This window comes from Diuraphis noxia, unplaced genomic scaffold (genome assembly GCF_037042655.1).
Source record: "Diuraphis noxia isolate RWA-SAM2 unplaced genomic scaffold, SU_Dnox_SAM2 contig0004, whole genome shotgun sequence".
Taxonomy (NCBI): Eukaryota; Metazoa; Arthropoda; class Insecta; order Hemiptera; family Aphididae; genus Diuraphis; species Diuraphis noxia.
In genome coordinates, this window is record NW_028301714.1 from 20,339,081 (window position 1) to 20,483,259 (window position 144,179).

Below are 144,179 nucleotides of genomic sequence, written 5' to 3' on the forward strand. Positions count from 1 at the left end.
GCCGCGAGCGTTATTGTTATTACACGCGCGTATTATATTATTGCGATTGCGTTGTATTATTATTATACATATATAGTGAAGCGCGCGCGCACATCACACACTCAATCGACCCGACTGTATTATTATATTATAATAATATTGTTATTATAACAACGTTTTATACACCGCACACACACACACACACACGTCTAATTTGTATCATATTGCTGGTGTACCTACCGGCCGAGCGTATATACGACGTGTATAAACATATTATAATTTGTAATATATTGGTACAAGCTGCACCACCATCCCTGCGGCCATCCGGTGACTTGCTGCTGTCATCCGGTCGCCTCTTGGTCTGTTAAAGTATTGCTGCAGGTCCGATCGTGTACATATCGATATAAGCGTACCATAATGTATACACATTAAAAATAGTTATATAGGGTACAGCCCTATATTTATAATAATTTATCAAACACATAAATATATATTTATGTATGTTATATATTATATTATTATGTACCCACGCGTCCCATAGTGTGACTTGAAAATGATGGTTGTTTGGGAATGAAGGACGCAAAAATAAACTTTCAAAAATTCAGTAATATACAACGATTATATATTATTACCTATACGCGTACTTATAAATATCTAGTATTATATACATATTGATATAAGCGGGGCACCTTAGTTGCTCCCGTTCAAAAGGTATACACGATAATTGCGTCCCACATATTTGTTAGGTAGTAGAATTTTCATTTTGTTTTCAGGGGTTCTCCGAGGTATATTTTTTAAATACATTTTATGTGAGCAGAAATTCAAATCTAAAAGTTTTAGTTTATAAGCAATTTTATTATTTATTAATTAACTTAGGTATTTATTATATTATGGCCTATATTTATAATTTTGATTTATTTACTTTTTTATTATATTTGATAAATAATGATGTTTTGATTGACTTATATTATATTTATAACATATTATACATGTTTAGAATTAGAACCCCTGATTTCAATACATACGAATTGCGTCCTGTATTTTTTGGGACGCAATTCGTGTATACCTTTTTTACCGGACGCAACTCGGGTGATCCCGATACAAGAGAATAGAATAACTTAAATGTCACGCAGGAAAATTAAATAAATGTATGTAAGGTATATATACCTACCTGTCCTACCTAACCTACGCGCGGCTACCCTGAATTCTGAAATACTATTATGAATTAAACGAAATACTAGGTAATAGGTACATATACTCCCTCTCTCTCTCATCATACCTATAAGGTAAGGATTCAAGTACTGCTGTGTAAAATTAATATAATTATTATTGTAACGTTCTTTATAAATATAGAAGAGTAAATAGGTATATATATTATATATAGTAATGATTGTTGTAATAAACAGTGTTATATATTTGTGTATGCTACCACTATCTATATCTATACCTAACTATAATTTGTTATAATAATCATTATGGCGCTAACGAGTATTAATTATTATTATATAATATAATTATATTATCGAATAATATAGAAATTGTGTGGAGAGTATTCCACCTAACAAAAATCCTCAGTGCGCATCAGCTGTGGATTGCAATAGAACAATCACCATAATAATAACTAATATAAGACTTAAAACTTTATTAAAGAATAATAATACGATTACCTATAAATATAGGTACAATTCATGATTCCAGGCGTATTTTGCAATATGCGTGCAATAAAAAGCGGGTAAGTCGTGTGATGTCTGCTGTACAGTAGGTTACAAATGGGTTACTGTAATGGATGGAATTTAAATTTGAATCCAATGATATTATATCATTGTATACGAAAAACGATTCTGAGCGGAAACGGTTTATCTGTTTAGGATACCTACATTAGGTTATTAAAAATGTACAAATCTTAGATTTAAAAAGAAAAAAGTCGTTCAAATGTTTTGAAAATCTTACCATGTCTAGGTAAGGCTAATATAAGTAAACAACCCAAATTTATAAATAAAAACCTGCAATGATAACAATAACAGTAAGAAAAAAATAAAAAAATAAATTACATATAAATATATATACACAATATAGATATATGTATAAAAGCAAAAGGAAGTGCGATCACTAGATGGTTTTTTCCCTTAACGTTTTTTACGTATTAATTGCTTATATAGCACTTATTAAGATATAATGCCCAATATAATAATATAGGTATATAGATTGTATAATATTTCGTACCTATAGGGTACATCATGATTAAATATACTGCATAGTGCATATGTATATAATAATTTAAATATTGATTATAGAACAAAAGTTATTTCATCTTTCAGGTCTTCCTAGGTATTCATCGTGATGTATATATATATATATATATATATATACACTATACCTAAATATAGGTAGGTACATCGCGCGGCTACGTCAATAATACCTAAGTATATTATATATGAACTATATAAACTGTATAAACTACTTAAGTACCAATAGTGACATGATAATATCTATCATCTAATAGGATGTAATATTTGTGCATAATTATTTTATAATAATATATAATATTATATATTGCAGGATTATATCTATTATACAGATAAGTATTGTTATATGAACATAACAGTATTATATAATAATAATATATAACCTGAGTAAATTATGGAGTTGGAAAACGTTATTTTCATTTTTGATCATGCAAAGAAATAAGAACTGACTAATTTAATAACATTTTTATTTCTTAGAATTGAAAGTAATAATTTTAAAATTAAATACAAATTTTTTGGACAATTTCAAAAAAGCCAATTTATAGATTTGATTATAAGAACAATTTTGATGGTAAAAACCTTTTATTAAGTAAAGTAGTTAACTGTTTAAAATTTTTAAAAATATAAATATTTTTTTTTTTTGGAGTAAATTAATTAATTTAAAACGTAATAACCTTTTTCAAACTAATATTTTTGAAAATTTCCTGACATGAACATATTTCTTAAACTACTTACCTAGGTATGTTAATTTTGATGACTACCTATATTTTCATATATTTAACTATATAGAATCAATTTTTTTTCAGATCTTTCTTTAATACTCTGTATATAATATAATAATACTCGTATATCTGGATGGTATAGCTATATTAGCTACCTATAGTTGCTTTTAAATATATATATGTATATTTTTTTTTTTTAATATTATTGGCGTATATCGTATATATGTACCTATATTATGTATATATATATAATGCATGTATTATATACATACCCATGTGAAATTACTTCAAAACACCTGCGTCTATAATTTTAGTATATAATTTTCTGAAATTTAAACTTTCTGTAATAATATGTTTATATGTCTACCACGCACGTGTTGAACAAAGTAATGCTATATACACTAATGTTATACCTTATGTCTATTAAATATGTATTTCCGCTGAAATCTAAAACAAAAAAGAAAGGTTATCTATTAAAATTTAAAATGATACATAAAATATATTTTGAAAATCTAAAATATTTATGTGGATTTAACAAAACAAAGTTGGATACTTTAATATTGTTGCAGGCGTTGGAATCAAAAGAGCCAAACGATGTATTGATTGTTAGGAAAGGAGATGATTAGAAAAAAGACACCGTGTGATTTTAATTAGAATTATGATGGATTGGATGATTATTTTTTCGGCACTCGAATACTTAATAAAAGTTTGTAGTTAGGACGTCAGTTGAAATTAAATATGTGTTCCTATTATGGAGTAATACCACTTATAAAACGCCTGTGGTTGCTTTTGTCTTTGTTATGTTGGTTTAAGAATTTAAATTATTAAATAATTTTTATCGACTTTCAAAAAGTTATACCTACCTAATCATTATAGACTAAATTTATCCATATCAATAACCTGTTTGATATTTTATATGCAAACTTTAAGGGTCGTTTAAAAAGTATATATACCAAATAGCTTTGATATAGGTGGGTATTTTAAAAGATATATAATTACTATTGCAGTTGAATTTTTGTAAGGATATCGTGGAGTACCGAACTATATACTATACATACATTAACAAATAACTAAAGTCGCTAGATATCTATTTAAATTACAATCTTTATGCCTATATATAGTGAATTTGTATGGGAACATTCATAGAACAATAAAATTACCTAAAATAATGTTCTTAATTCCATTATGCGAATGAAATGTATGAAAATGTACAAAATACTTAAAATAATACTTTAATATAGATACTAAAAAATATAAATTTTACCTGCAAACTGAAATATATAGATACCCATATAATGTCGGTGATGATGTATGTCGGTAAAATTCCAATTCAATATATCGCTTAGTGGTGCAAAAATAAATATTTACAATATAATACTATTTAATAAGAATATTTCTTTGCTTTAACTCGTTACACGTGGCTCGTTTGTATACCTGTAAAACACGTAAACACACTGAGTGCGTCTATATTATAGTGGAATAGGTGTCCCTATACCTATATGTAATAAATATAGGTTATACAAGTTGATTGTTTTAATGTAGGCGCCTCATTGTTTCAAAATCCATCAAAATTTTACATATACTCATACTTAACTTAAGTAACTGAAATTAAATAATATTTTCAAAAATGAGAAGTTTTTGATATAATGAATGTTACGTAAAAATAATCACTAGACTCAGTCGTATCAGATATTGATCATATGGGATGTCAAAGTCTATGTTTTTATATTATAAACCTACTGTTTTGTTAACGACGGTATCGATATCAATATTACATTTATAAAGTTTTTACGTATACTACAAAAATGAAGTGTTGTTAATATTAATGATATTAAACTCTTTAGTGATTATTGAATTAATCATAATTTAAAATTAATTCATCCAATACACATAAATCAATAAAAATTATAAATAAATATTTTTATTTATTAGCTCTTTCCTAGTGTAATTATGATACCTAATATAAATAAAATTACAAATAATATACAATTTATTTTTACGTCTTATCTGACTGAGTTCTTATTATAATATGATACTACTATAACATCATTGATGCATTATATGTCATGGCACATGCACAAACACCGATATAATACCACTATGTTACGGTACTTCGTAATTTCGTATTAACAATGAGTGATAACGTTAATGGTTTGTCATCGGAAACTGTTTAATATACTCAAATCTATTTGATTATGATTGATTATTTATTGATTATTTTCTACAGTGGCATCATACTATTTTTTATATTGTAAGTGAAGTAGATATACTAAAACCTTCCTAAAGACTTGATTACGTTCTTGGGAGATTAAGATATGATGACGGAATACCGGCTATATATCCTATATGTAACTGTATATAGATATGGTAATATGCAGGTTATTACTATTTAAAAAATAATGCAGTGGCGGACTGGTCTACATACAATATTGATTATAATAACAACGCCTATTTTAGTTGGTGGCAAAGGCGGCGGCGGTGGCGGCGATGCGTATATTTTATTATCATTGCGTGTACAATCAACCCTGTAGGGCTGTAGGAAATATATACGTAGGTTATTATTTATTGTACTTAAAAATTATTACGTAGCAGCTACATCTGTGTAGCTATATATTATATAGTATTATACCCCTGTTCCTCCAGTGGTAGTAAATTTATAGATGACGTATATGTAGATTATAATAGTGAATTAATTTTCATTATACATTTATATTTGCATGCGAATAATATAATATATATTTAAACTGTTGGAACGTTCTTCGCAAGCTATGATTTTGGATTTAGGTCAGTGTCTATGAGATTTTACACCATTTAGGAGCAAGAGATCTAGACGTCTTATGAATTCTAATCAAATGAAGGCTGACATGATTCTGATTTTAATAATATTTAAAATGTTTAACGGTCAATATATATAGGGTATTAGACGAGGTTTATATATAAATAATCCATATTTTTAACAATTCTATGTGTACTACGATGTCTGTACACAGACTATATTATCTTCTAAATCCTCATTAATAAAAATATACACGTATAAAATAGAAATGTAGAAATTGTTGTGAGTATATATTATATATATAAAAGCACATAGCTGGAAAATTCTACAATAATATACACACATGCGTTTTTAGTCTCATGATATTGTACCTATATATAGGTATGTATATATTTATATAGGTATATATATATATTAATATAATGTATGTGTGTTGTAGCATCAATAACACCGTAAACCAAACGAGGTTTAAAAAAAATGGTATCGACATTACGACTTCTTTCGTCAACAATAATTATTGTGTTTTGCGTGTGTACCTATATATACCTACATAATAATATAATGTATAGTGTGCGAGTGTTGGAATAAAAAGAATCAAAAATGCCTTATGTAATAATATGTATATATATATATATATATATATATATAAGTATATACATATTATATACTTATATAGGTAACGCGTATAATATAATGTACGCGCCGGGAACGCGGCCAACACCACCAACCGGGTTCCCCGCGGGTAATCGTCGCGCCGCTGTAGGAGTCTCGCCACGGACACGACACAAATCAAATTATGCGCTCATATTCCGCATCCGTTCGACAAAAGCCCTAATGGTCGTTTTTCGTATAATATATAATTTAACACCCGTATCGCAATCGGCTAATTTATCATGTTGCAGGCACACTGCACGCGTATAATATTATGTATATTGCTATACGTTAGCTATACGAAAGCTATACGTCCTGCGTATATTATACTATGTATATTGTATATATATATATATATACAATATACATTATATATATATATATATATATATATATATATATTATGTGTGTATATAAATATACAATAAACATAATAATATATACATTTTATTTTGATATGATAAAATGATAAAAATAATATGATGTGATTCGTAATATTATATGGATTAATTTTTGATCGGTTTAATTATATTGTATTTATAATATATATTATAATGGTCACTAAGTAAATATTCGTATAAGAAGTAAGTATTATAAGTTATACATTATATTGTCGTCATATACCTATTAGGCTTATGAAGTTATGATCAACAAATAATATTACAATATTGTAGACTCTCAAATTGTGTTGTATGCTGGTATATCGTCAAGCAATATTCAATAGACTCTGCAGATGAAGTATATATTCCAGAGTAAAGTACCTTCTAGCTACTCACCCCCTCCACCAAGTGACAGAGTCTAGAAAACGAATACTTAAATTATTCCCGTATACCTATAGTATTATCTATACGATTAAAATAAATAAAGTTGTTTTAAAATTACTTATTTATTACTTAAATAAAATTTCATAACAGTATTACTATAATTATTTCATAGTATTACCTACTATAGCATTTTATAGCATACGACCTGCAGTATAGGTAGATAATAATAATAAACGTTCAAGTCAAATCACTATAGGTATAGGTACCGTGACCGTGATAGACTAAAATAATAACAAACACGACAATAACATCTTAAGATGAAAAATAGGTAGATAAGTAAGTATATATATTATATTATACAATTATTGGATCAATAGTTTTCTCATGTCGGTCAAACGCATTATATGTAGCGAAATGTATTATATGTCCACACGAAACTCACTTGTACACACTACTTACAAGCATAATATTATTATTAATAAAGATATTTAAATCGTCTCGTACAATAGCGTATATAATTTTTATACGTATAATATATATATATATATATTATACATTATATACCTACATTATACGGGAACAGTTGGTACTTGGTACCTACTTTATTTGATTTTCTCTTTTTCGTGTTTTTTTTTCTCACGACCTTATAATATAGGTAATTTAACGGATCAATTATTTAATATAAATATATAGTATCTATATAATATACACACTTGTTTTTTTATTAATACACAACATATAATTTTAAGACTTTTTAGATACCTACCTACTGTATTTTTTAATGTTATTTAAATAAATTATTCTAACCTATAGGTATTTAAATTTATCATTTCTATAGTATATTCTATAAATAATATAATACACGATGTGTAATTTTAAGACTTTTAAAACATATTTATTTAATGAAATCAATTTAAAAAATATGTACAACAAATCACATGTATACAATTAAATCTTTATTTAAATATACGTTTACCTCCTAAAAAAGTCACGACCTTCCCATGCCATCCTTTGCAAATATTTAATTATTTAATTATTAGGTATTTTAACTACCTCTATTTTAGATACTTCGAAATGGGACGATGGATGTATATTTAAGTTTTCCATTTATATGTGTTTTATACATTGTATTTTAAGACACTTTTTCAACAAAATAAATGCCTAAATTTACAATATTGATGTGGTTAAAAATCGAAAGTTCTCAGTATTTTTATTTAAATAACTATGATATATATATATATATAAATTAATGTATAACCTCAATTTATAAGTGTCATCACTGGGTGGCTGCTTTTATCAAGCTTATTCATGTATTTTATTTTCTCAGCTAATGCTAATACTCTTATTGTACCCGTGAGGTACAGATTGTGTATATAATAATAAAGGAAAAATAAAAATAAAATAAAACAACTGTGAAAAACGCATATGTTTTTATTAATTAATTAACTTTATATTTTTATACCTGAAAAAACTTTTATAACAATACACATTATAATTGCAGGATCTTCAACATTGAAATAAGTTTCTGGCAGAAATTGGTTGATTGTTATTATAATATAGTACCTACTTTTATGAATCAAAATTCAAAAGTTATAAATGTTCGTTTAAAGTACAAATTTTGAAAATAGGTACATCATAACAACGATTTTTGTTTTAATTCAATAAACATAAATTTTAAAGACATTTAACATTCCAATTTAATTTAAATTATTATATCTATATAGGTTATAGGTACACAATGACATTTTAAAAATATTAAGGCTAATATTTAGTCTACTAATATTTATGGCAACATAAAATTTTTCCCAGCTTTATTTTTATAAATTTTGATTCAAATTTATGTTTTCAATTAAAAATTGTTTTAATTTAATGTCAGAACAATGTATTTTTATAAGCATTTGAAATTCAAAATTTGATGAAATTCGTAAAAATAACCAAATTATTTTATAATTAGAAATTCAATCAATTTAATTCGAATTCAACATAATATATTTTTAGTAAAGTTATGCACTTATTCGATGACATGGAACTATTGATATCTACATAGTAAATATACTTACTAGTAAGATATAGAAGATCGTGGATGTCCACGTTTTTATCATATAATATAAGTATATACAATCATATTTACTTCAATACATTATTTATCGTTTATATAAATATATTGTTAGTCACCTACACGATTGGCAATAATAGTCTATTCATTTATCATTTATTTGGCTAGTATCCAAGAGTTATGGACAAGTTGAAATTGGATTCTTTCTTACTTATTTTATTTATTTACTGTATTAATGCATTATTATTATTTTTTTTTTAAAGATTTGTAAATAATGAAACGTTTAATTAAAACACGCATTCTACGGAATCATGCTGTTGATATACCTATCTGACCAGTAAGCAACTTATTATATTTATAATATGTATATATTACATAAAATAAAATAAAATATCAAAGCAATGTCCAATATAAATCGTAATGTTATTGGCTATAAATCTCGTTTACACTCGTATATCACTATAATACTGTAACTGTATGTAAAAACTACATTATATTATATGACGCAGACGACATACAATTTAATAATAGTAATAATAATTCCTATTACAAGCCTGAGCCAGACTTCGTTGCAGTAAATATAGTAAGTATCAAGTGATAAGTGACTTGAGGAGTGAAGACTTACTAATATATTTGTAATTTATTTTTGTTCAATTTTAATATATGACTATATCAGTCTGCGCACGCCTAATTATATGAATGTATGTTGATAGAATAACTTATCATTATTTTAGTATTTTTTTTTCATATTTTTAAAAAAATTGTTAATTTTTTTTCATACTAATTACTCGTATTAAATATGATAACTAATAATCCTCTAAAGCATAATATTAAAAACCAAGGAAGTGAAATATTAATACAATAATCTAGAACAATGGATTATGTCTTCGATGAGTTCTGTGTTACATTTTCATCAATAAAAACTAACAAAAAAAAATGTAAACTAAAAATTACGTTTCCTGTTTTATTTTTAGAATGATCCAAAATCGTATGGTCATAAATTGTCTAAATAATATGATTATCTATAGATAATAAGTATAAACGTATATACCTACTTAAAAGTATGTGGTGTTGAGCCCTGCAAGCAATTATGTTTGTTTAAATTGTGTATTAACGTACACATGTAAATAGATGTAAATATTTTAGATTTTGAACGAAGTGATGAATGTATTGATTTTACAATGATGTGTGTTTTTTTTGTTTTTGTGTCTGTGTACAGCATAACTAGTCGAAATAATGCTTCGATTTCAAACTTTGGGGGTGGTTTCCGATGTGAAATTGAAGATCCTTGGTGCATTATAGAGGTCAAAAGTAAACATTTTCCAACAGTTTTAAAAAAAATCGAGAAAAACAAAAAAAAAAATGACAGAAAAACTGGAATTTTTACGCAAAACCAGTTTTCGACCAAATTGATTTTTTTATATGGTTGTAATTCAAAAACTAATCACTGTAAATACTTGAAATTTTCACCAAATGTTTATGATAGTGTTATATATATACAGTTTAATTTTCAAAAAGTTTTGACTTTTTTTGAGTCATTTATAGACCACTGAAATTTTCGATTTTTTTGAGAATTTTTTTTTTAAGTGTCGATAAAAAAATGTTGGACGACCAAATAACTTGAAAATTTAATACAAGGTTCCTTATAAGTTGTTCTTATTGTAGCTAAAAAAAATTAAAAATCGTTAGTCACAATTTTTTTTATAAGCGTTTATAGTTCAAATTTTTACGAAATATGTCGAAAACGCGAAAATTTGCAAGTAATTTTGAAGTTTAAAAATCATAAAATTTTTTCTGTTTATAACTAAGGATTAAAAGTATAACACTAAGTTTTCCATAAACAGAAAAAATTTTATGATTTTTAAACTTCAAAATTACTTGTAATAAGTTATAAGTATACCTATAGGTACTGCTATTAATATTATAATTTAATAATATAATACTGCAACATCGTATATATTATATTGACAAATTCAAACATTTAAGGATATTTTAGAATATATTTTATAGTTTCTAACTTCACTTATTAATACCCAACTCCACCTCCTTAGACTATTACTGAAATTTAAAATGAATATAAATGCCAAACTACTAATCTATATTACTCCTTACTTAGGCCAGTATGGGCTTATATATGGCATTCAATTATGGGGTGCCGCTAAACCCTCAAACACCCGCACAATCCAAGCCTTCCAAACAAAAACAATTATTATTTAAAGCACACTTACTAAAAGAGTGATCATAAAAAATGTTTTTCGAATGGGCCGATACTTTGTTGAGGGCCGGTAGAAATTTAAAATCTCGGTGGGCCGAAAAGTCTCTATCCGGCGCTGATTATAATATTCAATAATCATCAAAAGTCTAAACTATATTTTTAACTAAAAGAGTAGGAATTATATGTAAAAATATAATAATATTGTATACTAAAACAGGCACCTGTATTGAAATGATCAAAATAGCTGTAGGCTACATACCTATAACCTATAGTAAAGCTCTTATATAGTAGTATTAGCCATTATAGGTAGGTATAGGGACTATACTTTACCTAATATAATATTGTTTAATATTTTTATACTTCGTTATGATCATTTTATTTATAAAATTGGATTTATAAAAATTATTTATTTTTAATTCTATTGTATTGAAAAACAAATTTAAATTATTAATATACAGTTTCTAGATTAAAAAAAATATTCATACTCTAATGGCCTTGTAGTCGAAGTTAATAAATAAATCAATAAAAAAATATATGTATAAAAACCATATAGATATAGTTAGTAACCTGAAATTAGAATAAATAATTTTTGCTAGTAAGATCTTTATTACATTAAAACTTACAACACAAAACTAAAAGTTAAAACGTTTAAATTTAGTTACATATATGAGTAGGTAACTACTGATTAACAATTATCCGTGTCCGCGTGACTATATATAAATTATAAAACATATTATATAATTTCCAATAATGTTTTTAAAACATCAGTTTTAACGCTTGAATACATTTCAGCTTTATATCATAGGTATGTGTTAATCTGTTGACTGTTTGTCTATAATTTATAGCTAGTACTCATATATATTTTATAAATAATTTATCTACAGTCCATACACTTAATACATACTACACTTACTACATACAATTTAATCATTGTATTTTAAATCAACCATGAAGGCTGTAATTTAGTATATTAACCTTTAACAACTCTGGAATACATTCTGCTATATATAGTAGGTCTCAAGTGTACCTCACAGCCAATCAGTAATAATTCTCTGTTATACATGTGTTACATATTTTAATCAAATAATAATTATTGTATACGAAATACTATTTTAGCTAGAGTCATGCAGCCCCGATTTCTAAGGATATTTTATAATTTAATTATATTAATAATTGCAATTTATTTTTCCATTAGTAATGTACGGAAGGTTGAACACATTTTTGAAAAATAATCATATACGTAAAATTAAATTTTTATATACTTATTATCTAATAATAATAATTATACATTGATATTTTATCACATATACCTATTATTAGATTATTGTTAACTAATCAGAAGCCAATATTTATTTGTAAATGAAGGCTGCAGTGATCGTATTTGTTAGTAATGGTAAATATTTATAATATACCTACCTAAACATGATGTTGAGCGTACCAACAGCATTCTTCCTATAGGCACAAATTGCTTAATGATTCAAAAGTTTCTCATGTAAGTAACCTTATGTCTTTAAATTTATCGAAAAAAGTTAGCGTAGTACGGTCGAACATTAAAGTTACAGTCGAAATCATCAGTATCTGGAACTTTTTCCCCAAAACCTAGACCTAATTTTGTATACAAGTTCGACTGTACTTTTAATAACAGGTAGGTACTGTTATATATACTTTTAGAATTTGAAGTTATTGATTAATCCATAATATTGCTTTCATTTTAATAAAACTATACACTATAGTATTAATCTAAACTTATCCTCTGCTGCTAAGGTGAGCGAAGTGATACGATACTATTAAGCACTGTCACTGGATCGTTATTGTATCTTGTTCGTTTTTATGTTTCAAAAACTTAGTATATACATCTGATATAAAATTTAAAAACTGCTGTAATGTTGATTGTACATACACATATAATTATAAAAATTCTTTGATTGTATAAACTTCTGATAATTATATGGCTATAGAAACTAAAAAAAATAACAATTCCATAAATAATATTAATAAGTGAAATACTCGCAAATTTCACATATTATATCTATATACTTAGCTTTACTTAAAATTCAATGATATATTATGGACAAATAATAAAAAAACTTTCTTAAAATCAGATTTGAAAATAGCCCCTGGTTACAATCCACATCTTTCTAACATTTTTTTTAGATCCATCACACGTATATACAGTCTTTACAACAATCGGCATAATTGAGAATGTGATACTTGGGTGAAGGGGCATAATCCTTAGGGCTTTAATACGTAATTACAGGCTTGGGATCGGTATTATAATCGTCCAACATCGGTTGGCCTTCGATTTTTGTGTTGTATTTTTCTATAATTTTATCTCATTTATTCCGACAATATTTTCCCTATTTATTTTTCAATCGTATTTTGGTCACGCTATATCACTTCCTTCACTTAAAAAAAAAAAATAATAATAATAATAGAAATACGTGTAGGTATCTATACATTATTATAATCTTCCTATCAAATAAAACTAGTTTGTAAGATAGACGTCGCTCATAGGCCATAACCCCTAGTCTTATTACTGGCATAATATCTATGTACATATTATAGATACATTACATCAACTATATGTTTTTTAGTGTTTTTACTCAAACCATCGTTTTTTATGAATATTAATGAATAATTTAATATTCCAAATCAATAATAATAAAAAAAATCCAAACTATTCACAGTTCTATAATTATGTTTTAAATACCTGTTTTAATTATTTAAGAATTTAACACTTACCGTAGGTATAAGTATTAATCATCGAGTCATTCACGTAACTTTTAAACGCATTATAAATACATAAACAATTACATTTGGTAATTTTACGTTTTTCGATAAATCTTTACCTGTCTTATGTTAATCTTTTTTTTTACGTAATTACACTTCAGCACTTATAGTCACAGCAAATATTTATAATAGGTAGGTGTGTTTTTATTTCACGAATGGGGGTTTTCTATATAGGTATTTTAATAACGGTCAAACTTCAATTAAATAATCAGTTATTATGTCCCAAATATCAAACTTTGGATTCAGTAGAAAATAAGAATTAGGTATACTGTATTTATGATTATAACAGGATAGATTCTTTTACGAAGGTTAAAAATGACGTGTGATAACTTGGAGGTATTTATTTTGACTTTTCAATTTCAATAAGACTGCCAAGCAGACAATAGCTACGTTAAAGGTGATTTTGGAAGTTATGATTATTATATATAGTGTCAATTACTGGATCTCTATGGGTAGTGAAAATAGCTTTGTTATCTACGTATTCTACTATGATGTGTTAGAAGTAGTTAGTTGGTCAATTAAAAAAAAAATAATAGAATCAAGAATAGTTTATTTCTCTTTAGATCTTGGGCGAGGAACTCCAGCAAAAATCTGAGATGGTAAAAAAATGTCATACACACGATGACGTATGTAGCAAAATTCAGATTTTCCAAATAGAACTTCAGGAATAAATAATACTTATATACCATATTATCAGTCTTGTAAAAAATACTTTTGAAAAAGTACTAATACTAGTATTCAAATAAAATAGTGTTTAAAATACTTTTAAAATACTATTTTAAAAATGTACTTTACGAATACTCAGCACTATAAGTATTTGAATACAAGTATTTTCTGTATAATTGTATACTGTATTACATACATGTTTTATGTATACTGTATATCAGTACCTATAGGTATACCTATATTGTGTTACTATATACTTACCATAGATTTTAACAATTTGAAAAAAAATAACATGTCCGACTATTTCAACGGAAACAATATTATTTTTATCGATGTCAAATTTTTGTCAAAAATAATTAATAAAACGAACCATATGGTATTTAAGTACAAGTATTTATATTATGTAAAAAATTCTTTTAAAAACCATTCAGAATACTTAAAAAATACTTTAAAAGTATTGTATTTAGAATACTAAAAATACTTCTAAAAGTATTTTAATACAAGTATTCAAATACGTGTATTCGAATACTTTACAAGACTGCATATTATGTAAAATATATTTTTTAATTTGAAAACACAACTAACAGGCTACAGCATGCCAAATGTGGTCAAATTCATATTTTATCATACGTTTGATAAGGTTATTCACAGAGTTTTGAGTAGAGGGAAATCTAGTGGTACATATTATAACTAGACAAAAATTAGCTGCATCTGCATCGACTGCATCGTATAGCATAATGAGTTAAAATTTCGATAATTTATAATTATTATTAATAATAGTTAAATAGTTAATAGTTAAAACTTATAAATTGTAATACATAATAATATAATAAATAAATACGTTCATAAACTAAAACTATAAATTACAATTGATAAAACTTTCTTTTCTTATCGAATAATTTTTAAATAAATCGAGAATTTAACGATTTTTCATTGTTATATTTATAGGTTAAATTCGAATATATGGTACCTATTAATGCATTATACTAATTCGTTGTTAGGCATCTATTTTAAATGTAAACAACATCACGGTTATCCGAAAATTATAATTTACTACAATATTATATGTAATAATTAATAATAAAATGCCATTCATGTTGGTTTTCATACTTATTATGTTCTTTATTGTTTTTGTAGAAAATGATGTCATTTTAACGGTAAATAATAAAAGTTTAAATTGTATTATTTATATTGTATATTCTTAAATTATATTATCAGGACATCATTACATTCTCAGGATTCTGGTGTTATCCCCTGGAAGGAAGGGGATTTTGCCATAATATTTTGTAAGTCTACTTAATCATATTGAAAAAAATGTAATAAAATATTATTATATAATATATTGTTTATTGATATCAAGAAAGACATATGTTTATGTAAGGAGTAATTTTTATCAATGCAATTATTATTTTATTAACTGTACTTAATTTATATGAGTTATTATAAAGTGCAGCAATTTTTAAGGATTTTAATTGTTGAATTGTATTATAAATATTTAAGATTTTAATAAAGTACATGATATGTACGTATATTATATATAATAATTGTTTTTATTAGTATTGAACATATTTGTCATCAGCAGCAAATATATATTTTATGAACGTCAAACCTGGTACTTTAGGTATTATGTACAATATAAAATACATACATAATATATATTATATAATATTGTAATCAATTGATTTAATATACTGCAGTATACACACACCAGCTGATATAGCGGTATGCCAATATCATTATATCATTATCTCACACTTGGCGGTGCCCTTTAATCATAATAGTTTAATATCTCGTATCGCAAGTAGTGGATTCGTACTTATATTATATATAAAAGACGACGAAGCAAACACTCCACCACTTGCATAATATCATCCACACACCACACACCACACCACGTACCTACACATTTTCGGAAACTCGACTACCCGCGTCTTTATTCGGCCGCCCGACGACAGCGCTCGTTCGCTCACAGTAGTCATTAATATATACTATAATTTTGTACACGTTATACGTACCTATATATATATATGATTATGAAATTATTATTTGAAATATTTTTTATAATAATAATACTACTACTTATATATAATATATATAGTGTGGTTTTGATTGAAGTTTCCGGTCGACTCGGCAGTGGTGGTGGTCCAATGCTGTGTTCATTGTTACAAACGCGCGCCGCTAAATGCGAAATATTCTCTGTAGTCGTTTTGTATTTACGTATGTATATTATATATACAATATTTACATTAATTGTATACATTTTTGAATCATTTTTGTTTTCATACACACACGTGCGTGCATGTATATAGGTATATATATGTACTGCGACCACGCTTATATATTATATATATATATTTTTTTTGGCCAGAGTAGGTACATATCATCGTATTATTGTATATATGAGGGGGTTCGCGTGATCAACTGCATTACGGACGCGTGTTCATTTTCGCATGTTGTCAACATAAACAATGCACTGTTTAAACCATACACATTATACGTATAATGCACACAGCGTTCACCCAGTCTCGTTTCAGTCACATAATAGTAACAACGGCGTATACATTCTTTTTGTCCGTCGGTGGGATGTGTGTGTGTTATATGTATATATACATATGTGTATACATAATATTGTAAAGGGTGTGTGAGTGTGTGTATAACACTTGGTTTTTTTTTTAATTTATCGTTTCCCCTAGAATTATCAGATGTGATACGCGTATACCTCTGCGAATACCTGTTTGTTTCCATCACAGCTATGAACTTGCGTTAATCCCGCGTTGCTTACCGTTGAATGAAAACTGTAATTAATATCAAAATTTGTTTCACCATACATTTCCGTACGTAGGTATATAATCGCAACGAATACCAAAAAAAAAAAATGTTAATACTATAAGTACCTATATTTCAATATTATGTCAAAAAGACACTTTCAGATGATAAAATAATGTTTTGCACTTATATTAAATTAAAAACTTAAAAATATTTTTTGTCTCTTAACAATTGTCTATTATATTCTATAATCATTTCATTATACATTGCGCAGACATAACATTGAAAAATTTCGGCTACCGCCCTGTAACTGTGATGGCAGATATGATAAAATGCTGTGAACATATCGACGCGACTGATATTGATTGTGACGTACGTATTCAAATATTTAATTAGCACACAGTGTCACACTCATAACTCATACTCATACCTATTAATTATTATAGTCGTAGCCAATATATTTTTAAATAAGGGTGAGGAGATTTTATATATTATAATGATTTTATGAACACAAAAGTAATAATAAATGTGTGTAACCCATATGAGCATATATGATTTATAGGTATATATATGTATACCTAACCTATATCTTTCATATTATTGTTTTATTTTAATCATCTTTTCATGAAAAAAAAATACGTAGGTACACTGCTGTAATCTATAATTTGCTTTACTTATAAATTATAATCTAAAATTCTAAAATGAATTATTTAATAATCATTTTAATTTTAAAAATTGTAGGTCATGTATTTTAAAGCTATTTTAATTTTGTTTAATTTTAAAGAGTAAAGATTTTAGTATAAAATATATAATGTGTTATTAGATGTACCTATTAATTGTCGGACAACGATATTACCTCGCGCTCGTATCTATGAGCTAGGTATAACATATACTATATATAACTATATAAGATATAACTGTGTATTGATAAAACATTAAAAGATAATAGAATAAAAACATTATTTTTCAATACATATAGCAACAATTATAATGAAATAATAGAAAGTTATGGAACAAGAATATTAAAAAAAAAAATATTTAGTTTGAAACAATATAGGTAATCATACAGACATATATTAGTAATTACTAATTAGTATAGAAATATAATTTTAACAATTGTATTGAAATACATAATAATTGATGATTATCGATTTTTATGGTAAAAATGATTTATAAATATTTTTCTTAATATATGACAAACATACCCACATTTCAGCCAAACAATTTAAATACAATCATTTACAATTAAATGTAATTTGGTACATTACAATTAAATAACTTAAATATAATATCTCTTACAAGTTGTAGGTACCTATCTATTTTGCTTTATTTTACCTACCTATATTTGTAAATTTTGGTATTACAGTGAAATCCTTTATAAAATTCCAGCATCTTCAACTGATTGGAAGCAGCTTAGATTTGGCAGCACAACATTCTAAAAATATAACACTTCCGTACCTGAATATTGTAAGTAATTTAAACTATGGCGTACGTATAACCATTTACATTATACATTTTATAATATAAAAAGTTATGGTCATATTATTATTATATGGACCTACCTATATATACATATTATAATATAATATATGTAGCATTGGTGAAACTAGAGATAAAATGTGATGCCAAAATTATTTAACGCTTAAAGAGATATTGTTTAGGTAGTAAAAATATGTATAATCTATCTGCAGTAATCTGATTTTGGTTTTTGGTGGAATACTAAAAAAAAAAGACCGTATTATAGCTATATAAAACTTTCACTGAATGTTTTTGAATAGGTACCATCATTTTTTAAAAATATTTTTACTCGTGTTGAGCTATTTATAGACATATTATACATTTTTAGATCTCCAACTTTTATTAAAATAAACTCTTACAAATTATCTGAATCATTGTTATATTAGTATATTCAAACCCGTATCAACTAAATTAAAGACTTTAATTTAAAGTGAACATATAGTTTAAACATTTTTTTAATTTAGGTGCTAGTTTCTTGATAGAGTTACATATATTATTATATTACATATATACGATACATATATATTTTTTTTTCATTATTAGCTATTAGTATAAAACTATGATAGCTCAACATTTTAATTTAATATTTATTCGTATACTTTTATGTTATGATATAATAAGATGCTTCTAAAATTAAATAATATGACTAATTATTATATTAGTCCAATTTATAAAGAATCAAAAGTATTTTGTTATTTTGATCAATGTATAATGTCGTATAGAAGTTAAAAGTAATTTATTGTTGCATCACATCATTTAAATTATTATTAAATATAATATAATATTATGTATTTGAATAGAATCCTTTAGGAACTTACAAATGCATATAAATCTATCAGGTGTTATTATATAATTAAATGTATATTTGTGTTATTAAAAAATAAATAACAATACCTAACTATAATTTAGTCACTGCAGCACTGAATAATAAAATATCAACACACTATTATTAAAATATACAATATGATTTTTATTCATAAAATTTCATTTTAAAATACAATTTTTTAACATGGCTTATTATGTTTGCGTATTTAATCTATAGGTGTAATACAATTAGATTCATCAAAGATTTCTTTTCTTAATTTGTTATTATGCATTTTTCCGTGTGCGGTAACTTTTAATGGCATTTTTCAATCGCACGCTATTATACCTAAAATATTAATTATTGTATTACATACAAAACTCATTTCGCTCTGGTCCAGCGGTCTATACGGTCCTGTCCATTTCGTCCTTAACGCGACGTGAAAACTGGAAAACAGCTATAGAGTTTATTGGGCGTGACCTTTCACCATCCAATGAAACCGCAGCAACCGGTTGTATTGTTTCCTCGGGTGCATTGTGTATGCGTTATGATGACGATGATAATAACGACTGTGGCGATGATCTTGATGACTACAATGACGATGATAATAACAATATCGACGTCGGGACTACATAACCTAACCCGGTTATGTAGTAATTGACGTGAAGCAATTATTTGACGGCCGCCATGTTAATAATTTATATTGAATAGGAAAAATAATAAGAAAAAAAGTGTAGGTAATAATGAAAGAACCGGACGTACTCCTTTATATATATTATATTATACATACATATACATACATACATACATACATACATACATACATACATACATGTTATTTACACATATATACACATAAATAGCACACATAGTACATACATATACATACCTACAGTTAATCGATGTGGGAAAATAACTAACCTCTGCATCTACCGCAGTCGTGTAGGTAACCTACCTATATATATATATATATATATATATATGATATAATATTTAATAGAGACTACGCATATTACAAAAGTTTCAAACGGAAATCCAAAATTAATTCATTGTAATTTTCGTATACGTAAAACAATAATACACGAGATTTTGCCTTAAAGTAAAAACAAAACTACTATCACGAATTCCGATGGTGAGAAAATGTTTTCATCCGTTAACAACAAATAGAATGTACCCATATAAAAATATAGGTATAATATATTAATAGTTATTATAGGTACACATGTATCGTTTTTTTTTTTTTTTTGTATAACAGACGACATTATTTTGTATAACAATATTATTCACATCATGATATATCCTCACTACATTATAATTTATAATGCATCACCAAGTCCATAATATTATTCCATAGCATTATAATATTTTTTATTAAAATCACATGTAGTTTACGAAGGAGAAAAATTAAAATAAACGATTTTTTAACAATAAATGGCTGAAAACAAAACATAAAGCCAAATCATTTAAATAACCACATAAAAAACTCTTTTGTTAGATTTTAATTGTTTTGATTGTTTTAATATTAATTTGTCGTCAACTTAGTGTAATTATATAATATATAGGTATACCTAGCTTAAAGTGTAATTTTTGTTATGATTAGGATAACCAAATATGATTTTAATTCTTTTTTTTTTCTTTCATTAACAAAAAGAGTATTTACAATCTATAATATTTATATACAATACAACAATAAGTAAATTTGATAGCTAAGATACGAGTAGGTACCTACAACAAACACAACATGAAATGGCGTGAAGATAGAATGAAGCTATTAATATCAGGAAAGATATCTATCTTAAATGGAAGATAATTTTACAAATTATTAATGTTAATAGATTAATATATTAATGAATAATATTTTCAAATCCCCCATTGACCGCATATTTTATAAACCTAAATCATAGACCTTTTATCCTTAGAACATAAAGTTAAATAACTCAAAAACTACTAATTATAATTTTTATTTCTGAAAGCCAAACATACCACAGTCCACAATATATCCGATTAAGCCACAACCTCCCTGAATAACTAGCAGAAATACTAAGCAATTACCTTCAATCTATATAGCCAATATCATCCAGTTCATTACAGCCGCCAACATTCAAACCGAAATTTGATCAACACTTATAGATTTAGTAACTACACAATTGTTTAATTAATTATTTTCGCTTTAAGTCCAATAATGGCCCATGTTGCCGAGGGTACCACATACGTGAGTGTACCTACCTTATCATCCGCTAAATAATTTAGAATAAAAAATTTGGGGTTCGCACTTAAAAAACAAAATTTGTATCGCCATAGGCCACTCAACTTTAAATGGTACAAAAAAATCTTAAGAATTTGAAAATATGATTTTTTAGTATATTTAAAGATTAAAAAAATCAAATTGTAAATAACTTCATTATTAAAGAAAAAGGGAGTGACCATGCTTGATGGTGAATCATCACCCTGTATATAATAAAATATAATGAAAAATATATAATATATATCCATATATTTAATATGTAGGTATTGTAGATATGTGTTTCTGTGTAGGTATAGGTATATTCTGGTAGGAATGAGAATCTAGTTAGAGAATCCGGGAGTGGAAAGTAAAATTGTCTACAGTAGTTTTCAAAAACGTAAGGATAAAACACTAAAAGATTAAGGTAAACCATGGGTTATTGATATGCAAACTTAGTTTTTAACAAAATCGATTAAATTTTTTCCCTCAGAAATTAATAACCGTAGAAAAGAAAAGAAATAGAAATATTTACCAAATGATCATGATAAGAAAATTGTTTATAAACGATAAAATCTTCATCAAAGTTATTTATTTTTTCAATTGTTATTGGCAAATAATTTTTTGCTTGATCATAAAACATGAAAATATTTTTTCAAGCATTTAAAGTTATCAAAATTCATCAAAGCCTTAGCAACTTGCTAATTATTTTATATTTCAAAGTAAAAGGTTTAATTTTTGAGATAATAAGGATTAGAAACTTAAAACAATAGGTTTTCATAAGCATTTTATACTGTAACCAAAAAATCTAAAAATATATATATGCAGTTTTTTTAATAGATATTTTAAGTTTAAATATAATCGTATTCAGGTTTTTCAAAATATTGAATTAAGAAAATTAAGGAACTCCCCATCTTGTGTTTCTAATCATACCTTTCACACAGACCTGAAAATCAAAACTGTAAAAGAAGAAGTATATAGTCACTTATTATAAAAGATTCCATAATCAGCTTGCAACTCATCCCAATCTTTTAATTAAAAATTTTTCAGCAAATGTATCCCGAATTTAAAACGGTTTAAAACGTGTATAGAGCTAACTTAATATTAAAATATTTAAAAAAAAAAACAAATAAATAAATTGATTTATTATGTATATATCAATTAATTTATAACTTCAATTTATAAATGTTATCACTGGGTGACTGCTTTTATCGAGCTTGTTCATGTATTTTATTTATCTCAGCTAATACTCTCATTGTACTCATGAAGTAGAGATTGTGTATATAATAATAAAGGGAAAAAAATAAATATGATTTTTAAATAAAAAATAATAACGATTTTAGTTATTTTGTTGTAATTTAAAAATAATATTACTCGTGGGTACTTGAAACTTTTAAAATATATTATCATGTATAATATTCCTCACTATGGCATTTTCAAATGCAATTTTTTTGGAAAAATTAGTTTAACATACTGCGTATTATAAACAGTTAAATAAATTACTATAATATCAATTAACAATAATATCATCTTAGTATTTAATATTTAGTAATAATATATAGGCTGACAGACCGTCTTCTCACTGAATCGTTTTTCGAATACAATAACTTTATATCATTGAATTCGAAATAAACCATACTGAATTGGTTAACAGCTAATGTATAGCAGAGCAGCACCTACTACCTAAAACCAGTACTCACTAACCCATTTTTTTTTTAAATAATTGGGAAAAACTTATATAAAACAGTGGAAAAATGTAAATAATTATGTCACACGTTTTCAACAAAACCTATTTTGTTTTTTGAATAAATAGAGAGAAAAGAGAAAATAATACAATATACAGTGGAGTAGCACATACCTGTTTATATTATTTTTTAATAATATTATCTATGGTTAAATTGAATATTATTTTTCATTTAACATATTATATTATATACTTATATTACCCTTATTATATACACTGTATAATTATATTGCTAATTTGTATATGATCACAAAAATTACTACTACATTATTAATTTTTAAAAACAAACAAAAAGCTTTGTTTTATTAAGCTAAAATAAGCTACAAATTGCAACAATATAATATAGTTATATCATGCATATAATTATAGATATACCAACTAAATATTATACTGTTTATTTAATTTGATATTTGCATTAGTAGTCAAGTTGAAATTATAAAAGGTATAGTTATAAAATAAAAATGTTTAAATTAAACTTATCTAATATCTCCCCCAGTCATTTTATATGTATACCTAGGTATATTTATGACACACTCCAATGGTTAATGCCTTATTTTTATTGTAGTTTATAACGTTACCATTGGCAACTATGGTAAAAAAACCTCCTGGGAATTTCCTTCCATATTGCTGCTGTAATATGTAAAAACCAGCTTGGTGTAAGTGTGTAGCTACGCAGTTAGGTATTATGTTTATAAGCTTACCTGACATTATACTTGAAATTTTTCGAAATTAAATTATTTAACATTAGTATAAATATATTTTTTTAGAATTTTATTATCTACTTGTTACTTTAGATCAGTGATGAGCCAAATTTGATCCATGACAGCATTCGATGTATGCAGGCATATTGTTTTAGGTTGTGGAATAAATTAAAATTATACGAAAAATGAAAAGAAAAAAGTATTTGCTTTTTTGACACCGTATATTTTTATTTTTTGGCCCTATTTTTTTAAAAATTTTAATTGATCAGCTTGTTATCCGTTGTTGAAACAGTTGTAGTATCTACCTACATTTTATGTATATTAAGCTATTATAGCATTGAGAATTTGAAATAGATGGTGAGAAGAGTATTCGTGGTTTAACAAATTGGTTGGCATTTTTACTGTTTAAATTAATTAATGATTTGAGTTATAGAATGCTATTTCATCTGTAAATCTATTTGCACTGTCAAGTGATTTTTCCTGAAGCCGAATCGTGTGCGGAATATTATATTTTTTAGCCTAATTATGTCAAGGTCAATTGGCAGTTATGCATATCGGTTGCGCTGAGAAATGATTGAAAATTAATTTTAAATTATAATTTTTACTAATAAGATCTAATATTTTTGGTTTTAAAATTAATATCATCTTATTTATTTCGTGTTAGTTGAATTTTACTTATGAATTCAGCAAACTTGCAAACTGATCAATGTGTCTGACGAAATACATTTCTTTTCTTTAATAATTGTATCTTTTTCGACAGTATTCATACAATCGTCAAGGTGAATGTGACATTCGTGTCAATATAATATCTAACAGTCATGAAAATGTGGAATCTACAGCCATTCAAAAGATTTATTTTGATACATCAGTAACACAAGGTATTTTATAGTTGGCTATGAGATAACCTAAATGTATACTTGTTACTTGTAGACTATATAGGTACAGTTATTTAGTACGAATATATAAAATATAGGTGCTTAAACATTAATTATAAATTAAAATTTGGTTTAAGGTAGATATTTAAGTATTTAACTTTATAAATATTCTTAATCAGAAGTATTATTAAAAATAAGTATATAGTATATATAGTACATAGTATACATATTATATACATATAGGTATATAGTAAATGTATACCTACTTATACGTAAATTATGTATTAATTTATGTATAACATAATATTGAGCATAAATTATAATCATAAGATACAAATTTACAAATTTATATAAAAGGTTGATAATCTCGTATTTGGTGTTTTAATGTTTTGATCACGTTAGGTGTACCTATAGGTACTGTATTTTTATCAATAATTTATGTAAATGTATTTAGTTATTTAATATTGGTGTTTATTATTCCATTGAAATAATTCATGTGCATTTTAACAATACCGTCCTATAAATTAAATTAAATTACATAATTTTTAAATATGGTATTACCAACCGATTAATGTGCATTATTTCTAAAATTGAATCATAATATAAGACATCATACAAAACATTTTCCAAAACGCTGTACGCACCTAATACAACGTTATAAAATATGTGCTATGTAGGTATATAGAATATTTAAAATAATGTAATAGATTTTTTTTTTTGTAAAGGACAAAAAAAATTAATGAATATTATACCTGTTAAATTATACTGGTAATAACAGTCTAAGAATTTATAAAATTTGCATATATTTTTTAATAATTATTACATGTGTGATATGCCTACATACATATTCCATATGACACTATATTACCTACCGCTTAGAAATTTCTAAACCATATACATACATGTAACGTTTTAGTTTTTAACCACAGACTTCTATACTATCTAGATAAGATACTCTTATAATATTGACATTGTTGTCAGTGAAGCCCGCACGGAGATGACCGCCATTTTGCTGGTTGGCAAAACATTGGTTGGCATACACAAAATGTATAAGAAATAAAATAAAATTATAAATTTTTTTATAGGTGAAATATAACAATAATGACAAAATGACCTATATAAAATAATTTTGTTTTGTTACAAACAACAAGTCTAGAAATAATAAAATACAATACAACATTAATTAATTTTTACCATAAATACATATTTAATATTTCATACTATTTGCCAACCAAGAAAATGGCGGAACCCGGCTTCAACTTATGTCTGGAGTTACTTATCTAGTTTATATAGAAGTCTGTGTTTTTAACTATAAAAATGTACGTGATACAAACTGTGATAATGTTCATGACAGGGGATTTAATTTAAACAGAAACACATTTTTCCCCTCTAGCTAATTCAACTTTTTTTAAATTAAACTATAAAATGGATTTCAACTATACCTACCTATAATTATTGTTGTATATATACGGTTATTTTGTAAATTGTAATACGCAGGTGATTGACGTCTTGAAATACATACTGTATCCAATTTAATCGACAAATATCAATAATAATAATAAGGTTGCATTGGTTATACACTGTTGCATTATACTAGGTATACATAGTAAAATCTATAGACATATAGAATTAAGTTTACAGACGTTGAGTCTGAAGTTTTCCCTATTCGTAGAATAATTACATTTGTCACTCAGTTATTGTGATCACGCGATCTGTTGAATTTCATTATAAGCTGTATTCAATCAAATTTAATAACCCAACTCATTGACGATACTGATAAGTAGCATATAATATATAATAAGCGTTTTAAAATATAAAAAATAAAGTGATATAATATTGTAAAGTGTATATAAACCAAACAATAACAAATAGTGTATATTAGGCATCTAAGTAAATTATTATTTTTTTCAATAACAAAATAAATGAATGATTAAAGTTAATGTGGTATCATTTTTTATATTTATAATTTATTAACTTAATCTAATAATATATCATTGGTATAAATTTAAAATGAACTAATATTATATTAAATAATGTAGGTCTACATGATAATTTAAAATGCAAATTTCCTGATGAGGACTATTTAGATTATTGTAATCTTGTAAATTGTCATATGAAATATTCTGGATATCGAGGATTTTTTAGAACAGCAAATCATAAATGTGAAAAAATTCCAGAATGCCTTTCGAAGAATAACAGTAATCAAGTAAATAAATTATTTACTATTTAATTTAAGACAATTAATTTTCAAGATAGGTCCCTATATTTTATTTTACAGAATTTTTATTTGTGTTATTCTTGTATTATATAATAGATATACTTATAAAAATATATATTTACATCATACATAAGGATGGCTTAACTCTGATCGTTATTTTTTTTCATTTTGTTTTCCATACCCAGTATACCGCATATAAGTTATATGTAGTTTTGTTTTTAAAGTTGATTTTGAATTTGTATTATGACTTCTGGCATTTGAATATTTTACTTTTGGGGTGGTTGAATAAATAGCATGCAGGTTAAAATATCATATTTTCAGTATAAAGAATTTAATAAAAAAAATAAATAAAAAAATGTATATTGGAACCTATAGTTTTTCAATATGAGTTAAAGGTTTTTGGCTACTAATGCATGATGCTTATTATTTACTCATTATTATCGAACTTATTAGCATAGACATAATTAAGGGGGCTTGAGAAAGTATATAATATTAGTATATGGTATTTTTATTATTTATTTGCGTCCCTGTGTCACATAATTTATAAAATATGGTGATAATGATTAATGAATTATTATAACGATGATCAGACACTGATCGCTGCGCTTGCCGACCGCTTAAAAGGAACTTTTGCTAAAAACAAAATCAGATTTTATATTATTTTATTATACTATATTATCTCCTTCAATCTTGATAGTATTCGAGTCAACGTTGTTATTATTATTACACATAATATGTTATTATTTTAGTGATATTTGAGTATTATTTTACATCTACAGCTTATATAAATCACTACACTTTTGTAATATAATATATAAATATGTAGATACTTTGGTAGTAGCAACTATACTTAGTATTTGAGTACCTATATCTGTTCATCAGACAAATATGTTTCATTAAATTGATTTAAAATGATAAATATAAAACTAATTTAAGAACCATGTACCTATATTATAGGCCTATATCTGGTCAAACAACCAATGTGTAGATCTAAATCATACCATAACAAATAAAGATATTCAAGAAGTATTGTATAGGATAAATAACAACAAGAGTGATGAACAATTCCAAACATTCGATGAAATTCATCCTAACCAAGTATAGGTTTCATTAAAATAACTGATAATTAAAACATTAAATTACGATTATGACTTAATATTTAAAATTCAATTGAGCTAGATAACTTCTAATATATTTTAGAAAATCCGTTGTCATAATGGATATTTGAACAATCATACTGATTTTTGCGAATGCGATCTTGGATGGGAAAATGAAAATAATTTGAATTGGGATGATTTTATACCGTCAACTATACCATTACAAATGTGTACGGTTCGTGAGAAAATTTCTAGAAATCGCATGCAGAGTTTAATACATACAACAATACCAGAAAACTGTACATTTGTGGAACTTGTATCCTTCAATAATATGTAATTTATAATTATTTTTATATGTATGTATTTTTCATGTATACATATAAAATATGTATAATTATAGCAAATATCAAAACAAATTGTTGCCCCCTAAATATTAATATACCTTTTCACTTTACAAATCATTAAAGATAAATACAAAACACAGGAGTAAAGAAGAGAATAAGTGTATTGAGATACGTTCTAAAACGCCAAAAATAAACTTTTAAATCATTATTTTTGAAAATTATACTTGATTATATTAGTAGAATATATAAAATGATTTTCAAAATGATTTTATTGAAAGTTAAAAAAAAAAAATAATAATTGCCTGATCATCAATAAAATATAAATTTGAACAATGATTGGCTTAAAGCTTATTTTATAAATACATTTCTTATAAATATGTTATATACCTACAAAATATACTTATATAATATCTTTTATTAAAATCAAAATCTATTTGGATATACTTATTACAATATGTATCTAACTAATTACTATTAAGACTTAATAATAAGTGTAATTAATATCTGCTGTAATTATTTAAAACTTATGTATGTCCAAAATTCTATGATTAAATTTTTTCACCACAAATACCAATTCTTTTAAAAATAATTTCCTAAATTTAATTTCAGATTGTTTCATTGTTCATTAGTTGTGTGATTATAATAAATATTATGCTGCTTCTATAAATATAATGTCTTTTAAAATATTTATTCTTTAACTTTTACCGTTTCGGAGCCAAAAGAAACCAAAGTTTGAAATTTTGAATATTCAACAATATTTTTATTTTCTTACAGGACATTTTTAATGTTTATTACTATAACACGTGTTACGTGTATTACAATTCTTTTTTGATATCAAATAACATGTTACGTGATTCGTCTACAACCATCAATATATTATAAAAATTATTCGTTATAGTTTAATTAACATCTAAGTAGTAAATATTGTCAACTCTCAACTGCATCTGCATGTGATTCATTTCTTGTTAAAATTTGTAATTGACATTTATGTTGCCTCAGTGTTATTATTTTATTAACAATAACAAATCTATATCAATTTTAAATAAAAAAATACCTCAATACTATTATGAAGTGAATATATTGAAGACGCGGTTTATTATATTTTTTACTTTGATCCAATAAATATATTTAAAAACACCGCCAATAATAGGTTTGCTTGTAATAATACCTTGGAATTGAGTGTAACAATGAAATACAGACGTTTTTGATCACGGAATAATAATAATAATAATAATATATATGTAACGTATCCCTTGAAAGAGCGACTTCAACTGCAATATACCCATACGTAATGTAAGGAACAACTCTTCAAAAACCTGACAGCCTGCCATTAGAGTTATTGATCCTATACAAATTTTTTGACCCACCGATTACCCAAGGCATCATTGAGAAACCAATTTAAACGTAATTCCTATATTATATTATAGGTACTCGACATCGACATGGCGCCAATGTCTTATAATATACATTTAAGTAAAACTGGTAGATTGTAAAATATAAAATAAAAATTATACTTTTATTCTAAATATACCTTATACCTTCAATATAATATCGTATTCCCGGAGTTGATTCTAAGTGTATAGTAGATAAGTATTTTAGAAATATTATGATGTGTTCATCAGCAATTTTTAAATAATTAAATAAATGTGTTGCAAATACTATAAATATGTTTGATTACGCTTTGTATAACAATAATTATTTGGATAATTAATAATTATATTTATATATCTATATTAATTTTCTATATCATAATATTATACACTATTGCATTTACGTTTACGTGAAACTATATAAGGGGTTTATCACTATGTCTGACATCTGTCCTCGTTCTTCACCCACCTTCCAAGTTATATTTTATATATTATGTATTATTGTATTATGTGTCTATATAATATATATTTATAACCTCGCCACGATATGTCCTGCGAACTTCAAAAGTTATATAAATAGTTATACAGCTTATAGACAAGAGTATATTATACATAAGTAGAGAAATACCTAAACATGACAGAAATTAATTATTCATCTCTTGAAATATGACCTAGTAAAACCTTAAAACTACAACTGAAAATACATTATTTATAAATCTTAGATTTTTAATAAACATGAAAACAAAATTTTTGATTTAGATATAGGTAATATGTATTATATTATAATACATAGTAAATAACAAATTATTATAAAATAATAATTCTACAAAATCATATATATATATATATATATATATATTTATTTTATTAATTTAAAAACAATGATTGACGGGGGCTAACCATATAGCTAAACTTATAAATATATATTTATATTATATCTACGGGACTAACACGTGAAGATACTTTGTCAGAACCTGCTCTATATATTATATATTAATGTAAACTATATTATTAAACATATTTTCATAACCTATAGGTTATATTGGTATAGCCGTTCTACAGAAAATTAAATTAAATTCTGTAAAAGCATAATAATATAATGTCTGCACATTATATTAGCTATATCGATTTTCTGTGCATTACAGCTAACCTGCAGTAAAATCTTATTCCATTATACCAACTGCTATAAATTACATTTCTTTTAAAAATATACCTAATAACTTTTTTCTCAAAAAGTAATAATGTGTATAGACATTTTTTTTGCATAATTTAAAGTGGTCTTATGACAGGATACAGTTTAATTTTAAATTGCTAATCAAAATATCTTTCAGAGAATTTCAATATAATATGTAGATTGTAGGTATCTTTAAAAAAAAATTAATTTCGAAAGAATATAGTAGCCAGTTGTAGATAGCTAATTGGTTTTTCTAGTTACAACAGTAGACTATAGATACCTATAGGCAATATTTTAAAGTTGAGATGAGTGGTGGATTAAAATTTAATTCATTGATTAATAACTAGAGAATGATAACGATATAACGATTTTCTAATCAATTAAAATGTGCGTTTGGTTTGTAAAATCTAAAACACTATTTATACGTATTCTGATCTTTTAAAATTTACAGTGCCAATAATATAATAGGTCGTTGTTAAATTTATTGACAGAAATATTTTGAGAGCACAATAGCAGTTAAAACAATTTACCCATCCGCCGATTTCATTATTTTTTTTACTTAAAAAATATATTCTTGTTGCACTCTACTCAATTGCGCACATAGATATTCAATTTATTCAATTATACTAATTTATTAACCACTGTAGTTCGCGGAAATTAATTATTATTATAGAGACTAAAGTGTATATTATAAATGTATAAATTTCCCTGTGACACCATTAATTTACAGCCACTCCCCTCGAGACCACATTCAATTGCAGTACCTACATGCTAATCATGTTAATATTTGGGCACTACTGGATTGACTATAGGATACTATTGACTACCCTACTGGCTTAAAAAAAAAATCAAACACCACCAATTCCACTAAGATTAACCTTATAATATTCGAATGATATATATATATATATATATATATATATGTATGTATATATTTGAAAGTTGAAACGAAAAACCATCGTTGCCGCACTTATCAATGGCTGAGGCTGATACCACGTATATTGGTCACAAAAATAAAAATAAGATTTGAAACATTAATTAACTCGTAGCTGTAATATTGCACCTACCAAACGTCCCCAAACGGTCGAAAAATATCAAACCACATAATTCTCTGCTCGAAGTAATGTTATGATTTGGTGAGTATAAAAGACAAAAATATTTTGAATATGGACCATTATAAATATAGTGTAATATTAATTTATATTGTTAATATTACTTTGGTTTTTATCGGTGATGGGGCCCGCTGACGCCTTAGTTGCGCGTGGGCCTTTTGGCTCATTTTGGCTTGAAGAGTTAACAGAGTTTCTATAGGAACCGACACAATTTCAAACGATACGTCGATGTTGCCGTGACTCCGTGAGCACCCACGCCGGTCTCTGGTGTAAGCATAGGCGGAACTAGACATTTTAACTAGACTGGGCCACTCTCGAGAGTCGAGAGTCATTTTGCACTTAGAATACTCAAAGGAAATAAGAGTGGAGAGCGATAGGGAATATTAATGTTTTTTATTACAATATAAATGTATAACATGAGTATTTATTGATGTTATTTAAAACTAAATTATATCACTTATAATATAAACTTAAATAGTTAAATTTTAAATGTAAAATACAGATAGTAAATATATTTAAATTGCTATCTTAAAATTAAGACTTATAATGCTAAACGACGTTCATATGGGACCATTCTTTTAAATTCTTTGATCACATCATTAATGTCGACATTTTTGGCCATGGTTTGTTCAATATATGGAAGCATTAAATTTTCCAATCGTCCTTGAGTCATTGTCATCCGTAACTTAGTTTTAATATGCGTTAGCTTCGAAAAAGCTCTTTCACACGAAGCACTTGTGACTGGTATGACGGAGAAACCTTTTAATACTTTTCTATGCTGAAAAAAAAATGGTCTCAATACCATTTTCTCGTAACCATTTTAACCAAAATGCACAGTCTTTATTAGTAAGAATATCATCTTTGTTTCGTGCCTTCAAAAGATGTATTTCACTTACAAATTCATCCTTTGATAAATCAAAATGATTTGTCAATAAATTAATGTCATCTTTGTTCAGTTCAAATTTCAACATTTTCCCCACTCCAGTAATGATTGAAGTGCTTTCTTGACTGAAACGTTCGTCAATTCCTTGTACTAACGAATCAATCAATGGATACATTGTAGTAACTCGGATTTCCTCTTTTTTGGTCTCAAATACAAACTGATTTTGCCAATTTTCATCTCTACGTGCAGGCAGTTTATCAGATCTTTTTGTTTTTTTTTTTAACGAATGGAGCATATTAGCAAGTTTTGGTTTATATTTAGTCCAATAAAGTTGCAGAGGTAAAAGGATGACCATACTAAAAAATACATTAATGTCACCAATTCACCATCTTTCTGTTTTCACCAAAAAATATATTAAATATTTTTGTATATTGTAACTTGTAAGCTTGCTATTGGTTTCCAATCTAAGGTGAATTATTTATTATTGTTTTCGCGTTATTCATTTTGAGTTTTTGTAAATTTGTAAATCCACGGGAAGTTCTGAACATGTCTAGCCGGATACTAAACGATGAATTAAACACAAATTTTTAATCATATAGAGTTGGTATTTTTAACGAGTAACGAAGTGCACGGGGATCAGCTAGTATATCATATTATATACACAAATAAAAGACACATATTTATCAATTATTTTAAAAAAAAATAAAAAATAAAAAATTGGGCAATTATTTATAAATTAGGTAGTAGGTAAATAAGGTCCATACATTTTGACATGAACTATCTTGAATATTAGATAAAGTATTTTGAAAATTATTTCTTTTGTAGGTAGATAGGTATATGATATATAATTATAATAGATACAAAGTAAGAATATGAAAGCAATTATTGAATTACATTTTCCATCAGAAAAGCTGACAATTATTAACTAATTCACTAGTGAATGTTGTAATCCTTGCGGTGATGTTTCAATAAAAAGCTCATCCCATGTAGTATAAATTAACAATATAATACCTTTAGGTATTTTAATTCTGATTTTTAGAATTTTTAAATATAGAGGTAAGAACTTAATAATCAATATCAAATTTTTTAATTCTTCTTGTGTTTGAAAATTACAGAGTTGTTCCATGGTGATATAAACTTCTGTTTTTCAAATGAAAACTCCTTTATTAATCATAATACTATTATTTTTTATGTATTTTGGTTTAAAATTGAAATAAGTAATTTCACAATTATTAAAAAGTTTATACTAAAAACTAAAGTCCTTAAAAATAGTTTTACATAAATATAAAATATATTGTTTAATATTTAATCTATAATTATTTATTAAATTCATTTTTAGAAATGATAAATGTAGATTAATACTTAATATTAAAAATTTTAAATTACCATAGAATTACCTATACATTATCAATTTATCATATACCTATTATCCTTGATAAACAAAGGAATATAACTAATAAACTACTGTTTGAATTTTGATTTTGAAAGATTGCTTAACATTTTATAATTAAGTATTACATAGTTTTAAATTAACAACATATTCTTTTTTCTAATTTAAAACTTATAGATATAACTATTTCAATAGTAAATTAACACAATATATTTTGTGATGTTTATTTTAATCTCAAACTCTTTAATTTAGACAAAAACAAATCTCAGCTTAAAATTAACTTAACAATAATTTGTTTTGTTTTCATTAATAATTTAAAATATAATTATTACATTAGCATAAAGGCCATAAAGCAAATTTTCAATAAAAATTGAAAGTAAAATCCAATAATGATATAATACTTTATATGTGAATATATGTCATGAAAAACATTTATTAAACGGCAAATTATATAATATAATAAAATGAGTATCATTATGAAAATCTAGCTTTGAACTCCTCAAGATTCAGTACTGGTCCAAATTCGTTTGAAGAATCCATTGAAATGAAATTATCCAAATTATGAACTTTATCTACAATGAGTAAAACACAACAATTTAAATATGTTTATTTTAAATTCAAAATAGTATATTCACATTATACATTAATACAATTATTTAACAAGGGTCCAGTGCAACAACTGGATAACTCCACTTTTTTTAGAAATTGACTTTTTGATTGAATAATAACAACGAAAAAATTCTTTATCTATGGGTGCAATAACAGTATATCTCTGATTACTATAAACGGAGATAATGCATAAAATGGAGTTATCCGTTTTTGTAATTCGGTGCAACAAACGGATTACTCTGGAGTTATCTGGTTGTTGAGCCCAGCTGGCCACACTGAAAATCATTATAATTATTTTAAACAAAAGGTAGATTTCAATAATTATTCAAACTAATAGTAATAGAATAATTTTGTTTTAATTAGATAAATATTTTGTTTTGTTCCAGAAAAGATGATGTTCATGTAAAATGATTTATAAATTAATATTCTGTATTTTTTTAAATATTTAAATGTAATACTAAGATTCACCTATTCAAGATGAATATTTGGGTTATTATTATTTATTATTAACTTTTAGGAAAGTACCTACTAAATATTTTATTTGTTTTTTTAAATTTGTTTGCTCTAAATAAGTTGTTATTATGAAACTTATATAAAAATTAAAAAATTAAAAACATAATATTTCCAAAAAAACAATTTTTTCCCCATGCTTACCCATCTGTTATTTTTATGAAAAACTATAATCTTCATATATAATCAAAGAAATCTTTGTAAAAATGTGTTTAAAAATAAACAGTTTTATCATGAAAAAAAAAAAATATATTTTTTAGTTTTGAAATTTAGCACTTTTCTGATCAAGAACCAGATAACTCCATGTTACGTTCAACTTTGAAAAATATTTTTGGTTACAAAATTTAAAACTAGGATTTTGATATTTAAATATAATTATTTATTGTTATGTCCTCAACTTCAATATACCGACAGATTAATCCTATCTTCAATGCAAAATTAAGGAAAGTGTTATATCTTCATCCTGAACATTTTTCCAAAATGGAGTTATCTGGTTGTTGCACCAGACCCTTCAATTATTACTACAATTTTTATTCCATAATTTATTTAATGACTACTAAATAGGTAAATAAAGTCAATAGGTCAAATATTAAGTTATTATCAATATTTAATATGTTCGCTTAGTCATTTAAATTTTAAAGCACTATGAATTGGTCAATATTAAAATTAAACAATTACATAATTTATTTTTACTCTGTTATCTTTAATTATATATTTTAAGTTGTACATAAAAACTACCATTGTGAAATAAAAGATTTAAAAATAAAAGTAAAATTTTAATCCATACAAGATCAAGCATAATTTTACAAATATGAACAGCAGTAAACGTGTTGAAGATTAGATGAAATTTATTTCATACTATCCATTGTATTAATTACTAATATAGATATTGTTTTTAACTGCTCATAATATAGAATGCGATTCATTTAATGTAAGATGCTTATAAGTTATAATGAATATGTTGCATAGATTACACCACATTCATAAATTAATAATCTTTAATCTTAATCCAAACAACGAATAGTGGTAAAAATGATTATTTTTATACCTTTATTTAAGATAGGTGGATATGGAGGTGGTGGTGACATCCAACGATCATGTTCTATCATGTGGTTTCTGTCAGATGAAAATTGAGCCACATATACTTCAGCATCAACAACTTTGAAATATCTAAACAGAATAACAATTGTAATTTATATAATGCTATTATTATAAAATTAAATATACCGTTTAGAATCGGTTTCTTTAAATTCCTCTCTAATAGCTTCCTTAGCATATTGTGAGAAAGGAACAGGGAATGGCAATCTAGTATCCATATCAAAAACCAGAGTTTTATCAAGATGCTGAACAATCAAAAACACGTGATAATCCTATTCATCCATTATTCAACAAAAAAAAAAAAAACATGTGTGATTTTTATTAGTAATAGCAAATAATTGATAGTTTATTCATTTTTATACCCAAAATACAAGCCCTTCATTATGGCTACAGTTTTGATTCCACAGGTGTACGCATTTATTATAGTTTGACACAAATATAACATAACATTTCATGTTTGGTGTGGATTTATTTACTTCTAGTATCAGCTTTGCTAATTGCCAAATATTTTCTTCGCTGCAAAAATAAAAATAACAAAAAGTTTAGTTTGTAAATTTAAGTTTAATGTACGGAACAGTGGTACTAATCAGTTCAGTTGAAATCAGTGCCGTAGCTAGATACATGTGTGCCCCAGTGCAAATTGGTGAAGATGCCCCATAATTTTCTTTTTTCTTTGTTTATATTTTAGGTCACATAATCAGATAATCGGTAAGGGCGTAAAGCCCTTTCAAGATCAAGTGCTCCGATGCATTGCACCGCCTGCACCAGTGGTTTCTACGGCACTGGTTGAAATTATCATTACAGTTATTATATGAACATTGGAGAGATATTTAAGAAGACATCTCTCATCCACATTAGTTGTTTCTGTTACAAAAGCACAAAACATGGAAAAATTGGATTTGGCAATTCATGTTTAGCTTTGTTATTATAGTGAATAGATTATCAAACCAAAATGTAAAATCCTTGGTCAACATTATTTTTTTATAAAATTTAAATTTTGAAGCGAGTTATGTGTATTGTATATTAAAATTTTAAATGCGCATAACTCGCTTAAAATTAAAATATTAAAAAAACATCTACCCGAAATCACAATGATGTAACTTTAATATTTAACAATAGTTCAATCGCCTCCAATATTAAAACTAACCAAGCTAAGTGTAAGTTATGTCGATACGCGCTTGTTGCGAGACAACAAAATATGGTGGATGAGAACTGAAACGTCCTCTTGCGGTAAAATATTGAAAAGTAATTCGAACGAATTTTTGGAATGAATTATTCGGATTATTGAGACATGCAAGTAGTCGGTTCGTTTTGTGCGTAAAAAACGGTATAAGGGAGTCTTCTATCGGCCATTACGAATAAAATATACACAACATGTATAGGGATGTCGGATATACATACCAGTAACATGCCGTGTACATGCAATCGGATTTCTGAGGGATTACCAAGCTCGAAGACTGTCCCGAACTCATTTCTCAGCCGTTCGCGACAGATCCTGTTGTCGATGTACAGTTTTCAAGTAGGATCGAAAGTAACGAAGACCTAAATATATTTTCTAATTTTCTAAGGATACAAAGGTGCAATTGCGCGTCGTCATCGCCATTGAACAGGGTTATCACCTGGTTAAAGTATTTCACCTCCATCAATGGTATAGTACCTTACATTTGGACCACGGTTGTAATCATTATAATCAAACATGGTTAACACGATACCACAATATTCCAATGAAAATATTCAAGTATTTCAGTACTTCAACGTTTGGTTTTTGATTTGGTGATTACTGATTATTAAATGAAAAATCTAGTTACTCCGTCTCGACCGTCTCTGTGTTGGCTATACTATGTAATCAATTGAATAGTTAAATCGTTTTCCATAAATAATAGTTCATTTGGAATGAATTATATACCAGAAAATAAATTCTGAACACGAATCGCACGATCTACATGGAACACAATGATAGTAGTGATTGATAGTACCGCGTTGAAAACATACGTTTGATCATGACAAAATATTCTTTGTCATGCATTTGATGACGTTACCATTTACCCATAAATAATAAAGATTTAATATTTATGCATTAATTACCCAATGTGGATTGTATGAACCCAGAACCACCTAGACCAGTGGTGGGCAAAGCACGGCTTGCGAAAGTAGGTCCATCGATATGGATAGTATAATATGGCCTGTATAGTATAAAAAATGCATTTTTATATAATTCTGGCCCTCCACTAGAATTTCTTAAAATTTGTGGCCCCCATTAAAAAAGTTTGCCCATCACTTCCCTAGACCATCTTGGCATTGGCATAATTGCCATAGAAGATAATATGGCATCTTGCATTTATATGTAAACACAATCATAATATAAAAACAAAGGACTACAGATTAGATGAAGGTAAAAAGATCTAAAATCAGAGAAATCTAAAGATTTAATGTTTATTAAGAAAATGTTTTATGTACAATTTTTTTTCATCACTGTTTCACTAGTTAACCTCAACGATGCGGCGCACTAAATTTGCATTTAGAAGTATCAATTTTATTTGGTTAACTTTTACCAGGATAACTTAAATAATACTTAAACGGGATATTTTCGATTTGCAGATCAGAGTGACTGCACCGAGGAGCAAAACGTGTAATCACTGCACTACTATACGGCATAACTTACCCTGTGACCTACTTGAGGTGGTGTTGCATAGCAAGTCAAGGGATATTCTTTTGTTTTTTTTTTACATTTTTACAATTTTACATCCCCAAAAAATTAATTTAAAAATTAATTATATAAAAGCGGTAAAAATGTAAAAAAATAGTGTCACGCGTATAAGTAAAAAACCGAAAATCGTGAACTTCGTAAGTCTATAACTTCAAAACTAATGGTTTCCTAAAATTTATTTTGACACCATCGTTTATTACTCGTTAAAATACATGGGTTTCCGAAAAAAAAATCAAAAAATTCGAGTGGCCGCTAAACTAGACTTGTTCCAATTTTAATTATTGACCCGCCATTAATACTCCAATACGCCGTTATAATTGATATGATTTCTATAATAAAAACACTATCAATATCTACTGCTTCAAATGAAATATTTTTTTCATCCCTCAAAAGAGTAAAAAGATATTGACGAATCACCACGACCGACGAAAGATTAAATGATCTATTGATTATTGCAGTTGAGAACGAGAAGTAAAAATTGAGTATAATATTGATTTACAAGAGACTCTAAATGTTTTTGCACACATTAAAACCCGTCGATATCCGCTTATTTAGATTTTAAAATAAATAACAACAAAACATATATGTAAAATGATAGCCAAGTTCAATTATGTAATATATGCTTTGGTTGTTGACTTCAACGACAAAAGAAGTGAGATCTAAATGGATGCCAAGTTCAATGGTCAGTCCTGACATTTATTTATAACAACATGAAATATAATTTCTTCTTATCACTTAGGATAATGTTTTGAAGCCTAAGGTCTGACTTGGCTAGTTTCCATATTTTACGAATTATTACCAAGTACCTATTAAAACAGTCATGGAAGAGCACTATGTTCGATAGCTAGTTTCTAATAGCAAGCCAAATTTTTAGAAGAATAAAAAAGAACTCCCAACTTTTTAGAACTTGCGAAGGCTATAACATAATTCGTATATAGAAACTAGCCAAGTCAGAACTTAGGCTTCAAAACATTATCCTAAGTGATAAGAAGAAATTATATTTCATGTTATTATAAATAAATGTCAGGACTGACCATTGAACTTGGCATCCACTTAGATCTCACTTCTTTTGTCGTTGAAGTCAACAACCAAAGCATATATTACATAATTGAACTTGGCTATCATTTTACATATATGTTTTGTTGGGATATCATTACTTTTTGTATGTAAATTTTGAATACCTATTTATTCAAAATAAAATTATTTCCAAATGGTTTTTATTAAACTATTGTATTTTCCTACGTTTACGGGTTATAATTTTTTTTTGTGTTATTATTTATATTTTCCTGAACTTTTAAAATGTTTGAGTATATAAATAAATATATATATATATATAAGTATATTATATTATATATATAAATATCGACAATATCGTGAATATCGACACATCATATTCGGCTAGACGTATTTTTGCCTTTTGGAGCGGCGATACGGGAAAGGTTATTTAAGTCAACATTACATTACATTACATTAAATTAGAGGCAATTAATTAAATAATTGAAAAATTAAACATAATAGATAAAATAGTTGCAAAATTATAATAAAATCAATTGATTAAAAAATTAAAAAATTTTCAAGTTTCTGATTTTTTCCTTTGTATTGACCTATAGGATGACCTAGGTCATCTGGAACTGGGTTAAAATTTTAATCTATAGGTCGGTCAGTGACCCATCGATCGGCCAAAGAAGAGATGCAGCTAAAAATGTAAAACATATAAACTGTATTATGAACTAAACCGCTAGGGGGGGGGGGGGGGGGGGAAATCGGGGGTTGTCCCGTCTACCCCCCAGTATGTATAATTACCTACTTGTTATTTTTTTCAATAAACGATGGCGGCGTCGCGGAAGTATTGCAAAAGCAGTTCCCGCGGCGCCGTCGGTTCAAACAGGGGAAAAAAAAAAGGTCAGTCAGTGATAAAAATGACGATTTTCGGACGTTAATATCTAAATAACGGTTTGAAGTGTGTTTATGAAATTTAGAGCACATATGTATCTCGTTAGTCTCAATATATGAGCCAAATTTGACATGTTTATGTGGAATAGTTTTTGAGTTATGAGGGGGCCAAAAGTGGCTCTAAATGGTTCGTGTAATATTACACACGGTGATGCTCGCCAGTTCTGTTAGCTAGAACTTGGCTTGATACGCTACCGCGTGTCTAGATGAATGATGTTTAACTTTGGAATTAAAAAGTATTTCATTATTCGTTATACCTCATTTGCCTTCGATTCGATATTCGATCAATTCGATCTGTCTCGACTGTCTCGCAGTCTCGCACACGGCACGCAGATAATCTGATAATGGACGGTAGTAGTGGTTGAACCATTGAACAATATGATATGGTATGGTATGGTCACAGAATAATGGTATCATTTGTGTCTTAGATAATATATTATCTAAGGATTCATGGTGTCGTCGCTCTGATTGATAAGGATACAAAACACGATCGGGTCTCTGATAAAAATTAAAATATAGGTATCTAGGAGTTATGATAATGTCAAGAAGATTTAAAAAATACAAATCGGCCAAATTGTCGTGTCGAATGTAATTAATTGATCGTTGCGTGTCGTTGGCTTATTTATCGTACACGTCAATGTACTGCTCGCCGTCGCGACGTCAGAAACACCTGCTTATTGCAGTTGATTGTTGGCACGCGTTGCTATTCCGATATTCGAACTGGCACATTACACCTTGGTAATAATATGTTATACGCGAATTTTGTGGCTGAGAAATAATGACCACTGCGAATCCAATAGGCGATGATGCACTCCGGATATCCGATCACAAACCTCTCATTACATGCAAGCTACTATAATATACTGTTGTTTAGATAATTGCAAGTCTTGCATTTCGCCTCTAACAATTCGATATTGTGTTTGTTTCAGATGCCGGTGACAAAGAATTATTTGAAAATTTGAAACTCGTACTCAGTCAGTCGCTCAGCCAAGAACCAATTGAATGGAGGCGCCAGTACGGTAGACCCATGAAAATGGTCACCTTGTCCACAGACTTTGTCCCGTTCAACAAGGATGCTGTGGCTGAACAAATCAGTAGTCGTAATTTGGTCAGTCGTCCAATAATGCATACATTTTGGACTCAGTGTTTGGTAAGCAATTAGTATATTACAATGTTTTGAATAATTTAAAACAAAACATTCAACAGATTACTTTTCTATCAATGTTTTTTAATAAACTATACACATACCTATCTACTTATAATCCATTAACTGTTCACTAGATTGCGATTCATTTCATGTTATTGGTCTTTCTGTTTGAATCTAAACTAATTTTTATGTTCTTAGGATATGGAAGTGTATAAATCTTTACTAAGAGATGAAATTGATAAATGGATGAATGAAATGAACAAGCACAATATTATTGATTGGGTAATAGTTGTAGTTGAAACTTATGACCTGAGAAAACATAATAAATTATTGCCTCGAACAACTGTCTTTGACAAGATCAAAAATGATTTTGCTGAAAAAAAAGCTGATCGGTATGCCTTAAATTAATTTTAATTAATTGTTATTCAACAAATCTGATTTATTTTTAGCTGTTTATCAGTAATAAATCCCCCTAAATCAGAAGTCCGATGTGGTAGCAGTGCATGGAGAGCATTAATTACCAATGTACGACTATTAATTGTATCTGCCTTTGATAGATTATTTTTAAAATATGAAGATAATATAAGAAATTATAGAGAACAGAGAAATGATCCATCTTGGAGTTTTTGCAAATATTTTTTGTACCAAGTAATACACATTTTTGAATATTTTTGATTTATAAAATTATTCTTTTAAATATTATATTTACCTAGGAAGAATTGGCTTTTGCCCTAGAAATGCTAGGTATTCACGATGAAGCTTTAGTCCAATATGATGAACTAGATGCCATGTTTACTCAATTTATATTAAATTCTCAAGTTGGAAGTAAAAATTCCTAATTTAGATAGTATACTAATAATTTTATTTATTAATATTCATTTTTTTTTTAGATGTCCCTCAATGGCTGACTGAATTCCAAGTTGGTTTAGAATGGTGGTCGGCTGTATTATTTATAGAAAATATAAGTCGTAAACAAAGAGAAGCCATTAAAATTAGAAAACTATCACTTCTTGAATTTAGATGTTATTTGTTTTCACGTCAAGCGGCTCTATTAATGGCTGCATCTAAACCTTGGAGTGTTTGTATTACTATAATGTTAAATTTATTTTTATACACAGTAAGTTATTAATGATGATTCTAGGTGGCAGAAAGAGCATTGATATTTCTCCATCAGGCAGTAAGTGACTTGAAAACATTGGAAATTGAATGTCCACAAGGTTCAGTTGCTTGTTGGGTCTTACAATGCTGTGCTCAAATTTTATTTATTTGTCAATCTGTTAAAAAACCAGAACATTTAGAAGAGTGTTCTCATCACACTGCTCCACTATTGTATTATTCATTAAAAAAAGTAGTTAATTATGATAATAATTTATTGTTATAGTTCATAAAAAAACTTAATTTAATCTATTATTTATTTTTTGTTAAGTTGTACGAGTTGGGAGATCTTTGCGGACTACTTCCAGGCAGTTTCCAAACTTCTGAACAACTTCATACTGTACAAGTATTATGTAGTGGAATGCAAAGTGGTCACGATTTGACTACAGCTACTGAATCTGTAGCAACTCTAAAAACAGCTCTTTCATCTTCTGAAACATTCAGTAAACATTATTTGGTATGTTATATATTCTAAAATATAATATATTTGTATAAATAATAATTTATTTAATAATATCAATAACTTAATCATTTTATTTGTTAAGGATATAGCTGAATTAGCAATTAGCACTTATAAACATAACAAATTAATGCGATGTGCCCATAGTCTAGTTGGTTTGGAACTAACTAAATTTTACACATTATCTGGGGATACAACGAAAAGAACTATGTTTTTAGTTAAAGCTCTAAAACTATTTGAACAAGATAACTGGAAATTATTAATAGTACAAACAAATTTAGAATTAGTCAAATGTTTTAAAAAAATTGGCAATGTTGACCAGTATGTTTTGTTTTATTTTTTATCAATTTACTACAGTTTTTATCTTCTTTATTATGACAGGATGCAAATAATTAAACTATTTTTTTTAACCTAGATTTGTAAAAACATGCTTACAATTAGCTTCCGCAGCTGAATGCAACCTACAAATTAGACAAGACCATTTTGATCAGATGTCAAGAATGATTCAAGAATCCAGTATAGGTATGATTTTAAAATAATTAATTTCTGTACTTTTTATAGAACGATATTGTAATTTCTAAAGAATCAAAATAATATTTTCACTAATTATTAAAATATTATCTAAAAATAATTTACTTTCTTGCACGTTTAACTAATTTACATTTGTATATTGAAAAAAAAATTATAATAAGCATATTAAATTCTATAGACTAATTACTTTGTTTTAAAGATTAAAATTGTTGAAATTAATGTAAGTAGTTTTTCTCCATAATGATTTATGTACAAAACATATTGGCACATTATATTTTATATCCTTTGTTTTATGTATATAATGATGATAATTACTACATGGATATGATGGAAACATTTAGTTCTAAAAAGGGTTTAATATACATTATGAAATCATTCAAAGAATTTGTGACTCTACCAATGATTTAATATTCATTTGAAGAATATCTTAAGTATTCTAACTGTTTGATTAAATAATAGTTACTCCATCTGCATAGAATAAGATGAACTATTTCATAGTACCAATTGACAATTATTAAAAATGATTAGCTGAATTGATTGTAGTGTTTTAAAGTATATATGTATTCAAATGCATATGATGATATAAATCATCAATTAAAGTGAACAAGTCAATGATATGCTAGGAAATTTGTTGTAACAAAAATTATTAAATTGGTAATTACAAGAACTGTGGGGGGCTCTGTTTTCCATATCCTATTATTCTCCAAAAATATTATGATTTAAACTTAAATTTAAAAATTAAATAATTTATGGCATCAAAATATAAAGTAACAAAACATATTTACTGATCTGAATTTTAAATTAATTAATATAATAATTTAATTAATTGTGTCAATAATTGGATTTAAGGGTACAGTTTAGTAAAAATTAGAACTAAAGAAAGGTAAAATAAAATGTTTTATATGTGTTCTATTTTCTACTAATTTACGATATTATTAATTATTATTTTTAACAGCATCATTATTAATTTGCAAAAAATAAAAGTAAAATTATATTTATTTTTTGAATATTTTAAAATATTTTAATAATGTTTTTTGTAAATGAATAAACATACCAACAGATTTATCCTTGCCTTAGATTCAAAATATGTCTAAGAGTTGCAGTATTGTTTTCTTAAACATTACAACATTACGATTATGTACCTGTTACCTATTACAAATTATATAATACAATACTAATTAAAATTTATTTGACCAATAATTTATAGAATGTATTTATCCAATGGACAATATAATAGTGTTGGATCAAATAGATGTAAAATGCAACAATAAAGAAAGTAATTATCCGTCGACAGTGTCACTTAAATTTAAAAGCAATCTCCCTAAAACAGTTTTGTGTCCAAAAATCGCCATTTCTGTTGTAATTGGATCTGCTTTGAAAAAATTGAAGAATAAATTAAGCTTAGTAAAAAGCACTTATAGCTATGATATTAACAAAGGTAATATATTACCTATAACTTACAATCACAATTATCAACAAGATGGCCATTTCGCATCTACCGGTATAACTTGCTTAAATCAAAAGTCATACTTGAGGTAATCAATTTCTGGTTGTTTTATATTTATTTTGACTTACTATTAATATTATATATTATATATATCATTTATATGTAGGCGACAAGATAGTCAAAGAAGAAAACCATCTATGAATTATAACAAAAATGAGTTTCATGATATTATAACTGCAAGTAATATAAATATTCAACCCGGGATGAATATTATCGATCTAACACTCAATGTAATTACTAAATAATTAGTATTAAAAAACCAATCATTAAACTAAATTACTAATAAAGTCTAGAAATAAAATATTTATTTGTTTCTATCTAACATCAATTTTATGAGACTACACAAAATAGTAAAAAAAAATTTTGATATTTTAGAATTCAAAAAATATAGAATCTGGGATATACTTTTTGGACAAATTATCTGTAATACTACAACCTCGTTTAGAATTGTTGACAAGTATACCATTTGGTCTTATGTTTGCATTGAAAAATATTAATTCAACTGCTCAGCTTGTTATACCAGATAATAAATGCTTATTTGCTGGTATTGAAGAAATGTCTACATTGTTTCTTCAGTTTGGGACGAAATCAAAAAAAGTATTACATTTTTTCTTATTACTTAAACCAATAACCTATTGATGCCTACTAATTTTTTTTTTAATTTTTACCTAAGATTGTTGAGAAAATTCGATTACATTCCACACCTGGCTTAACTTTTTGTTTAGAAGACGGAACAGAATTTTGTTCTGAAATGTATGTAAAATCTCCATTATCTATGAATTCTAGTCATTCAGTATCTTTACCCATTAAATTATTCGCCCAGTTGCCACCATTAAAAGATCAACCTAAGATAGCTCACCATAAGGTAATTTCTGTTTTTATATATATTTAAAAATTTGTTGATAATAACTATAAATATATTTTAGTTGTGGGTAAAATGTGAAACTTCATCAGATGATGAAGAAATGATCTGCGTTTCAATAGATTTTAATCTTCCACTAACTGTAACTCATCGGCTACATACTTGTCATTATCGTAAATTTATTGGTATAAACATTGCTTGTCATACTGATTGGTCTTTGGCTTTGATGGCACCAGAAATTATTGGTCTTGGCCCTACTAATTCTGTTGTTGAGTTAATATCATTGAACCAAATAAGTGACTCGTTAACTGTAAGTATTCAATAAGTATCTCAAAGTTAGTGGATTTTTTTCTTTTGATTTGTTGGGTTAAATATTAGGGGCTTAAATTTAGGCAGAAGATTGCATGCTGTGGATTTGAAGAATTGTTCCTTTTTGGAGGTATTTACCTCTTTATAAATGCACCGTTTTCTTAGTTTATACGATATAATATTACTTATAATGTTTTATTTTTTAACATTCAAGACTATTTAATATTGCAGCATTAAATTAAATTTACTAAAATATATTATGTATATAATTTTCTCTAGTATTTGAAAAATGGTGAAACAATCGGCTATTTGTGGGAAATCAATTTATCTTCAACAGATATCAAAGCATTAGGAACTTTAGCTGAATCATTAAAGTTAAATTTTAAAACAAGGTATTTATCTGCTGAAAGACCAGATTGTACTCAAGATTTAAATTTTGAGTTTACAATTAACAATTATAAGGTAAAAAGTTAATTTTATTTAATTTAATTACTCTACGTGAGCATTAATAATAAAAATAAAAATTATTAACTATTTAACATAGACACTGGTATTGATTGAAAGTGGAGTTGAAATGGCTGGTAAAAGTGGAGAATTCTGTCGCATGAATACAGTGTGCACATACACTGCAAATTTCAAAAGATCTGAACATTCTGAACATTCAAACATTCCTCAAAGTGAAATTTCATTTAAATACGAAATTGTTGCGGACAAAACAATGTGGGCAGTTTGTGGTCGTGGTTCTGGTACAATCAATAATATTAATATGAGCTTTTAATAAAATTGTTTCTAAAAAGAATACTTTACTTACATTTAATGCCTCTGTCCTATAAACGCGTGACATAATTTGCAAAATTACATTTATTAGTTTCATTTAATTTTGATGGTGATATTATACCTTACTTTTAAATTTGATAATAGTTCTCTCTAACAACGAAAGCTTACTAGCAAAATTAAACGTTTATGTTATTTTGCTTTACTGCGCGCTGTAGAACTAGGATAAAGGTTTGTTGAGATAATAAATGAGAACAATGTCTACTTAATAATTTCCTTATAGAGCTAATTTATTATATCCATGTTTTAATTTAATGCTAAATATAACTGTTAACCAGTGGCGTGACGAAGGATTATATTTGAGGCATGTGCCTCAGTTTTAGGGGTGGTGGGTGTCCTCAAAGATCATCTGATGTGTTAAAAAAGCATTATTATTTAAATGAATAAATATATTTTATCTTAAAAAATTTTTTTAATGTTTTTTGTGATGGGTGGAGTGGGTGGTTGGTCTGACAATATAACTGTGTCTCATAACTTAATGAATTTCGCCACGCCACTGCTGATAACAATCTCATTTTGATCTTTGATTATTCATGTAGATGTCATTACATTTTCACAAAATTCAATTGCACAGACTGTGTCAGTCGAAGTAATGCCTTTGATGAGTGGATTTTTACCTATACCTACATTAAATGTTTTTCGGTACTTTCCTTCCAATTCACGTAAAAATATTGGTAAGCATTAATATTTTTTTACAATTAATTATCTCGGTAATTTATTACTGAATCATTTTAACAAAATGTATAAAATAAAAACAATATTGGTACTTGATTTCTTATTTTGTATTTTATAGAAGCTAAATTGGAACAATTTTCACTTGGTCAAGTATACGATGCAAGTAAAGGCATTCAAACACACGTGTTACCTCGTATAACAGCAGATACGTCTTAAGTATAATAATTATTTTTATAGTATTTTCCAAAACATTTTATTGCTCATGTTATAATATAAGTCATATATTATATAATAATATATATTTTTAAATTCAAATTTCATATGCATACAATATATTTATATAATTATTCTTGTTGCCATTGTTTAAAATATGTTACATATATATATTATTGTACAGGGTTTATAATACATAGTATTATATATTACATGTTATATTATTTTTTAGATAAATGACTTTTTTTTTATTATTTATTAATTTTTATAAAATATATACAAATTATTATATTAATTGCGTAAGTTATCTTCCTATATGTTTTTATAAAATAAAATACCCTCTGTCATTTAGGACTTAACTCCTAAACCTATTTTATTTTATTGTATTAAAGTGAATACAATTTTTAAATATTATCTGAAAGAATACAAAATGTTATTATTTATTATACCTAATCTAAGATCTTTATATAATCATAAAATGTAGATAGTTGTATAATAAGCAATCTTTTTTTTTAGTAGTAAATTATATTATAATATTATTAATGTAAGCTGTTTTAAGAAAAAGTCATAACTTTAAAGGATCATTTTGAATAATTTTGATATTTATCAATTATAATTATCAACTGTCAAAATTAATCGCACATTATACTAATTTCTTGATTTTTATGTGATAATTGTATGCATACATTTTAGATTCTGAACGAAGTGATGAATGTATTGATTTTACAATGATGTGTTTTTTTTTGTTTTTTTTGTGTCTGTGTACAGCATAACTAGTCAAAATAATGCTTCGATTTCAAACTTTGGGGGTGGTTTCCGATGTAAAATTGAAGATCCTTGGTGCATTATAGAGGTCAAAAGTAAACATTTTCCAACAGTTTTCAAAAAAATCGAGAAAACCAAAAAAAAAATTACAGAAAAACTGGAATTTTTACGCAAAATCAGTTTTAGACCAAATCGATTTTTTTATATGGTTGTCATTTAAAAACTAATCACTGTAAATACTTGAAATTTTCACCAAATGTTTATGTTGGTGTTATCTATATACAGTTTAATTTTCAAAAATGTTTGACTTTTTTTGAGTCATTTATAGACACTTCAAAAAAGTAGAAGGAGCATTTGGCTGGTTGAAATCAGTAAAAATAATTTTTTACATGTAATTTGAATATCTATATTCATATAATAATAACAATAGCAGTCCACCGATTACGGGAAATACGGCACGGCACGGCGGCCAGAGGGTTTACATCTAAAAAATAATAGGTTAATGGGTGGTGTAACGGTTTTACTGGCTGGAGACTTTAGGCAGACTCTACCAGTAGTACCAAAAGGGACCAGAACTGATGAAGTCAAGTCATGTCTTAAAAGATCTACTTTATGGCCTCAGATTAATATACTCAAACTGTCAAAAAACATGAGGGTATACTTGGGAGAGGAAAAGTTTGCTGGTAGATTTGCAGATCTTTTACTTGAAATTGGCAATGGTGATTATCCATCGTTTAATAAAACGATAACTATCCCAGAAAGTTTGTGCACAGTTGTAACTACAGGATTTAATATCAAAAATGTATCCAGATATTGCTCATATTCATGATAAGCCTATGGAATGGTTGTGTGAACGTGCTATAGTCACTCCAAAAAATAACCAAGCGGCGGCTATCAATGACACACTGCTGATGTCTTTTGAAGGGGAAGAAAAAGTATATACTTCAATAGATACGGTGGTCAACATAGACGATGCAACTAATTATTCGGTTGAATTTTTATAGCCATATCATAAGCTTACTCTGCGTGTGGGCACACCTATTATGTTGTTGCGAAATTTGAAACCACCTAAACTGTGCAACGGGACCAGGCTTAAAGTCAAAGCCTTACATCGCAATATAGTAGAACAGTAGAAGCCACAAATTTAACTGGATGTGCGAAAGAGGAAACTGTGTTTGTACCACGAATCCCTTTAATTCCGAATGATCTTCCGTTCGAATTTAAACGATTAAAGTTTCCCCTCAATTAAGTCTGTTTTGCAATGACTATAAACAAGTCTCAAGGCCAAACTCTCAAATTTGCAGGAATAGATTTACGAGAAAATCGTTTTTCACATGGGCAGTTCTACGTAGCTTGCTCACGCATAAGCTCACCCAGTAGCTTAGTGATTTTGTCGCCTACTAATAGATCAGCAAATTAATATGTATAATACTAGCTGATTGTTGAAATAAAATATTTTATACATATTAATTAGTAACTTATTTAGTTATTAGTTTGATAATTATTAGTTATTTATTAGTTTATTAGTTTATTTAGTTATTATTTTTTTATTATTTAGTTAGGTACTTATTAGTTACAATTTTATTATTATCATAATCAGTCATCTTACTGTTTTATATATATACAGATATTATTTCAACAATCTGAATTAATTTCAATTTCAATAGATTAAACAAAATTTAATCTTACCAGGTAACATACATTTATATACTTAAACCCGGCAACGACGGGTAATAATTCAGCTAGTTTAATATAAGATTCCTTACAAGTTTTTCAATCTTTATCACAAAAAAATGTCCACCGGAAATGCAAATTAAATTTTTATAAGCATTTGAATTTCAAATATTGACAAAAATTCGTTAAAACCATGAATATTTGCGAATTATTTTGTAGTTCAAAATTCATAATATTGTTTGTATTTTTATCTAAGGTTATAAAATTCAACACTTAGTTTTCCACAAGTTTTGCTTCAAATAGCTATAGAGAAAATTTGAAGCGTCATTATAGGAAAAATGTTTTGAGCGTTTGAGTTTTAAATTTTTATGAAATCGCGTAATGATAACGATTTATCCTCAAACCATAAGGTATTATGAATTATGATAACTACACTAATTGATTAACCATGCCATACGCAAAATGCGTCTTAATTGAAAAATAAAATATTTGTTTCAAAATAGAATATACGAATTTAAATATAATATATCCTAGACTGACAAATCATCTCCGTTCAGAATCGTTTTTCGTATACAATGATACCTATCATTGAATTCAAATTTAATCCCATTCATTACAGTAACCTACTGTACAGCAGAGCGACATCCACGACTTACCCGCTTTTTTTATGCAATGAAGTCAATTGTGTACTAAACAATATTCAATACATTCTTTTAATGTAGGAATTATAGGTACCTATTTGGTCACTTTATTTATGTTTAATTTGGAGTAAATTCAAAAATAAATTTAAAAAATTAAAAAAACAATTGAAAAATATTAGTATACTGGGAGAAAAGTAGAAAACAAATACCTGAAGTAGTGAAATAGTACTATATTCAAATTTCCCCTGAGACTAAATATAGCTACTATACATTTACAACTTACCAGCATTAAATGTCAACCTTTTTCTTAATAATAATTGTATTTAGATATTACCTAAATTGTGTAAATACAGCAATAATTAATTATAATTTAGTAGATAATCTGAACAAAGAGTTTTTTTCAACAAAAATTGTTCATCAAACTCCATAAATCTATGGATGGCTCTGATTTGCTTTCAGAGGTACATTTTATGATTCCTGAAAACTAGTGGAAAGTCTTCAATTTTATTTATTCTATTTTCTCTTTCATCACACTAACCATGTAAACACCCTAAGGCTTATTCATATAGAAGGATGCGCACAGCAAACAAGAACCCATATACCTATAAATTCTTGCAACCCCAACTCCATATCAACACCATTGTAATTAGAAATTTGTATTAATACATAATATAACATATAAGTAGGGCTAGGATTTATATGCAATAAAAAATTGTAAAATATGCATTTTATTTACCAAAATATGCAAAAACAAATTTTTATTATTATTTATTATAATTCATAATTTATTATTATTACTTATTATTAGCTCATATTATTACATTAAATATTAATTTTATTAGACGTAACTTTCACTTTGAACTTTCGGCATACTGGACACTGTTATTAAAACCATTCAAATTATTAAGTATAAACGTCAGCTCATTTACGCAACACACGACGTACTAATACAATTTTTCTGTGCTATCTCAGTGTATAACAACGTGTAAGTAATTCTACCGGTCGTCCAACCAACGATAAGATAATAAACGGATATTATCTGACCTAAGATAAAATAGGTAGTATTTATGCTATATATTTACAAAAATTCAACGGATAAACCAAAAACTGTCAGTTTCGTGAAGTACCATTTAAAATTAACAATAACTTATAAAAATTAAAAAACGTTAGTTAAAAAATATCGAATTCTAAAAATAATTATGAATATGCAATTATATGCATTATGTCCAAAATATGCAAAAATATGCAAAAAAAAATTAGTCTGATTTAAACGAGAATAAGCCAAATCGTGGACAAATCTGACAACCAATCAATTTGGACTAAAGGAAAAAAACATGCAAATGCATATAAATCCTAGCCCTACATATAAGTAAATGTTCTAAGTTCTTATTATATTATATATACATTGAACTGTCACCTATAATGTTTGTATATGAATAAATAAATAAATATTAAATACAAATATTTATCATTAAACTTATATTTTTAGTAGGCATTTAAATAAAAAATAATAAAACATAGGTATTTATAATCTGTAATACATTCAAATATCAATTTTTACTGTAAGATTTTCCTAAATTTTGAACATAATTTTTTTTTTTAAATAAATTTTATTGTAAAATATAAAAAGATGTCTTACAATCTTACATATTATTAAAATGATAACAATAAAATATCTACCTCCTTTAAGCGCAATGCTTGTGATGGTGGTAGAGAATTACATTACATAATAAGACACAAATAAAATTACATACTAAAAATAATTCAACCAGATTTCAATAAATAACGTAGAATAACAATAAAATGAAACACAATAACATTTCATTAGCTACATGCTACATTCAAAATCTTTAAACACAATAATACTCCATACTTTAATTTATAACTTGATTCCTTTTTGAGCTATTATTGAAAATATCTATAAGTTAAATCGTTGTTTTATTTTTATGCAAGTAATTCTAAAATTTTCAATTGAGGAGAATATGAGTTTTTTTTATATGTAAAAGCATTGAATTATAATAATTTGGGCCTAGATAATCGATGAATTTTTGACCAAAAAATTTTTTGTAATAAGTTATTTTGACATCATGAGCCCTTTCAATTCCTACACCTTCCAGTGAAGTGGCGAATGATATATTAACTGCAAGTAAATACATATTTTTAGGCCCCCTCCCCCCAAAAATAAATAAATAAAAAGATGTATTAAGCCGCAACATTTTTTCAACATCTTTTGGTATGCCCAAAGTGATCCACATTATTTTGCAATATTGCATTATTAAATATGCATTATTAGAGTTAGCAGGAATAATAGTCCACAAATATAGTAATATACTGGGTACCCCCTCTCAAAATTTGACGAGGGCACTTGTCCGTTTGGAACCTATGTTCGCTACTAGGCCTACTTTGATTATATACATAAACATGACCTTATATTTGTTAGGTATATATTTTACCTATTGTATATATTTTGTACCATACACTTTTATAGTCTGTACTCTGTACCAAATAAGAGTGCACCCGGCGATGTACAAAACTACAAAAATCTGGCGAAATTCGTGCATGGAGTAACGGCAACCAATTACAGAACGAATAGGGAATAGGCTCGACCAAGGGGGTCCGCGCGGGGGTCATTTGGATGCGCCAACACAGTGCGGCTCTTATTTGGTACAGACTATACAATATACATTATTAGTTAAATCGGTTCTGACAATAAAAGAAATACTTTTATTAATTGCAAATTTTCCATCACCGAAGTTCATAAATTTGTCATTAGTTACCATTTTACATTTTTTCTTTTAAATTTTCGCTTAATTTCTACGCAGTCGTGTCGTACCTAATAAAATAAGTTACGGTTATTACTCTTCTCTCACTGAACCTATTTAGGGATTGATCGCTATAAGCCAAAATGGTCCACGGTAATTTGCACGTCGTCGGGGGTCTGCTCAAGGAGACAACTGCGAGATACTTGGAGTACTAGGTAGTTTGGGTGTTTCTACAGCTACAGAGATATCTATGTAATCTCTGTAGACAATCTCATTGCCTTCTCATTGACAACTGGCTGATTTTGTAAGACGTATGCAGACGCTTTAAAAAATGCCAGTATAAATCCTAATTTTAGACCGTGTTGTTTTTTTTTTAGAAAGCATCGTGGTTGGTCTTACGGAAATCCACGATCAGGCTAAATTAACTTATATAATCTGTGCTAGTACTATCGTCTATCAAAACATTTTCAATGATTTTTGTTCATTCTTAAAATCCAATTTTATAGTTTTTTACTTCTTGGTATAATTTAAAAAGATAAAATACAGTTAAAAATAAGATATTACCCAGTTGACATTGGCATTTTAATTTGGTAATAAATTCATTCGATGGTAATGTTTCAACATAACGACAAATTATTTCATTGTCTAAAAAGTAAAAATGTCAATGAACCTGGTATGATTAAAATCTGTTTCATTTTTCGTCAGTGACGCTATGAACTAAGTAAAAATAAGAGCAAAATCACAACAGGTACATACTAAAGGCGCACGCAGTTCGATTAGTATTAAATTAACCGACAATTACAAAATGACTACATGCAACATATTGTATTACACTATTACAGTATCATTATTTTTGGAAATTAATCGAATAATTTTTAATTGAATGGATAAGATTAATACTTATCATAGAGGTAAATAGTCAAGAATATTCAGATAACGACCAACGGGTAATACAGGCTATATTTTATTATACACTAGCTTCAGGCTTGGATGTACTATGCATTTCGTAGGATGCTTGGTTAACATGAACTGATCAGTTATTAAACCTTAAACCCATAGGGCCATAGAGTATTAATATATATTATACATATATACATATATATATATATATATATATATATATATATATATATATATATATATAAATAAAAATAAAATAAATTTATAATAATTTTAATTTTAATTTAAAATAAATTAAATTACATATACTCTATGATTAAACCGAAACTATCAAAATAAAAATATATCGTTATCCAATTTGCAGAACCGATTAAAAACCGTTGAGATTTAATTTTATTAATTAAAGCCATATTTACAATATGTTATAATCTTAATTCTAATATTTATACATTATTTATATATATATATATATATACAGGTGATTGATTTATCATAAAACACTCATTATTTCAAAAAGTATTGACCTTTTTTCAAAATATTTTTACATGGTTTCAAGTTGTTAAAAAACAACATTTTTATCAAAAAATTATATTTTTAAATATTTTTTATCCTTATCATTTTTTAAGTTTTTTACTTTTTTGAATAACAACATAGAGTTTTAATTTCATATTCCAAAGCAGAATATTTTTCCAAGTGTTTTGACACATAGAAATCGAATTTGGGGCTAGTAGTTTCTGAGGTATAACTTATAAGTATTTAAAGTTTAGACAAGCGGAGTAGTGGACAAACATTTTACGGGGTAACCCCGTACCACTCCACTCTGCCGATCAAAACTTTAAATACTTATAAATAACGTGACCATAACTTTTTTCCTTCAAAGCGGGACACCTGTACATTTTAATAAGAAAACCATATAATTTTGCGTAAAATAACTTTTTTTTTATTGAATAAAAAACGTTAATTGTTTATATGAAAAATGCGAATATTATATTAATCATAATAGTCTCCCAACAATTATGGATTTTAGTGTTTCAAAGTTTATATAAAATATGTAGGGTATACGTCATATACTGTTAACTGTATAGATACAGTCAGGGGCGTAATTTGGGGGGGAGTGGTGGCAGGGTGTGCGGTTGCACCCCTTACTTTTAAAATGTTACAATTGGCCTGCGCCTTGCTGAAGCCTAAAATAATGCACGAGCCACGAATGCAGAATTATTTATATGATTAAAATCAAATTGTAATAACCGGTCTATAATGTATGGACATAATTGAATGCAGGATAATATACATATTCTTATGTATATCTATTTTTATATGGCCTGTTGAAATTTCAAAATGGCCTGCTTGAAACTTCGCACACCCGAAAAAAAATCTGAAATGACGCCCCTAGATACAGTATAAATGTATGATTGTGATATGTGATCAATAATTAATACCTGCCACGTCATGTCGACTTTTCTTAAAACGGGACATTTTTAGGTTCTTTGGGGACGGCGGGACACTTATCTCGAAAGCGGGACTGTCCCGCCCAAAGCGGGACGTATGGTCACGTTACTTATGTTAACAACTAACAATAAATAACACAACTTAATTCACATAATCAACTTAAATCTTTATTTCAACAACGACAACACGAGCGTCCGGTAGAACACTCGGAGCGTAACTAACTTAATTACAAAAAAAAAAGATGGAACCCACTAACGGGTCTCCAGTCAGACAACAGTTTTGCCAACATTATAGTTATCATTCGGCCTTTCCTGACAATTCCTGTAGCCCTCGACAGGTGAGCTTTTAAACAAAATAGGCTTAAACAACAAAAACAAAAAAAAAAAAAAAAAAAATATCTTGACCCTTCTAATAACAACAACATTCTCAGGGTAAGTAAACATCAAAATAAAGAAAATTATATATAAAAACAAATAAATTATGCAAGTCTTAACTCTCATAATAATAATAATTTTCAAGAGCAAGCATACAACATCAATATAAAGAAAAATTATATATAAAAACAAATAAATTATGCAAGTCTTAACCCTCATAATAATAATAATTTTCAAGAGCAAGCATACAACATCAATATAAAGAAAAATTATATATAAAAACAAATAAATTATGCAAGTCTTAACTCTCATAATAATAATAATTTTCAAGAGCAAGCGTACATCAATATAAAGAAAAATTATATATAAAAACAAATAAATTATGCAAGTCTTAACTCTCATAATAATAATAATTTTCAAGAGCAAGCATACAACATCAATATAAAGAAAAATTATATATAAAAACAAATAAATTATGCAAGTAATCGCGTTAATGTACATAGTCCTTGAACCTCACAGGTTTTTTTCTAGTCCGAGTAGATCTTGATCGTACTGCTGTAGGAATATCATTAGAACCCTCAGCCTCGCTTCCCGATTTTTCTTCTAGACTAGGCTTGTCTTCTTCTCCTTCAGCATCCACCAAACGCCAAGACTTCAACTGAGAGACATGAGCAGTGGTAGCAAACCGGCTCTTTTTCTCAGCGCCCAACTCCACTACTCTATAGACATTTCCAGGTAATACTTCGTGGACCACTAAGGGTCCTCTGTACCGGTCCTGTAATTTAGTGGACTCTCCAGTACAACTAGGGGCCCTTTTCATCACCACAACTTCTCCCACTGTATACTTGGTGTTGTCGTGTCTTTTAGAATCATATCTCTTCTTCATATCATCTTTAGCCTTCTCCATCGAGGGTAACACTTCTCTTCTTAAGTCCTCAGGTGGCAACCATTCATTGACGGTGGTGGACAATTCTCTTAAAGCTCCCTGTTTGAAACGTGGTCTATAACCGTGGAGCATCTCAAACGGTGTCTTAGCAGATACTTTAGTCTCACTATTGTTGAGAATCCTTTGCACCTCTGTCAGTGACTCGTCCCAAGCGTTGGGTTGAATATTTAGAGTCATCAAAGTGGACATGACCACACTATGAGTCCTCTCGACCTGACCGTTCGCTTGAGGGTGTCTGGACGATGTTAACACTAACTGGATTCCTTGTTCAACACAAAAACGTTCAAAGGCTCCAGAAGTGTAGCAGCTACCGCGGTCTGTCACCAATCGACCAGGCAATCCAAAACCACCTATAAAACTTTTCATACAGTCAATCAATTCTTCAGCTGTAGTACTTTTTACTGCAAAGAGCGACACATATTTGGTAAGGTTGTCAATCATAACTAGGATATAACGTTTTCCCGCTTTAGTGGTTATAAATGGTCCTACATGGTCCACATGGACCGTCTCGAATGGTCTCTTCCCGATTGGTATGGGGTGAAGATACCCAGGCATCTTGCCCCTTGGTCTCTTGGTTAACAAACATTCAAAACAGACGTTTATGTGCAATCTTACATAGCGTCTCATGCCAGCAAACCAAAAATCCTGGACAATATTGGCCACAGTGCGATCCAGAGCTGGATGACCACTTAAATCATGCGCAGTAACAACCAAACTTTTGCGCATGCTCTTGGGCATGACAAACAACAACTTATCTTTAAATTTTCGATAAAGTAAACCTTTTTCTACCACAAAATGGTCACCTTCCTTAGAAGGGGAGGTAGACTGCAAAACAAGCCGCTTAATGTCTTTAACCTCTTCATCAACTGCTTGACACATGGCGACTCGTTCCGTTTCGGTTAAAGAGACGCATACTGAAAACTGGTCGGCCAAGATGTCGTCCAAAACAGCACCATCAGCTTCCACAGAAGCTCTCGACAAGGCATCAACATGAGCCATTCTGGCTCCCGGTCGGTACTTTACTTCGAAATCATAGTCCTGTAGTAAATCATGCCAGCGGGCCACCTGTCCGTTGGTACCCTTGTACTGATTAAGGTATATCAGCGCTTGGCAATCTGTAAAAACAACAAATTTTAATCCGAGAAGGAACTGTCTAAGTTTGTACATAGCCCACACCACACACAACAATTCCAGTTTGCTTGAGTGGTATCTGGTTTCTGCATCGCTAGTTTTTCTACTGGCGTAATAGACAACTCGCAGTGGATCCCCGGGTAACACGGACTGCAATAGTATTGCGCCTAACCCGGCAGCACTCGCGTCAGCATGTAGCTCAGTGACAGCAGCGTCACGACGGAACATCATCTGCACAGCCTCGCTGGTTAGACTAGTACGGAGTTGATTGAACGCCACTAATTGTTCTTCGCCCCAAATAAATGGTTGATCTTTACGTGTCAATCGTGAAAGTGGTTCGGCAACCACTGAATAGTGTTTCACAAAACGTCGGAAAAACCCTGTTAGTCCTAGGAACCGTCTAACAGCATGAACATCTGTTGGAATAGGGTACTCATCGATAGCTCGAGTCTTCTCATGACCAGGTCGAATCTCCCCAGCTTCCACAACATACCCTAAGAACTCAATCTTTTCAACTCCAAAGAAACACTTGGAGGGCTTCAAAGTCAACTTCGCATCTTCCAACCTTTCCAAAACCGCCTTCAAGTTCAACATCATGTCTGCCCAATCTTTACCAACAACAATCATATCATCTAAATAATTTCGGACTATCTTACCCTGCAAAGGGCCTAACACCTTTTGCATCAGTCGAGTGAATTCAGCCACTGCACCCGATAAACCAAACGGCATGCGATTAAATTGTCCAGTTGTATCTGCCGTTATAAAAGCTGTCTTCTCGGACGCTTCCTTGGTTAAGGGTATCTGTAAGTAGCCGCTCGCCAGGTCCAACTGAGTGAACAGTCTATTCCCAGCTAACGATTCCAACTGTTCAGTCATATCCGGCAATGGATAGTGTTGTCGCATTGTCTGCTTATTCAGTCGCCGGTAATCTACGCATAAGCGATTTTTACCCGATTGCTTAACCAACAGAACGGGGTTAGCATAAGGCGACACAGTCTCACTCACCAATCCATTTTCTTTCCAGTCCGTCACAATCTTGGCTATCTCCTCACGGTCAGCAGACGACGTCTTGTAAGGACGACACACCACTGGTCTACTACCGGGTAACTCATTAATATCCACAGTCATGAGTGGAGTACAGCCGAGTTCACTCAAATCCAGGGCAAAACAGCTTCGGTAGCGATTAATCAGATTGAGTAAATCATTACACTCTATATTCGTCAAATTAGGACTCACCAGACCTAAATCTTCCTTCGTCAGAGGTCTTCTCTTGGGTAGGTCAGCTGACACTTCAACAGTATGTAAATAATCAGCTTCGGAGTCAAGTGTCACAGCTGTTATCTCCGTCTCACCAACGTTAGGTTCAGCCCGATAGATGTATAGTTGGCCGCCAGTCTTGTGATAGGACACTGTAGGCATATCTAACCACATCCTACCCACAATGACATCAGGTCCCTGGACGGCATCGGACACTATTAAAACCTGTTGCGCTCCTGGACACACACCATCAACCCAAATTTCGGCATTAGACTCACCTATCGTACGAGTAGATGGTACAGTGGTACTGCCAAGACCATACAACGGCCGTTCGACAACTTTTATAGGCAATCCACACCTGATCGCCACACTTGCTTTCACTAGTGTAAAATGACTTCCGGTGTCCAGCAGTATGTCAACTCGTTGATCATTCATTAAAGCGACCTTCCGATACGGATGACCTTTAAACTCACGGGGCATCATTGCCACGCTCGTTTGGGTCCGTTCTGGACAATTTGGACGAATGTGACCGCCTACACCACAACCAAAACAAACAGCAGTTTTCCACCTTGTCGGGCAATCCCTCGACAAATGTCCGGTTTTACGGCAGCCCCAACACGTCTGCTCCCATTTCGGCCGCACCTCCTCTTCATCTTTAACGTCAGAATGAGGTTGTGCTCTTGGCCATTGGACTTTGTCTTTCTTTACATCGTCGGTCGATCCAGCACTAGCAGACATCTTCGTAGTCACACCCTTCGCGGATGCGCTTCTCGCGTTCGCCGAAAACATTGGTTTAAAACTACTAACAACCTTTTTTTCATTTACTATAACTGTTTTGTGCAGCGCATTCATACGTTCCCAACGCAACAAATCTTCTAATAAGTCATCTTCGTCGATGTGTGAACGTCCAACCGCATACAGGGCCAATTCCCGAGAGAGCAATCCCCGTAAAACGTAATCCTTGGATGCGTCAAAATCTAACTTCAAATCACGACACATACGCATCTTCGGTTGAAAATAGTCCATAATTACTTCTTTAGAATTTTGAACACGCGATTTCATTGCATCTGCACGATCGGAAACACTAGCCATCCGTATAAACGTTCTGCGAAATCGGCGCTCAAAATCTTCCCAGTCATCGAAATTCCGGCATGAAAACCAATCCCTAACCGCACCGTCAACGTATATACGAATATACTGAAGCGTGTAATCGAACGGCCAACCGTTAGCCATGGACATACCTCGAATTGTCTTCAACCAATCTTCAGCCTGATACGGCGTTTCATTTCCCTTAATGATACCAATGCCTTTATTAATATCCGGCACTACGCGAAATCCAGATACTTCGGATGGTGCGACACTATCCCGCGTCGTCGACGTTCTAGCCTGGGCTTCGAGTTGTGCGCGTAATGCGGCGACTTCGGCCTGTAATCCGGCCCTGTCATCTGCAGCCTCCTGTCGCGATTGCACCAACGCACGTAAATTCGTCACCTCGGCAACGAGCTCCGCATACCTCGGTGCCCGGATGTCTTCATCGTTAATCGCCATTTCGAATATATAACCAAAACCCGGCGACGCATACACTATACCGAACGATCAAATATCCCGTTTGTTGACACAACAATATTATCAACATTTATCAATTTCGGTTATCACTTATCAAAATTCCCACTTAACAGGATCCGTTACCAAACCCACAGTAACCGATTCTCTAAACTTTTAGGTTATGTCAAAATCGTACGCAACACTCACGAGTCACGAGATCGTCGAGATCACAAACGACGTTTTTCGAATAATACACTGTTTCACGTACTTACTGCGTTCTTCAGATCGTTATCCCACTTCTGAAAATTATATATATTATAATACTAATATATATGTTAACAACTAACAATAAATAACACAACTTAATTCACATAATCAACTTAAATCTTTATTTCAACAACGACAACACGAGCGTCCGGTAGAACACTCGGAGCGTAACTAACTTAATTACAAAAAAAAAAGATGGAACCCACTAACGGGTCTCCAGTCAGACAACAGTTTTGCCAACATTATAGTTATCACTTATAAGTTATAACTCATAAACTACTAGCCCCAAATTCGATTTCTATGTACCAAAATACTTAGAAAAATATTCTGCTTTGGAATATGAAATTAAAACTCGATGTTGTCATTTAAAAAAGTAAAAAACTTAAAAAATGATAAGGATAAAAAATATTTTTTTTTAAATAAAAACGTTGGTTTTTTAACAACTTGAAATCATGTAAAAATATTTTGAAAAAGTCAATACTTTTTGAAATAATGAGTGTTTTATGATGAATCAATCACCCTGTATATTAAAATCATATAAGCTACACGTCATTCAATATGATAAAAAATATACTTATTTTTTTGAAAATGGGTATGCCCAGGCGTACCATCCTACGCGCCGACGACCGACTACTTCTTTCAGTGGCGTGCCCAGGAAATTTCAATGGGGAGGGATATATGTTATACATTTTTTAGTAAAAGTAGATACATTTAAATTAAATCCAAACACAAAAATTGCTAAACATATGTACATTCATGCATATTGAGTATCATTCTACAATTAGAATTAATTTAAATAGCCACACACTATTGTTTAAATAAAATGACAACATTAAACTAAAAACATTTATAACCTTTATTAAAATAATTAATATACAAAGAAAAATAATTCTTAAAAACAACTTAGTTAATCGTTATTCCAAACGAAAATTTATATTTATTTTATACTTTTAGTCTACGTGATAAGCATGATCCATCATTCTATCTTATATCTTACCATAAACATAATTAATTATTAATTATTACTTAGAGGATTTATTGCTCATGAACATGAATACAATATAATCACTGATCTATAATCATTATAATCCGTATAGTGAATGTTTATAATAGCCAATGGGAAATAATTTATAAGCAATAACTTATTACTGATAATTTTAAAAGTAATATCCATATCCAAATATAAATGTTTATATATGTCTATGCCTCTATGGTAATATCTAATAAGTTGAAGTTAACAAAAAAAAGCCAATGGGGGGATATAACCCCTAACCTCCCCCCCCCCCTTGGGCACGCCACTGACTTCTATATTTGTCAGTTGATTAACAATTCTCACATTCTCAACTATGCTCAATATTATTTATAACGATATATTGACATTTGACATTTGACAAGTAATCAAATACGATACTATAATACATGACAAAATAGATTTTGTCATGCTGTAATATTAAACAATTAGCTTAAATATGTAATTTAGAAGGAGAAGGCAAAGATGAAAGAAGAAGAAGAAGAAGCTTATAATGTTTAATTATATAATTTGACTCGTGTGATGTGTATTAAGTTGTTAACACTGGTCTGGTCGCGTGTACGTCATTACTGTATAGTGTATAGTACAACTTTAGAACTTTACTGTATTATACAATGATAGTCGGACCTCGGACGTACCTTATGTTACCGACCATGGTCAGGCGTTCTGTCCACAACGATGATGCGCTAGTAACGACGTCATATTGTCTAGTAACAATAAGTTGTTGACTGTTGTAACTTGTAGTTGTGGACAGAATCGAGTACAACTATCATTGATGTATATATTGTATATATATACTTTCTTAAACTGATAAAGTGATAAATAATCATAACAATAAAGTAGATTGTACTGATAGTAATTAAGTATTCATTATCGGTCTATCGGATTACCCATTATAAAATATAAGTTATTAATTTATTATTAAATTATATTTTATCATACCTATATGAAGTAAGATTTTACGTTTGGACGTTTTGGTAGTTATTCATAAGCTACGAAGTGTTGGATCATTATTGTAATATTAAATATTGTGCGGTCGTGCTGTTAAATCAACAAAGTAGTGTACAGCGTTGGAGCTGTTTGTTACCGACAAATAATGTCTTTCCACGATAGTAATAATATGTCGCCATCCTCGACGTTCTCAATGGACGACGACGACGACAACAGTGTAAAAATCGAAAACAAAGATTTGACTGATTCTGATGGTACGCAACGTAGTTATAGTTAATGAAATTTCGTATTAATGACATTAATTTTTTTCCAGAAGAAGGCAAAGAAAACCGCGAGAAACACACCGAAATACAGGAGCAGTTAGTTACTAATTTTTCAGCGATTTACAATTTTAACTGTGTTAACTGTTAGTAAGTAATTTGCTTTTGAATTTTTTTCTTATAATTTTAGGGTCTACCAGGATAAATTGGCTGGCATCCAAAGGCAACTACAGCAGTTGCGTGATGGAACTCACGCAGAATACGTGAAGCAATTGAAAAAATTGGATGCACAGCATAAAAATGAGTGGGTTTATATATTTTTTTCTACCTATTATAATTTCAGTGAAATAAATCATGATTAAAATGTTTTTTTTCTATTAATGTACCAATAGACTAAGGATGAATAATTTGTGGAGAGACTGTTTGCTTGATGCTATTGAAAGAGAATTTAATAGAGAAAGACGTCTAGCTCACAAAGAATTTGAAGATCGTAATGCTGAACTTACTGAGACTTTGATATCAGAATTAAATGAAAGGAAAAAAGCTATAGAACATGACAATTTAAACATGGAACTTTGTATGTATTATAAATATATATATTATATACAGTATATTTTATCTTTTTATTATATTTGTGTGGTTTCAGCTCCAGACTCATCAGATCAAAAACCTGCTATGACAAGAAAACTGAGAAGAAGACCAAACGACCCAGTGGTGCCAGCACCCCAAGAGAAACGTCGCAAACCCCCACCTGTTTCAAATATCTATTATTTGTTACAGGAACATGAAATTGAGCATGATGTTAAACTTATTCAAGAGTCATTGGCTTCATTAGCATCTACTTCTATCACGACAACCCCTACAATCAAAACACGTGATACAGTAAATTCTTCATCTATTAGAAAACCAGGTTGGTCATATTTACAATTACAATTGCATTTGGATAATATATGTATAATATATACAACTATTTTTTAGGGTGTCTTCCAAGTACTAGTTCATCAACTGCAGGTAATATGAGTCCTAAAAAAAGCCAGAATTCAGACACTGAAGGATCATCAGCTATTCCAGATACGCGAATCGAAGATGGAAAACTGCTATTTGAAAAGAGATGGTATGAAAACTTAAAGTAACAATAATTTCTTAAAATAAAAATTATTTCAATTTTAGGTATCATCGAGGACAACCTGTTTTTGTCGAAGGAAGACAAATGGCAAAATTCCCAGCTGTTATATCTGCTATTGGCAACGAAACTGTAAGTCATTAAATGAATAAAGAAAATTTTGTTTTTATAAGAATTAATGGTACCTATAATAATAAAAATCTGTAAATCATTTCTGTATTACAGATTTGGGTAAAGAAAACGTCAGACAACAGTAAATTTCGTATCAACTTGTCTTACCTATCCAAGGGTAAAATGTCTATCAAACGCCGAGCTGCTGTTTAAACAACTATTTATATTCAAATGTTATATATTTATGCTTATAAGTGGTCACTCATTTTATTTATTCGTTTTTTTTTTTCTATTATTATTATTATTACAGTTTATACAAATAATAGTTTGAATCCTATCATAATGTTACATTTCCTATTGTGAACCTATTCAAAAAGTAATGATTGGAGGTTATTATCAATTATCGTGTGTATAGTATAATTAAATAATATAATACATTTTTTTTCTGTAAGGAATTAATAGAGTAACAATTTTTATTATTTCATTTTAGTTTACAAGTTCTATTCTTAAAAGCAACACTTCAAATTTTAATTTTTGGAATATACTCTTCAGCCAGTATATCAGTCATCTTACGTTTGATGTGCGACAAATTTTGTTCAATATACTTCCAGTTAGTCACAGTGTCTTGAAGTAACACTTGAGATTTGACCAACTGTTGGTCCGTTTCATTCATTTGATTCATTGCATTTATATACATTTGCTTGCTGAATGTTGAGAGGTTTGAATAAAACTGCATATTTTTCTCTTCTAAAACAAATTAAATTAAAATATTGAACAGTTACTCATTAATTATAATGAAAATTTATCAGTAATAAATAATAATATTATATTAAAGCAACTTACTTAATTTTCTATGCAGTAAAGTGTCTTCAGACATTTTGAAATTGTCAGAACGCCCAGCAAAACTTTCTCTTCCCACTCGAGTTTTCCTATTTTCTACAATAATATTAATTTATTAAATACAATTTAAGTATAAACACAATTGAAGTACAATCAAAATAGCTAACTAAACAATTTGTAATCATTCAAAAGTGAATGGTCGACTAAATAACTACTTCGACATACTTAAATTGCTTGCCCGGTATTTGGAATCAGTGTCAAATTCTGTGTGGTCGCTCTCAACCATTCCATTCCTTGAATTCTGAAATAAACCATTATCCTTTTATAGCAATGTGTGTATGGAACATAATGACAATGTTCCGCTGATCTTACCTCAACTTGTTGAAGGTCTTCATCATCAGATTCAGAAGCTTCGCCCAGAACGAGCATAGCTTTATCTGACATATTGATGGAAGTATTTTATATGAACTATACCAAATAGTTTCTGCACTATAAGAATTAGGAAGTAAATAGTAACTAGTAGTAGTACTGTAGACTATATTTTACAACATGAAAAGAACACTTATTTTCAATTATTATTTTTTACCACTTGTTAGGTTTAAACAACAAAAATACTGATAACAATATCATTGTTTTATTTATTTATCATACTATCACACCTTACAATCATTGACATTATCATTTATTATATAATTATTGTACTATGACCATATTATGCATGACAAAATAGATCTATTTTGTCATGATATTATGTTTATGACTATGACTATGACAATGTAGTATTACTATTGTAGACTGTAGTATTATTATACTACAGAACAATTTATACTGAATACTACTTAAAAAAATAAAATAAATAGTTGACTGAGTATCTGGACAATGCGTGTACGAATGGTGTGATGTCGATGTTAAATAGAGGTTGTAGTTATAACCACAGATATAATTAAAATCATCACAAAATCGAATAGTTCTTGTCCAAGTGCTGCGTACGTTGTGCACCAAGGGCAGTGCATTCATGTCAGACCTCAGGAAATTCTATAATGTCTATCATTTACATCAATATCTGTTTCTTAATTAGTTTAGAAACCAGTAATCATTTTAATATATAATTTAAAATACATTCATGGTAATGATTACCATTTAAATTTAATTGTATGTTACAACTGTTATGATAAATTGTTATAACAATCAAGGATATTAAGGGTGGCTCTAATTTTGAGGAACTGATGTCAAACTAAAATGTGAAATTAGTTTTAGACCAATGTAATGTTTTTAGTTAGGTATAGACTTGTATAGTGTGTTCCAAATATTTATATCGCAATTTCTAATCTGCACAAATTTCTGAAATTTAATGAATGCCGAATGACGAATGCCTATTTTGTCTGGTTGTAGTAAGATAATTTATAAGTCACACATCTGGGTATAATCAAATTTTTATAATAAACTATCTCTTTACAAATATCAATTTAGCATTCAAAGGAAGACATGTTGTTGAACTTCTAAAATTTAACTCGGACCAAATGAAAATCTAACGACCTCAACCCCCAAGCTTCTAATACTTGGTCACAAGTCTAAATTTTAATACTTTGTAAAGAAAAATAATGTATGAAAATGTAATTAGTTTGACTTTCAAATGAAATACTGACAATCAATGAAATTAAATTTATACATAATGTATTATATTATTTAATACATGTAATTGAATTTGAGTAGTGATTTTAGTAATTTGTTATGTAACATAGTCTAAATTCTATACTGTACAAATAAGTATTAATGTATTCTATTTTTCATTAAGTAATCAAGTATATTCTAGCAAAATAGTATTAATTTCAAACCATAGCTGTTTGACCCAGTCCACATTTAAAAAAAAATATTCAACTGTGGTCAGACCTAAACATAGGGTTTGGCACTACTGAAGTAAAATGAATCTGTGATTAAATAACATATACAGACTTCTAATAAATACTATTAACTACAGTACATAATAGCATTAGATATTTAATGATAATTCGACACGATTCATGAAAACTATAATATTATATTGAATTAAAAATCATCCATTACTTTAGGCATAAATAAAAAAAATGAAAGTATATAATATTGGTTGTAACATTATTTAATTATTTATTGTATAATCAAAGTAACATAATATATAAAATTATAAACTATTATAGTAATTATTTCAACATGGTTATTAGTTATCACATTTTATTTACTTATGTTTTAGAATAATTTTTTAGTTCTATTTTATCTAATATTCAAACTTTGTTTTTCAAATCAATTGTATCATACAAGTCAGTTCTTCTTTGAGTTTCAGTGGGTATTTGCTGTCTCATGTTTTCCCGATCACCATAATCTATAAGCATTAAATAAAACTTATAATTCAAGATTCAACAGAAAAATAAAATTCTACTTACCAAGATTTACATATAAATCCATGTCTTTTTCAGAAGCTTCTTCTAAAATTTTACCCCATGGATTGACAACCATGGAATGACCCCATGCCACATAATTAGAATCTGTTACTCTGGCAGGTGAAACAACAGCTACAAATGCCTGATTGTCTACTGCTCGACATCTAACTAATAGGCTCCAATGTAAAGGTCCGGTTGTCATATTAAAAGCACTGGGATATATTAACATATCACAACCTAAAAATCAAAATGTTTAGTAATGCTAATAACAATATTTATCAACCATTAAGTAAGAAGTAAACCTTGTTTTCGATATATTGTTGCCATTTCTGAAAATCGTATGTCATAGCAGATCCCTAGACCAATTTTAAATTTTCCCAGTTGAAATGTATTTAGTGAATTACCAGCAGCTAAAGCATCAGATTCTTTGAAGCACATCCCACCAGGAATATTTATATCAAATAAATGCACCTGTATTTATATATATATATATTTAAATACATATTACATATTGACATGTATAGTGAAATTGTGATGGTTTTAAACTAATATTAGTAAATAATCAAGTTTATACATAATATTTTGGGCCTTGACTTGTTTTATAACAATAATTAAATAGAAAAATAAATATTCACTTTTATAACAAGTTTTATAATATTATGTACAATATATTAAACAAGGGTATATGAACCAGAAATGTATTTAGAGAATTATTATCTCAGTTCATAATACTATTATAACTGTATTTAATAGTATTTCTTGGTTACAAAATATTAAATTTTTATAGTACTTTTCTATGTTTGGCGATCAGGTTTCCATTCGGATCCCAAACTGTACAAGTGTTATAGACTTTATCATCACATATCTCTGGAATCGAACCACCTACAATATAAATTTCATTTGATTTGGCAGCTTGAGACAAAGCTTTGCATGTGTCACCTCCAGGAATAACTTCTGAGTACTCTCTGAACAAAGCTACAATAGAAATAATCAAGTTAAATCATAATTATGGCATTTGAAGTACTTAAACATTAGTATTTTATTTAAATAATTCCTATGTGTTATCACTGTCTTACTAACACATAATAAGGTTAAAAGTAGCTTAAATTTTGTTTTGATAGTTTCTAAACTAATTGTTTGAATGCAATGGTTTGTGAAAGTTTTATTATTACTATTTAAAACTATCAAGGTGTTCTTTTGTTAAAAACTTATTAATTGAATGATTTACTAAAATTGAATGGACAAATCATGCACCACTAAATCATGTTTAGGGGACCATTAGCTCACTGTAATTGATTCATTAAATGTTTAGTAATGTTTATGTAACCCACCAACCGACTATATGATATATCTATTTACCAGTGTTATAAGGAGAGTTAAAACATTCTGGTAAAATGGCTAATGTGCAGCCATTCAGTTTTGCTTGCTGTACACGTTTTATTGCATTGGCCACATTTGTCGACTTATCGGCTGTGACAGTCAACTGCAGTATAGCAACTCGAAAACCTAAAACAAACATCATACATCATGTTAAAAACAAGTACACATGCAGGCAAAATAGAATAATTATCAATATAATTTTACAATTGTTACCAGAAGAATTTGATGAAATCATTCTGAATTTGGCGAATAATGTGATTGTCTGTTGCAATAGTTTTCGACCAGCAAACATTTATGACATAGAGTAATATGTATTACTATTGCTCTATGATTTATGAGCAACGCCCACCGTTTACCAGTATGCTGTGGTAATAATTTTATACTTCTATCTGACTTATTTTCGATAAGTCGCTAATAGGTACCTACTTATTTATCTTACATTACAATTCGAATAATAATTATTTTCTGTTATGAAGCATAACTTATGAATTATTGAATTAATGATATCTGATATTGGACTAAAGTCATATTATTAAAATACATAAATAATTATTATTATGCATGCACCCGCGGAGTGACAACAACGCCGGTGATAAGAAAAGAACCTCTACCGATTTGAAATTTAATTACAATTTACAATATTATCACAGACATATTATGTTTATGCTATATTATTATGTCTATGCTGTGTTATATACATATTATAATTTATTTATCAATTATTTTTCTACAGCAGCTACTGATCTATGACAGCAGTGAGGTACTGTGGTAAAAAATAGTATGCTACTATGCTCATCGAATGTTTATTGTTTAGATGGCTTGCCCACGAACATGTTCATTGGGGCCCACTTACGGTTAACTTTTAAATTAATAGTGGGCTAATGGTCCCTTAAACATGATTTGTCCATTAAATTTTATTAAACCATTTATAAATTGATCATGGTACCTGGCAGAAGTATGTTTTATGAAATATTTATGATAAAAAAGGCGGGTAAGTCGTGGATGTCGCTCTGCTGTAAAGTAGACAGTGGGTTACTGTTATGGATGGAATAATTAAATTTGAATCCAATGATATTATATCATTGAATACGAAAAACGATTCTGAGTCAAGACGGTTTATCTGTTTAGAATATATTATAGATTATTAAACATTTTCAAATCTTAGATTAAAAAGAAATTTTTTTATGAATTTCTAGCTTAAAATAATTTGCGAATTTTCGTGATTTTTACGTATGTTGTCAAAATTCAAACTTTGAATGCTTATAAATTGTGATAATGGATTTATTTTATTTTTCAATTGCTATTGTAACAATAACATGTTAGGAGCCTTGTATTACATTTTCAAGCTTTTCTACCCAATAAATTAATTTTTATCGGTATTAATATTATATTGATTTAAATTAGTATATTACACTTTACTTTCTAATAAAATTAACTCCTAAATATATAAATTACGTTAGTAGTATAATAAATAATAATATCACAAAATATACTGCACAAGCATTAGTCAAATAGTCAAATAATATAAAATAAAATGTAAAACAATTTGTTTTTATGAATACAGGAATAATTTGCTAAAAAAATTACTACCTACATTATTTTCTAAACATTTAAAAATTTAATATATATTTAATTATATTTATATAATTATTATATATAAGGTATATTTTTATAATTAAATAATTTGATATTTGAGTTATTTTGATTAGAAAGTAATGTGTAATCTATTAATTTACGTAAAAACGGATAAATTTGGATATTTTGTCCTTTATTGACTTATTTGAGTTATTTATGTGTATGTGAAATTTAGAAGTTATTTTAAATTATTGTCAAAAAAAAAGAAAGTTTTGCTTGGTCAAAAAACTTTTAAAAGAAGTGAAATTTACAATAACTTTTTTTTGAGCGTTTGAAGTTTAAAAAAAATCTGTAGGTAAACGCAGTTTTTTTTATAGATGCCATACAATATTTTCGGAAAAACGTATCTATTCTGTAGTATGATCATAATTTTTGGACGGTCAAATCTTCTGGTAAATGCTTGCCGTTTTGAGTGGACCCTTATGATTCGAACTATTTCTAGATTTTTAGGATTAATACTTATTGTGGTGTATAATTTATTATTATTATTATTATTATTATAGAAGCCACAGCAACAAAAATTATTGGCCTTACAATGTGTTTGTTTAGATATTAGATGTGGTATTAAATAAAAGGTTTAGATTTTATACATAAGAAGTCAAGAGGGAACAGTAAGTAATAAGTATATATGGTGAAATTTTAAAACATGCTGGGAGAATAAATTATGTTGTATAATTTAATTAATTTTAAGAAATTGAATATTTTTTCAATGTTGTCTGGGTCACGTCTAGCACTTCATCGAGACAGTCTTATTTGAGGTTGGTTCGGATATCGTTGTATTCTCGACGTGTCGAAGCAAAAGCATAAAATGGGTTTAACTAAATAACTCAGAATAAGGTATTTCGCCAGATGATGAGAGAGCAGAGGCATGGTTCCGGGTTGGTTCTAGTCATGACTTCATGAGATGTTTATGAGTCAACTTAACCTAATAGGCGTATACCTATACGATTTATAATAGAATAGTGTATATCCTGATTAATCATTGTTTTGTACTCAAACCCAGTTGAGGGAGCCAAGCGGGCGCAAATTCTCCAATCCCCCTCCAACTGGGTGCCTAGCCGTAGTATTACCGTAATTCAAATTTAATAAAATATACATTACATTATTATAATGACTTGTCTTATTCGATATGTCAATGAGTGACAATGACTGTGTAGTGTGTACATTCTCTGTCTAATGTGTACTGCAGTGGTTATCTACTAACCCCTCTTCCGATATTCATTGAGCATTATCTGGTTGTCGCGTTACCTTTTACTCGTAACTCTGCGGCCCGTCATTAGAATAATAATAATTTTTATATATTTTATAAATAGTGTTAGAATATACAGTAAACACACCCTTATTCCATGTCCGCGAAGATAGCCGCCTAACGGCCTAATAACATTGTCATTATGCTAAACGAAAATAATAGCAGGTATGTTTGTAATATGATATATTTATAAACTACCTATAATATACTATAAGTATCTACTTTTTTTTTTATTGTTAAACATCGGCGACAAAGGCCATTAGTTACAGTTATTTATAAATACATTTTTTGTTAGTATCTACTTTGATTCAATTGATTATTCAGTTTTTACATTTTTTTTTTTTTTTTACTTAAAACAGTAACTTTCTTGTTATGTATGACTAAAATAATTGCTATGTTCTGATTTCCAAAAATGCTTTTCAGACTAAATAATATAGGCCAATCAGCCAAAGTTGTATTAAGTTGTTTTTTTCACATAAATTGTGTCATATAGGTATGTCAGTTCTTCTTTGATTTTCAGTGGGTATTTGCTGTTTGATGTTTTCCCGAAGTGTAAAATCTATACATTTTATGAATTACAATACGTTTAGTAAAAAACTTATTTTTAAATTTCGAGCAAGGATCTTCAAGATAAAAAAGATCATATTTACCGAGATCTACATAATATTAAATCCATATCATTTTCGTCAGCTTCTTCTATAATTTTACTCCAGTGATCCACGACCATTGAATGTCCCCATGCTACATAATTGGATTTAGTGTCTCTAGCCGGCGAAGCAGCAATTACGAATGTTTGATTTTCCAATACTCGGAATCTAATTATTAAGCTCCAATTTGGAGGTCCAAGCTCCGTATAGAAAGCACCCGGGTATATCAACATTATCAACAAATCACATCCTTAAATCCAAAATTTTTATAACATAAAATAATAATTATATATTTAATAATTTAATATTATGTGTTATTATTTTGTATTCATAATGAACAATGACATAGGTACCTTGTTTTTGGTATAATACTGCCATTTCTGAAAATCTCATGTCGTAACCTCGTAACAATACCCATTCATACCTTTAATTTTCTCATTTGGAACGTATTAAGTGTATTGCCTGGAGATATGACATTAGATTCTTTGAAGCAAGTACTACCAGGGATATTTACATCAAATAAATGAACCTGTTTAATGTTAATATATTATTCTTTCGTAAATCAATTAGATATATCTTAACCTTTTCAGATATTAAGTATTGCAATAAGTATAATATAAATTAAAGTGACATTCAAATAAAAGTTGAAACATAATAAGTTATTATTATTAAGTATTTATTATTTAAAATTTTAATAGTACTTTTCTATGTTTGGCTATCAAGTTTCCATTAGGATCCCAAACTGTACACACTACACGTGTTGTAGACTTTGTTATCACATAACTCTGGGAATGAACCACCTACAACGTACATTTTGTTCGACTTGACAGCTTGTGATAAAGCTTTACACGTTTCGCCGTTGGGAATAATTTCAGCATATTTTCTAAACAAAGCTAGAAACAAATAATAACAATAATGAAATTATATTGGAAATCTCCTACTCAACTACTTAAATTGAAGTTAATTTATTTTTATGCTAAGCTAAGAACTAATTTGTTCGAACAAAAATTAACAAGATTTTCTTCATTAAATGGTAGCTTATATAAATTTATTAAACAAAAATACTACAATATAACACACTTAACTCGCTTAAAAAAATCTGATAACAATTTCCGGCTCCGATAAATCTGAATAATTCAAAATACAACTACACGATCAACCGCATCATGATATACACATACCCAATAGGTAATTATTGAGGTTGTTCCTTTTCTAAATATTCCTTCATGTACTTGTCTACCAGAAAGATACTTAATATCAAACAAAATTAAACTAACAATTCAAAAATACTCTTTAAAAAATCACTCAGCTTTGATTTGACTACCGTAGAAGTAGCTTGGCACCTCCTTAAAAAAACCAAAATACTTTTAACTTACATATGTATAATTCTTTTAGACTCAGACTCTTATACTTTCCAAACTTAGGGAAATTCTCCAAATTAATTCTTTTCGCGAAGCCTGACAAATCATTTGACACCCCAATCTCATTTAGATCAATAAATCTATATTGTCCTTCGTATCAAAATGTTAGAAAGACCTATTATATTGAAAATTTTATTACCGAATATTACCACTATAATAACATACTTCCAAATACTCAGTTCGGGTTCCGTAACGCATATAGTACAATTGCACAATACATCAAATAGTATATTGAGTTGTTGATGTTATTTATTTATCTCTTGAAATAATGTGTGTCGCGCTTGTGTTTTGAAAGCGCTTGTACGTTTCACAAGCATTTTATTGAGTTTGGGATGAAGGCTTACAATTTAAACTTAAATAATTTTCCGTCAGATATTTGAGCTTAATAGTTGAATAAAGACTGACTTGGAATAAACACCTTCAAACTAAAAGACAACCTTAAATAATCGTATCCATACTCTCAGACCTATTTTAATTAAAAATAAATGCTCCACTTTAAGCACCAAGCTATTATAGTCTATAAAGATCTACACAAATCGATCTGGATATATTTTGGAATTCCACCATTGGACACAACAAAAAAAAAAAAAAAGGGTAAGTCGTGGATGTCGCTCTGCTGTACAGTAGGTTACAAGTGGGTTACTGTAATGGATGGAATTAAATTCGAATCCAATGATATTATATGATTGTATACGAAAAACGATTCTTTAGCGAAGATAGTTTATCTGTCTAGGATATATTATAGATTATTTAAATTTTCAAATCTTAGATTAAAAAGAAATTTTTTTATGAATTTATAGTTTAAAATAATTTGCGAATTTTCGTGATTTTCGTGATTTTCGTGATTTTTACACATGTTGTCAAAATTCAAACTTTGAATGCTTGTAAAAAAAATTGTGCTAATATATTTCTTTTATTTTTCACCTTCTATTGTTAAAATATGTTAGGAGCCTTTTATAAAATTTAAATTCTAAGATATAAAAGGAAAATATTTAATGAATTTCTAGCATAAAATAATTTATGAATTTTCGTGATTTTTACGTATGTGTCTAAAATTCAAACTTTGAATGCTTGTAAAAAAAACTTGTGACTATGTATTTCTTTTATTTTGCAACTGCTATGCTATTGTAAAAATATGTTAGGAATCTTGTATTAAATTTTCAAATCTTAGAATTAAAAAGAAAAACTTTTATGATGAATTTCTATCTAAGATAATTTGAATATTGCCGTAATTTTTACGTATTTAGTCAAAATTTGAACTTTAAATGCTTATAAAAAAAAATCATGCCTACGCATTTTTAATATTTTTTAACTGCTATTGTTACAATGTGTTAGAAGCCTTGTATTAAATTTTCAAGCTTTTCTACCGAACAAATAAATTTTTATCGATATTTATAGAAACTAAAAAAGTTGAAAAATTAAAATGTCAGTAAACAGCTCAAAACAAATCTAAATATTTTGAAAATTTTATAAAATATATAAAATGCCTATATAAACATTCAGTCAAAATTACAAGTATCTGCGGTCATTTGTTTTAAAGTTACACCAAAATAAGGAAATCGCTAAAAGTGAAAATTCTATGTTGTAAAAATTTAAATTTCAAATGCTCATAAAAATTTATTTTTAATTTACGGTGGACTTTTTATTTGTGATAAAGATTTAAAAACTTGTAAGGAATTTTGTGTTAAATTTTTAAATCTTAGATTTAAAAAGATAATTTTTTATGAATTTCTAGCTTAAAATAATTTGTGAATTTTCGTGATTTTTACGTATTTTGTCAAAATTCAAACTTTGAATGCTTATAAAAAAGAATTGTGACTATAAATTTCTTTTATTTTTCAACTGCTATTGTAACAATATGTTAAGAGCCTTATTGTATTAAATTTTCAAGCTTTTCTGCCTAACAAATAAATTTTTATCAATATTAATTTAAAAAAAAACTAATAATGATCGAAAATTTCAAATGCCTATGAATAGTTCAACTTAAGTCGAAAGTTTTTGAAAATTGCATTGTGGATAGAATATACTTATATAAACATTCGGTGAAAATTTTATGTACCTATGGTCATTTGTTTTAAAGTTACATCAAAAACCAAAATTTCCCGTTTTTCCCTTAATTTTTAGTTTGTTTTTCTCGATTATTTAGAAAAGTATTAAGAATTTTTTACTTTTGACCCCCCCCCCAAAAAAAAAAAAAAAAGTATACCAACTAGATTCACTCTCTGGTCGAACGAGGTACTGAAGGCAAAAATCGAAGCATTTTTATTGTCCCAAAACGTGATGACAGACACAAAAAAAAAAAAAAAACACACACATCATGGTAAAATCAATACATCCATCGCTCCGCTCAGAATCTAAAATCTAACACTAATTGAATCAAACATTCTAAAATATATCACTCAGACGACTATCCAATGCTCTGCCTTATATCTCTAATTTAACACTTAAAAATATCTATATGCGAAAAGTTGAAGTGGAAGCGCATAATATCTTCTACACACGACTCCATAAATGACTCCGAAGAGATTAACCCTTTAGTAAGTAAAAGATTTTTCTATTCGTATAATCCTAGGAATTCCTGGGTTAGTTTAGGTTAGGTTTAGTTTTTTTTTTACATATAATTATTATCGCCATACATGTACAGTGATGTACCTATTTATATTTTACATTTTTAAAATTTTGATTTTAATTATTGTAAATTATAAACATCGTTTTAGTGTGTGTTGTTGTTGTATTTTTATTATTTTTAATGGTCTTAAGAAATTATAAGAAACAAATTTATTGTTTATATGACTATGCATCAGCATTTTACATGCAGTGTGAGGAGCAGAAATATATTAGGTACATACGAGTCTGAAATGTCTGATAAGAAATTTAAATGTAATAAGTTGATATACCTAACTACCTAATTAAATAAGTCAACAAAAACAACATACCATATAAGTATAATTAACTGAAGTTACTCGTGACAAAAAAATCAGCTAGTACTGTTGTAAAATTAGATATCATTGAATTCATTAAATGGATGTTTTGGTGATTCAATGAACCTTTTTTGATTTAAGCATAACCCTGTCGATATTTTGTGAAAAATCCTCAATACAAACGTCATTCCCGATGTGTTGCTCCTTTTAAAGTTCATTTCGCCTCCAATTACCTTAAAAATGAACCAATTACACGTATGATGTCAAATACCAATGTTGACCCTTCGTTATTTCTATGTTTATAATAAATTTACCGTATAGCTTTTAATTTTATTATTATATTATAAATTGTACAGTTAATGTGTAATTATATAATATGTTCAAAGGGTTCATCCTGTATATTTAATAAAATAAAATAACTAATATAAGTGTATAACTTAACGTAAATAATTACACTGATATATTTGATTAAAATTATTTAACATTATATATATTTAAAATATACATTTTAAACTAATATTAATCTGGCATATCTTAATAAACAATTAAGTAATAACGAATTACTAACCTAACGAAATACTTATTCGTTATTACTTAATTAATACTTATTAATTATAGAATTTTAGATTTGGAAACGTACATAATATATTTAATTATTTTCAAAGGGTTAAAACATTTCTTAATTTTAACCACAAATTATAGTTGGCTTTAGGTACCAAATTCAAAGTTTTAGGGGATAAAAATAACTATCAAACTGTCGAGGGTTAAAAGCATGCAGACAATAACATGAGTTAATATAATTTGATTGGTGTACGTAGATATTACTGATATTAGTATAGTAGTTGTTAAAAATATGTTGTAAACAATTCACCGGTATAGTAGATAGTTTAGCAAGTATTAACGTATTTGTTACAGGTCATCAAAACAATATTAATCTACCTATCAGTGGCGTACACAGCTATTTTCAATGAGGGGGGGCTTACATATAAAAAATTATATATATATTTTTCATATTAATCATTTTTTTGTACCTAGGTCCTAGGTTGATAATATAATGTATTAAATATTTACCTGATTCCTCCGAGTTAATTGTATCACAAATTAGTGATGATTCTTCTTCTGCTATTGGAATAGCAGGCAGGGGACTTCTTTCATTCGTATTAGTAGAAAAATATTCGTTTATTCTTTTCATTTTTATTGTTTTATAATATATTTAAACAGTAAGTACAATTTATTAAACGTCCAAGCGTCAGAAAATTTGATTGAAAACTGAGAAATAGATTCTATAGTTCTATACTATAGTATTCTGTATTAGCGATCTATAAATATTCTACGATTGTCGACCCTCATGTTTGTGTTTGAACAAATTTCCCGATAATTTCATTAATTTGTAATAAGTTATCAATAATATCTACAATAGGTATAGGTATTACGACGGTCCGCCGTACATTTTTAATCGAAACTCGATTGTGACGGTAACACTGAAATTACGTAATTACGTAAACTGAAAAAATACTAAAGGGGGGGGGGGGGTTTGAACACCCCTCCCGTGTGTACGCCACTGCTACCTATCTATATTATGTATACCGTCTGGCAGCTATCACAACGTTCTTAGCGAACTAATTAGTGATTATTGATTATATTTTATAGGTAGGTAGTTATTAGCTAATAAAAATGTATTTTGTGCGGTAAAAATGTTATTTATTGGTATAAATAGGATATTTCTTATATTAAATATAACTTTAGGGTGATAATAATTATTTTGTCTACTATTTTTTTTTTTTTTATCTATTTGTGATCAATAGTTTCATAGTAAATGCCATTACCCATTATTTAACTATAATACGCCCTCATAAATTAATTTTACGGTATTTTTTGTTTTGCCCGACCACCCGCTAAGAGGAATAGTATAGCTCAGTGGTGTATCCAGCATTTTTTTTTTTTTTTTTTTTTTTTTTTTTTGGGGGGGGGGGGGGGTTAGAAAATATAACATTAAATTGTGTTGAATTTTATTTTATTTATTTTTTATAATTTTATATATTTTATCTTTAAAAAAAAAAAAATGTAAGTATATTCAATTTTCGTTTTGATCTTTTAGCAAGTTCATACACAACACGTACTAAAAAAAAAAAAACTAAATAAAAACAAAAATCAATATATTCATCGCTCTGCTCAGAATCTAAAACTAAGGGTGCTTAAGCTATGCAGTTTTTCATTTATTTATTTTTTTGTAAGAAGAAGTTTTCAATACATAAACACGAACATTATTTGAGGTTGCTAATACCTCCTAATAGCTCCCCCTCTCTATATTTGCGCTTATGTCCCAAACTCAACACAGCAAAATACACATATTAGTATGTGAGCATTCAATTTTAAATATACTGAAATAATTATTTTAGGTTATTACAGCCATTAGGTCGGGCCACACATAGCGGTCGAGCCGCAGCGGTTCAACCGCTCACCAAATTTAAAATGTTTTATTTTAAATGCAACCACCCGATACGCATTCACATTTACGCGGTTTAGCCGCGGAAATGATCAAAACACATTGTTTTGAACTAGTCCGTTCACACATAGTCGCGGTTCATTTTTTCAAAGATCATTTGCATTAAAAAAAGAATTCCAATAGTGGGGTCTAAGGTTTCTAGTAACTTTCATAACCTAAAATTACACTGTTTTTTTATTTGTAAAAAAACTGATGTTTTAAAATATAATTTAAATCTTTTTATCAAATCTATTATAAAATACATGAAAATCTGGTGTATTTTCTTTTGGAACAGCGTATAGAAATATGTTGGTATATAAAGTAAGTATGTAATAATATAATAAAATTTTAAAATGCCTCATCACATAATAAAGATAATATACTTACTACATAGATATAACTAATTTTTCATTACGAGCATGTCAACTGTAGTATATGGTACTATTAATTACTAAGTTTTAAAGTATAATAATTTTTCAATCACCCAATACTTTGGTGTAACCGCACGCGGTTCGACCGCGCATATGTGAACGGTAATCTGGCGGTTGAACCACTGGCGGTTGAACCGCTGCGGCTCGACCGCTATGTGTGGCCCGACCCATATATGAACGGTAATCTGGCGGTTGAACAGCTGCGGCTCGACCCGCTATGTGTGGCCCGAGCCTTATAGGTACCTCTCAATGAATTACATTTTATTACTCATTTATCGTATAGATAAAAATATTGACATGACATATTGAATTGTTTGAGGTACTGTGTACGAAATTTACAAGCTACATCGTTAATCGTTATTTATTAATAAATATTATTTATTTATTTTAATTTATTTTAATCTACATTTATTTATAAGTTGTTAATTAAATAGATTATGATTATTTTGTTGATATTTAAGTTATTAAGACAACAGAAAATGTTTATCTATAGTAAACCCATACATGTTGTCTCATACAAATATACAATCATGTTTTTAAAATATTTTATGTTATTTCTTATAGTATTATAGCTTTATTGGCTAATGCATATAACATTGTGACTTACAGTTATTTATTAGAATTATATTATATAAGTAGTTACAAACAAAGTTGTGTATGTGTAGCTATATGGAAAAAAAGTAATGTCGTAGTAATAATTAGAAATCTTAAATTTCAAACAATAATATATTGTGGAAAATAATTTTTTGTTAAATTAATGGCGTTTCCATTGAATTAATTACGTCAGGAATTCATTAATACCAGAATATCGTTTTTTATGTTCAGTTACTAATATTTCTTTAAAAATGAAATAATATATTTCACTTTTAAATTCAAATAAGTTTTCTAATGCATTATTTTCGTTATAATATCGTTCACGGTTTGTGCATTGCATTGTATTATTATTAATTTTTATAATATACCTATTTATAGGAGTCTACTATTATTTTATACGCGTGTAGGTACTATAGAGGTCGTGGTTGTGATGTTGTGAACGGGTATTTGAATACACGGGTACACGGAGCCTGGGTACACGGGTAAAAATATATTAAAGCCCGTGTATTTAATATCCATGTATACATATATTGTATAATATCTGTGTATTTAACACCCGTGTAATATTGTAATTTAGAATACAGATATAATTAAAATAGAAATACTTATAATAATATAATGTTAGAGATGTTATGATGTTATGAATATATTTATACATATTATTTATGCTTTATAGAGGATGTCAGTGCACTGTTTATTTTCTCTTTGGCCAATGCACAACATAGACAAACCGTATTTACGCAGAATCATTTTTTTAATTTTTGAGTAATTTTAGACTAATGTCACCCATTACGAAAACGATAAAATATATAATATATTTATTATATTTACTTTTCATTATTTATATACGTGAGCATGGCCGTAACTACGGGGGGGGGGGCATCCCCCCCCTTTAGAAAAATAGAAAATTTAAAAATTTCTAGTTTATTCTAAAATTTAAAAAAACATTTTTAAACCATTTTTTTTTTTTAACTGAATAAATAATAAATACTTTATACATCTATATTATTATGATCAATTTATATATGTATATATTTATAGTATAGTGCTCAAGGTGGCAAGGTGTATGATATAGCGTAAACGTATCTTCTCGTCGAATTACGGAGCCTTTCGTACACGTATAGAACGGTCATAACTCATAGATAGAGGGCACTTTTCGTGTGTGACTTGTGACTGCACAATATTAATATTATATATGAAGTCGATACTGTCACAGCTAACTGTGAGCTTCAAATTTGGAAACAAAAACTTAAAGGGCTAGTAACAAATAAAAATGAAATGCTACCTTCTAATGCATTGGATGCCATCAGGTGTTGTGACCCAATCATATTCCCTAATATATTTATGTTATTAAAAATTTTGTGCTGTCTCCCTGTTTCTTCTTATCTTCTTCAACACCAGAAAGGTTTTTTTCTGGCTTAAAAAGAATAAAAACCTACCTCAGAAACAGCATGAAAGAGGTATGTATTATGTATAAACAATAAATTCTATAAATTAACCTGATTATTTTGATTTGATTTTATTGAATTGTATGTCAAACAGGATCGTCTCAATGGTTTAGTGTTACTGAGTTATTATAGGAATGTTGTTATCACGCCAGATGAAGTATTAAATGAAATGGCAAAGAAGCCGAGAAAAATTGACTTAGGGCCATTCTTACAATGCTCGGTTAGTGCCTGATAACACTAACCGGAAGAATTTATCATGAGTTAACCGATAGAATTCTACCGGTTAGTCTTAACCGACACTTAACCGGACATTGTAAGAACGGCCTTTAGTGTTATAATGAAAATATAATGTTTTATTCTCACTATTTTGATGTTTTACTCAATGTAATTTCCTATAGTAATATCCTCTATAAAATTTCTATCTATGGAACTGAACCCTCCCCATAGAAAATTTTTAGCTACGGCCCTGTACGTGAGTACTCAATAAGCTCATGAATATACACGGATATTTTTATTACACGGGCCATAGCCCCGTTAAAGTTAAAAACACGGGGGGAGAGTGTATATCAATTGCACAGAAATTACTTTTTTACCTGTAAAAAATCTATTGAATACGCTGCGTATCAACTCCGCCGAACTTTTTTACATATTGATTCCGCCGGGCGCCGACTCTATCAATCCACTGAATATTTGTAAACTACAAATTTGCACTCGTAACAAAATAAGTTAAAGTAAAATATTACACGAACAATGAACATACAACTTGATATATACAACTGTACCTAACATATTACATGATATACATAGCTTATTATAGCTATATTTATCCTATCCTATAAATCATATCGGTTTTCATATTTTAATTAATATAATCCATAAAAGTTTTATCGAAAAGACATATTTTATTACATTTAGGTGCACTCTTATTGATCATAATCGGTTATTGTTTAATAAACAGTCAGCATAATCAATATAAAAAAATATCCGGCGGAATCAACATAAACAATTATTTGGCGGAATCGATAGCTGGCAGATGCAGTCCGGCCAGTCCGGCTAGGTTGGCGAGTGGGCGATCCCCTCTTGGGCCGGTAAAATTTTGGGCTGCTTAAATTATTTTGGGCCGATAAAATTAAAACTGAATAAACGTAAAAATTGTATACGTAGACAAAGAAATAATAATATTAGTTTAAAATTATAGAATAATCGACATAATATTATAGGTAGGTATACATACGACTATACGAGTAGGTATTTAATATAATATAATATGTATGTATTTTTTTTTCATGACATTTAGTTTTCATAACTATTAATTCTTATTATGAAAAATGTGTATATTTTTAGTTAAGTATTTATAGTTTTTCAAAAGAAATTTTTAAATAATTATGTAGTTTTCATATTGTTATAAACATTTAAATACTTTTTTATGTGTACATTTAACTTATCATCATTTGCATTTCTTTACTGAATAAAAAAAAAAATAATAAAATAGTAATTTTCTAAATTTTGGGCCGAGTTATTTGTTTCCCCGGGGCCGATTTTTATTCCCAGTCTGCTCATGATAGCTGGTGTAATTGATATTAAAACGGCAGAGTCGATAAAATCGCAACACACGAGTACCCGTTTTCAGTACGTATTGGCTATTTCACTATTATATCCATATATAGGTACTATAGTTATAATATATATGATATTATGTTTCAGATTATTCAATGTTGTCATTTTAAAATCTATGTATTTAAGCATTATTGGCGTATTTTTTTTGTTTTTAAACGGAATATGTGTAAAAATATTAAATAATCCGTTCACTAGTTTTGAACTTTGTCCTTCAGTCCTTGCTCTATTCTACATATTTTTTTGAATTGTTTTATCGTGTGTACACAAGTGGGAAGGATTAGTATATGCTTAACTTGTATATTTAGTCGGTCGTAGTATGACACTTTCTCTTCTACGATCGTATAGCAATTTTCTGTCGGGTATACTTACCTCTCTGCAGATATCCTCATCGGAAGCTGCTCTCAGTTTTGTCGTCTTTACAGACCACAGTTCACATGCTCGTGAAAATTTGACTTTCACATCACATGGCTTTTATATACTTTATGATCTAACGCATGATCTTGATTCTTCGATTTATCGAGTGATGACTTTCTTATTATTAACGACCACTTCCAATTCTGTTCATATATTATGTACAATTATACTTAAATAGTGGTAATAAATACCAACATAATATATTGCACTTAAATGTCTAATTTTGATTTTCTCGAACAAATGCATGGGTAATTAATACCATTGGGCATTGATAATAAATACTATTAATTATATAAACGATGTTAATACCTATGCATTTATTTTGCTTTTGTATCGTTATAATATGTTTTGATGAACAGTTCATACTTTAAGAAATAATTTGAACAGATTTAATTGTGAGAAATTAGCTAAAATGATATTATGATAGTTATAAGTTATATGCCTATATCTAACATAAAAAGTATGTTCAACCTACAATCCAACCTACATTATTCATTTTATTCACTGTTTTGGAACTTTTCTTCGTCGTAACACTCGCTTATAGGCATACGATTTCTCTTCTATTCTTTATAAGTAAATTATATATCTACCTATGTTATATATAGTTATTTATAGTATATACAGTACTTATTTCCGTTCTTTAAAAACGCCTTCAATTGGTAGCGTTTTTTGTTCAGCATTTTCAATGAAATTATTTTTTGTGTAGAAGACTATTAAAGATGAACAAACTATTAAATTTTTACATTAACCACGATCCGTTGGTGTATGTAGGTACCTACTTAATTGCACATACTGCATTATTTATATAGATATTTTTTTTGATATTAGTTAGACAGTGCTAGGTGATTACTATATAGATAAAATAGTAGGTATATATTGAATGCACGACAAATGACAATTGCAATTTACAGTGTATATAATTATAATTTAATATAAAAATTGTTGAATCATTTTGTTTAGAAATATAATTATTTATAGGTTTTTCAGTTTGCATAACTCGATTTAATTTGCATATATTAATTTTAAAACTGTAATAAAAATATTCACTTTATTTGTATAAGATCATTAAAATATACTCATTGAATTGATATCAAATTATGAGGTATTAAAAATACTCAATATGATGTTAAACAGTTAAACTATTAAACCTATAATTTATTTGATACAATTAATATTGAAAATTCAAATACAAATATAATTTAACTATTATACATTTTAAAATTTTCCATAGCGAGTTAGTAGATTGGAGTAGCTACTAGCATTAAAAATATAAAAATATTATAAATATAAAAATGTACTGTGTTATATTATGTATACACGACAATGTATAATAACGTATAAACATGAAGTTGAGAATGTACCTAGCCACTTAGCTATACAATTAACTAGGCATACTAAAATAACTGCATTTATTTATTATTTGTAAATATGAAAAATATATGTTTTGTCATATATAGTTGAGTAAGATTAGATTACAATTTTAATGTTAATCATTTGATCCTTGTTTGGATAGATGTTTATTGGGACATAGGTATAATATTATTAATTATACGAGATAGCTACCTATTAATTGTCATAACTTACTATGGACAATTTTTTTCTAAATCGTTTACGATGTCCCGATTTTCAAGTCTTCTATATTTTATACAATCTTATAATTTTCGTCTTTTAATATAGATGTAATGGACATTTAAGTAAATAATTAAATATTTTGATTATCGTAATCGCTAAGTTGTAGTATAGATACTATTGATTTGATATATTATATTAATGTGTACAATGATTCAAAATATACCTATCGATAAATTATTGGTTATTATAAGACATATAAGTTACTACAACAAAGTTGATAATTGTTACCGAATATGAAATTTACACGAATTTTAATTTGATCTGAAATATTGTAGGATATATTATAATGTGTATTACATAATTAGTATAAATTTTATAAAACTAATGATATAAAGCTAAAAACAATTATTAAACAACACACCCCAAAAGCAAAGCCTATAGGTCAGATTTGTAGACTTGAAGTTGGTGGACATATATACCTACAAGGCTACAACTTACAAGCAACGACGCATAGCTATTTATGCTATTGTTTTGGCTTCAATATGAGAAGCTCCTACACCCCACCGAACAGAACAGTCTCCATCATACATTACTTAGTACAATATCAATACGATTCATAAGGTCATAACGGATAATGGTCATTAATTAAACTTTTCATTTATATTATTTTAGTTCGACAGTATGTTGTGTGCAGTGTATATTATTTTATTCGTATTCACTTCAACTAAGTGTATTGCCAAATGTTTGAAATTTAGATCGGAGTGTCTTACTGGTTACTTTTTTTCATAACATAGGTATGGGCTAGCATATTATAAAATACTAATAAAAATATTTAAGTTAAAAAGTACATTTTTTAGATTTAAAAATACGAAACAGTCTGCATAATATTATAGGTATGTACCATAATAAAAAATATAAAATAACAATATTACTTATTAGTAAGTACCTATTTCGGGATATAACATATTGATATGTCATTTGAAATATTGTCTATTGATTATAGGGACTTTAAAAAGTTTGTTTCACCAATTATTTGAAGTTCTTATAATATATTATTGTTTACTTATATTAATTTACAATGCATAATGCATTTAAATTTTTTTTAAGTATTTTTCCTTTATGTTACTGCATAATAGTTTGTATCTTTTAAAAATTAAAATAGTTATACCTACCTACCTAATCAACTATTGTGTCGTATGTATTACAACCAGCAATTACGAATATGTATAATAATTAATAGTAATGTATAGACAACGCATTTTATTATTTACCTTTAATTATTTATTAATTATATCTATTTTATGAATCATTTTTTTATTATACTTGAGTTGAGATATTATATATTATACAGTAGATTTCTTTTATAAAACTATTATGTAGCTTTGTATAACTAGGGATGTAGACATGAAGTGTATGCACTTGAGTATTTAAAAATATTTTCATCGGTAAAGTTATTTAACTGAGACTTAAAAGTGCATTTATAAACAAATTTTAACTCGTATGTATCTGGCAACATGCCTAATTTATGTCATAAAAAGATATTTTTGTTTTATTTTCATTGGACTATTGTTAGTTTATATAATTTTTTTTTTACGACATTTGAAATATACAAATACAATTATTATAGTTTTATGCATTATAGTGTAAATATGGACGTACGTACACAGATATGGAATTTGTGGGGTAGGGCGCCGATAGGTAAAATTTTAAGGTGGGTAAAAATAAAAAAAATTTCAAATGTAAGATAGTAAAAATATAATGTTATTTTCATATAATATGAATGTAAATATGCACGTTATATTTGTATTGTCATTTATAGTTTATACATATAGCCATATAGGTACACTTGATTAAAAAACATTTTAATTAGTATAGCAAAAAAATAGAAAATCTAATAATCTAATCTAATATATTATTTCGTTTCGGTAAATAAGAATTGAAAATTTCTTCGTTTTATTCCAAACATATTAATGACATCCTGAATGAAAATTACGCATTAGATATATATTATATTATATTGATTGCATTACATATGAGAGGATTCGAGATGTGACAAATTACCTCTTCACTTCCCTGCAGCCCAGTTTATCACGGTCAGGCGTACCTGCATTTTAGAGTATGAACAAAGATTCTGATAACCTCTATTTAATATATATGTATAAATTATATATCTAAATATAAAATACTGTATATATACTAATATACCATACATATACACACCAGACACCAGACACCCAAATACGATTCGGGAAAATATTTATGTGGTGTCATAAAAATGATTTTAAACATATTATGATAGGCCACTATAAAAAAATCGTAATTGTTCGAATACGATGCATCATAATATAGGTATGCAACTTGTCACTTATCTTGTATAAGTGGATCTGAAGATTTTTACGAGTGTAATATATTATGTTTTTATACCTGTAGCGAACCATCATTGTGGTCATAATTAATTTTATTACGGAACATTTCCGACATTCAGATACTGTAATATTTTAATAAATAATTATTTCCGATCGCCATCGTCGAACGGACACTTCAGCTACGTATGGCATTACGGCTTGCAATATAATATTATTATTACCTATTATTTCATAATATTATATTGTTTTAACGTATAAGGACGAGTGACAGCGATAGAGTATGACGAGTACCTAGAATCTAGATGAGGCACCTACATATTTATGCGTATAATATTATTCTAAATTCGTATATACGGCGACGACGACGCCGCTGCGTCGCTGCTATAAATTTATAATGAATCACTATAAAATCATCATTCATCAATAATAATAGTAATAATAGTAATAGTAGTAATTATAATATCAACAACAACAACATAACAACCGGCTCAACCGGGTTAAATAATTTATTACCGTACCGGTCGCCCGGTATTATTGTGTGTGCGGGTCGTACGGTATTTATTGGAATTGTCTTAGAGATTATGGGCTGGCTGGGGGGAGTACTTATTATATGTTCATGTACTCGACTACTGCGGATCCGTCGCGAAAGGTGATAAACTATGATTACGTTATCATATTTATTGTTGGTCTCAAGTAGACTCACTTCGTGTCGTTACGTTACCATTGGCGAGCCGAGGTTGTGAGTTTTCTAATTTATGGCGTTTGCGATGTACTTTCGTCGCCACCGTTAACCGACAAACTTTTTCCGCAGAACACATCCGATACCCGCACCCTACTTCGAGATCGCTAGACGGAATTTTCGTGATGCATCGGGTGCTGACGGTGCTGTGTCCCGAATTGTCTGACGGCAAAAAGAGAGGTCGAACGTACGGCAATAATAACCGTCGTCCGGGAACATTGTAGGGCACTCTGCAAAACACAGTGGTCGCCAACGCCGTCGTTCGTTTCTGGTGAGTGCAATAATGTTTTCCGTGTTTTTTTCAACGAAATTGTTTACATCAGACACACAGCGATCTGTTGACTCGGTGGCTTCATACGGGGGCTTGCCAGACCTTTCTGTGCCATGACACGGCTAAATAAATAGTTATTTTACCAAATATTTTACCATGTACCTTGCCTTTTTGCTGTTTGTGGACGATACGTTGTTTTTGTTTATTGATAAAGTACCGAAAAGTGATACAACTCATTTTTCTTCTCGTTGGATTTTTGTTTGCAATTGAAAAGCACACTTAAAATTTGACCGTTTTCATGTTTATTTTTAGAAACTGTCTACTACTATGCCTTTCAAATTGCGTCTAAAGAAGAGTCGACAGTATAATGTCGTCTCAAAATCTCTGTATGTGATTTGTGTCGAGCTGCTGGACAGCACATCAATAGAATGTACCTTATCGGCTGAGAGCGTTGGTCAAGAATGCCTAGACAGTGTATGCCAAAGACTCGGATTACACCAGGTTATTGTTTATTTAGTATTATTATTTAATTTTGTGATTTTAATGTTTTTTAAATTTATTTAAAGCCGGAGATCCTGGGACTGCGCTACATATCTCGGTCTAGAAATCCACGATGGGTTGATTTAAGTAGACCATTAAAAAGGCAGTTGGACAAATATGCATGCCATTTTAGTTTGTATTTGAGAGTCATGTACTATATTACAAATGTATCATTTATAAAGGACGAAATGACTAGGTTAGTATTTAATTTTCATATTTTTTATACAATATTGCAAATAATGTGATGAATAGTATCTATAATTGAATAATATGAAAATCCTCCTTGTAAGATTATTATTGATAATTAATAATTATGTATGATTTTTGTATTTTATAACCAGATAACTTTTAATTTCCAATACACAGTATAACATTTTTTGATATTTGTATTTTGTATGCGATTCTCAGTGTGTATTATCAAATATTTATTATATATATAATTGTATAGGTACTAGGTACTGTGTTTACCCTTTAGTGAGTATTGACATATAATGTAAGTTTTAATTTTAATTTTATATAGTTTCAATTAATAAACCATTTAGGAGGTATTTATATATCATTGCTAAAAACATGGTGATTTAAGTGAGATGTAAACAAGGATGTAAATATTGTATGTAATTTATCTATGATTTTGCACCAAAATAATAAGTTATTTTTATTTTTTATTTTCATTCCATATCGGCTTTCTGAATTCTGAGTATTGCTAAAAATTTTCATTTGCTACTCAAAAAGTTAATTTTAATAAATCACAATAATATGTATTCATTTTTCCCTACTCACAGTTACAATGTATATCAATTATTAAAGATCTTGGTATTTATTACTCATCTACTCTCTCTTTTAACCATCACATTGATGTAACAATGATTGTGCTCTAAAGGTTCTAGGTTTTATTAAACGTAATACAAGGCTTTTCTCCTCAGTAAACCGTCTCTGTTTGTTGTTTTGAGCTCTTGTTCTACCCATACTCAAGTATGGGGTTATAGTTTGGTACCGTAACCTTCCTCAGGATCAGTTATGTTTTGAGTGTGTTTAACATAAATTTTTATTGCATGCTGCTTTTTTTTCTTAAATTACCTTCACTGAATCATATCTATTCCGATATTAGCCGTGTTCTAAATATACTTTCTTTGTCTTCAGGCTGTAATTATATTGATTCTCAGTTTACTTATGCACTTTTCAACAATTATATAGATGCACCTCACCTTTTATCTCAAGTTTCCTCTCACAATATTGGTAAACGCATCCCTTTTTCCTTCTGCCATAACTGTCTGCCAATTCTGTTGGATCATTGCTTCATTTTGATATTACTTTACCTAGTTATAAATTATAATTGTTATTATATTATATTATATTTATATTTATCTGACTCTTTTTGTAAAATCCGGTTGGTGTTTAAACATAATTAAAATGATAAAATAAATAAAATTTATTTAATTATTATTGTTAAGGATAAATTAAATTTGTTGGTTTATGATAAGAATACAAAATAATTTATAATTTAAATCAAAAACTACAATTCACTTAAATTTTAATTTAATATTAATAAAGCATTTTATAGTTATGTATAGTTTAGTTAAATTAAAATTTTTTGCATATATCAATTACATAAGCATAGATTTGTTGTTTGTTTTGTATACAGGGTGTCCCTCGAGGATTTACTCATTGTAATATATCTTGAAATAATGAAAATATCTAAAATCTGGTTTTGGTATAAGACTGTTAGGGATGAGAACTAAAATATTATTTTAATTAATTTTAATGTTTTGGTAAAAAAGTTAAAAAATATTTATTCTACATTCTGAAAATAATGACGTTAAACATTTTATTTTCATTTCCTGATTTTTAATTTCAAGAAAAATTGCGAATTATTTAACACCGAAGTGTTATCCAACATGTGACTCAACGTGCTGCGCGTGTTTTCGTGCAACTGGCCGAACACTTTCAGTGTGCCTAGTTATAATCATATTATATTTCTTCAAAACTAGAAAAAATGCCCAAAAAAATGTTATAATTCAGAAAATTTTGAAAATTAAATTTGAAACGTCAATATTTTCAAAAAACTAAACTCTAAAAAATAGCTTACTTTAATTTGTTTGGAAATAATTAAATAAAAACATATATATTTTAAATTTTTTACCAAACCATTAGAATAAATTTAAAAATGAAATAATTGTAGTTCTTATCCCTGTGAGTCTTATTACAAAACTAGAATTTTAATATCTCCATTATTTCGTGAGATATTGCAATGGTTAAATCCTCACAGGACACTCTGTATGTTACTAGTATGTTACTAGTCGCGCTAGTGCAATTACATGGGTGTAAATTAATATTAAAACAGGCATTAAATATAATTTTATTTCTAAATTTGATTGGCCTTCTACTTTATCTGCTCTCAGTCTTGAATTAGTTTTTAATACCTTGTACAATGATTTTCACCAGTCTGTACTACGTTTTCTCCCAATACGCCACTTTAAGCAGACTATCTTCCCTGTCTGGTTCACGAGCGAGTTTAAACAAATTTTATTCATGAAGAAAAAGGCTTATACTAAATTTAAATCCACTTTTAACTCTGACCATTACAGACATTTTTCACTTCTCAGGACCCAATATAAGTACTTATTGAAAAATATTGTATTATGAATTTATTGTTTGAACTGAGCTATCAATTAATGCCAATCCTTCCAATTTTATGGAAATTTATAAAGAAACATCGCTATCATTCTGATATTCTTAAAACACTAACGTTTAAGAGGACGTCGCACCCGCATATGTTTTCTCCGTCTTACACGTGTACGATATAGCAAATCAGATTGTTATAAGTTATATTTGAGTTATGAGCTTTTTCATATTTATTCTTTTATGTAGCAGAAATAAACTACAATATACTTCAAACATAATTTGGTTAAAGTTGTATGTATTTATATACAGCTATCATATTTAGGTACTTGTAAGTTGTTGTTCAATACACTTGAAATAATGGGATTATGTATAATGTAATTTATCAAATATGCACTTTTAAAATAGGTATTCAATTTTTCCCATCGTAAAGATAATTTATACCCTGAGCTCTAATAAATCAATACTCAAATCGAAATAAATATTCAAGTATGCATTTATAGTTCTGAAATTGCATTTTATTATTCCGTTTAATCAACATTTATTATGGATGGAGTTATAACTTTTATTTTATTTGTATAGGATAAATAGTTGACCAATATTATTTATAATCAAACCTATTAATTTATTTTCATTGTAATTTAGTATTTGAATTTGAATGAAAATTGGAAAGTAAATAATCAATATTTAATTTGTATATGTTATGGCTAATGTACATTTACCTGGTAATTTGGTCCTGGCGGTCCTGCTCACCTACTTGAACCGCGAATACAAACAAATTATTCTTTGCGCAATATTTTTTACTAAATTTCTTTTTTCTTATAATACTATATACCTACCTAATATTGACACAAAAAAAATAATATTTTATCAAGTAATATTCTTATTATTATCTATTTATTAAATCCTGAAAATTTAAAATGATATTATAAATAAGTAATAATATAATTATAACTTATATAAAACTATTTTTTTTTCATTAATATTATATAATTATCAGTAATAAATAATAATTGATCCAAAAAAAAAATACTGTACAACAATTATTTTGTTTATAGCCTTGGTTCAAAATTCTCCAAGAAATACACTCGGTATATAATGAATTGGGCATAAAGAATTAGAATGTGTTATACATTTATAATTAAATAATAATAATAGTAATAATAATCTAGGTTGAATATGTTAGATATTAAGAAATTGTAAATTTCCACTTTAAAATATACTTATAAAACTATAAAGCATCTATTATTATATTACAAATTTAACCAAATTTGTATAATTAATACACTTAGCAATTTTTGTTGGAAAGCTTAAATTAATTTTTCTCTCTTCATAACCTGGAACAGTCATATATTAGTCTCGGTCTTTAGCATGACTGTTAATAATTCATGGTGTCATTTAAATGTGTTAATGAACTAATATGGTACTGAATGGTTTTAAGATTTTAAAATTGTTTAATTATCATGCCTTATGTTTTAATCATTATTAACAAACTGGTACATACATTTTTAAGTTGATTTATAGTAATCAGTTAATTCTCTACATGATTAAATTTGTTTATATTAATGTTAAACTGATATTTATTAAAATTTGATATCAGTTATTTTAAGTTAATTTTGTAATTATGAAATAATAATAAAACTATAATCTAAAATTGATGTATCAATAGACAGGAGTAAATGTTCCACTCTCCCCAGTAGTGTATACTTGAGGGTCAGATCCCCTCTAAAGTTTTAACTTTGTGGAATATTGGAGTGGATAATCTTTTATATTGTGTTTGATGACATGGTTTTTAACCTTATACATGAAACTAACAGGGATGGTAGCCAGGAACATGTGTAGTCTAATGTACAAGTTTCAAAACGATCGCACAATTGTTACATTTCAAATAATTTTTTAAATGTAAAATTTGCCATAAATGCCTGGTGATTCCTCATACTCAATTAAACTCCAGCCATCCACTCAGTGACTACAGGGCCTTTGTTTCTTATTCATGAAACTACTATAGCTTCTACTGCTTATAGATCACAACATTTGTAATCAACATTGAAAATTTCAAGCCAATTGCATGGTTATACGATTTTTAATGAATTTTTATATAAACAGGAACCATCAAAATTTGCAATACTGGAGTAAGGTACACACCGTTGACCAAATCTTCATACTTAATAATTTACACTTTGTGAACATATTTACTCTTGAATATCTCGCTAAAAGCTGGTCTTACGGATCAGGGATTTCCTAATTTTCCCTTCCCATTTAGTTATATAGTTTTTTTATCCCCCTTTTCAGAAATCATGTCTATACCACTGACTCTCCCTATTAAATACTTTAACGAAATATGAATGATTATTTCAATAGAAGCATATTATGTCATTAGTTTATAGTTGTATACTAGTTTAATTGCAATAGCCTAATTATTGTTTTGATTATATTTTACTCGTGTAGTATGAAAAAGTGGAATAATAATTTACTGTTAGTGATCATTTTATGTATTTACCTATTTTATTATTTTTATTTTTATGTGTGGCTGAAAATTAAAATGTATTTAAATATAATATATATATATTTTATTTTCATATGTTGGCATATGTTTGAAATTTATTGAGAAATTAATTTTTATAAATGCAGTATATATATATTGCTTTTATTATTGTAAATCATTTTACCAATTCTATTTATTATATGAAGTATAATATACATGCTTACATTTTTAATTATTTCATGGCTATAATGTTTAGGTATCATTTTTTTCTTCAATTGAAAATGGATGTTATTGAAGGTCGTATTCTTTGTGATGCTGATCAAGCAGTATTACTTGCTAGTTATAGCATGCAAGGTAGTAAAAATATACAAAACCTACATTAATCTCACACAATTAAGAATTTATTGTACACAATCAAATTTTTAATTTTTTTTTTATATATATTTAGCCGAGTTTGGGGACCATGATTTAGAAAAACATACATCTGAATATCTTAAAGATTTTCAACTTTTCCCTAAGGTATGCGTTTAGTTAAGAACTTTATATTTCATATTTGCTTAATGAATTGATTTCCTAAAAAAACAGTTAAAATTAAAAATGTTATGTTTTGTGGAATTTATTACTTAGATAAAACTAATTATATTTTGTTTTTAATGTGTAGCATCTAATTGCAATACAAGGGCGTCTGGAAAGTCTCACAGAAGCTGTTATCTGTCAACATTCGGCTTTAGCAGGCTTACCTCAAGGGACTGCAGAAGAGTATTATATTATTGCAGCTCAACAACTAGAAGGATATGGACAGGAAAAATTTCTAGCTAAAGTATTCATTATTCATAATATTTGAATTTACTATTGTTTTTTTTTTGGTTAATGCTTTAATATAAAATATTTAATGGTAATTCAGGATGATAGTTCTACTGAAGTGACACTTGCAGTTAGTCTTAGAGGTGTAACAATTCAAAACCAAAATAGAAATACAACATTCTATCAGTAAGCTTTCATCATTATTTTTTGTACATATTTAATATTATAATAAATACGTAATTACTATTATTTTTATTAGATGGGAAGATATAGCAAATGTAATAAATCATAAACGGTATTTTAGCATAGAAGGACAGCATGAGAATTTTATACAATTTCAGTTTAATGATGTCGAAACTGCTAAATATGTATGGAACATGTGTGTTTTGCAGGTAAACTATTATTTTTAAGTAAAACTATCATTGTTCATTCATTTGTGTGATGTTGTTTTTTTACTAATTGTTGTTATTATATGTTTATAATTTAGCACATGTTTTATGGGCTGCATGAAAAAATTGATCAAACCGGTGACAACAAGGCTGATATAATGAGAAAAAATTTAGAATCTCATATTGACGTAAGCAGTCAAAAATATTAGATATATCAAGAGAAATTGATATAATAACAATGATATAAATATTTTTACTCTAGAATAATATAGAGAGCAGTCGAGAAGAGTTAGACACCATTGATGCTAAAGAATCTGTCATGATGAGAGGTTCATTCCCTTTTAATGGAGTTCGTGCTCAATCGACATCTTGTTTAGATTTGTCCTCTTCACAAGGAAGTGAAAAAGCACGATTGGAAAAAAATGGACACAAATCTATGTAAATACAGACAAATTATAATAATGATTTTGTTAATAAATTTATAGTTTTAGAGTAATAAAGTTTATGTTTACATTTTTTTCCCAGTTCTAAATTGCCATCATATAGATTGGCCCCAGATTATGAAACTGCTGTTCAACGTAAATATTCACATGGAGACTATTACAATCAGACTCCAAATTTAATTCCTACAACTTCTATAAGTCATCAAGATATAAATTTCCATCAGGTAAAATTGAATGACAAAATGTATACGCTTATTAAATTAAATTTACCCATATTTTTTTACGTTAGAAATACCTAAGAGCTACTAACATTATTTGTGAATACATATTTAAACTTGCATTAATTCCTTAAACTATTTATTTTTTTTTTTTTTTTTTATTAAGAGAGAAAAGCCTCGATAACGTGACCATTGGCTACACTATTTATTAAACTTTTTATAATTCAATTTTATAATGCCTTCTATTTCTAATTATTATTTAATTTTTTTTTCGTGACTTAATACAAATTTTGTATGTGTTAAAATGTGTTTTGATTGTTAATTGGATAATAATTTTTTTTTTTTTTTTGAAGTTTCATGATCAGTATTATTAATTGTTATGTATGTAGTGGAAATAAATAAATATTTTTTTACTCTCACTAATTCAACATAAATATGTTAATAAATAATAAAATAATAAAAGGTTCAATTAGTGTGATTAAAAAATGTTATTCATTTTTGATATATGAAGAATGGTTAACCTGTAGGTCAAAGCATTTTTTATTTGTTAAATTGAAATATATTGAAGACATGTTCCAATAATTATAGTTTTTACCATCTTAAATTATTTATTAACAAGATCTCTAAAGTTACTATACATAAACATAAATTATAATACTTATATATTTTGTTATTTTAAGGTTATTGCTATTTTTCATTATTTTAAATAATTTAGCTAACTATTTTAATCAGATAAAAAATTTGGATTACAGTTATCATTATATCATAAGAAATTCAATAGTATAATCATAAATAAGCCCATTGGAATCCATAGAATTAATTTAGATAAATGTGCTTAATTTTTTTGATTAAATATAATATTTTAATTAATTTCTTGCCCTAAAGTAGTAGGTATACTGTGGGATTGAGTTGTTTTATTAAGAAATTAACTAGTGATTTTAAAATGAATACAAAATAAATACATCAACCAAGTTGAAAATTATAAATTAAAATATATTTAAAAAAATGTATTATGTAGTATAGATATTACTTTCAAAAATTAAAATCAAAATCTTTAATTTTTAACTTATTTTATAAATTTTACAAAGAAAATATTTGAGTATAAATGTATTTTGTCAGAATTTAAAAAAAAATAATATTTTATTACTATTTATTTTATTTTTTTAGTACAACAATGATTATAAGCAATTTCCTGATGTCACACAAGTGAACATAGTATCAACTGTTCATCCCATACATGGGTGTGTACCTATAATTGTTATTAGTCGTGTCACACTTCATAAAAGCTTAATAATAATATACTTGTGTTCATTGAAATAATTTCAGAAAAACATCAGATTTAGATATTCCTGCCCAGGATACTGAATGCATACAAATGTTCAAACCACCGCCACCTTATCCAATTAGCTATAGCACACCAGATTTGGCAAGAGCTTGTCCATTAGGGTACATTCAAAATCCAGTAAGTTTTTATTCAATTTACTTCCTTAGTTTGTAATAATATGTATTTTATATTATAGAGATATAAATTATTTTCTAGGTAAGTGGTTCAAGCCCTGATCTTTTATCATCGAGAGGTCATAATTTCCAGATTGCTCCAAACCGTTACAATGCTTCTCATATGTTGACAAATTCTGATACACACAGGACTTACACAAATTTGAACGCATTGCTCGAACCAAAAAAGGTTTATTTTTTTCTAAATACCTCTTTAGTTCAGTAACTAATACTTATCAATTATCTATTTTTCTTAAAGAATGTAGATGAGTTTCGCACAGGTTTTAATGCAAACAATATGATGTACTATATGGGCCAACATGGACCTATTTTAAATCAACCAATAACTAGTGTGATTGTAAATGAAAGGCCACATAATTGCAGTACAGGTGAGTTTTTATTTTATCAACTTATAATAGAACTCTTAACTACAAAAAAATATCTAGTAATTATATCAAGTCCAGTAGAAATAAATATCCAAATATTATCACTTAATAATATTAAGTTTCATAATTGTTTTCTGGAAGATAATTAATTTTAATATAATTTAATGAGATAACCAACTAGATGTATGTCAACCTTTGTTGGAATTTCTTACTCAGTTAATAATAAATATAACCACATCTATTAAATACAATTGTATGCAGTATCCTAAAAATCTTGTATTACCCTAATTATCTCCATGCCAAATTATTATATTATCGAACTGTGTATGTTTCAATCATTAAATTGGAATTTTGGTATAGATTATTGATGAAAAATCATATTTAAATAAATTGATATCACAGTCTTCTCACTAAAATTCATACTGTAATACAGAATTTTTGGGACAGACTGTATATTTAATTTTAAGGACTTAAATTATGTCATAAACAACAATGATAATATTTCAAATAAAATTACTTTATATAATATATACTAGAAAATTATATTATTGGTCTGGGTGTTCAGTTAATAATATATTTGTTTTTACTTTCAACTTAAAACTTCATTAGCTTGATCAAACATTTTTAACAATTATTTCATCATTTAATAGTTTTAGGTAAATGTACCGAACCTATTTATGAAAATGTACCTTTGCCGTGGAATTCTAAAGATGTCCACAGCCGTGCGGCTGGTGCACAAGTAGCTTCTGAGATTAAATCACCTATTAGTAAGGTGCCTCAACAAGTGCAGCCAGTAAAAGAAGAAATAATTGTGGAAAAACAGCAACATGAAATTATGCCTATGAAAAACAACACTTTAGATATGAGTAGTAGTTCTAATGTATCATCACAAGTAGTTTCCACATCAATTATTCATTCAGCAGAACAGTCTTTTGGTAAATAATATAATATTATTATTATATTATAGATAATAGTGTATTTAAGTAAATTAAATAGAAATGTATTTCTTATTTACTATTATAATTTTTAGATTCTTCAAATCAAAGCAGTAGTAGTGGAACTTTGAAAAAAGAAGGAAGGAGTAAAAATCGGCGAAAGTGGGCAGGTTTGTTGAGTGGTGCAGTGAAAAGTAAGACTTTGAATAGAAATGGTGACATAAGTGTGGAGGAATTTAACAAACGTCACTCTACAGTTCCACGACTTCCTATACCTTCAACTATTTCTAAAGACACAATGGTATGTAGATTGTAATTAATTTATTTAACTATGACCAATTCAAATATTTTTTTTTACAATTTTAGTGTCAAATCTTAGAGCATAAATTAGAAGACACACAATTATTTCATGAATTTGATAAAATAACTAAAGTTAAACCAAATGCAGAATTTTCTACAGCTTTTGTATTAGAAAATTATTCAAGGAATAGGTATATATTTTTATTTCTTCTTCTTCTTTTTTTTGATAATATTGATAAAAATCTTTATATAGGCACAAGGATATTCTGCCTTATGAAGAAAATCGTGTTCGTCTATCACCTAGTAAAGAAAATCGGTTTGGATATATCAATGCATCTCATATTACTGTAAGTTTGATTATTTTGTGTTTTTAATAATAATTATCAGTTAAATTCTGAATTTTCGTGGTGTTATTAGGCATCAGTGGGAAACGAACAAAAATTTTACATAGCAACACAGACACCATTGCCAAGTACAGTGAATCATTTTTGGCAAATGGTATGGGAGGCTGGAGTACACCTTATTCTCGATTTATCTCTTCCCAAAACCAATACTACAGATGAAAATTATGGAAAATACTTTCCAACAGTTGCTGATCATTCTGTACAGTTTGGGGAAGTAAGTGTATTATTTATTTTTAATCTTATTAATCATTAATATTTATCATGGCAATTGGTTAATTCTATCATCTCTTATTTTAGTATCATGTGTGGCTACAATTTACACAGGAGACTGGTCATTGTGTCACTAGTAAATTAAAATTGCAACACAACTCATCTAGACGATCTAGAAGTGTTTGGCATTTACGGTATGATCAATGGGTTGAACAAGATTGTCCGACTGATGTTTCACATTTTCTTGGTTAGTGATAGTCATTAGTAAAATTAAGAAAACTTGAATAGGAGTTCTATATTCTATCTAGAAAAAACTTTCCAAAAAGAGTTATACAATTAAACAGCCTCAATTTGTGTGTGGTCCAATTTGCTAATACTTATTTGGGTAAATCGCTAAATTTAACAATTCATAATTGTTATTTCATCTGATGTACTGGATATAGTAGTATGCCATCATAATACAGTTTTAGGTGTTTATAATATTATATATAGTTTGTTCACTGTATTGATGCGGTAATGACATTGTTGTTTAATTTAATTTTATTCATGAATAATACAATTTAAATGAAGTGTACATACACATACATTGTAAGAAAGTGTGATTTTACACATTAGTTCAAAATATTGTTGTTTTAATTAAAAAAAAAAAAATTGTAAAAAAATACTAATGATTCCAATATTATAATTTACAATAATAAAGTAGCAACAGATGTAATTGCACTTTGTGGCTGTTTAATCGTTTATCTCAAATTACTGTTTTTCAGTTCATGTTTTTTTGTTCTGTTTTGTACATACTTGTTCTTCTAATCTAGTTTTTTGAGTAGATATATAGTTATAGAAATACCTAATCTAACTATATAGTTCACCATAAATAAATAAATGTATTTGTTGTCGACAGGTTTCTTGGAAGAAATGAGTTCAGTACGTGAACACACAATCACAGAAATACCAACAGGACACAATCGTAATCCACCAATTCTTGTCCATTGTAGTACAGGAGTGGGTAGAACTGGTCTTACAGTATTAACTGATCTTCTATTGTATACACTAGATCACAATCAGGTATGAATTCATTTTGGTATTGAGAATATAGAATTATTATACCTTATATTTTCTTTTCCTTTTTGTAAGAAATAATGAAAATTAAGAATTTTAGATTGTTATTCTATTTTGAAAACTGTATTGGCTATGTCGATAACTAATACAATCAAATGATTTGTACTAATTTATTGCATGATAAAATAATTATTGATTAATGAGTTTTTTTTTTAGGAATTGGACATACCTAAAACCATATCATTGGCTCGACACCAGCGCATGTTGTTTGTAGAAACAGTTGCTCAATACAAATTTATACATTCATTGCTCATTTACTATTTGAAAAACTCACGTCTCATTTAGCCAAAATTATAAATACAGTATGATTGTTATGCTCAAAGTACCAGTCAATAACAGGGTCAACATGATAAATATTGATTAAATATTTAAATTTGTGTGTGTGTGTATGCATGTACCCAAATATAAATAGAAAATGACAGACATAAAAGAACAAAACATTTTACAGTATTTTAAAATAACGCAAATAATGCAATTAATATTAAAAACAAATAACATTATCAATGTAATATTTGTATTGATTCCAGTATTTTTTTTATAATGAATTTAGTTCATTAACAAATATTTTATTCCTTTAACAGTAATAATGTACTTGTTTTATTTTACAAAAAATGTTTGTTACATTAACTTATTACATATTATTGTTTAATTTCTGTATACTAAGAATATAATTCTTAATTTTATAAGTCAATGTCTTATGGGCATAAATCAAGTATTAAATCCTTACAAATGTTTAGAAATTAGTTAATTTTAATTATAAATTATTGTTTACAACTTAACATGCACTATATATTTATAAATACTTTTAAATAAGTATTATACATTATTTATTATTTTTTGTATGTTATGTAACAGTAACATGCATTTATCATAAAGCTGTCCATGATTATGTATGCGCCTAGTGATCAGTTATATTATTGAAAGAAAATCATTAATTTTATTTTTTAAGAACAAATTTTTTTATATTTTACTACTATTTTGGTATTAATAATCTAATTATTGTTGAATGTTGATTTGTCAATACTATAAATTTGTTATAATTATTTAACTTTGTTAACAGCATAATTTTTATATAAATAAATCATGATTTTTGTAACATTACTCAACAATAACCAAAGTTTTGCTTAATTCAAAACAATCTTTATACATTTAAATCCAGTGTAGTTGAGTAGTTCACCATCCAACACAACTATTCACTTGGTATAAAATAAAGTTGGCTACTGAGTACTGAGTCTTAATACAATCCAATTACAATAAAAGTCTACTGTGGTAGAGACGGAGGCAGTTGCCTTCACATTGTTTTGTGCTATTTTGCTGTCATTGGCAACTACAGACAAGAATTGACTTAAACTTGGTATTCATCTTAGCTTATTTATATCAAATTTTTGGCTATTGCAGTAGTTATAACTATATTGTAACCATGAGATTGTAAACACGTGTTTTATAAATATTAAATTTAAAAAATTGAATTAATGGCATTGAAATGTAAAATATTTAACAATTAAAAAAAATACTATAATGTAGGTATGTACTTGTCTATTATGTGTTGCACATATATACTAAAAAGTAAAAAGTAAAAAAAAAAAAGGTAAATGCAATCAGAGTTCATAAATTGAGGTTTTCTGTTTTGGGTTAATATCTATTAAAGTATTATGTACTGCAATATTATTCTAAAGTTTTGGTCATAATGCATTAACTGCTTAGACAATAAAATAATAAGATTTAGATGAACTAATGTGATACAAACTCAAGAATAATCTTAAGAAAAACACATTTTCAGTCAACGAAATAATTGAGTCTACGCTCTCCTGTTACATCTAACTTCTATATGTTTTATGTGATATTATTAATATTATTTTTTATTTTCTGGTAAAATGATTTTGTTGTTCTGAAAATGTTTAAATGTACAGATCAAAGAATTAAATGGAATTATCAATGATATTGAGAATCAATTTGGCAACAAGTAGTTCTAATTTTATTGGACAATTAAGATGGGCTTGAAAACAATGAATACCCACAATCTGTTGAAAAATTTTATTGTGGTGCGTTGGAAGTTTTCAATACTATTATGGGTAGCTATGTAATCCTATAACTATAAAATGAGGGTTTGGATTTGAAGGCAAATGCCTTTCTTTTAATAATCATAATAGAAAAATAGTTTTTATACAAACATGTGTTTCGTTAAATTTCTAAGACGATGGATGATTTTTTTTGTCTTTCTAAATTATTATAAATTACTTTTTGCTTTTTTTGCCTTTTGTATTTATATAGGTATGCCTTTTTTATGTTTAATTTTCAATTGATTAAATAATTTTATACACAGCTTACGTATATCGGTACAAGTCGATAGGAGCTTGTGAAGACGGTTTATTGTCGAATGTCGATGTTATGTTTCCATGATTTATCCATTATTGTCTTATCGAGTATTTGATATGGCCATAAAAGTACTTGTTTTCGATGTATAAAAATATTTTGAGCTTAAACCGTCAACGTTTTACTGAAGACAGTTTATCAAAGTACATGGTAGTGATTTTTTTTTAATACCAACAAGTTAGTATATTTATTTTTGTAGTATATTTTTGAGTTGCTTTTTTATATTAATTAAGTGCCTCTTTTGCCTATTTTTACATTTTAAATGATTTTTTTTTAATATATTGCCTTCAAATCCGGACCCTAATAATAATATTATAAGCACTACCTATCTTAGACGCGTAATTTTACATTGATGAATACTAAGTATTGGAAACATATTTTATTAGATAAAGGTATCTCAAAGTTTAGACAAGCAGTTCTGAAAATATACTTAATATGTACCTCAAAGTTTCTGGATACGACGGGGGACTTTAAAGTATAACGAAAATAAAACTTTGAAAAATATCTTAAAATGCTCAATTCGCTAGTTAGAATTTTAAAATTTACTAAGAACAGCAAAGTGTTTTGTTTTTAAGAAACCACAGTTAATTTTTTACATCGAAATGTATTACCTACCAATGTATATTTACGTAAAATATCTTAAGTTAAGTTATCTCTAAAAAGAATCGTGCTAGGTATATGTGTGTATGCGATCAAAGAGTTTTACGCTGATTACATTAAGCCTCATGGGTTGGTTGAAAGAACAGCATTTTATACCGAACCAGAATATTTTAATAAAACATTTGGAAATATAGGATAAGGAAATATACGAAAATAGAACAGATGAGTTGATCAGATATAGACTAAATGACGTAGGTACTGTTGAGGAAACTGTATATCTCTCTGGTCGATGGTGATTAGCGAGTAACAATTTAAAAAATAATTTTTCCGAAAGCACTTATGATTTTACATATTATTTTAATAGACCAGTTTTATTTAGTTAACCGTATATTCATGTATAGATACAGAACGGTCTGTTATAATTTGAGGCTTGATTAAATGGAAAATTTAAAAATTATCTAATGAAAATAGTTTCATTACTACATAATATCATGATTCATGATATTATGTTTGTATATTACTCTATTCTCTGAAGACTAATTATTAAATTGCATTAGTAGTTAAAATAATATTATATATTTATATTTACCTGTTAAAATACTTAATATTATATATTTATATGCTTATAAGTAGGTACCTAAGCATTTTATTTACGTGTCACGACAATGTGATATGCGGTTTTGTTGTTAGACGTTAATTAGTTATACACATTTTAATTTAATTGTTTTGTAGAACATACTATGGGTAATGCGAATATTATTAAGTGTTGCGATATAGGTAGGCAATATTTACCAATAAAGGCTATAGGTAGTAGGTACAATGAAAAATAAGAGAAATTGGTACATCACATTTAAAATTCGGCGTTTAAGTGAAAGCATAGGTATTAGGTAGTAGGTATTTTCGATTACCTATACACATCACATTCAGTGTAAATAGTTGGATTAAATAAGTTTTGATAAATAAGTATATTATAATTATTTAAGCTCAAACAAAGTTATTCGAGAAAAAAACAAAACACCAGATGTCATATTTTCAGTTTTTAACCACAAACATGGTTTTTAGAAAATATCAGGTGGTTTCAGAATAATATTCTGAAATAAAACTAAGTACGCGGAGCTCATTTATAATGTATACTGAAAATTCTAAATAATGAGACTATGAGAGTCGGATTCAAGTGAAAATTGTGAGTAAGTTGAATAGGTATCTTTAATAATATAATATATAAGCTTATATAATTATTGTAACAGTTGTAAGCCTGAGAAAACGTATCCAAAAAGGGCAAATTTCAGTTCAAAAGTTACGTATTATAATATTACACATGAGTTAAAGCATTAATATATAATATGTTAGGTACTTTATATTTGTATAATATTATAGAGTATATTAGATAATAAAATATCAACGTCAAAACTTAAAAGGAAACATGAGGAGACTTTTGGTTATTTTTATATACCAAATATCTGTTCCAATAAATCATTATTTCTTGGATAAGATGATTAGAATTAATGTCACTTATGTTGTTTTCTCAAACTTGTCTTATCCTTCTTTACAAATTTGTATAGCCTTATAGACAGTAAATATACAGTGTTCAATGCCAGTGAACACCACTTTCATTGGCGCTCAAAGGACAATCATATTTTGTGCCCTTTCAAACATACATATTTAAACAGTTGCTGCTCTTTAAAATGTTACAAGTTTTGCCGCTCTAGGGCAATTGCCTCATTTGTCCCCATCTCCTTTGCACTGCAGCTTTGTAAGTGCTTTTAAAAAATATAATAAGCATAGATGCTCCAAAGACATTCGGAGAGCCGCAAGAAATTTCTAAACCTTAATTTTATTATATAGGTATATAGTATAATGCATATAAAAAAATCTTTATAATATATTAAAAACGATAATTTATTTCATGTAGGTACCTATTTCTTGGTTATAACCTCGATTTGAGTTACATATAAAAATATATGAAACGGTTTTTAATGTTTTAATACTTTAAATGAATACTTAACATTTGTGTAAATAGTATTTAAACATTATATTGTTGTGAATTTCGCACCAAAGATCATAAATAGGAGATAAGTTTAAATTAAATACTTAAAAGTCGATTCATTGGATTGGAGACCGGGATCATTGGATCAGAAAATAATTGCTCCAGATAAGTAGGGTAATTGTAAATCCCATGCTAAAATGTTCAATTGTATAAAATAGTTGTTTATTGTTTTTAAAAAGATAGAAAACTCAAGTTTACTTGGTACATCCCTACTCCCTAGATGTAGGGATGCTTTAAATTTGCGTGACAAAATCACACAACACTTTAGATGAAATGCACAAACTCAGTATATATGACCTAAATAATTTTTGAAATCGAAAAATACACTTTAATCCACTGCCAAATATAAATTCTAAACACTCTAAATAAATTTTTTAGCGTATATTCTTATAAAAACAATAAGGATAACGGTTTTTGTAGAAATCAAAAGAGTTCAATTGTTCGTTGTTGAAAAAAACGAATTAAATAAATTGTTGATGAAATAGAGAAGATAGAAAAAAATCACATTAAAATGGCTATCATGTGGTTTAGGATAAATAACCATTTTGACGACATAAATGAGTGGTTTGGCACATCAAAGAATATTGAAATATGGAATAATTTTTGATAAGATATTACCGTTTGTGATGTTGAAGAATTATATAATATATATAAACAAAAAAATATTAATTTAAACAATCACAATAATACAAGACGTATAATATGGTATTATAGTTAAAAAAAAAATAACACGATACCATGGGCATATTGATTAAAATCGTTTAATAATTAATAGGTATAGGTACCTACTATTATCTGTTATAAAATAAATAACATTTTTGCAGTTTGAATATTGGTTGAAAGCTTTTATATATTTAATTTTATATATTTTATTAGCTTTTGTAATGTTATGGAATGATGTTAAATTGAATTAATTTTAGTTAGAGTTTCTGTTTAAAATGTTGGACTTATCAATTTTATGCTCAATTGGGACTTACTGATCAAAAAATATTGTAATTTTATAGCATATACAACAAGTATGATAATATTCTGATTATAAAAGGCCATGTATATTAGTAATCAAATCATATACATTAATTGGGCTACGAAATATTATAATAGGTAGATAGAATAAAAAATCATAATAATAATAGGTTATCGTAATAATAGGTACGTTAACAAATACGGGTAGGTAGCATTATTTTCGAAATCCAATCCTAACCCATCAGGGTTTATATTGAAGTAGAGATTAATAACATTAGTTTTCTCGTATTCCATCGGTGATAGAGTAGTGCACCGTGCACCGAGTATAATAACAAAAATCTAATTCCTCATTTAAAATATAATGATTTTTATTTAAATCAGTGTAATCATCAATAAAATGTTAGTATATTTCAATTTTTTGAATTGATTCCTATTACCTATGTCTTAGGACACGGTCCTATACACTGTCATATAGATATAGATATAGATATACACACTACACAGGACTGGATTTACATGTTATTAATTTTTATTTTCTATGACAACTGTTAATAATGCTGTTTTAATAGTTCTTTATTCTTTTTTCAAACTATTAGTATTTTTGTTTTAATTTTGAAGAAATTTGGTGGGGTTATAACGTATAACCCCCTAACCCCACCTCTGGATAAACAATTGTCCATTGTACACAATATTGTACTTGAGTCATCGAATAACGATATAATTTTATAGCGGTTTATCGGTTTATGTTTTGAAATAGGTAGTAGACTCAAAAAGCCCTGCGATTGTGGTTTGATCTATTTTAACGATTATTACTTTTTGTTCTTTTTAGTGGGTGAACGTACATTAGTATATGTATATTACGTATATTATTTTGTTATTGTATTATTTTTGGTTGTTTGTTTGTTTGTATATTTGTGAAATTTTTCAACTATTTCTCGACATTATGGTATATTGGCATGTGTAATGAACAGATTAAATACGTATTAGGTTAGTTTTAGAGGTATAAACGACTTATTTGACGCATTAGCGCCTAAAGAGTTAGTAGTTGTTTAATTATTAAGAGGAAACCCACCGTAAACTTTAATAATATTCTTGTTGTGCATAAAGTTTCTGGTATCTGTCCGCTTCACGTTTTCATATATTGTTTCTAAGAAACGTCTGCAGACTATGGGTAGGTTATAACCTACGACTATCTACAATAATTCACGTCACACGATTGCATGTAACCTATGTTGTTCTTGTTTTTAAATGTATGTAGTGCGTGTGCGTCAATCTGTTTATGACCATAATCTTAATATTTATAACATTGCCTACCTATGACACTATAATATTTTACATAATAATAGTATTATATTCTTATATCATTTGAACGAAAGTGCATTAAAATAATGAATAATATCCATATTGTGTTTGGTTTGGAATTTTTTTTTTAAATTATAGGAAAAAATTTGTTAGCGTTTCCCAATCTTTTTCCCATATGGTACACTAGTCCTAACTCATATTCAGTCACAATAAACTTGATACTGGCTTTTATATATATTATGTTTAATAGACAATTTTTTTTTTAATATCAGTGCATTAGGCTTTCATTATATTAATACAAAAATTTGCATATCAGTAAATTATTTTAAATGTTGTGTTTATTTAGGTTAGGAAAACTTATGTAAAATTATATTTTATTTTAATTAATTAAAAGATATTAAGTTATGATTTTGTTATATCCATTGGCACACACACGGGGTTGCCAGGGGGTGCTTGACACCCCTAAGTCTTAAATTAGCACCCCCAAATTATTTTGAATTAAAAATGTTGTTTAAAGTGTAATTTTGCATTTAGAATGAATTATTTCCAGTTTATATTGGTAATACACTAATTTTTACTAAAAATGTTGTTTTCATATACTGCAATAGTGCAATGTCTATCGGAATGATGATTTATTGATATGAAAATAATGATATAAACTAAAATTGTTTAGTTTGATAGTATAGAAATGTTCAGCCATCTATTCTTAGTTAGTAGTTTTTTAATATGGTGTTTTTGATTCAGTGACAACATCACTGATATTAAGTTATTTTATTTTATTATTATTTCCATTTTTCTGCATAAATACCAACAATTTATTAATGGAATGTCAAATAATAAATGCAATATTTTATATTACTCACATTATATTACTTGTTTCAATATTTCCAGTACATTTAAATTGGGTAAAATAAAAAAAAATAAAAAAATGATGAAAGTAGTGAAAATGTAGACAACCCTGAATTTGCAACACTTGTTCATTTAATATTATAGTAGTCGTTATAATAATCGGTTATAGGATATATTGAAAATCAAATTCATTAATTTGTGAATTTTAATGTAGTAATTTTTTGAAATAGTAAGTGTAACCGTATAGGTGGTGTGTGGAGAGCGGTCTCCCACTAGTCACTTTGAGGTAAAATATTTTAGCACTCCCAAGTTTAAGACTGAATGTGCGCCTATGGTTATATCTATGTTAGACATAAAAATCTAGTAGTAGTGAGATAATTTGGGACGGGTTTCTCTTCATTATAAGTTTCCACCGTAGTAAAAAAGTTCACAAGCACACTCTCATATCAGAGTAAGATAAAATATTTTGACTTATTATCGACATTATAAGTAAGCGAAATAAATAATCAGGATATTTCGTGGCACATCTATCGAGCCTTTTAGGCACACTGGTTGAGAAACGCTGCATGTCTTATGTGCTCACAAGAATAGTTTTTTTGTATAAGTTATGTTTGGTATTAATATTAGAAATTTTGATTTTACATTGAATAAAAAAAATATGTAAGTTGTATTTTGAATATAATCAGATTTATGAAATCTAATGAGCAGATCGTCGTCGTTGCAACTTTATGAATAATAATTTAAGATTAAAAAAAAATTATTGTATAGTTGTCAGTATTTATTTCCTTTCTGTTGTAAGTTTTGATATAAGTTTTTTATTAATTTAATATTATTTAAGTTAGTTGCATTTTATTTTCCATAACTTTAATACTCCACTATAGGTTAAGATATTGAGATTTTTAAACTTCCATGCCAAGTATTATTATCTATAATATTAATATTTATATATATATATATATTTAAAAAATATTATTGATAGCTATTGTAAAATATTTTAGAAAATCTTAGCTTCTAAAGCTCATTTGCAATCCATTATCAAATTTCCGTGTATGGTAACTGGTAACATGAAGATTTTGTAAAAAATATGTTATGTAGAGCTGAGTGAAGTGAAATTTTTGACCTGAAATGTTTTTTCAGAGTTTCTCTGGTCATTTCTGAATTTTTCCATTTGAAAATGCAGAGTTATTCTAAATAAATTTCAATCTTAAGATACTTAATATGTTTTCTTATTTTTTTTGTTAGATATTGTAATTTTGAAAGTCAATGATATATGTATATTATAGTAATACAAAAACATGAAATATTCATTATCTAGTTTTTTGTATCTATATGGTGAATAAATTTGATCAATTTCGTTTTATTCATCAGTATCATTTTTTGTATTAAATTTTACATTTCATTATTTAACTTCTACGAATTTGTCAGAGAACATTATGTGATCCGGTAAAGTGCAAATGTAAACACAAAATACACAATAACATTTAATTTAATTACGTTTGGAGTTGAGTTCTAAAAATAATAACAGCGGAGGGTTCTTTATAGGTATTGCGTAAAGTAGTTAAACAAATTCAATATCAACTACCGATCACAAAGTGCCATAATTAAATAGGTACTGAAATAATTAGTGAGCTGACCACATACCACAACGTGAACGTCAACCAGCTAATAATACCTTACGCAAAAGTGTCACCTTGGAGTAATTGATAGGTAAATAAACTCACTGATGACATAATAAGTCGCATAAAAATATTGGTTTCACAATTAATATTTGAGCCATATACAATGGTATTATAACTAATGTTTAAAAATATTGACGATGATTGTGTGGTTTTAAGCAGTTAGAAGCCAAAAATAAATGTTTGTGTTTGTAATTTGAAAATGATCCTTATTTAAATTTAACTGTCACACTCATAACAAATAAGTAATCACGATTTCCGTAGAATATTGTTTAAATTATTTATATTCAACTATAGTTTTATTAGAAAGAATTATTTTACTTTAAAATGTTAAGTAAACGTCTAACCATGTGTTGTCTTCGTTTTACTAATGCATAATACATATATCAAAATGGAAAAGTGTACGTCCAGTAGCTATAATTTTTTGCTATTAGCTTAGATATTAGAGAGAATTTACCAATTATTAAACATAAATACAAGAACATTATCAGTGTTCTAATGATGGCTTTTACGATGTTTTAATTTTTAAGTGAGTTATGACTTATGAGTATGTAAAATTGTAAAATATTAATATTTACAATTCACTTAAAAATTTAAATATTATAAAAAACAACTAGATAATACAGATAATGTTCTTACGTTTAAGTTTCACAGTAGGCTTATTCACTCTAATATTTTAGCCAAAATACAAAATTGGAACTGCTGGTTGTATTTACATTTTGATTATTATTTGCGTTAGTAAGGCGAAGACAACATAATATGCAGGTACGATGTTCTCTTAAATATAAACTAAGGAGTTACTTAATGCAGAAAATACATAAATACAAAACACTAAAACTTTTGAAAAAAGGATTTTTTTGTTTTGTAATATGATGTTATTATTTGTTATATTTTGTTTTTATTTTATTGCGAACACGTAATTTATTATACTATTGTCATAGATAAGTATTTGTCATAACCAATACGTATATTGATTAAATTCCTAGGTGTGTGTAATTCGTATCGTTATAAATTCATAACGTTTACTAGTAAAAGTTAATCAATTTAAACTATTCATATAATCGCTTGGCATTGGAGATTTAAAATACTATAATTTTTAAAAATAATAAGTATTTGTTAAGAACGTCAAAACTCAATATTATTTTTTATTTTTCTGGATACTGAAATTCTGGATTTAATGACGCATAGCGGGATTAAGGGTTTAAATTTTAAAATGAAAATTTTGGTATTGATACTTGACTTATAATGATAAATTATTTTTATTTTATCACTATGATTTATGGCGTCGACAATATAATCTTAGCATGCGGGCCGTATTGTTCGGGGAAAACTTTCAATATTACGGGCTGGAATCACAAAGTATGTAATTTGATCTATAACCACAAAGACTATAACAATAAAGGGATTTAAGTCTCTCCCTTCCCCCCCGCATACTATACTTATCGTTGTATTTGATTACGTATTTCTGATATTTATTTTAAAAAATATTACGTAGTAGGTAATAAAATAGTTTTAGTTTTGGAATATAATTATTTGAATAAAAAAATATTATACGCAAACAATCATAAATTTGTAATTTATCGATATTTTTATATTTTGAAGGGATCGAGTCCAAATTGAACGGTGACATATAAAAGTGGATAACGAGACAGCCATCACTTATATAGGTATATATATATATATTATATATACTGTAGGTGAATGTGAAATGTTAGCTCAGTCATCAGTTGTGCTGAAATCTACGATTAGTAGTGTTTTTGATTTGTTGAAAAACGTAAAAAAAATAACTTTGTTGTCTATTAGTTATTTTTACTATTTTTAGTACTTGACAATGTGACAGTTGGACGTTATCACCATTAAATTGTGTATAATGGATATGAGTGTTTTCCTTATTAAACTATATAATTACGGTTACAGCAGGTTAGGTTAGGTTGATTGTTTATCAAGTTATTCTTGCAAATATTTTAGAATACATTTTTATATGAATCAAGCATGTACTTAAATTTTCTCGGAAGTTGGAAAAAATGCATGTTAAAATAAAAATAAAAATAAATATTAGTTATTAGTGTTAATAAAAATTCAAGAAGTTGATTAATGTGTCGCGTCGATTATAAGAGCCCTTCACACTATCAGTTGTTATGTCAAAGTCAAACAATTTAAACCACTTAGGTACCCTCCACTCTTGATCGAGCTTTAAATGCGTATACACATGAGTTCTATTTTATCATTATATAGAAATATTATAACCGAATATTTTTTCCCCATTATTTTAATGCACCGACATCGGCTGTTGTTTGGTTCACGGTAAAAAACAAAACAATTTTGCTCGTTTTTCATGTTCAAACCGTGTAGCTGGTTGGCGTGAGACCGAGTTCTTCGATGCCGTTAAAACATCAGCTCTGAGAGAATTGGATCGTATTGGAATTAAGCCAATTCTTAAGCCGTGTCGCGAATACGAACATCAAAGACAATCGCAAGTCGAAAAAAAATTATAGAAGTTCGACAACGTCGATGGTGGTAAAATATATATGTTGTCTAGAATTGTTCTCGAAACAGGTCAGCACACTTAGATGAGATAAAGACACATTTAAATTGCTCAAAGTTAAAAATTCTATTTTCGTAATTTGTTTTAAAAAATATTAATAAATGTACATAGTCATAAGAAAATTTTAAAAAGTTGCTGTAAAATTGAAAACTCTGATGGATAGTTTTATGTTTCTTTCCTTTTAGTATTGAACGAATACTTATATACAGTTCTACAAATTCCTGCAAGTTGAAACTTTGCTCACAGCTTACAATTAAATAATAGATGCTGATTTTATTTTTAAAATGCCCTTTATTGGTTTTATTAAAAGAAAGTGTTGTTTAAAGTTTTTTCGTACCAAATAACTGTACTTGATCATAGCGTGTGGAGTAAAAATGAAAAGGTATTATTATCTAAGAAAACCTAAAAATACGTATAACAATTATATGACTTTAGATTTTTGAATAAACTATTTGAATATTTGATCATAGAATGATAATTATTTAAATTAAATATGAACAATTATTTATTTATGTACAACTATCTATACAAAACAATAATGCATAAATCGTATAATTAAATGTTCGAAATTCGTTGAAATATATATTATATTATATAGGCATTATGTATATTAATTTATACATTGCGTACGGGATTGAGACATTATATTTTATAATGATATTTATCTTAATGTCAGAGTGTTGTAAATCCGTGAATTGTTGCTATATCTATATAATTATTTATGTAATAAATAAGTGGTTTCAAAATTAATAAAATTTATAAAAAAAATCATAAGAATAATTCTTATGGTGACATGTCTCACCCTTTGTCTCCTCAATTATTGACGCCCATGATTGCATATGCTATATAATATGTTACCGTCAATAGTAGAAACTAATCGGTGTCATAATTTTTTACAGGAATTTTTAATAAATTCTAATTAATCAAAGAAAATTTGAAAATATTTTCTGAATAATCAAAAATTATTTTTTCTGAATTTTATTTTGGCAAGGTAACACGATGACATTATTTATAATTAAAAATTCTACTTGAAGCATGTCAAATTTATATTTATAAGTTGTCATTTTTCAACCCTTGTTAGCCGTTTATACTGTTTCTCGTAATTATACCTTTCGTGTATCTATAGTTTGCGGACTTGAACAGTTTTTGAGATCAAAAAGTTTTGTTTTTATATGGATTTACCATTTAAACTTACTAATATATATTATTAAATTATGCAGTTTTTTTTTAAATTTTTAGTAATTCCTGGTTAATATTTATTTCTATCATTGCTCATACTATCATTATTTTCAGAAAATGCTACAAAAAAATAATGTACCTAAAATAAATTTTTTTTATTGATATTCACTATTCGTACACTATGAATTTTATTGGTTAATTATTATTATAATTTAAAAAAGCGCAGAGAAGAACCTGTAATGTGCCTAACCTGCGAAAAACCTCTCACAGTCAAGCATCTCTTTATCCACTGCCGTATCCATATAGATATCAGAAAAAATCTAAAATCGCCCGACAACCTAGCTCTTTGAAGCCTTCAGCCCTACCTATGACATCACCAACAAAATAATTACATTTTTAAAACAAATTGGTATGTATAATCTAATTTAAGAACCTATTGTATAACCATATTTTACTAATTTTAAAAATTAAAAACTAATTTTGTTACAAGATAATAACCTTAGAAGTTGAAGCTGTACCATGAATAATAAAAAAAAAAAAATGAAAAAAAAAATGTTAATGAATTAGAAAATGATGGATATGTTAAACTGGGTTATTAGCGTACTATATATAAATATACGGGTTGATTCGCTAATAAAATTACAATTTTATAATAAATAGGCGTAGTGCGTAGTAAGTACTATACAGCTACTTCACCATAAATTATTAAGCATATGAACATAATTTAACTAACATAATAATAACATGTATAACGCTTTGCTTGGTATAATATCATAGTTTATATGGTTTGATATCATATTTTATATACAAATATAAGTATAATTTAAAAACAAAACATATTCTTTAATTAGACACTTTTGATTCAAGAGGTAATAAACGATAATATAATTCATTAACACGTCAAAAAAACATATTGATAGTCCAGTTTTTAGTTGGGTTGGGTATGAGAAAGTGTTTTCACTTTTAAGTGCTTATTATGCATTGGTTAAGTTTCATAATGTACGGAATAGTAGTTATAGAATGTCATCATTAATTCATTTTATTCTGCGTAAGTAAAATCCAAACTTTATAACGAAGGATTAGTTTATATAACAAGACAACTTTGTTACCCTTACTATGGAAATCTTTATCTCTACAACTCTTTATCTTAAGTATGTACAATTTTTAAAACTTGGTATAAACTGAATGTACCATTTTTTGTGATGTAGATTGTTTCAAAAGTCTTTCGTGATTTCATAAAATATTCTAGAACACGAACCGAATAAATAGTATATATTTTTCTCTAGACTATACGGGGTCACAAGGTTTATTGAATCAGTGTGCACTGTGCACTTTAGAGTTAAAAACAACCTTTTGATTTCATATACATATGTATATTAAAAAAAATTAGAATACAGTGTTAACAATTACATTGCACCATTGATTTGTGGTTCTAAAAAATTTAACACTTCTGTTATAAAACAAAAACTTTAACTTTAAAATTAAAACACTGATGCTTTATCCTTTATGCACATAATATAAAATATATAAACGAATAAATGAAATAATATTCAGTTTCACTATTCACAATAAGTAGTATAATATAAAAATTGTGTGAAAATTACGTACTGCGCGCATGAGTAATTAGTTTAGTAAATTGTTTGTGTTATTGCTTGTTTAATTTCAATATCGTCACCTTGACACGATAATTGTAATTCAGACGTATTCGTCCAAAGCTCCGACGTGTATAGATGAGCTGTCATGTTAAAATCCAAATTTTTAAACTCTAAGATGCTTAACCACGATAACGACATAACAATAATATTGTGTAGACTGTACCTTAGTGATGTTCACGGTGCATATTCGTGATTTAATAAATTAGCTGTCAAAAAAAAAAAAACAAAAAATTGAATTGAACGAACAAATCAACTACGAGAACACTCAAGTCCAGAGATCGTCCACATCTCACGCCAGTTGAATGTTTGTTATTATACTGCTCACCTTGTTTATTAATCTGTACGACTATACAATATACTCATACATAATCGTTAGAAAGTGTGCACGTAAATTACAACAAACACGCGGTCACTATACACTCAATACCTGTAGACTACGAATGCTTCAATTACAATTTTATTTTTGAACCATACAAAATTACAGCGTATTGTACCTAATAGTACCTAATGCTATAAAGATGTTTAGAATGTGTGTTTTCAATTCGGACTAGGTGTGTAGTTGATACGGATCCTTCGAGGTTGACGCAGTACCTATACTATTACATGTTAATGGATTTGGTGCATGCGTGGTGTACCTAAATAAGACTTGAAACGCATATAAATTATATAATATAGTTACAGTATTGAAATAAAAGCCACGATTTTGTATATGACTTAATCGTAATAATAATAATAATAAAAATCAATAATATTATTTTGTTTCGATTTCTGAATTTCAGCTCATTTGGGAAATTATTTGATCATTTGTATTTGTGTAAAATGTAGAAAATATTATGTTCCTGATTAAAATGTTTTTAAATAAAATTACCATAGATTCGTGGCTAAGGTACCTATCGGCCGAGCATCATTAGGTAGGTTATGTATTATACAATATTGTATAACATTATAATGTATTATAACTTTTCAGTGCCTTTCCCTTTGAACAGTTCGGTGCATGTGGTCAGACAAATAATAAATATAGTTTTAGACGGGTGCAGTCAACGATTATATTTTATGCAACATGCTATCATTATAAGTGTTATGCGATTATTAGATGGTAAATATCTGGGAGACCAAGAACAAATTGAAAATGTCACTTGATAGCATAGAATCTATAACAAACAGAATTACTTTGTAGCGGAAAACAAGTTGGAATTCAAGTACAAAAAATGGTTGCCTAAATTCGTGACGAGCATGGGTTAGCGTAGTTTTTGGGGTTTGGTTATAATTAAAAAGGGAAAAGAATATCAGTCTAAGAACGATATAGGTATATATCGCTGTAAACCATATTGGTACCTATATATGTATATTGCTGTAGAGTGATATAACCTAATCTGCTATACCTGTGGTCTTAACATTTCAAAAACTTAGCCGCGTCGAAAGTTTTTCAATTTGTGAAATTGATTCCCAGTGGGGCATACACAATATGATAATTATCAACTTAAATGAAAACGGCTCATTGTTTTCAACTTTTAGATATTACACTCCAATCACGTTTTTCTTTCGGGGACACGTGCAGTTTAAAAATATATGTTTTTTTAAAAATATTTGTTGCTTTATTCACCTGTATTGTTGTATAATATTCACTTTACCGACAACTTGTATGATGTAGTATTTTAGGTTTTAGACGGATATTTTTATCAAGCATACGTCGTGGTGATATACGCATACACAACGATTAGACACAACACGTGTAACAACGGACGAGGGCATATAATTTACACGATTTATGCATAGTTATTACGTCACATAAATAGTAGTATAATACTATAATACATAATATCTTTAAACTGTATCGATTCTATTTTGAATTTTTTGTCAAATAAGTGTAGTATAATTTTCGCAGGACAAGGAAAACCACGATTGATTAAATGGGCATAATTCAAAAGTCTAGTCGCATAACAATTTAATTTTCGCAACCATTAATCAACAACGTTACCTAATTATCTAGAGAAATATCGTGCGGAATTGCTTCTTAAACTATTTTTTTTTTTTTTTTTTTTTATTAATGATAAGGCTTCAACAATAAAGTCATTAGCCGGAAAAACATGTTTACAAGTTATTTACAATCATCTTAATATTAATATTTAAATAAAGGAAGTACAGTATAATACAGGTATATGGTGTTAATGGTATAGGTAACAGTAATATATAATTATTTAAATTCTATTATAGAGATTAGTTATTTTAAGGAATGTTATTAGGAGGTTAAAATTATCTATACTTAAAATATCTTTTAATGTTAAGTGTGGAAAGATTTTTCTTTGTTCAGATAGATTAGGGCATTCCAGGAGTAGGTGTGCTGTGGAAATCGGTGCGTTGTTGCATAGTTCGCAGTTTGGTCTCGGCTCTCTTCTCATTAGGTCTACGTGTGAGATGTTAGTGTGTCCAATTTTCATCCGTGTCCATATTACTTGTTGTCTTCTCGTACTTGAGGGAGGATTTGGGTTAGGTGACAGAAAAGGTTTTATTTGATGTAGTTTGTTGTTCAGTTCCTGGTCCCAGAGTCGTTGGTGAATCTTTTTGCTATTTATTAAGGAGTTTCGGGCGGTGTCCTTGAAAGACGAAAGGTCTAATTTGGGGGTATTGATGTTGGTGGAGGCGGCTTCTTAAACTATTATTATATTGACGGATATCGTCTATTAAATTAAATTAATATTAATGCATAAATTCTAATCAATATATATCAGCTGCGTACGAGTTGATTCCCGGGTACCTGTTTACCCGAATGATTGAGCGGGGCAGTGGTCGTTTGGGCGAAGGTAATCATTTTTACCAAAAAAATAATAGTCCGTTTGGGCGACTATCATTTGTACCGTTTGGGCGAGTGAAATTATTTTTAACTGTGCGAGGTAAAAATTGGGGGACAAATACTGATGATATTATTGCTAATCGTTATTAATCACTATTATCGAAAATAAGATTACGAGATTACAGATATGCATATTACAAACATGCTGTCCAAGTTGTACATAATAACACTGTAGTGTGCTATGTGTAGTGTCTTGAATAATACTTTCATGTACCTACGAGTATTTAAAAATCAATTCTTACAATAGTAGTCAATTGTAAGTTTTTATATTTTTTTACATTTATAAGAGTTAAAAGATGTATAGTTATCGAACAATACAAGTACACGGAATCAAATATTCTTCAAAATGAAAAAATGTAACGTAAGTGTCTTAATTGATAGTAATTTAAAAAAATATTAGAGACGACAACACATTTACATGATCATGAATCGAGTACAAAAAGATCTTTAGCTATAGATTGCTCAAATTTTTTTTCGGTCTATCATTTTTGCCACCAGCTGAAGTAGGAGATGCATTTACTGAGTTGTTATCAATTATGCCAGCTGACAATGAATGTGTACAATTTTTTGATTATGTCTTGGACATCTATATAGATGAAAACTTAGAGTTCCCCCCTCATTTGTGAGCATCATCACCAATATTTGACCATCCCAGAACCACAAATGAACCAGAATCATTTATTTCATTCTCTGCACTTTAACAAACAATTTTACACACCACACCCTGATGTACATCAAGTCATTGCAGTATTATTAGAAATCCAAATTGAAAATATATGATTAAAATAAATTCCATTTCAAAAAATATCCCTAACACTCAACCAAAAGAAACTATAAAAAAAAAGAGTTTGTACAAGAAACATGGAATAAATATAAAAGAGGAAACATTAGCCAATTAAAATACATACAATTTTTAGGTTTAAAATATCAGGCTAATAAATTACTTTAAACTGTACTATAATTATATTATATTATGTAATTTTATTTATAACTGTTGACTTATTATTAATTATTTATATTTTATATGATTTTTGACTAATTAATAATGTTTTATATGATTTTTGACTTTAATAGATACTTATATTTTATATGATTCTGTTAAATTAATTGTTGAGTGTATATTATAAGCATTTTCATACCACTCAAACGGTATTTTTAATTGAATAATTTTCGTCCAAACGGTATATATCAATTCGCCCAAACAGACTATATTTTGGGTCGACTTGCCCAAACGGTCTATTAAGAGGTACGTAGGAGTTGATTCACGGGTCATATATATTATTTTCAATGTTTAGACTGTGTTTAGTAAAATATTTTGCCTATTAGCATCACTCAATAAACACCATCACGAGGAGGTTGGCTGACAAGTTTCTCAAAAATGTTTTTTTTATTTAGTTTTTTCATATTTTGAAAATCATTCAATTTTCACTTATAAATTATTGTTTGTATTATATTATATTTATTATTTATTAAAAAAATTATTAAAAAAATTTATTAATTATAGGTAAAAAAAAATAAAAAAAAAATTTAGAAATTTGGTAAAAATCAAAGTAGTAAAAGGCATAAGATTTTTTCGACTTGAAGTCGTGGATGTAACTCTGCTGTACAGTAGGTTACCTACAAGTAGGTTACTGTAATGGATGGAATTAAATTTGAATCCAATGATACTATATCATTGTATACGAAAAACAATTTTAAGCGGAGACGGTTTATCTGTCTAAGATAATATATTATAGATTATTAAACATTTTCAAATCTTAGATTTAACAAGAAAATTGTTTATGAATTTCTAGCTTATAATAATTTGCAAATTTTCGTGATTTTACGTGTTTTGTCAAAATTCAAACTTTGAATGCTTATAAAAAAAATTGTGACTGAATTTATTTTTTTTCAATAAAAATGCTATTGTAACAATATGTTAGGAGCCTAGTATTCAATTTTCAAGCTTTTCTATCTAACAAATAAATTTTGATTGATATTAATTTAAAAATAACTAATAATGGTCGAAAATTGCATATGCCTATAAATAGTTCAACTTCAGTCAACATTTTTTGAAAATTGCATGGTGGATATACTTATATAAACATTCGGTGAAAATTTCATGTATCCATGGTCATTTGTTGTAAAGTTACATCAAAAACCAAAATCGATTTTGTCGAAAACTAATTGCGCGTAAAATTTCCCGTTTTTCCCTTAATTTTTAGTTTGTTTATCCTGATTATTTAGAAAAATATAGAAAAATCCCCCCCCCCCCCCAAACTACCAATTAGGTTCACTTTCTAATCGAACGAAGTACTGAAGTCAAAAATCGAAGCACTTTTACTGCCCCAAAACGTGATGACAGACACACACACAAAAAAAAAAAAATAAAAACACACATCATGGTAAAATCAATACATTCCTAGCTCCGCTCAGAATCTAAAAATATATAATAATATTTTATGGTGGCCGGTAGGTATTTAATTTTTAGTGATAATATGGTATAATTTATGATAAGGGAGAACCAACACCGGATCTAAAAAGATTCAAATTGGCACTTCTATATGTCTATATGCAGTGAGATTATCCAGATTAACAAATAACCCATTATCAGAGAACAAAATAACTCTAAAACTTCAAAACAATCAAGATTACTCCAAAATACCTTAAATAATAATAAAATAAAAAATAATAATAATCCCCCGTGGACAAGCACACATACAACATAAACACAGATCTAAACTCACTGCCCAAGGAATACACACCACCAAACATATACAAAAATACTCTAAATAGTAATATTGAAAATCTAAATGAATTCCATAAAATATTTACTGATGCCTCCAAAAATGATGAAGGGGTAGGAGTAGCCTTAGTAAAAGAAAATGTACAAACATCATTCAAATTACCTCCAATATGTTCTATTTATACACCCGAAGCAGTAGTCATACTGCTGGCTATCAAGTTCATTATTGATATTTTTAAAAATGAAAATAAAAAATATATTATTCTAAATGACTTGTTAAGCTTCCTCATTAGCAGGGCTAGGATTTATATACAACTGCATGTTTTTTTGGCGATTTCTGATTATTGATTTTGTCAGTAATGTCCACGAATCACCTCATGATGAGATAAATGGTGGTGTTTTTATTTTATATGTTTTTTCATATTTTGGATAAAATGCATATTAATGTATATATTGAATAAAATGAATGTTATTGCATATTTCGATTATAATAATGCGAAAAATGCATGTTTTATAGTATATTTCGTAATTAATATTTATAATTTAATATTAAAATTTCGTATTTAATTCTAGATCTGCTGATTAAAGTATAAACCTTGGTTTTTTTGTCAAACAAAATTTTTTTTTTATAAATACAATCCTATGGTACAATAGGTATGCGATTAAAGATTGAATAGTTTGACGGAGAAGGATAAACACAATTAATAGAAGTATGTCGGTCAATATAAAATCTAAGATATTAAAATGCATATTTTACAATTTTTTATTGCATACAAATCCTAGCCCTGCTCATTAGTGTAAAAAATAAATTTAATCCTAGTGACATAGCAATACAAATTCAAAACAGATTAGAGGAAGCAAAAAAGAGAAACAATACTATAATTTTTATTTGGATACCTGGACACATTACACATAAGAATAGATGGCAATGAAAGGGCAGATAAACAAGCCAAACTTGCTATCCGTTCAAATGACGCACAATTCATAAACATTTCCCAATACACTGACGTAAGAAAACAAATTAGACAAAACACAATCTCCCTTTGGAAAAACTTATAGAACATCCAAACAAACAAATTAAACCAAATTAAAAAAACAGCAAAAAGATGGAAAAGAAACCCAAACATTAGTACCACAAACGAAAAAAAACTGAATCGAGCTAGAATTGGACACTCATAATTGACTCACGGATAATTGATGGAAAAAACGAACCACCAATATGCCAAACATGTGGCACCACACTCACAATCAAACACATTTTTGAAGAATGCAGAATATACCAAATACAAAGAGGAGAACTAAACATAAGCCACGACATCGGAATAAGTCTAGGTCCAAATCCTGAAAATGAATTCAACACAATAGAATTTTTCAAAACAATAAAAATAATAAACCTTTGGTAAGTCACAACTAAAATATTGTAAAATTATTTAAGATATATACCATATTAATTATTATATAATTCTATTTAACTAAAAATGTAACGCTAGTGGCTGGTGTTGTCGAAGCGGAAATTTATTTTTTTGTAAATTTCAAGATCAATAAAAAAAAATTTATGATAATACGTAATGTAGATAATTTGAAATTGATTCAGGAAAAATAATGAGCGTCCAAGGACATATATAAATTTCGATGTATAATTTCATGCTTTGTAAGGTTTAAAACTAATTATCAACTATTGTAACCCCCGAGGGAAACGCCATCTTGGTGGAAACGAACAATACGATGTAAATATGAATGTTATTGTCACAGCTGGGGAGAAACATCATACATGTGTTTAAAAATATAAAAACAATTGATAAGAAACCGGAAAAAATTAATAATATTTTCATTTGGATACAAAAGATTTGAGTCGAAATGCCTATTCAGCTATTCAATTGCACCAAATTAAATAAAATAATATAAGAAGTATTTATATTAATGCAGTTGTCTGTAAACTATAATTTAGATGGCATGGTAGGTGAATAGGCGATCGGTTTAAATGTTTGTTTTTCACTCATTTTCTCTGTCAACTTTGGATTTTTGATTTTTGATATTGAAAAATATTTTTGCTATTACTTATAAACAATAAAAAACAAAAAAATTTAAACCAGATGCTAAAACGACAGAAAAATTAGAGTAGTCAATGAAATAATTCATATATTATATGAAGTATATGATTTATCGAGTAATGTTATGGCCAATAAAATTAAAACTATCGAACTTTTAATATAATATTATTATGATGTGTATATTATTTTAAATACTCAATATTTATTTTTGTTAAGTTTGATATATAAAACATATAGTGTATATACGAGAACATGTAATATGAATGATAAATGTGTGACAATTTCAGTAAAAGTAACTGCGTCTATAGGATGAAAACATTGAAGTGATCAAAAATCAAAAATTTCGAATCAAATGTAATTATGCATTTTAGATAACATTGTTTTTTCTTATAAAACATCTTTATTATTATATATTACACGATATAAATAACATAGAACAACATTACATACGTAAAAGTAAAAGTTAACATTTTAAAGAATTAAAATCAAAATTGTCTGCAAAGCCTTAAACGGAAATCCCACCAATTAATTTTACTTAAATTTTTGTTTTTGGAAACCTAACTATCTAGAATCTTTTTATTTTGATCATCATTATGTATATCATAATAATAAAAAATCTCTTCTCTAGACCCAATTTCGTTTGAAATATCTCATTGCCATTAGGTACCTATTATATAATCGCATCCTTCCATGATAACTTCCATGCATATTTAATCCGTATCGGCGGCATATTCAGCTCTTTTGCTATTTTGTTTCTGTAAACGATTATTTACTGAACTTTTTTATTCCTCTATTTTATGTTATATAATATTAAAATGGTCTCGAAAAATTGTTTTTGGATAAAAATTTACTTCTCTTTTTCAGTGCAAAAAACAAGGTGAATTCTCATAATATACATATTTGTATAACGTGTAAATATATTTCTAATTTCTAATAAATTAATAACTCATTTTCAATTTTAGCTCTGAATGCTTTAAACGAATGTTTGATACATCAATAATTAAATACCAGACAAAAGATAATTAACTGTTTTCAAGTGTTTTAAGTTTTGTCAGCTGAAGCTTGAAGTATTGCGAATTGCAATAAAGAAATAAAATTATATATTTATGTAGCGCTGTTAAAACTTTCTCTTACAGTTTTTAGATCATTAAAAGAAAAATCACATATTCTTAATGCTTTAGTTTTCTATGAATGTTTTTTTATTGTAAAAATTGTATAATTGTAATTCTTAATTCTAATTTATTTGTAGTTATAATACTATTAAATATTATGAGAGTAAAGATAAATTACAATACCTATAAACTTTATTAGTTTCAAATGTTTACTGAATAATTATAATTTTTTTTATATTTAAAGTTTTACTTACATATATTGTTATATAAACTTAATCATAAGTTATAAAGCAGATTTGAAACTTTGATTATGTTAAAACAAATTAAAGTCAATTTACATTTGCTCTCAGTTAAAATATAGTTTATCGTGCATTACATGAAACAAAGAAACGTTTGTGAAAATACTAGCTGGTTTTTGTTGTATGTAGATTGATTATTATTATTTTTTATTCAAAGCGTTAAGGTCTAGTATTCAAGCAAATGGATTTATAAAAAAAAAATCTTTGATAATGAATAGGTATATCAGTGCGGATTTATCAAAATAAAAACAATATTTTTCAAACATAATTTCAATTTATTTTAGTTTTCGATCTCGTCATTTCGAGGAATGTGCTTACACAAATCAGGGCATTGCAATTTACTATTATTATTATTATTATTATTATTCATGTTATGAATCATATAAATTACTGGAAAAATACATTTTATGTTACACTCATAGATACTATTATATGAAGCAGTATTTTTGTTATCTTTTTCAGAATATGAATAAGTGTTATTTTCGAATGTCCTCGAGAACAAATTTATTTTTAAATACTGGTTGTTTGATAATATTAGGTACATTTTACATGAATTAGTCAATTATACCTACAGAAATTTAATTTGATACATTGGTAATATTTTACCCAATATAATGTACATTGTACATTGTACATATCTAAATAAAAAAAGCGGGTAAGTAAGTGGATATCGTTCTGTAATACAGTAGGTTACAAGTGGGTTACTGTAATTGATGATATTAAATTTGAATTCAAAGATGTAATATCATTGTATACGAAAAACGATTTTGAGTGGAGACGGAGTGGATCAGACTAAAATATGTTATACTATATTATAATTATATTGTTATAATTTCAGAAAAAAAAAGTTATTTAATTATTTAAATAATTAAAATTATTACCAATGTAAATTATTTAATATTATAAAATTGTAAAATCGTACGTTTTTTCTCTTTTACCGCTTTTATTTTGAAAATCGAAAAATGACTTCTTTAAAATACCAGTTCAAGAACATTACCTTTCAGAAAAGATACTACACTTGATACATTTGAGCAAGTTTAGAGGGAGAAAAGCGTTTACAGAATAAAAAAGAAAAAGAAATAAACAACATTGTAAAACCAATACATTCCTCGCTCCGCTCAGAATCTAAAATTGAAACGAATAGTTACTGCGTTGTTAAATATATGTTCTAAGGAAAATGTTTAATTTTATTCCCCTTTTTTTATTTATTAATATAATTGTTTAAATACACTAAGTATTTTTAAAATGTTATAAATTTCATTAATTAAGGTTTATAAATATGTTTACGGAAACATTTTAGCTTGATTATGAGTCTGGATAGTCCTCTCCGTGAGCTTCAACTGCTTCAAGTAAACATTTTGTGATAGTCGTGGCTTTAAATAATTTATTCCTTAATTATGCTTCCGAATAGAATGTAAAACAGGTGTTAAAGATGTTGTCTACTATTAATTTATGATACTCTCTAAATTTTTATAATTTTTTTTTGAATTTTATATTGACACTGTAAAAAACCCAAACATATACAGGGTGATTGATTTATCAAACAACACTCAATTTTTTAAAAAGTATTGACTTTTTTCAAATTTTTTTTTTCAAAACTGTAGATTTACACTTGTCTTGAATTGTATATTTTTTTAAATATTTTTCACATTTATATTTATTAGGTAAACCATTATCAATTTATGATTTTCAAATGGTAACCTATACTTAAAATTTCATAAATTAATAAAGCTATTTTTTTTATTAATTATTACGTTAAAATTTCGAATTTAGCGCTAGTAGTTTATGAGTTATAGGTATTTAAAGTTTAGATTAGTGGAGTGGAGTGGTACGAGGTCACCCCGCAAAAAAAAACAAAAATGTTTGTCCACTACTCCACTTGTTTAAACTTAAAATACTTATAACTCATAAACTACTCGTCCTAAATTCGATTTGTATGAATCAAAATACTTAGAAAAATATTCTGCTTTGGAATATGAAATTAAAAAACTATGTTGTTATTCAAAAAAGGAAAAAACTTAAAAAATGATAAGGATAAAAAATATTTAAAAATATAATTTTTTAATAAAGCATAATAATTCATACCTTGATAACATGTTGTATTTTTATTCAATAAATATATGCTTTTATCAAAAAACTTTTATTGCGGAAATTAATCGTATGTAATATATAAGTATAATGAGGTGCTCATAGACGAAAATCCACTTAGTACTCAAGGGGTGCTCAAACTCCTCCAAAATCAACTTATAAGTTACCCGCGAGAAAATTATTATTGAATAAAACACTATGCAAATAGTGTAATAGAAACTTTTATTACAAATTATATTGCAATTAATATGTGTCAAAAATAATTAATCAATTAAAATTTTTTTTCCTGTAGGTACCTATATAAAATATAAATCAATAAATATATTTTTTATAGTTGCACGAGTCTACTTTTTGTTAAAAATATTTAAAGTATTAAAAACGATATAAATATATAATCTAGTAAATAAATAATTATATTCTAATATGGGGGTACTAATTTCAACTTTGGGAGTGCTAAGCACGCTTAGCACCTCAGGATTTGTGCCTATGGAGGTTCCTACAACAATAATGTACATAGTAAACATACAACAATGTAGGTTTAAAACACATTTCGATAACCAATATTCAGCGTATTTTAGTTCTTGGAACTCTAGCTCATTTTATTTTATTTTTACATACTTGAGAATATGATTCTTAGAGGTATATTTAGAATTTTTTTTGGTTTGGGAATGATGTGTTTTTATCCATTACTTATCTACACTATCTAAGTTGAATTGTCTTAATGTAGTGATAACTTAATAATATTGTTAACACAAAATACATTTCTAAATATGTAATTACCTACAGAGAGGATAAATATTTTTTTTTCTAAAATACCATATTATTAACAATACTGTATATTACAAATATATATGACATTCAATCATTATTAATTTATTGTAGGTATTATTATTTTATGTGGCCAATATAGTCATCAAGATATTTGAAACACAAAATCCAAACTTATTAGTTTTGGCTTAACTCATCAATGACCTCATGTATCGTAATTTTGATATTCCGACGACATGCAAATAAGGACAAATCCATTTAGTTTATTCTTGCCCACGCATGATTGTTTGGCTAGTTAGGCTATATACATACCTATTATATATTTAATTACCTATTATACCTATTACTTTATTTATAGTGTATACATTTAGAATATCACATGTACATTATCTCAGAATCATCATTGAGAAGTTGAATAATTATCATTGTTATTTAACATTCGTTGTTAGTCTATGTCAAAACATATACCAACTACATAGGACGCATGTTTATTTTTGATTTTGAATAATATTCATTTCAGAATAATTATATTGTTGGAATGCTAAAAAACGAACACAGTCCATTAGTCATACACCTCAATCCCATGAAAATGCGTAACTGATGGATCCAAGCACTTTCTTTGGGTGTATAATATTGTAGACGCAAAACTAAACGAATAACATCACAGTTGCCAAGCATATGCAAACTTTTAAACATTTTGAAATCTATACAATCGTACACTGCTACAAATGTTAAGTTCAATTAACGTGAAGTTTGCAGAATAAGTTCATACTAAAAAGAACATTTTTTTTTTTTATTAAAATGTTCAAGATAGTTTTGTATACCATCATGTAGTAGTGCAGGAATATATTATCATTTAAATACACACTGCAGGTTCAATGTGTGTGTAGCACTCGGATTGTGTGGAGTTAGTTATCTTTTAAATTAGAAAACATTTTTGTTGGCGAATGGTACCTTTATGTAATAATATGTTTTTTAGGGTTATTTCGATCTAATGATGTTGTACTTACAGTTTAAAGTTAAAAAGTAAATTTACTGAACACTAAAGTCTCGTTTCTTAATAACATGGAATTCAACTTTTCAAGTTAGCAAAATAATTTTTAAATTTTAAACTTTTATAATCTATGTGAAAAAAAGAATGCAACAAAGCGGGGAAAAAATAATTAGAAACATTTTTAATATATAATTTATTTGATTTAAAACTTTTATAGGAATTATTAAACTTCATTAACAATAAGACGGATCAAAATCCATAACACCCGTCGTTGAGATCACTAATCGGTAAATAATAATCTACCTAGTCATAATATAATATATATGCCTAGATCTGGTTTTGAGTTGCATATTATACCGGCGAACAAAATAATAATAATAATAATAATACGACATATTTTAATATATAATCCTAATATATTAAATTTTAATGTATAATAATTACGTAAAACGCTGCCACTATTCACATGTAGTGTGTAGGTACATTATAGTATTATACTACAAATCACAATCATAACATATTTTAAGACATGATCATATTTATGGCTATTAAAATGGCGTACACTATTGTCGTGGTATTTGTATAATACGAATAACGTGAAATAATACGCGTTTGTAACATAAACAGCTTAGACTTAGGCGACTTATGCAATGGGTACAATATACTACTTGGTATTATAAAATAACACGCGGCGACGGATAAATGCATTTTATGAATTTTACGTAATGCGATCGAATTATTATATTTTTTTGTGGTATATAAACCTCATTTGTGAGGGGTCGACCATTAGTGAGCTTATTATCTATAGTTGTGCTTTTTATACGACGAATAATATTGAATAGGCACATTAACGTGCACTAAATACAAAATATATTCACAAATTTTTATTTGAATGAACCCGTGACAACAAACGCCATTGGCTTTGGATGTTTACAATTTAAAAATATTATATAATTTAGTCGATTTAAGATTTTTTCTATGTTGACTGGTCCAGGACAAAATTATACAGTGTTAGCTATTTTGGTAGCATAGCTACGTTGTGTAGTCTTTAATTTTCAGTAACCATAACACAACTGTTTTAAATTTAAACGTTCGAACGGATATCAACGATTCGAATAAAAAAAAAGATTCATACAGATATTGTTTATCTCTGTAAATGTTTAAGTAGCCAATTCAGAGATAAACTTAAAATTAGAACAGTTAAAATTATTATAATGAGCAAAGCTCTTGAATATATTATGTTGTTATAATTTTGAAAAATACCTATTAATTTTTTTGGTTATTCGCGTTAATTATTTATTCAGATAATACATTTTCATTTTTGTGATATAATATACCTATGTACGAACTCAATAGGTAAAGTATATACAAAACGGATTTATATAATATTTAGTTGTATGAATAAGTTTCTGATAGGTACGTGTCTTATCGTAGTTAGAGGTGTATATTTGTATTATCACACTGATGATGACAAGAAAGCATCAAGTTATCTCTGGATACCTACTTTAAGTAATTTGTCGTTTTTTTTATATCATTTTTATTTGTTATAAAATTGAAGGTGAGGGCCGGCGCGGCGCTACCTTTTGCTAGGCCCTGGACAAAACTTATTAAACCAATAACCATAGTCACCTATAGCGTATAGGATTTTCATGTACACTATTTTTCAATGTAAATTTTAAGCGCGAGGCCCTTGAATACGCGAGGTCCTGGAAAAATTCTGTTTTGTCTCCCCTTAATACCTACCCTGGTAGGTACTATATATACGTATAATAAAGAGTGATGGAAGATTTACCGAACATGCTCACTCAATGGCAATATAATAATAGACATTATAGGGCCTAGAATATATTATTAATTGTTTTCATTATATTATTATAATATTTTAAAATATTGTAAGTATTACATAATATGGTATTTAATATTGGTAACATAGTTTAATAATAGTTCAAATAATTTCCCAAATTACTAATAGTAAAAACGATAAGCGATTTAGCAGGCATGTTTAGCTTTTTTTAGTGATATTCCTTACTTCCTTAGTAATGGTTTAAGTGTCATCAAATTTATAAATTATGTTTTATTCAGTCTATTTAGTAGGTACTTATTAATACGAAGTAGCTAGGTATCTCCGTTGGAATACGTCTTTTAACTCGTTTTATATGTCATTATTGTATCTAGTGGTCTATAGTTTTATTCACCAACTAATTTTGTTGCCCAACTTACACATATAACAAAATAGCTCTTTGTTCAATAAAGAAAGTTGTACTCATTATGCTTAGATAATTTTTAAAAACGTAAAATGCTAATATTTTAATATTAATTGCTAAAATATTCTGAAAAAAAAAAAATTAAAAAAAAACATTTTTATGTATCTATACTTGAAAATTCTAGTGATGTAAATGCATATTCCTATCAAACAAACAAATTGGGGTTGAGCATGCTTGATGAATCATTATACAGTATACATGTATATTGATCTGTGTAATGTGTTTGTGTGTTGGAAATCCGTTTCTATCATTAAATTGTACGTTAGCTAGTTTCGGTCATCCACATGATTTAATGTCAACAGAAAAAAAAATATTATTAAAAACACATCGCAGGCACATGATTTATTACTAGCGGACGCTTAGTCGTGCGTGTGTCTGTATACTGTCCTTGCATCCCGAGAGGTAGGGAAAGTCTATAAGAAGCCGGTCATTGCATCTACCTTCACCAGTGTTATTACTACCGATAACCGTGATACATTGTATTGACATAATATATTAATATAATTAAAGTCGAACGCGCAAATATTACGCTATGGCCAGATCGTCATCAAATATCACCATGAAAGTGAGTACCTAGAAGTATAAATACTAGGTTCATCGTTATAATTATTGCCTATATCAAAATTTAATATCGCGAATGATTTCAGTCGATTAAAATTATTTAAAAACGTTTCATTTATCTTTTATTAATAATGTTTTTATACTGGTAACGGGGGCTGGGGTTGTGGACACAACTACGCTGACTGCATGAACATAATATTTCTACTAGTGCCTAACCTAACCTACTGTGGGAAATTATAATTTCACATTTTTCTTTCGATTTCGATAATTTTAATTTATATATTTTTCCTATCAATACACACAGACGAGCTAAACATAATTTTATACGAGTTTTAAATGTGTGAGAATTATCAATACGCACTTTTTACTATATAATTGGCGATGCAAGCCACGCTTCCGCCTGCACGAGAGCAATGAATTTACACGCATGTTAAAAATAATAATACGTATAGACGAGTGATGATATAATAATTAATTAATCAAGGTCATGGACGTTTTATAATTCAAGAGATGATGGCCTCCGCGCGTGCTAAAATATTTTATGAAATATTTAGGTGATCAGTGACATTACCCAGGGCTATGGAATTCCATAACGACTGAGGAAATCGTATTTCACATTTTAAACATTTGATGTTGTTACTTTAAGATATTGAAAAACAATAAAAAACGTAAAAACGCTTTTAACGAATTAGGAATCGATCATTGTTTTATTCATTAGTTTATGTATAGCAACTATTATTTAAAAAAAGGGTTTTTTGAATACCAATTAAGACGTGTACCAATGATTGAGCCATCATTGCAACAGAATAACGAAATCACTAAAGGCTATTGTTTGTTCAAATAAAAACACATATTTTTCTTGTTTTCTTAAAAAATATTTTAAAATAATATGAAAAACTAAAAAGATCATTGATTTTTGGAGTGCATTTATTGGGATTGCTTTTCAGAACATTTAGTAGTGACTCATTTACTCATAAACATTTTAATGGCTACATAAATAAGAAAAAATAAAATTTATTTTTAATTGTGCATAAACATTTTAATAACAATAATCCACTCGTCTTTTATAAAAAATAAAAATCTCCATGAAATATCCGTACGTTTGTTTTGTTTGTAAAAAAAAAATATTATGATATTATAACTTAACTTAATCGCTTAATTATTATATAATTAATTAATTACATAAACATAATAATTAAATAGTATAATGAGTTGTGCTCTGATTTATATGGCGTATTAAAAAAAAACAAAGTATGTAAATATATGTGTAACAAAAAAATGTCCTGAATTGTTCAAGTTAAATGATCCACGGATCCACCATTAAGACAAATCCTTAATACATTATGCTTGTCCTGACTAAGAGAATGCTAGAGTTCAAGAGATGTAATTTGTGTAAAACTCTATATTTGAAATAAATAATTTATTAATTAGATATAACTTATAATATTGCAATGATATCGAATGTATTCCCTAATGGATATTGGATATTTCTGATTAATGTTAGGTAGTTTAATTCGGGATTTTTATTTGAAATACTATGCATTTTTTATGATATATTATTGACAATCGTTTGTCTGGGTCAAAAAACTCGATAACTTAACTCATATCGACCATAAATTTGATGTCATGACCGGTGATATTTTCTGCACATACTTTTGAAAACACTTATTTATCAAAGAATGAAAGATTAGCTTATACAGTTGAGAAATACAATTGTTCATTATCAATTTTGTGTAAATATGTTGGAAGAAATAGATTTATTGAGAAATAAGTAAAAATATTTAATATCAAGTATGGCTTATTTTATTATAAATTATTTGAGATGGATTTTATCGTTTGCCCAAATAATATTGTTTAATCACAGCAAGAATAGTATTTACTTACAAATCTGAACTCTAATTTAATGAGTTTTCTGTATTAAAATAATCACTTTATATCATAATATTGTCTATTACCATACCTGTTCGTAATATTTCCCAAACTTAGTTTAAAATAAATTTTAAATAATGTACAATGAAAATATTATATTAATAAACGTGGTTTAGGAAACATTTCTTTTTTTTTTGTATAAATAATAATTATTTAGTTGTAAGCTAACAACTTAGTAGTTGATGCTGTATCACGAATAATAATAATGATAATAATAATAAAATTTATTATCATAATTTAAACATTTATCTAATTTTTCATTAAGTATGTTTAAAGATGCTTGGAATTGTCCGGAATTTTGAATCATATCTTAATATATTTTAGTGTAGGTACGTATTTAATATTTATGTAGTCGTCAATGTGTTTCTTCATTTAATTTTAATCACACCTTGAGCTGAGGCTAATCGTGTAGGGTGTCAAATACTTATGGGTATTCATCAGTTACGTTACAAACAAATGCATTAGTATAATATTTTACCATCCAATTATTTATCAATTAATATAACGTAGATATTCTAATAGTGTTTTATAATTATCCAAGATAACGTGTAGGCTTTAAAGTAACGTACTCATATAATTATTATTTCACATAATATATAGAATAAATATAATATATAACTTATATATTATCTATTTTATTAATAATTTTATACGTACCTATCTGAGAGTTTTGACTTAAGAAATAACTTCTATAACATAATATAAGTGACCTTTTGAATTTAGATTTTTTCTTATGTTCATTTGAGTTTATTAAAGCTCATTATTATTTATGATTTGGTTGAAAACCATAAATACTTAATGTGATTAAATTTAACTATGATAAAATAACATTATCTGAAATACACAAAAACCATCACATTTCCTCAGTTTATTTAGTTCAAAATGTCTGACTATTTAATAAAACCGTTTCTTTGATTCATCAAAGATTATTATGTACCCGTATTGACATCACGCTAACCGGAGATTACTATGCTTTACATTTCAGAAGAAAAAAAAATATTCATCCCCGTAGTGTAAAGTGAAAGAAAAAAAAGGTTTTTATCTTAAATATTATAATATATATATTAAGATATTATACACGCACAAGGAGGCCAAAAGATGAACAATATTGGGTGATTTTATTTCTGAATATTGAATAAAGAAACTTTATTTTATTAATAATTATTTGACCTACAGTATCAATAACAAAAATTAAATTGTACTTAAAATTACTATCAAATAGTTTTATTTTAATAATTATTACTTACGTGTCAACAAATATAATGATTAAAATTACGATTTTGGGAGTAGTGTTTTCATGCCTAAAATAAACTCTGTGATGTTGTTGAAAACGTGTAATTTAATTTTCATGTTTCTTGAGTGGTATTATTAGATGGGTAGGTACTCGTATAGGAGGAAATAATAATGTACAATATAGTTTTGAGTTGGCTAAATTTTCAATTAAAATAGTCACCCTCTTCGGCAAATTTTCTAAGCACTAAGGTGAATTCCAAATATGCATTTCACAGTAAGCTCTCAACTCTGATGGAAATATGATAATATCACGATAATAACAGGATAACTTGATGAATTTCGGGTTCGAAAACGGTTACCCTTAGTTGTAAGAGACAATCGCCAGTTCTATACACCTATACTTAAGTGTTCCCTTTTGCCAATAACTATTGTAGTGTTTAACTTGGATAGATCTTTGATCAACAGCATCGTTATTGTAAATGTAGATGTATTAAATTGTGAAATGAAATAATATAACAAATTTATAATTGTTATTGATAACTTTAAATAAAAAATCTATACATAATTAATGTACTAAAAATATCTTGCAGGCTGCAATACTTGAGTTTATTTTTCAATTCTTAATATTATACATCTAATATGATGATTTATAATAAAAAAAAAATAAAAAATAAAAAAAAATAGATTCTCAGCTAGCTCTATAATCATATTGTACCAAAATTATAATAATATCGCATATTCCCATATAATGTTTTAAAAATGTTTACAAACTTAATTTTTGTTTGAATAATGTAATACAATTGTAATAATAAAATTTAATTATTTTACATTTGACGAGTGGAAAATGAATATTTCATCGAAAACTACTTAGAAATTATTACAAAAAAATTGAGGTTTTAATCGAAATTATGTATCACATAAATAGCTGTGGTATCAGTTTACTGACACAATGACATATCAATAAGTATGTTATGTAGCCATGTAGGTAATCAAGTACCATTACGGTTTATCATTAGTTTATCGTATATTTTAAAAACGAAACAGGAAGTGTAATAGACATGCGTGCATTTTTTCTTGGGTTTTTATCTTAATTATGCGTAAGAATGAATGAATAGTTGAAATTAAATTAGACATTTTTGAACTCTACGACTTTTTGATATGTGTTAGATTATAATTTGACTTTTATTAATACGAATATTATAATATATTATATATATATATCACAAAGTATTCGTATAAAATACGCACCGTTCTCATAATATTTCATATTATTAAACGTTTGTAATATCATGACCCTATAATATTGTGCACCATATTTTATAGATAATAACAAAAAAAATGTTAACAGGATATAGGTACTGGAAAATGTCTTGTACTTTTTCGAAATCTAAACATAATTTAAAAATAATAATATACATGCATTTTTTTAAAGTATTGTTCATAATTTTAAAATTAAATATAAATAATGTTTTATTCATTATAAATAAACCGATGTTACGTTATTGACCCATATAAAATGAATATAATTTTAGTACCTAATAACGTTGTTATAACAATGTATTATTTTCGTTTTTTATTCAGTAAAAATCTTTATCAAAACTTGCCGATCGTTACGTATTCAAATTTGAATTACTCAATAGACCATTAATATTTATCGGTGGAAATTAAATAATTTATTTTGGGAAAACAACTTTGTGCTATGCGTGATTTATTTTAAACTCTGCCTTGAAATGTTTTGTTAATGTTTAGGGTTTAGCACTACTTCACGCATAAACGTGCCCACGTACACACACTAACGTTGGGGTTCCAGAGGTTATAAAAACTTATATAGGCCGGGTGAAGTCACTTTTGCTGTTATTTTAAATTGAATTCCAATAAAAAATACGTCAAAAATAGAGGGAGAGAAAGTTTTCCCTTGATTCCGTTCTTACTTGGTGGAATTATAAGCGGAAAAACTGTATTACCAACGCTATATACCGATTTTTCCCCCGGCGGGGCAGGTGGTTAAAGGTCTCGTCAATTTTACGGGTTGAGTCACAAAACAGGACCGATTTCATCTGCTCTGCTGTCACCGGGCAATTTTCATATCATAAATATTTTTTCTAACCGAATATTTTTACGCCATAAATTGACTATATACCACTCCGGAGGGGTTGAAACTGCCGCCCACTGAATAAAGTTATTATGGCAGTTGTATATGTAGGTGTGTGATCTACGGCCGAGAATTAACATGGGCGCTATCGTTAGAGTGTCCGTGACATTTTTACATAAATGCACTCGAAAATTCGCTGCCTGGTGAATGAGCCGAATAAAGTAGAGATAAATACGACCGATGAGTTCTCGCGCACATTTCATACGAATTATATGGACTGCAATAGCTGTGAACGATTATATTGTAATTTTTTTTTTGTCGTCAGTTTACTGTGTTCAATGTTCATCAAATACAGTGTGCACTAGTATATTAAATTAAGTGATTATTTTTAAAACACATCGAGAATGAAACGATCGTTTTAATATTTTATTTTTGCGGGTCATTTTGAAAACAAATACAACTCTGAACATAATATGATAATTGTATTGTTTATCAATTTTAATAGTATTATAATGTATCTGGATAGTGGGTAGACTGCAGTACCTATTGTGAATTAGTGGTTTATTTATTGATTTTTTTATTATTAAAATTTGATTGCAATAAAATATTATTTTAAAAGAGCTTATAAAATAAAAATCTTTGCACTTATTTTTCTGCCGTAGCAATGAAGCGTACAGCATGTGGAAGGAAAAGATAATCTTCAACAACTTAACCCTGCAGTGAACACATTGCGTTGAGATTACATTACTATTATTATGTACAATAAAGTCGGTTTCGAAAACGGCTATAAAATAATATAATACCTGACCAGTGGTACGATGAATTATTATAGCACAAATCATAACAATTTGTAAATTTATTTGGATGACTTCCAAAGCCCATTTGCTGTACCGGGGTTATTCGTCGTTTTTATTCTGGAGAATAACTTAAAATGTCAACCTTTTGTTTTTGAGACTTCAGTAAGGAATTATGATTCTAAGAAATGTTAAGACATTTATCCTCGAAGTAGACGTTTTAAAACGTCGGTACGGTACAATAATACAATTTAATACGATACACAATAATCTAGGACGATCGCGATAAAAATAACATTTCCCAACGAGCTTTTGTTTAATGTAATGTTTTCGTTTATTAATGGTTCACATACGTCCAAACAAAATATTACATTATATGTATCGATAATTATTATTATTAGAAATTAAAAAAACATATAATTTTTCCTCACAAGGTATTCGTAATCGCCATATCTGTGTGCGCCGCCCTCGCTCGTCCGGACGACACGAAAGTGGAAATCAAACCGGCTGTGTTCAAATCGGAGACTTTAGCCTCACCACTTCCGATGACCATAGTGAAACGAGCTACTCCTCAGGTCGTCTCGACTCAGCAAGATTCGTCGCTTCCAAATGTCAGTGAGGACGTCCTCGAAAAGGCGCTTAGTGACAGGAGGTTCGTGCTAAGGCAACTCAAGTGTGCTACTGGCGAAGGACCTTGCGATCCCATTGGCCGAAAAATTAAAGGTCAGTGAAAACAATAATCATCCTAAAGATTTATCACGTTGTTATTACGTTATGTTCATATATCAGGTGTGTGTTTGGTTAGAATTATGCGATTTTATTAAGACGTGATCAATATTTTTGATATATATATATATATATATATATATAAATAGTTCTATGGTTGACTCTACTTCTATTTATAGTAATGTCTTTTAAAAACCATATATAATAATATTTAAAACGAATCTAATCTGATACCATTGATTTGTGCTGGCCACGCTAATAATGACAATGGGTTATTTGCCAGACTATTGTTATAGGTCGAGTAAGTTCTCTGTTTACGTATAATATACATATATGTATTAGGTGGTTTTATCTTTATCTCGAATATCTCTCAAAATTGGTATTCGCTTTCGAATGGTAAATTCATTATTGCACGACCCTCATAATATACACTTATATAAATAACTGTTAGCTTATTTCGGATATATGTAGATTGTTATTTGTATCAAATTTAAATACAACTTAAAATAACTTGTTCATCATAATTGTGTTGTGTATTCGTAACATTCGTGTGTGTTCAACTACAGCGTGTATACGTATTAGTTATAAGTTAAATAGACAACATTACCTAAAAATGTAATCACCACAAATAAAAATTATAATAAAGTAAAAAATAATACTATTTAAATAATCTGGTCATATATTATATGATAAGTCTGTAAGTAGATAGTTGTACCCATTTTTAGGTTATGTGTATAAACACATGGCGTATATTAATGACGATAATAGTCATTTTCATATTAGTTAATAAATTGTCAACGTACCTACATACATATCTCCCACTCTCCCACCATTTACAGCTTTTGTCACAATCTTATCGCCGTTTAATTTACATTTTCTTATTTTCAGCTCATGCACCGCTAGTATTGAGAGGAATGTGCGTCAAGTGCTCGCAGTCGGAAATCAAACAGATCCAACGCGTTATGTCACATATACAGAAGAATTATCCCAAGGAGTACACTAAGATGCTGAAACAGTACCAAAGCGGAATCTAATCACGTCGTGGCATCCATGCACAATATTCCTGTTCATGACCACCATCGCGGCCGTTTTTGGCATAATTTATAATAGCGTTATAATAAAATATTACACATATAAAACTATACAATACTACAATAGTACAACAACCGAATATTAATATTCATAAGTGTCACTCGTCTCGATGTGCCTACTATGAGCCTATGTTATTCATACCGTACGATCTGATTATTATTTTTAGTATTACCTACTCTAGTTTTATTGTTTTTTTTTTTTCATGTAAATAAACGACTGAACGTAATATTAACCAAATAAATTAATTGACTGCATTGTTATTGTGTGTATAGTGGTCGATGCTGTTATTACAATCAATAATATAATAGCACACTCGGCATTATCTGCAGTTTTACGTTGATCCTTAAACTACCCTTAGAAATCTATTATTATATAACAGTACAAACGTATTACTTATTACTAGTTCCGTACACTTTACATTTACATATCCTCTTCGGAATCGAATCAACCTTGATCAAGTAGTTGTATATTATTATAATAATTCAGTGCAACCAATTACGATTTCCTCAACCCCATAACTTCAATACGCATCAATAAGATCCAATTATTAAAACGTATTTTAATTTTATTTTTTTCTCACTCCGATATTACATACCGTTCGATTTTCTCGTCCCACATTCTAATCCCAATAATAATAAAAAAATAATTATAATAATAAATAATTTAATACTAACGCGTGTATCGTGGCGAAAAATGTTGAAGTGCATAATATGTAATGTCTGTACTTGTTTTAGCTTATTAGTCAAATACAGTGGCGTTGTGAACTTGAAATTGTTGAGATGTTAGGTAATATTCACGTCACTCTATATCGAACCTGAATTTGACCATTATCAAAATACTTTTATCATTACTAAATCATCACTTATTAGTTACATTACCCACCCATAGCTGAAGCTCGGATTAAGAATCAATTTGTCGCTGGGACACCAAACATTTTGTGGCCCCCCTTTCGACTTAACTTCAAAAAATTAAATTACTTTATTGTATCCCACAGTGAATATAATTGTATGATTATCTTCTATATTAACACGTACAACCATATAGATAATCAAGCCTATCAACTATGCGTAAAATGTAGTTCACAACTTTCATTTTATTAAATTCATCAGATTTTTATTAGTTATTATTAGAATATAAATTTGATATTATCTAGTAATAATTCGTGATATAAAATTAAGATCATTTTTATTTTTTATTACCTACTGCCTATTAAAGTATTATTTGATTTAAAAAAAATATTTTCTAATGCATAAAGAAGGAAAATATTTAGGCATAAACATGGGCCAACAAAATCAATGGGTCTTGGGACCGCGTTTTCCGCCATTACTCCGTGCTTGCTGACACTGCTTTAGTAGAAACTCTTTAGTGGTGGTAAACTCGGAACATTAGTCATTACTGTACATGTCACAATAATAATATTATATACTGGTGCATAATAATAACATGTGGGTATAATGCGGGTAGTCTTCATTCATTTTCGATTTTTGTGCGACTATAATAATACACCGTTGTTATAATATTGCATTCGAAGTGGAATGGTCAACGGTTACGATGACGTCGTGCGTTCGTCTGTTTACAATGATAATACCTATGGTATTCGAATATTTAACGAAAATATTATGGTAGATCAGAGCCGTTGGGAGACTAGGACGACGAAACCTAATAACATAATAATAAATAATAAAAATAATTGTTATTGTAAACGCGTGAGTTACATTCCTGTGACATCGTTATGCAACGGAAATGATCGTAAAGTGCTGTAGGTGCACTGCACGCTTTCTCTTG

General features: G+C 27.8%; 9 protein-coding genes and 3 pseudogenes across 16 annotated transcripts; 8 read left to right on the forward strand and 4 right to left on the reverse strand.

Annotated features, from left to right (window-relative positions):
* The first annotated feature begins 17,398 nt into the window (after positions 1 to 17,398).
* On the forward strand, positions 17,399 to 38,873 carry LOC149055829 (uncharacterized). Of its 3 annotated transcripts, XM_089225689.1 has the most exons (9): positions 17,399 to 17,502; positions 17,559 to 17,699; positions 17,906 to 18,003; positions 19,021 to 19,098; positions 25,378 to 25,495; positions 27,532 to 27,698; positions 28,668 to 28,808; positions 28,911 to 29,123; positions 29,761 to 29,817. In XM_089225689.1, the coding sequence occupies exons 2-9, from the start codon at positions 17,654 to 17,656 to the stop codon at positions 29,815 to 29,817; spliced, it is 918 nt and encodes a 305-aa protein (XP_089081815.1). In that variant the 5' UTR covers positions 17,399 to 17,502; positions 17,559 to 17,653. The 3 variants fall into 3 exon arrangements, 1 of the variants encoding a protein (XP_089081815.1); XR_016191400.1 differs by lacking the exons at positions 25,378 to 25,495; positions 27,532 to 27,698; positions 28,668 to 28,808; positions 28,911 to 29,123; positions 29,761 to 29,817 and adding an exon at positions 37,986 to 38,873 and having other exon boundaries at positions 17,405 to 17,703; positions 18,998 to 19,098; XR_016191401.1 differs by lacking the exons at positions 27,532 to 27,698; positions 28,668 to 28,808; positions 28,911 to 29,123; positions 29,761 to 29,817 and having other exon boundaries at positions 17,405 to 17,703; positions 18,998 to 19,098; positions 25,378 to 25,410.
* Positions 35,482 to 38,887, reverse strand: tun (N-terminal glutamine amidase tungus). The gene is made up of 5 exons (XM_015511761.2): positions 38,699 to 38,887; positions 37,660 to 37,813; positions 37,427 to 37,569; positions 37,248 to 37,369; positions 35,482 to 35,652 (listed from the first exon to the last, which is right to left on the reverse strand). Exons 1-5 carry the CDS (start codon positions 38,767 to 38,769, stop codon positions 35,555 to 35,557), a joined length of 588 nt encoding a protein of 195 aa, XP_015367247.1. The 5' UTR covers positions 38,770 to 38,887; the 3' UTR covers positions 35,482 to 35,554.
* A 3,574-nt stretch (positions 38,888 to 42,461) lies between these two features.
* SIDL (SIDL trafficking protein particle complex subunit 10) lies at positions 42,462 to 49,945 on the forward strand. The gene is made up of 19 exons (XM_015511786.2): positions 42,462 to 42,802; positions 42,887 to 43,107; positions 43,303 to 43,496; positions 43,554 to 43,752; positions 43,818 to 43,929; positions 43,995 to 44,182; positions 44,246 to 44,452; positions 44,531 to 44,716; positions 44,805 to 45,040; positions 45,135 to 45,241; positions 46,458 to 46,785; positions 46,864 to 46,987; positions 47,133 to 47,354; positions 47,431 to 47,622; positions 47,684 to 47,929; positions 48,208 to 48,390; positions 48,473 to 48,674; positions 49,302 to 49,436; positions 49,556 to 49,945. Exons 1-19 carry the CDS (start codon positions 42,736 to 42,738, stop codon positions 49,651 to 49,653), a joined length of 3,447 nt encoding a protein of 1,148 aa, XP_015367272.2. The 5' UTR covers positions 42,462 to 42,735; the 3' UTR covers positions 49,654 to 49,945.
* Positions 49,946 to 50,917: 972 nt separating this feature from the next.
* Positions 50,918 to 51,548, forward strand: LOC107164071 (uncharacterized). The gene is made up of 3 exons (XM_089226957.1): positions 50,918 to 51,176; positions 51,226 to 51,350; positions 51,420 to 51,548. The coding sequence occupies exons 1-3, from the start codon at positions 50,918 to 50,920 to the stop codon at positions 51,546 to 51,548; spliced, it is 513 nt and encodes a 170-aa protein (XP_089083083.1).
* A 13,537-nt stretch (positions 51,549 to 65,085) lies between these two features.
* LOC107164074 (sin3 histone deacetylase corepressor complex component SDS3) lies at positions 65,086 to 67,291 on the forward strand. 2 transcript variants are annotated; one of them, XM_015511756.2, is made up of 8 exons: positions 65,086 to 65,596; positions 65,659 to 65,701; positions 65,793 to 65,906; positions 65,995 to 66,179; positions 66,249 to 66,512; positions 66,581 to 66,716; positions 66,773 to 66,857; positions 66,951 to 67,291. In XM_015511756.2, the coding sequence occupies exons 1-8, from the start codon at positions 65,488 to 65,490 to the stop codon at positions 67,047 to 67,049; spliced, it is 1,035 nt and encodes a 344-aa protein (XP_015367242.1). In that variant the 5' UTR covers positions 65,086 to 65,487; the 3' UTR covers positions 67,050 to 67,291. The 2 variants fall into 2 exon arrangements, with proteins under 2 accessions (XP_015367242.1, XP_015367241.1); XM_015511755.2 differs by having other exon boundaries at positions 65,090 to 65,596; positions 65,656 to 65,701.
* Positions 67,292 to 68,284, reverse strand: Blos3 (Biogenesis of lysosome-related organelles complex 1, subunit 3). The gene is made up of 4 exons (XM_015511759.2): positions 68,049 to 68,284; positions 67,902 to 67,977; positions 67,680 to 67,772; positions 67,292 to 67,583 (listed from the first exon to the last, which is right to left on the reverse strand). Exons 1-4 carry the CDS (start codon positions 68,118 to 68,120, stop codon positions 67,357 to 67,359), a joined length of 468 nt encoding a protein of 155 aa, XP_015367245.1. The 5' UTR covers positions 68,121 to 68,284; the 3' UTR covers positions 67,292 to 67,356.
* Positions 68,285 to 69,774: 1,490 nt separating this feature from the next.
* Positions 69,775 to 72,034, reverse strand: LOC107164078 (omega-amidase NIT2-like). 2 transcript variants are annotated; one of them, XM_015511762.2, is made up of 6 exons: positions 71,675 to 72,034; positions 71,450 to 71,596; positions 70,881 to 71,065; positions 70,393 to 70,561; positions 70,094 to 70,327; positions 69,775 to 70,032 (listed from the first exon to the last, which is right to left on the reverse strand). In XM_015511762.2, exons 1-6 carry the CDS (start codon positions 71,760 to 71,762, stop codon positions 69,935 to 69,937), a joined length of 921 nt encoding a protein of 306 aa, XP_015367248.1. In that variant the 5' UTR covers positions 71,763 to 72,034; the 3' UTR covers positions 69,775 to 69,934. The 2 variants fall into 2 exon arrangements, with proteins under 2 accessions (XP_015367248.1, XP_015367249.1); XM_015511763.2 differs by having other exon boundaries at positions 71,684 to 72,030.
* Positions 72,035 to 74,560: 2,526 nt separating this feature from the next.
* LOC107164070 (omega-amidase NIT2-like) lies at positions 74,561 to 80,628 on the reverse strand (annotated as a pseudogene). The gene is made up of 5 exons (XR_016191518.1): positions 80,415 to 80,628; positions 75,703 to 75,894; positions 75,355 to 75,530; positions 75,005 to 75,251; positions 74,561 to 74,913 (listed from the first exon to the last, which is right to left on the reverse strand). The product of XR_016191518.1 is annotated as an omega-amidase NIT2-like (transcript).
* A 3,503-nt stretch (positions 80,629 to 84,131) lies between these two features.
* LOC149055830 (52 kDa repressor of the inhibitor of the protein kinase-like) lies at positions 84,132 to 84,533 on the forward strand (annotated as a pseudogene).
* Positions 84,534 to 90,906: 6,373 nt separating this feature from the next.
* On the forward strand, positions 90,907 to 105,153 carry Pez (protein tyrosine phosphatase non-receptor pez). 3 transcript variants are annotated; one of them, XM_089226283.1, is made up of 24 exons: positions 90,907 to 91,009; positions 91,082 to 91,280; positions 91,593 to 91,781; positions 91,847 to 92,016; positions 97,181 to 97,278; positions 97,373 to 97,443; positions 97,586 to 97,744; positions 97,829 to 97,914; positions 97,988 to 98,120; positions 98,216 to 98,305; positions 98,380 to 98,555; positions 98,643 to 98,784; positions 99,946 to 100,019; positions 100,105 to 100,240; positions 100,319 to 100,465; positions 100,535 to 100,664; positions 101,312 to 101,596; positions 101,692 to 101,897; positions 101,963 to 102,087; positions 102,150 to 102,243; positions 102,314 to 102,514; positions 102,598 to 102,757; positions 103,409 to 103,572; positions 103,783 to 105,153. In XM_089226283.1, the coding sequence occupies exons 3-24, from the start codon at positions 91,608 to 91,610 to the stop codon at positions 103,909 to 103,911; spliced, it is 3,150 nt and encodes a 1,049-aa protein (XP_089082409.1). In that variant the 5' UTR covers positions 90,907 to 91,009; positions 91,082 to 91,280; positions 91,593 to 91,607; the 3' UTR covers positions 103,912 to 105,153. The 3 variants fall into 3 exon arrangements, with proteins under 3 accessions (XP_089082409.1, XP_089082408.1, XP_089082410.1); XM_089226282.1 differs by having other exon boundaries at positions 90,942 to 91,280; XM_089226284.1 differs by having other exon boundaries at positions 90,942 to 91,280; positions 101,318 to 101,596.
* Positions 105,154 to 121,582: 16,429 nt separating this feature from the next.
* Positions 121,583 to 127,468, forward strand: LOC149055831 (uncharacterized; annotated as a pseudogene).
* A 6,913-nt stretch (positions 127,469 to 134,381) lies between these two features.
* LOC107164076 (putative odorant-binding protein A10) lies at positions 134,382 to 142,639 on the forward strand. Its single transcript, XM_015511760.2, has 3 exons — positions 134,382 to 134,532; positions 141,011 to 141,299; positions 142,191 to 142,639. The coding sequence occupies exons 1-3, from the start codon at positions 134,500 to 134,502 to the stop codon at positions 142,334 to 142,336; spliced, it is 468 nt and encodes a 155-aa protein (XP_015367246.1). The 5' UTR covers positions 134,382 to 134,499; the 3' UTR covers positions 142,337 to 142,639.
* Positions 142,640 to 144,179: the final 1,540 nt, after the last annotated feature.

Bases quoted from the DNA above. Each gene is read 5' to 3' on its own strand.
- LOC149055829 (XM_089225689.1), top strand. From the start codon at position 17,654: ATGAAAACTGTAATTAATATCAAAATTTGTTTCACCATACATTTCC. The intron at 18,004-19,020 runs GTACGTATTCAA...ATAAAATTCCAG, and splicing joins CGACTGATATTGATTGTGAC to CATCTTCAACTGATTGGAAG. The intron at 29,124-29,760 runs GTATCCTTCAAT...ATTTAATTTCAG, and splicing joins ACTGTACATTTGTGGAACTT to ATTGTTTCATTGTTCATTAG.
- tun (XM_015511761.2), bottom strand. From the start codon at position 38,769: ATGAGTTCGGGACAGTCTTCGAGCTTGGTAATCCCTCAGAAATCCGAT. The intron at 37,570-37,659 runs GTATAAAAATGA...ATGGATGAATAG, and splicing joins ATGAAGGGCTTGTATTTTGG to GATTATCACGTGTTTTTGAT. The intron at 37,370-37,426 runs GTATATTTAATT...TATTCTGTTTAG, and splicing joins AAAGAAACCGATTCTAAACG to ATATTTCAAAGTTGTTGATG.
- SIDL (XM_015511786.2), top strand. From the start codon at position 42,736: ATGACCACTGCGAATCCAATAGGCGATGATGCACTCCGGATATCCGAT. The intron at 43,930-43,994 runs GTAAAAATTCCT...TTTTTTTTTTAG, and splicing joins ATTAAATTCTCAAGTTGGAA to ATGTCCCTCAATGGCTGACT. The intron at 46,786-46,863 runs GTAATCAATTTC...ATTTATATGTAG, and splicing joins AATCAAAAGTCATACTTGAG to GCGACAAGATAGTCAAAGAA.
- LOC107164071 (XM_089226957.1), top strand. From the start codon at position 50,918: ATGGGTGGTGTAACGGTTTTACTGGCTGGAGACTTTAGGCAGACTCTA. The intron at 51,177-51,225 runs GTTTGTGCACAG...AAATGTATCCAG, and splicing joins AACGATAACTATCCCAGAAA to ATATTGCTCATATTCATGAT. The intron at 51,351-51,419 runs GTATATACTTCA...GAATTTTTATAG, and splicing joins CTTTTGAAGGGGAAGAAAAA to CCATATCATAAGCTTACTCT.
- LOC107164074 (XM_015511755.2), top strand. From the start codon at position 65,488: ATGTCTTTCCACGATAGTAATAATATGTCGCCATCCTCGACGTTCTCA. The intron at 65,597-65,655 runs GTACGCAACGTA...ATTTTTTTCCAG, and splicing joins AGATTTGACTGATTCTGATG to AAGAAGGCAAAGAAAACCGC. The intron at 65,907-65,994 runs GTGGGTTTATAT...ATGTACCAATAG, and splicing joins GATGCACAGCATAAAAATGA to ACTAAGGATGAATAATTTGT.
- Blos3 (XM_015511759.2), bottom strand. From the start codon at position 68,120: ATGTCAGATAAAGCTATGCTCGTTCTGGGCGAAGCTTCTGAATCTGAT. The intron at 67,978-68,048 runs GTAAGATCAGCG...GGTTTATTTCAG, and splicing joins AAGACCTTCAACAAGTTGAG to AATTCAAGGAATGGAATGGT. The intron at 67,584-67,679 runs GTAAGTTGCTTT...AATTTGTTTTAG, and splicing joins TTTACTGCATAGAAAATTAA to AAGAGAAAAATATGCAGTTT.
- LOC107164078 (XM_015511762.2), bottom strand. From the start codon at position 71,762: ATGTTTGCTGGTCGAAAACTATTGCAACAGACAATCACATTATTCGCC. The intron at 71,597-71,674 runs GTAAAATTATAT...TGTTTGTTTTAG, and splicing joins AAATTCTTCTGGTAACAATT to GTTTTCGAGTTGCTATACTG. The intron at 70,033-70,093 runs GTAAGTAGAATT...TAATGCTTATAG, and splicing joins GGATTTATATGTAAATCTTG to ATTATGGTGATCGGGAAAAC.
- Pez (XM_089226283.1), top strand. From the start codon at position 91,608: ATGCCTTTCAAATTGCGTCTAAAGAAGAGTCGACAGTATAATGTCGTC. The intron at 97,915-97,987 runs GTAAGCTTTCAT...TATTTTTATTAG, and splicing joins AGAAATACAACATTCTATCA to ATGGGAAGATATAGCAAATG. The intron at 102,244-102,313 runs GTAAGTTTGATT...TGGTGTTATTAG, and splicing joins TCAATGCATCTCATATTACT to GCATCAGTGGGAAACGAACA.
- LOC107164076 (XM_015511760.2), top strand. From the start codon at position 134,500: ATGGCCAGATCGTCATCAAATATCACCATGAAA. The intron at 134,533-141,010 runs GTGAGTACCTAG...TTTCCTCACAAG, and splicing joins CATCAAATATCACCATGAAA to GTATTCGTAATCGCCATATC. The intron at 141,300-142,190 runs GTCAGTGAAAAC...TCTTATTTTCAG, and splicing joins CATTGGCCGAAAAATTAAAG to CTCATGCACCGCTAGTATTG.